This window comes from Parasteatoda tepidariorum, chromosome 7 (assembly GCF_982258835.1).
Source record: "Parasteatoda tepidariorum strain Cologne lab strain chromosome 7, Ptep-v5.0, whole genome shotgun sequence".
Classification (NCBI taxonomy): Eukaryota; Metazoa; Arthropoda; class Arachnida; order Araneae; family Theridiidae; genus Parasteatoda; species Parasteatoda tepidariorum.
The window spans coordinates 113,917,331-114,061,509 of record NC_141761.1 but is presented as its reverse complement, the minus strand read 5'-3'; the positions used below and the strand labels follow the sequence as shown (position 1 = coordinate 114,061,509).

The 144,179-nt window shown below is 30.8% G+C and overlaps 4 protein-coding genes across 4 annotated transcripts in view; 1 reads left to right on the top strand and 3 right to left on the bottom strand.

Annotated features, from left to right (window-relative positions):
- Nucleotides 1–1,733, top strand: part of LOC107448879 (chymotrypsin-like elastase family member 2A) — a 16,835-nt gene extending 15,102 nt beyond the window's left edge. Inside the window, exon 9 of the mRNA XM_087168501.1 lies at nt 1,464–1,733. Within this exon, the coding sequence (XP_087024627.1) occupies nt 1,464–1,649 (186 nt within the window). The 3' untranslated portion in view covers nt 1,650–1,733. The remainder of the gene's footprint in view (nt 1–1,463) is intronic.
- Nucleotides 1,734–12,775: 11,042 nt separating this feature from the next.
- On the bottom strand, nt 12,776–13,594 carry LOC107440040 (uncharacterized). The gene has a single exon (XM_016052817.2). It carries the CDS (start codon nt 13,592–13,594, stop codon nt 12,776–12,778), a length of 819 nt encoding a protein of 272 aa, XP_015908303.2.
- Nucleotides 13,595–16,884: 3,290 nt separating this feature from the next.
- Nucleotides 16,885–48,684, bottom strand: LOC107440035 (chymotrypsin-like elastase family member 2A). Its single transcript, XM_016052813.4, has 9 exons — nt 48,516–48,684; nt 46,328–46,467; nt 44,702–44,939; nt 42,099–42,212; nt 41,286–41,499; nt 39,629–39,752; nt 27,938–28,097; nt 18,675–18,799; nt 16,885–17,115 (listed from the first exon to the last, which is right to left on the bottom strand). The coding sequence occupies exons 1-9, from the start codon at nt 48,580–48,582 to the stop codon at nt 16,930–16,932; spliced, it is 1,368 nt and encodes a 455-aa protein (XP_015908299.1). The 5' UTR covers nt 48,583–48,684; the 3' UTR covers nt 16,885–16,929.
- A 3,112-nt stretch (nt 48,685–51,796) lies between these two features.
- LOC107440038 (putative sodium-dependent multivitamin transporter) lies at nt 51,797–121,661 on the bottom strand. Its single transcript, XM_071182997.2, has 11 exons — nt 121,298–121,661; nt 120,665–120,730; nt 119,929–120,048; nt 97,543–97,697; nt 92,041–92,181; nt 89,981–90,119; nt 80,672–80,873; nt 79,213–79,364; nt 77,303–77,511; nt 73,207–73,304; nt 51,797–54,380 (listed from the first exon to the last, which is right to left on the bottom strand). The coding sequence occupies exons 1-11, from the start codon at nt 121,637–121,639 to the stop codon at nt 54,202–54,204; spliced, it is 1,803 nt and encodes a 600-aa protein (XP_071039098.1). The 5' UTR covers nt 121,640–121,661; the 3' UTR covers nt 51,797–54,201.
- Between the last annotated feature and the right edge of the window lie 22,518 nt (nt 121,662–144,179).

Sequence of the window (144,179 nt, the reverse complement as noted above, 5' to 3'; positions counted from 1 at the left end):
ACATTTTCTTCTTCTTCATCATTATGAAAAATAAAGAACTGATCTAATTAAATATTAGATAATGATAGTTTTATAATGAATTTATATTTGATCAAATAAGTTTTACAATGGGATACCTGCAAGTGACATGGGTATCTCGATCCTGATTGGTTATTGAAACATGGCATTTATTTACGTCAACAACTGTTCTTTCCATTCTATTTCGAGTAAGCTAAGCCTGTCAAGCATCAATTCTCTTAAATGACGCATTCTATATTCTAACTCAAAGATTCTTTCACAAAGATTTCAATTTTTTCAGCACACCTTTTTTACCTAATGCAAAGACAGACATGAAGCCCTGTAGAACATAAACAAACAAATTATGTATCGAAGTTGCCAGGAACAGAAAACAAAAATATATCACGGTTACAATAAAATATATAAACAAATAAGAAGAAGAGAGAGAGTTAGTTATATTTCAATAAATTCAATCTGTAAACTGTATTTAATTAAATTCACGTTCATTACCTTGTGTGGAGAAACTCAACTTTAACATGCCATTTTATTCATAAACGATCAGGTCGCGCTGACGTTACATTGTATGGGTATCCGCGGACTTCTTCTTGAAGTGTAATTACCCAATTGTGTATAAATATCACGTGATTCGTTTTATAGATAAGGTTAAAAGCTCAAATAATAAATTATGGATTCATACTTTGTAATCTTTTAGTTTATGAGTTCTGAAAACGCATAAAAAATGACGTGATTTGAGACATTTGTTGTAGGGATTAAATTAAGGAATCGATATTTTCTAGTTTATAGTTACAACAATTATTAATAGTTAAAATATGAATGCTAAAAATAGTTTATGCATTATGATTTCAACATGGTATTTGACACTTTTTGTGACAGTAGTATATAGCTCTTTTAAAATTTGAAAACAGACAGATCAGAAATTATATTTTTTTATTATGATTATATATATATATATATATATATATATATATATATATATATATATATATATATATATATATATATATATATATATATTTATACTTTTATGAGATTACCAAAGGCGGGTTATTGCGTAAAATATGAAAATAGGTAGCTATAAATTTAAAGTTCTTCATTGTTTATTTAAAAGAATTATAATCTGATAATGCATATGAAATTATTTTCATGGCATTTAATAAAATAAAGCAATTTTGCAACAGCCCATTGTGAAACATTTCATACAAATTTCTCCAATTGTTTCGGTTCTGGTTGTTTCTACCTGACTGTACCCAACCATTTGAAGGTGGTCTCACCGAGCAATAATGGCTATAACTGAAGAGCAATCCAACACTTTCTTTTAATCAAGATAGTGGTAACACGTATAATCTTAAAAAAAATTTTGCGAAGTTCCAGCTTTGATTTAAATTTATTTTTATGAGTTAGAAATGAGAGAAAACTTTCTAACTATGAGATTATATTTCTTTCAGGGTGACAGCGGTGGTCCATTGCACTGCAGACTTGGAGATAAATGGTTTGTTTTTGGAGCTGCCAGCTTTGTTACCACCACCAACTATATGAGTGGTCTCTGCACAGGACCTGGTGCCAGGACTGTCTATGCAAGTTCAGCTGACAAAGCTGAATGGATAAAAACCATTATTAATAAATACGGTTAAACTTCTTTTGCAATAAAGTGCCTTATAAATATTATAATGATATTTATATTTTCTTTGGTTAAATAAAATTGCTGTTAGGAGAAAGTATTTAATACTTTAAAAACTATTAATAGCATCACTATACATTCACGGTGCGCCTTAACTAAAATGAAATAAAATACTCTTAAACCTAGAAAATTAGAAGAGATTCTGAATTTACAATGTTCTTTGATAATAAAAATCAAAAAATTAAAATAATCCGTGGAGAGATTTTTAAAAAAATCCACTTTGAACTTTTTTGCTCACGAAGTACGATATTTCAAAAATGTTAGCATCATTTCATACTTATAAATAGAAAAAAAAATAACATATTTGTATTAAATATTCATAATTACCGTTTATAATAAATTTTACAATTATTAGAAGTTTTTAATTGTTAATTATAGTCGATGAACCACTATTTAAAAAACAAAAATAATAAAAACTTAAATCGACTTTAGCGACACAAGCACTGTGAAATTAACACAAGCACTGTGACTTTAAAAATGGCAGCTTCCATTCGTGTGTGTACAGTCCGCAAAAAAAAAAAAACGAATCACCCTGAATAACTTTCGTTCTAATGATCGGATTTTCATGAACTAAGTGTCAATCTTAATGGTTCCTGGGGGTGACCTCAAATATGTTAATTAATTAGTGCTAACTATTAATTAAGTTACGAAATCAGACACAAAAACGTACTTTCTCTGAATAAACATAGAATTTTTTTACATATTTGGAGTCTAGACACTTGAATTAGGGGGGGGGGTAGACAAAATTTAAAAAAAATTGGGTGGTAAATTGGGCCGCAATAAAGGTTTATATATTTAGCGATAGTCCAGAAAACCGCCAAAAAAAGTCGCCTGCGCAAATAAATATTTTAAGATAACCCATTGACTAATTCAAAAGAGGAGTGCTTAATTTTACTAGGTTGCTACGCAACCAAGCTCTGATAGTAAAAAAATTGAAATAATGTTCAGTGATTGCTCGGAGAGCTTTAATTTATTGTTAATAGAAAACATCTCGAAGTTTCTAGGCAATAAACAATTTTTTTAGGGGATTTCTGTCCATAAAGCAAAAAAAAAATTTTTTAATCTCCTTTGAAAAGTAAATTTGAATCGATTTATAAATTATTTATGATAGTTTTTAGAATTTAAATGCATGAACTTTTTATCTGATATTATTTAGATTACACTGTTTCTACTATATTTATTCGAGGATTTTACACTAAAATCAAATGAACATAACTTATTATAGCTATATACAAAATTTTAGGGATAATCATTTTTACAGCTTTAATCGAGTCTTCTAGGTAAGAAAGTTTGAAGAAAAGAAAAGTGCTTGAAAAATAAAATGTAGATTGTATAATAATTCTAATGCACATTCACAAGGTTTTCTATAATTTACGATATTTCTTTTTTCTATAACTCAAGGAATTGCTGAATGTTTAGTGGCATTTTAAAAAGATTGAAATATGTTATGTTCAAGAATAAGACATTGAAATAATATGTTGCATATTGTAGGATTCATTGTTTAAAAAATCGCTTCATTCTACCAGATATTTAGGTTACATCGTTTTCTTTGGATAAAGATGATTAGCAAATAGCATCCTCATGTTTCGATACATTCTGAAACTTATACGTTCGCAAATTCACCATAAAATGTCGCACAGCATATTCTTCAATTACGATAAGCTACATTTACCACCAAATACTGCTACTATGGTTATTTTTGTTTTCTTATATATATCTGATGCTCTCTTTTTTAACAGAGCTCATAAGATCCTTAAGATACTGAAATGGGGGTACAAAAAATTAAAAGATGAAATATTTAATTTCATTAACTCAAAATATCTGGTGTCAAAATGTTAATTTTTAAGTTAAATATAACTTTTACAATATTGATGTTCTTACGTTTTTAAAGACCACATGAATCCTGATAAAATATTAAAATGCATATGTTTACTTTAACGAGTGTAAAATCCTTATCAAAATAATGATCAAGACCCAAATGTAAAACAGTATAATTGACGATAAAAACTCAACTGGCTTCAAAACATATGAAGAGGGAAATAAAAGTCGACATGTTTCGAGATTTCAAACATAATCGCCCATTCTCAAGACTTGTCAGGCTTGGATAACTTGTGACTTTTATTATTGGACGCTCAAAACATGTCTATTTTTATTATCATCTATTATTTTTTTAAATCAATGAAGTTTTTATATTTTCGATTCAGTTTCTTGGGATTATCCATTTAGTTACACAACATATTAAATTATTTCACTCGATATTAAAATAAGTTTTACATATGTTATAGGCACAGGTTCTTAGATTGAAAAAATAATAATTCACTACTTTGTAAAAAAATAAATGCAGTAAAAAAAAAAAATTTTTTTTTTTGCTGCAAGCCTTAACATTTTAATTTAAGGTCATAAAAAAATTCCGTTTACAATTGAAATTTCGAGACTCGAATGTGAAAATGGAATGTCCCCTAGTACCAGGAATCGAAATTAAATAGTTACAAGGACAACTTTTTTAAACAAGTTAGCGTTTCCGTCCTACTCGAAGTTGTTTGAAAAGGTATTTTTTATATATCGATTCCAAAGTTTATTCTACATATATTTCAGGGTATACTTTCGGAGTATTTCGATCGAGTTTATTTCTACACCCTTATTTGCTTAAAATTATTAAATAATTTACTTAAAATAAATTATTCAAGCTACATGATTTAATGCATTTATGGTATAATAATAAACGGAGCTTCCAACGCATATCCTTAACCTTAATACCGCTATCATTAAATAAATGGAATAAGCATAGATAAATAATAAAAGTTAATTTTTCTCTTAGTTTTAATTTTCAAGAAATAATATGTTTCGATCAAACAGATTTCATTCTGAAAATAGCGAAATAATTGAGTAGGTCCCTTGGAGCAATATCATTCTTATCCTCTTTTGACGAAATATAGGAAAAATTAGTTTTCACAGTTTCTGTAAAAAGTATGTTAGCCAACTTGCCACGTTTTTTTAAAAATTTTTTTTATTAAAATAAGTTCGGAAATTGTGTATTTTTTATAGCATTTTTTTTTTAAAAATCAGATGACTCTAAAATTGGTACTGCTTCGGAATCCTTACAAATTTCAATTTTTAGTATTTCCTGCTTAACAAAATAAGGCATTTTCCTGATAACAAATTATACTGCAATAATATCTTGGAAATCATGCTAAAGTAAAAAATTAAACAAAATAGTTTAGTATATTATCAGAAAAAAAATCTACTTGGTATCATAAAGAGTAAAAGATATAATGAAATAATTAGTGAATCACACGTGGTCAGATAATTAAAACTTTAATTTCACAGCTAAGATAGTAGGACGACATTTAAGATACTGAGATATTTTAAGATACTAAAAAAATTGGCTACGTATTCCACAGCTTTTTATGTTCGTTATCTTTATCCTCTTTGTAGTGACTTATAAAACATCAACACTATTTTAGATAATCTAAGTTGAAGTCACAAGAAACAAAAACAAAAAAAAAAGACAATCAATAATTTATATTCTTTTTTCAAAAAAACTAGCATGCTAAGCAAATAATCAGCTGTTTTGCATTAAATAATTTTAAACAGCTGAATGTTTTTAATTCCTTAACAAGGTTTTATTCTTAGCTAACAGACAATAATTCTTTAAAAAAAACTTGACTATAATTTAAAAAGGAAACCTAAATTAAAGAAAATCTAAATTAAAGTTCTAAAAAAATTTATTAGTATATTAATGAAGAAATAATAAACGTAAAATGGTAAAGAATAAGATTTTTAAAATGTTGAAAGTTAATTAAATAGTTGGTAAAATAGTTCTGCGATACACTTCCGGAAATTTCTTTTAAGATTAGGATGATATAGGGTAAACCAACAAATGAAGGAGCATTTCATAGATATTTCTTCGAAATAAGATTTTAAGCGTTTCAATTTAGATTAATTGGTAACAGTAGCTTACTACCTAACAATAGGAAGTCATCTAACAATGCATTTAGTTACCTGGTCTTTGAGTCTTCTCTGGAAAAAGTTTTGAATTTGTTAGTATCTGTTCAACGCCTTGTTTCTTTGACAAAATTGTAAGGTCAGTGTTTGTTGTTAGCCGTTTAAACTACAATTAATTGCATATAATAATGCTTTTTTTTCTCATTGTGAAAAAAAGAATTCAAAATATAGTCATTGAAGTTACGTTTTATTTATTTTAAGCATCATAACATAAGCAAGTACTGAGATTAGGGGGTGTTTATTAACTGGATTACCGAACGATGAAAAACCAATGAATAAACAAGTGTTCCTTTACTGGGATTTTTTCAAGTTAATGAAAATAAAAGAAAAATTTTAATTTTCTTGTACCTTTTGTCATATTATAAATCAAAATTATGTTAAAAAAAAAAAGAAAAAACTTCTAACCAGTGAAGGGACAGGCATGTTCCTTCACTGAGAATAGATTTCCCAGTGAATGAATAGTATGTGTGAAATATGATTTTACATGGATAATTAGTAGTTCAGCGACATAGAGGACTCCTAAAATTCAGTTAAATGTTGTATGAATAGTTCCTATAACAATTTCATTTAAATATGCAAATTTAATTGCTAAATTTATTTAAAGAATTATAATAATAAGTAATTTATTATTTATCTTTATAAATGTAGTGATTAGTTATTACATCATACCTTAGACACCTTAATAAACTATGTTTATTAACTAAATATAACAACTAAATATAATAATAAAAGCTTGAATGGAAAATTTCTTTGCAGGATTTTGTGCCAATAATTAGCTAAATTATTATCTTATTGCCGTCTTCAATGTCCTAACGGGAACTGGTAGGACAATTATCTAGGTGAAAAATGGGTGAAGTTTTTTTAAGGCGACATCCACCGATAACTCAGTGCAATGCGAAGATAATTTCAAAAGGCAAAACTTCCCTTAGAGAATAATATTCGAAATACTGGTTTTAAGAACTTCAGAAGAATCTTTAGGAGGGAAGTAGCCCTGGCATCCTTTTATAAAGTGATTGCATTTACAATACGAATGAAACAAGAGTTGAATACTGCCCTTAAACGGGAAAAATCTTCGGCCTTAAAAATTATAAGGATTTATGTTCTAAAGTACCTAGGAAAGAAAAAGTACCTCCATTTGTAGTTTTTCCTTACCGAAGAATTCGTTGAGATATTACAGAATCAGTCTCTGCTACATATTTCATTGGATAAAGCTATTCATGAAATGAAACGATGAACGCAGCAACATTTTACAAATATATTGCAAATGTTTCTACCCATGGCTAATTAAAAATGCAATCAAATTCCATATTTTGCTTCTTCTGGATAGGTATAAATCTCATATCAATTTGAAACTGAGCAAGTTTTGCTCCTCAAAACAAATTTTCTGGTTTAGTTTTCTAGTAATTCTTGGAAATCTCGTTAGATCTTGAAAACAAAAGAGTTGTAAAACAATATGTCTAGAAAATTTTACATCCATTTTTAAATAAGATTTGAGGCATCAACTGATGAAGTTAAAATGCTTTTATGAAATGCGATATTTTTTCATTCGATGTAGAAAACGCTGACTGTAACAAATGCATGCAAAACAGACACCAAGAGTTAATGAGCAAGACAACTTATCAACAAAACACATGCCTCGAGAGTAACGATGCGCTATTTCTTCAGAAGCTTGAGAAGGAAATCTCACAATTTATGTTGCAAATTTTTAAAGGAACATTGACAGAAAAGTTTAATCTCCCAAATATCCAATAGCCTGTGCTTTTCTCAATATTGAAGAATTTATTTCAAAAAGAACAATTGTATAATCAAATTTTGGCTCTGAAGCTGAGACAACTAACATTAATAATGAAAGTGTATCTTGAAAACTGATTTTGAGATAAGTCCTCTTGAGGCATTGTCAGTTGCAAAAACAATTGGTTTCATGAGTAACTACTAGATATAAGTCAATGAGAGATGGGTTTTACTCAAACTCCGAAACTCCTTTTTCTCATTTATTATCCAGTGAGGAATTCTGGAAATGGAACTGGAAAATCAAAAGAAATTTCGAAGATACATTTACATTGGCCAAAAATTTGGAAAAAAGAGGAAGGTTAAATCAAAAGAAAGAGAAATAAATTACTCATGACGAAAAGAAAAAAAATACTTAAAAAGATTGAAAAAAAAAGCTTAAAAAATATGGGGAAAAGATTAAACAAAAAAAATGATCGAATTATATTAATAATAAAAACATCATCGGATTACACAATGATAAACATTCATAATTTAGAACGAACTATTAAACTGTGAGAAAAAAAATGAAAAACATTTTTTTTAAATTATTTATTCAAACGTATTTTACTTTCCATTCCATGACTGAAAAAAAGTAATATTTTCCACATTAACTTTGGTTATATGTCGTAATTCCAAGAAAAATCTTGTTTTTAGACATTTGTGTGGCCTATGGATTCCTAACGAGCATCAAACATTCTCAAAATTAAGTGTTCATTCACTGGAAAATTTAGTGTTTATTCACTGGTACGAACTGTTCCTTCACTTGGTCATCTTACTACTTATTATTTAAACCACCAAAAGCTTAAAACAATATTATGAAAGTTATCTAACTTTTTTTTACATAATTTGCATTTAATAACAAATATGTCGACACCATTTTTTAGCTAAAATTACAAATTTTGAAATTTTTATGAATTTTTTTTAAAGGCAAGCTAAGCTTAAGTGTTCCTTCATTGTTTAGTTTACCCTATAAGATGTTGAGAAATTTGCGATGTTGTGAGAGATGTTTAAAAATGTTGACTACGTATTTTTATTAATATTTATAAAATATATATTCAAGAAATTGATAAATATATTATTCCAAATCTATGCATACGTATGTATATTATTGAAATTGTATCAATTATTGAAAAACAAAATAAAAAAATAAAAAATAATCGCATTAATTAGGCACAATCTGGTGTATTCTATCAGAGGCACGCTTTTTTAAAACTAGACATTTGTTGAATAATATGTTGTTTATTCAAAATTCTTTACTAAATTGTAAATAAATTATTAAATGACTAAAAAAGAAACATCGTATTTTATAGTGTGAGATAAATAAAAATAAAAAGATTAGCAAACGATTATTAGCGAAAAAAATATGAATGAAATTTTACGCTACGCGCGCGAAGTCAAGTTCCTCCCAAGTTTATCACATTTTAATATTAATCGCCCCAATTAGTTATTTCTTTATTGTCGCCAAATTATTTTTTTAAAAATAATTAATTTTAATTTTTCTCAGCTTCTAACAAATAAAAACAGTTGAAACTTTAGATTTTTCAATTGAAAACTATGTAGATTAATATGGTATAAAAAAAATCATACCTTATAATTCAATATTTTTACATCCTCACTTTAATTAAATAATAAAAAATAATAAATAATTATTAAAAATTATTTTTTGCATGAAATTATCTTTGGGTAAATGAGTTTTATGAGTGGGTGAAAATTGTTTTTGAATTGCTTCATTAGTTTTGAAAATATGACTGAAAACGCAAAAAGCGAAATTAACATTAAGGGGTACGAACTTTGAATCGCTCTCCTGACCAAACTATGGGGACCACATTTCCCAGATTGCGGCTACCCCCTATATTTTGAAGATAAAAATCCAAATATGTAAAGAAAAATGCATGTTTATTCAGAGAAAGTACGTTTTTGTGTCTGATTTCGTAACTTAATTAATAGTTAGCACTAATTAATTAGCATATTTGAGGTCACCGCGAAGAACCATTAAGATTGACACTTAGTTCGTGAAATTCCAATCATTAGAACGAAAGTTATTCAGGGTGATTCGTTTTTTTTTTTTGCGGACTGTACAAGATATTAATATAACATTTATACAAATTATACCATTCTAGTTTCAATGCAATAAAAAATATATATATAAAATAAATGTATATGTATCTAATTAATACAGTTTTGTTCTAAAAAGCGAACAGGCTTTTTTATTTTTCTGCCAAATCTAGACATTTTAACATTTTGCTCGGGATTGAATGCATTTTCTTGTAATTTATTTGATGTTAAACATTCGTTAGGTTTTGCAGCTTTTAGGTTTTCATCGTAATCTGGATTCTCATTTTCAGAATTCAGTAGATAAGCTGGTTTAAGCCTGTCTATTGAAATGCTTACGTTTTTTCCTTTATAACTAATTACAAAATACTTTTCTGTCTTATCCATCACTTTATAGGGTCCTTGATAAGGAGACTCTAATGGCTTCCTGACTCTATCAATCCGCATAAAAACATGTGAACATGAACTTAAATCTTTGTACACAAATACTTTGCTCCTTTTTAAATATTTTGACTCTAAAGGTTTTAATGTTTCCATTTGATGTTGAAGATTGCTAATAAAGTTTTCCGTGGATGTTGTCACTTTTGAGTTATCAAAAAATTCACCAGGAAGTTTAATGCATTTACCATAAACCATCTGAGATATTGAATAGTTGGTGTCATCGCGTAGAGCAGCTCTGAGACCAAGTAAGACAGTAGGAAGAGTTTCAGACCATTTAATAGAGTTGTGTGCCTTTATTGCAGTTTTCAATGTACGATGTTGACGCTCAATTTTGCCATTGCACTGAGGATGATATGCAGTTGTTCTGTTGATTTTTACTCCACATAAGTTGGTAAGAGATTTAAACGTTTCAGAATCAAACTGTGATCCTCTATCGGTTATTACTCTGTATGGCACTCCAAATCTAACTATCCAATTTTCATAGAAACATCTGGCGACTGTTTCAGCTTTGATATCAGGTATGGGAACTACTTCTATCCAGCTTGAAAAACGGTCAATACAAGTCAAACAGTATCTGTTTCCATTGGATGGGGGTAACGGTCCAATTAGGTCAATATGTATCTCGTTAAATCTTTCATCGGGTTGTTGATATTCTCCAAACTGGGATTTAGTATATTTTGAAATTTTGTTTTTTTGGCAATCAATACAGGATTGTGCCCAAATTCGAACATCTTTTCGAATTCCAGGCCAAATAAATCTTGACGCTATCTGTTTGATAGTTGATCTGATTCCTGGATGAGATAAACCATGTATCTGCTTGAAAATAATCATTCTTGAATTTTTAGGTATATATGGTCTAATTTTATTAGTAGAGATATCACACCATGGAAATTTACCAGACTGCAGTGGTTGTTTTTTAAATTTTAAGGTTGTGTCTGATTGCATTAGTTGTTTTAATTCTTCATCACTACTTCGATCATCAGCAGTTTTGTCATAATCTACACTAGTTACTTCTTGAATTCGAGATAACGCGTCTGCGATGATATTATTTTTGCCAATAATGTGTTGAAGGTTAGTCGAAAGCTGGAATATATACTGGAGATGTCTATTTTGTCTTGGAGATGCTTTTTCATTTTTTTGCTTGAAGGCAAAAACCAGTGGCTTATAGTCTGTAAATATAGTAAATTCTCGACCTTCTAATAGATGTTTTAAATGCTTTACCGAAAGATATATCCCTAATAATTCTCTGTCGTAGGTACTATATCACTTCTGTGCGTCATTTTATTTTTTTGAATAGAAAGCTATTGGTTTCCAAGCATCATTTTCGTATTGTTCCAATACAGATCCGATTGCGAAATCTGAAACATCTGAGCAAAGGCATAGAGGTAATTCAAACTTCGGATATTTTAGCAAGGCTACATTGGATAAGTCTTGTTTGCATTTTTCAAACATGTTAATAGCTTGTTCCGTCCACATTATTTTTCTTTTGTCATTTTTATGAGCTCCTTTCAAATATTCGTGGAGAATTGCTTGTGTTTTAGCAGCGTCTTTGATGTATCGTCTATAATGGTTTATTAGACCAAGAAAGGTTCTCAGTTCACGTATAGTTTCTGGCAACTTGTAATTATGGATTGCTTCTACTTTTTGGGAAAGGGGCTTAGATCCTTCCGAACTGATTTCATATCCAAAAAACTCCAATTTCTCCACAGCAATGACTGACTTGGAGACATTGATTCTGAGGCCATATTTATCTAATTTATCAAAAAGTTGTTTTAAATGAGATTGATGCTCTTCTTTGTTTCGAGATGCCACTAATATATGGTCTAGATAAGGAAAAACGAAATCAAGTCCACACAGAACTTCATTTATGAAGCGTTGAAACGTTGAAGGTGCATTTCTGAGGCCGAAACTCATAACGTTGAATTCCGAAAGGGGTAATTAGTGCAGTTTTTTGTTTGTCCTCTTCATTTATAGGAAGTTGATAATAAGCTTTAAATAAATCGAATTTAGAAAATACTTTGGTGTCTTTTAAAATATGATGGAAATCTTCGATTCTTAGTATTGGATATCGGTCTGGTATTGTTTGGTCGTTTAGTCTTCTATAATCTCCACATGGTCTGTAAGACCCATCCTTCTTTTTAACCATACGTAAGGGACTTGCCCAGGGCGATTTTGAAGGTCTAATAATCCCGTTGTCTAGCATGAATTTAAATTCTTCTTTGGCTATTTTCAATTTTTTTGGATCTAATTGTCGTGCCTTAGAAAACACAGGTTTTCCCGTTGTGGCGATAAAATGTCGAATTTCATGTTTAGCATCACTAATTAATAAGTTTGGTTTAGTTAAATTTGGATATGAAGAGAATAATTCAGAAAACTTAGAATTTTTATCCATAGTGGAAATTGTTTCCGTCATGCATATTGGAGAAATTTCTCCTTTAACTATTAAATTGGTTACTCCATCAATTAATCTTCTTTCTTTAATGTCAATTAATAAATTAAACTTATTAAGGAAATCGGCCCCTATTATTCCTTTATTAATTTTGGAGATAATAAATGGGAAATTAAATGAGCGGCGAAGTCCTAAATCAATAGTTAATATTTTGATTCCATAGGTTGTAATCTCGGATCCATTTGCTGCATATAGTTTATAATCGCTTGCACTTTGATAACTTTTATTGGCGGGTAATGGTAATAAACTGACATCGGCTCCACTGTCGATAAGGAAGTTTATTCCAGTATTCCTATCTCGAACACACAATCGAAATTTACGGCAATCATTTATTTCCTCAGCAGCAGAATCTGCCGCCAAGTCTACTGCTTTTCCCTGTTTTCAGCATCAGAATCATAAGAACATGGTTGGCGACATTTACCAGGTAAACATTTTGAACCAAATTTAAAATGGTAGTAACAATATTTACCTTTCCTATTGAATGCTTTTATTGAATGACTGCGACTTCGAGATGTATTTCGGTAATTATTTCTAAATTTAGATCTACTACGGTCATTTATTTGCAGTGAATCAATTTTCTGTTCTAATGCTGCTATTCGTGCAATTAAAGCATCATTGTAGGTAACACTTGGTGAAACAGTACATATTTCTTCCCCAGTTTTCATTTCGTGAATTTTATCCGCCATCGTAGACAGTTTATCTAAACTTTCTTCACTGACAAGCAGAATATTTCGTATAAAATTCGGCATTTTATCAAGCCATAAAGATTTTAACACTTTTTCTGAAAAATCGTATGCTCCTAAATTTTTCATTTTTTGCAAAAGCTGGCTTGGCTTGTAATCTCCAAGTTCTAAACCTGTAACTAAGCGCTGAATTCTCTTGTTTTCGCTTTCCTTAAACGTATTTAAAAGTCTTTCTTTCGCCAAGGTATATTTGTTAGGCTTAGCGTCTTTAATAATGTCCCAAATATTTTCTACATACTTCGGTTCCAGTTGGGATATCAAATAATTAAATTTGGTTTCTTCAGTTGTGATCTTATTTATTCGAAACTGTGCTTCTACTTGGTAAAACCAAATGTCGGGTTTCTCTCTCCAAAAAGGTGGAATTTTAATGCTTACTTTATTAGCTTCGGCGTCCATGACGATCGTTGCTTCGATCTTTTCACTGTTTTTTGTAGTCATGTCAAAAATCCGGGTCACCAGTTGTACGCAACAGGAATACAGGATAAATGATCAGCAGACATTTTTTAGAACACTCATTTTTTATTATTATTTTTTGATCTGTTGCCATTCGCAACTCTCATAAAAATAATATGAATAGACATGTGACATATGATGTTCCTACAGTTACTCCAGCAAGAGTGAACTGACTTTCAATTTGTCTGAACCACAATTCGGGATTAGCTCTCAAAAAAGGTGGCGGCTTTACAGTGACACGAGCAATTTGTTGATCAGCAGTTTCCGTAGATTCGGGCATTTTTTGCATTAATCCGAAATGTATAAGTCCAACAATAGAAGTAAATTGTTACTCACGGCTTGCCAAAAAACTTTAAAACTTGAAACGTGCCAGCATTTCTCCGTAATTCATCTACCAGTAAAATTTCTCAAAAGCAGTTTGCAGAAACAGAAATATACGTATTCATTCACAGGTCACCAATTGTATATGTTTCGGAGATGGGAATGTAAGACGTCAAATGAAACAATATGGCAATGAAACATCATCTTTAATAGTAAAAGATAACAACCCACCAAGAAACTTCACAAACTCCAATTAACAGGTTATTCATTAAAAACATTTAAAAGTTGTTATTAAAACAACAATTAAAAACTTAAACTTTTGGTTGTAAATATCTCATACTGCAGGTGGGCGTCACCGGGTAGAAATGGAATATTGGTACGAGGTTCTCGGACGCTGCACAACAACCCTTTTGAAGGCAAACAGTCATCTGTTTAAGTACTGGACATCAGCCTTTTCACTCCCTGCCTTGGCCGCCGGTTGATGCTTCTCCGACGGTATTCATCCGCGCAGTAACTATTTCGGTTCGTCCTCCTACCTTCGATCTTCGATCCAATCCTCGATCCTTCTACCTCGGCTTTTCATGCTATCTGAGCTGGCGCAACCAACAGCCTCTACAACATTATTTTCAGCACAGTTGTAGCGTCAATGGAACGCTTTCCCGCAAATGGAAAATTGTACGCCGATTTTTCCTACCTAGATCCAAAACGTTTCCCTAAAATACGTTTCAACAAGCCTCAATCTGGCGAACTAAATGAGTTAACAAACTCTTGCTAAGATTTGACGAAACAGCTATAGGTGAAAATTTGCGGATTGAACTAAGAAATTTAGCTTTACATTGGGAAAAATTGAAAAATTCAGACTTAGAGGATTATAAAATAATCAGAGAAGATCATTCAAACGAAGATAATAACGACTTTACTTTGGAAACCGAAGAAGAAGTAAGTCTAAAATGTGAAACAAGCAGTGCGTGCAAAAGTTGTGTTATTTGTTGCTACAAGATATTATAGAGATTCAATTTGACCAATTCTTACAATTTAATTGGCCTAGCATTAAAATTTTTACTAACATTGTCAATAAGTCAGGTGGCTTGTGAAAGATCATTGTCCACATTAAAAGTAATTAAAAATCGAATGAGTACTTTATCTTCGGATAATTTGAATGCTCTCATGGTAATGGCAGTAGAAAAATATCTATTAATGAAATTAGATATCGATGACATAATCGATAAAGTGGCAGAAAATAGTCAGCTTCTTCAAAAGTTATTAAATTAAATTTTAATTTAATGATTTTCGAAGAAGCATCAAATCTATTTTTAAAAAAATGTTTACATAAATCATTCATGTATGTGTAGTATAATAAATATTTTTTATTTACTCTTCATCTTTCACCTTATTTTTGATTTTATCAGCCTATGTTTCCTCATAAGAGCCAGGTATTTTAAACTGAAATATATTCTATAAAGGATTACTAAGCAATTTTTATCTACTTTCTTACTTCGATAAATTAACTTACGATCATGAGAATTTATAAATAAAAAATGCCTAAAAATGATATATTAGGAGCCGCGCACGCGGTGTTTATGTGAAGTAGGGGGCCGATATCTCTAAAATGCACGGGCCGATTTTAGATCCCAGTACGAGCCTGGCCTAAATACTGGAGCAAATAACACGCCTTTTTATTAAAATATTCCTGAGAAGATTTTCTCGACTTAATAATTTCGGAACCACTGTATTCTGTGAACTTGTTTATGCTTCACTAGATTGTCCAAAACAAATTCTCTTGAAGCCGTGAGAAGGGAGATGGAAAGACACAATGGTGTGCTATAAGAATTCTGCCATCAACTCTCGACGCTCAAGACCTGGTTTCACCCCTTACTTTTCTACACAATGTCACACTTTATGTGACTATCAAGTTATTAGAGGAAAGGAGCACACTGGAAATTGATTCACAAATTCCAAAATATTGATCTATATTAATAAATTGTCACCTCCGCTGTTTTGGTGTTCCATTATAATTTGTCTTGCGACGAAAAAACTAGGAGAAATTTGAAATTACGTGGGTGTGTTCAAGGTCTACAATTGACTGAAAATATTAATATTTAGTTAATAGTTCGAGAATTATCAATTGCTTAACTTGTTTTAAAAAATACTTTGTTTTCTGATTTCTTTTTTGTTTTGCCTGCTGAAATAAAGCTACAGAGCTGAAACTTGATGTGACGAAAGAGTTACTTTAATTTACGAACTTAGCAGGAATCTTTTCTTTTAAATTCCTACTTGGTCGAAAGTTATATCAATTTCAAGTGCTTCTTTAATATTTCAAAACTTTTATTTAAATTTAAATAATGATTTTTTATCTTCTGTTTTAGAAAGTTCAATTTATTTCTCTCAATATTTTTATTTTAAAAGTTCGCGCACGACTTGATGTCACAAATAACAGAAATATAATAAATATAACTAAGAAACTAAGAGAAAGAGATTGGATGTTACCAGAGAGATAAAAACCGTTTCCAATTTAAACTGCTATACGATATAAGGTTTCAACTACTTACTGTTAATTACTTTTAACCTTACTTCGCCATTTTGAATTCCCAAGTTAAACTTTTTTTTTCAAGTACTGGTGAATATTTTTCAAATCCAAGTAATCATTCATTTCGTTTCGATTAATATATTTCCGACATTTTTTACGTTAAAATACATAAATGATAAATATAAGTGATTTTTATGTAATAGGTAAACAAAATTATTTTCTTGAAAGTATTGAGAAAAAGGCGACTGAGTTTGTGTGGAGTGAGTTAATAGGTGGTGCTTATAATAATCGGGACCGAATAATTTACGCTATACAAGAATGCTAAATTTAATAGTTACACTTGAACGGACAAATTAAACTGTGTTTTAGGATCGGAGATAAAAATTACTCCAATTATTCAAGGTTTTGTGAATTAAAAGACACACACTGAGGCTCACAAAATTTTCTTTTATTTTGAATGACAACAGTGCAATCAACTATATAGATTAATAGTTTTCTCTATCCAGTCTACTTTGTCTGAAACCTTCATGAAAATTGTCTGCTGTTCCGGCATTGCGCACAAACCAGTTTGCAAATTGGTTAAAGTGCCGTAACTTGTCGCACCCATCACGTACCAGCGATCTCCGAGTTTGCACGATAAAGGTCCTCCACTGTCTCCCTTAAATGATGATAAAAATGATAAATAAATAGGATGTTTGCTTAAATGCAAGAATTAGAGTAGAAATGAAGAAGGTGCGTTCGTTAACCAAATGTCATGAGAGCACTTAAAGTAAATATAAAATCATGGATATGTTCAGAGCAAAACAACGCAAAGTATGTATTAGAGGAAGAAGATGAGACATTCAGCGCTGGTTATGGGGAACACTGCCTTTAACAAATGGTGTTTTCATGAACATCGTACATTAATATCGGGTGTTTCAAAACAAGCTAACACCCAATGTATTCAGCGTAAAATGATTAGTGAAATGCACAGTACGAGGAGCGCTATTACCTTCTATCGCTAAAAGTTGCCCTACTCTACGTTGTTCTGCTCTAGACGCGCTCTTCATTCCACACTCTCTTGTTAACAGACTGTTCGCTGAATGCGCATCATTGCCTTTTTTTATATCCTTAAAGTGATATATAGTACTATTATAACTGCATATTTTTTGCACCTGTCAGAATTACATGTAGTAATTTCTTACAAATATAATGTTTCGAATGTAGGAAATAAGAATTTTGCTGAGAAGTATAGTTATTAAGAAATGTAATTAATAGTGGTTTCGAAACTCACCTTTTTTTATTCCCCCCCCCCCAGCTAATGAAATAGTTTCTCTTTGGCTAAGATTGTCTTTATTTTGATTAAGTTTCTAATACTCATTCAATATTTTGAATCGAATGATCAAAGTTTATTTTAAATTTATGAATTGCCCAATGAATCTCTTCAATTTGAAAATATTTATAAGATAAAAAATTTTTTTTTTATTCAATGTTTTTGGTGCTGACAAAACAGAACTTTAATTTTTTCACACATAGGTTAAAAATAAAAATAATATTAGCCGACTAGCATTTTTTATTCATGGAGCAATTATCTAACGTAGATTTAGACTTTCTACATTAAGAATATTGTATTATCTAGGAAGAAATGGGTGAATGTTTGCTGACAGTGAAAAAAAGAAATCCCATCTAAATATACAAACTTAATTGTTCTATAGCATTTTTCAATTAATTGTCCTGCATTAATTGCTAAAAATTTTTAAAACTACTAAACTAATCAATATTTTAAGTTCGAATTATCGGGTAGAAGTAATAAAAAAATCTGCTTACAAAAAATTTAACTTATTGACCTAGCTTATTTGTTTGCCTGTAATTGCACGATTGAAGTCTTGAGTGTTTATGCCTGAAAAAATAATGCACCAATAATAATTTTAAAAAATGAAAGTAATATATTTTTACCGCATTTTTGATCGTGTATTTGCTGTCACTCATTTCATTGGAATTTACTTTACGAAAATATGTCAATACAATAAAAACATTTTCTATAACAGATTATATAACATTTTCGATAAATTTTCATTTAGCTTATTATAATTTGGGAATCAAGTATTGTTCTGAATTGCTATAATCCTTGAAACACAGAGAATATACCGCCCTTTTGATGTAGGTGTCTGATAGCACGTGAAGAATCATAGAGCATAGTTATACATTTATCGCTTATGTTGTGAAGTGCAGACCTACATGGCAAGTTGAAGATTTCATCTCTTTATTTTTCACGCATATCTGGCTCTTCTCATCGTAGCCGCAGTCATATCTTGAGAGTACTGAAACATATGTCTGCTTCAAGACATGATTGAATCCAGTACCTGCAATTTAAATCAATATATATTTCATAATTATAGTTAACGCATCAGCGATACTGTAAAAATATTAAGATGTCTATAAAACACTAGATTTATCGATGTTCGCTCAATCCGCTCCCCAATTATTTCTCCTTACTTTCTCTAAGAAATTCGGTGTTTTTTTTTTTTTAAAAAAAATAATTTTGTGTAAAAAATATGTAAATATTTATTTATTTTATGTAAAAACATTTTGTTAATATGTTAATCGTTACAAAATATATGATAACTTGGATTTGAAAAATAACGAAATGTAACTTGAAAAAGAAATGCATACATACTTTGAAATATAGAATCTGTGATTTAATAAGAAGTAATTTTTCTTATTAAAAATATATAACGATAACCTTGAATTGTATAACAAATCAAATTGCATAAGTTTTTTTTAAATCTCTGTTGAGCCATTTATAGTTTTATAAAATTTCGATATAGGTAAATGTTATGATTCATCAGATCAGTTTCTCTTACTTACATTTTATTTATCTGTTTTTTTTTGTTGTTCCTTTTGACATCTACTTAAGAGCGAGCTTAATAAATTGATGATCTCGAAAGAGAGAGTTCTTTCGAAAACAGTGAATTAATAATCATTATTTAAAGGAGAAAAATTGAAACAAAAATCCAAGAAAATACTTAAATTTGCAAAAACTTTCGAACAAGTAGAGGAAAAAAAGTTTGCATTATGTTTATAAATAAAAATGACCTTATCAGCACTTCAAATTTTTACTCTATAGTTGCATTTCAGCGGGCAGTAGATCGGCTAATATAGTTATTTTATATTTCAAGTATAACACTTGGTAATTCTCAAACTATTAACTGAATCTTAATTTTTTTTCGATTTCTTCAAATATCTTATACACTTTTACACAGCTTCATATTTCCAAGGTTCTAAATGTCTTAAGTTTTTAAAAGCAAAAAAATAAAAAAAGGAACGTAAGACAAAAGAAAAGTGAACTAAAATTCTTAAAAAAAGCACTTAAAATAACAATAATTTTCCAACTAATTATAAACAAATAGTATGTCTCTTTCAGGATGCCAAATTTTAACAATGTTTTAGCCTTTGTGTGGCCCGTAGCGCGGTCCGCGTGATGCTTTTTCCTACAATTTTAACAGTTAATAAGTTTTGAACCAAATATTGAACGTTATTATTTTTATTTTTATTATCAAACTGCGCACTTTTTTCTACTCATCATCGTATTTTCAAGTTTTTAAGTCTTATAGATTTTGCGCAGCAATACAAAATGTAACATTAAGGTGAACAACCAAAAGAGTGGTGGCATCAAAGGTGACCCTTACGATTTCTTAACCCATTTATGCTTAGGCGCAGAAAGGGGTCTATGTATGAAAAATTCTTATCCTAAGAAAGTGGTTATACATATTTGTTTGTACCAAGTGAGTATTCATTTCTGTTACCCACCACTCCCGCTTTAAAAAAAGCAAGACTTCTTAAATAAATTAAAAAAATTTAATGATTACTGAAATTTACATTTAGAGGATACAAGAGTTAAATTCAATATAACTTCTAAAAATAAATTAATAATGCTTAAAATAAGTACTCAGTATAGCGAATGATAAGTTATAAGTTGTGTAAGCTATGTAAGTTAATCGTTTACACATTTAAAATTCACTTAATCTGTAGACATTGAACAGATTTTGTTTCCGATATACGACTGAACTTGAAATAAAGTTTTGTTTGCATTTCTGACTGAATTTTTTTTATATATATAAGTAGTTATTTAACGTACAGAGTGTTCAAATAATATGTGTAAAAGTCTTACGGGAGGAAATAAAATAAATGTTTTTTTGTATAAAGCTTATAAAGTTTTTTGTGATAGAACGTGTGTCCGAAAGTGATGCATTAAAGTGGCAGTCAATAACGTAGGTTTCATGGCGGTCGATGTTATCAATATGGAATGTCACGCATCGCTTTACAAATGCATAACTTGCAGATATTCTCATGAATTGTTGGACTGAGGCAGGAAACAGAAGGTGTACAAGGTAAGCAAACAACTATCAAATCTTTAGACCAGTCGAACGAGAGCTGAATTTGGTACGTAAATTGATGGCTGAGGAGCGTACCCCGAACGCATTTAAACTCTCTTTACATCTATAGTATCCCCAAGAGATTTTGAGCACGCTGATTGGATTTCTCGGCAACGCCTTCTGCGACGTATGGTTATTTCACTCTGCTATGCTTCTTATTTTCAGCATTGAGCGATATATGAACCCAGCTTTTGTTTTTCAACCTTGAAATGACAGTTTTTCGCCTGAGAAAATGCATTCTTCATTTAAAAAAGAAGTAGAAACTATTTCATCAAATATTAGAAGCAATGTTCTAAATTTGGAATTCAACATACTCTTGATGACACGATTTTATATTTTGTGCAAAACTTCAATTTTGGCTTAAAATTAGTATGATAAATATAGTGGAACTGATTTATGATTGATTTACATTTCGTGAACAAACTACGGAGAAATGATCTTGAGGAGGAGCTACTAAAAGATTTAACACAAGGCAATACCGAGAAATCCAATCAGAGAGCTCAAATTCTCTTGGGGATACTCCAGATGTAAAGGTAGTTTACTTGCACCCAGCACGTGATAAAGTTGAAAAACTGAGTTTTAGTGCGCAAGTACCGCATTTACGTCCAAGTGACATGACTAATATGGAAAGAGATTTGAATAAACATTATAATATTAAACCAATTAAATATTTTGTTTTCTCCCTTAAGAATAATGATGAATATAAGCTTAAATATTTTATGATTAACTTTTCTTTTATTAATTTACACTTAAAAATTCTTTGTTTCGATCTTGTAAAAACCAAAATGAGTAAAATTTCTCCAAATAAAAAGAAAAATTTAGATGATTTATATCTCGTTATTAACTTTCAAAATCCTATTTTCGATAAGATCAAATTTCATAATATTTTTGAAAATCTTAAAACTTTATTTACATTCAAGGATTTTAACATAATTGAAAGCTTTAAATATAATAAATCTCTTGGTAGAACTATATTTAATTATAATGATATAAGCAAATATTCAGGGAGGATTAATGTTTCTGATTATGAATGTCACTGTGAGCAGGAGAAATATTATGATTTTGTTGATAAACATAACATATTATAACTGGTAATTTAAATCTTATAGAAAACTTAGGAATTTAGTGATAAAAGGCACAAAATTTAGACCCATTTACCATATATTAATTAATAAAATTCTAAAATACTTTCTTAATGATCTCAATAGTTTTTGTCTAAAGATATCAAATAGATTCTCTTTACCTTTAGGTATGCTAACAGAATGGAAATGGGATGGAATGAATTATTACTTTAAAACAATAATAAGGATAATTTAAATAACAGTAACAATTCAACAAATTTTTCTAAAACAGTTCAATCAATTAAGCAACTACAAGAAAATTTTGTAATTACTCCCATAAACAAAGCTAACAATAATTATCCAATCATCTGTAAAAAAAATTCTACGTTGAACTTTTCAATACGGAATTAAAAAATAGTAAAAATTTTAAACTTAGTAATTTAAATAATAATATTGTCATTAAAAAAAATTTAGCTTTATATAAGAAGTTAAAAATTAAAATTAGCAATGTCCAATTTCCTTACTTAATTATCAGTCCTAAATTTCATAACATTCCTATAAAATTTAGAACAATCACATGTGGATCTAATTCTTACCTTACTAAACTTGTCACCATTTTCTCTGACTACTTAAATAAAATTATTAACAATATTATTAAAGAAGGTTTTTCTTGGATTATCACTAATAATCAACCGATTTTAGAATTTATTAAATATAATGAAATTAATTCTATTGCGACCTTTGATTTCCAGGATCTTTTCAGTAGCATTCCCCTTTCTAAACTAAAAGAAGTCCTTTTGAATTATTACTATACATTTAAAAATATCTTTTGTTGCGATTTTGATTATTGGAAAATTCTAATTAATTTTTGTCCTTTCAATAATTATCTTTACAATGGAAAGGATGTTTTTCTTCAAATTGATGGAAAACCACAAGGATCTAATTATTCATCTCTCTTAGCTAACCTATTTTTGCATTATTATAAAAAAAGTTATACACTTAATATTAAATTTGTTTTTAGATTTACTGATGATTTAATTATCTTTAATTTTCAAGATTATACGATTTTATTAAATAATATTTACCCCGAGGAATTAATCTTGCTTCGTAATCATGATGATAATATTAATTTCATTTTTTTTTATTTGGGTACGAGTATTATAAAAGAAGAAAATATCTGCTTTGTTGATTTATACTATAAAAGAAATGATTTTAATTTTAATACAAAAAACTAATTACTTGGAATTCTAATGTTTCTAGGAGCATCTATTTAAATGTAACTTTTAATGAAATAAATAGAATTAAAAGAATATGTAGTAATATTTATTTATCCAAAAAACAAATAGATAAACTAATTCAAAATTTGATTAAAAAAAAAAAAAAAAACCAATGTATACCCAACTAAACCATGTTTTCTCTACATTTTGAACTTATGTATATCAACCCGCTGCCGCGTCAGCCGTCCCCAGAGGACCACGATCCGAACACCAGCACATGCACCCGGCCAACCAACCGGCTAGGCCACACCCGTAGCATTTATTAAAATCAACCTGTAAAAATACAGTTTACATTTTATTTCAACCGAGGAAAAGGGAAATAATGAAAGTGAAATAAAGTAGTTTGCTCTTGGAAATCCACTTTATAGTGCAAGTGTCGATGGGATCTTCCCTTATATTGAGACGAGAATGAGATCGCGAACAAAATTATGCGGAACATTAATTAACATCTGTGGTATAAATATGATTACTTAGACACAGTCTTACAATCTTTCAATTTTAGATTTACAGCACCAGAAGGAAACACCTCCAGGAACTCATCTCACGATGAAGGGGTAAAGGGCCGTTCCGGCCTCAGGCACCCCGGCCAACCAACAAGACAAGACAAGTCTTACAAAGCCCCAGTTCACAGTAAAATTCACAAATAAACAAAACAGAGAGCAAGGTTATAAAACAATGAAATCAATACATCAATAACATTGAAATTTGCAAAAGGTCATAATAGTAAAAAATCCATTAACCTTCCGTTAGTCGCGCGCACCTCACAGGTGCATCCCTACTGCATTTCCACCTCCTTTGCCGTCAAAAGATTTTTCCGGGGGTCGAGCCTAATGTTATGTTCCTAACTTTGGATTACTCAAATGTCCGTGTAAAACCGACCTTAGAGCATGTCGATGGAGAGTTGGAACCGCTCAAATCACCCCTCTGGTGCAGCGCGACCATTGACGCAAGCATTATGGATATAATATTTTTATGAATTAAAAATATATATTTTATCTCATTTTCAGTCCTACTCAACGTAGCAGGTATAAATGGTCAAGTTATATACACAGAAAATGGTTACGGAGTAAAAAACCACAGAACCTTCTTGCGTTAATTAGTTGAACATCTTGTGATGGAGGAAGAGATCCGACGCGGGAGCAAGAAAAATTTATCTTCAGTACTTCGGTAAATAAGTTTTTTGATATTTATCTCTCTAAAGAATCTTAAATTGGTAACAATTAACTATTTAAACTAGACTAAATTTCATTTGGCTTTCAAAAAATCAGAAACACCTCACAGGTGCAACGCGATTAACCATGTCGGAAACAAGTGCGCGACTAACGGAAGGTTAAAAAAAAGGTGCTATGCTTAAGTTAGGATATATGCTGAATATAAGCAATCGTGGAATGAAACTGATCCAACGGGTACTGTCACACAAAGCCCCTGCTGACCAGTAAATTTACAAATAGACACAAAAAGTCACTGCAGAGCAACAAAATTCTAAAACAGTAAAACAATTAAAAATAAAATCACATTTAAAATGGACAAAGCAGTGTAAGAATCATATTAAATACTAAAATTTTGAGTGTAAAATAGAGATAAAACTAAGTGGCAATGGCCGAGAGATAAATAGGTTAAACCGTAAAGATAGAGAAATAACTAAAAGGCAAAGGCCGAGAAGTAAATAAGTAAAATCCTCAAAATCGTTAAGAGTAAGATACTGATGTCGAAAATTCAATAAATTAAGAAAAACAGAGTTTCACTAAAAATTTTAAATAGTAAGTAGAATATAACTAAAAAGTCAACAGTGACACTAAAAAGTCAAAGGAAAGGTGGTAAAATAAGTTAAAACCGTCGTAGGTTAGATAAAACAGTTAGATAAAATGGCTAACATAGTAATTAAAATAATTGTGTAAACATTAAAATCAAAATACAGGCGAGATGCGCAGCTAGGAAATGAAAATGACTATGCATTAGTAAATAGGGGGTCCAAGAAGTCCTCGGGTGCTATGATATCTTCAAGAGTTCTTTTAATGATTGCATTAATAGAAAGTATCTTGTTTTGCACCAAGACTCCATGGGTCCCCCTTTGTTAAAACGATTGCCACGGAGTGATAAGGATGTATCGCATTCAGTAATGAGATGTGTGATAGTCTGTAATTTGTCATAGTATTTACAGCTTGCAGTTCTTTTGAAAAATTCATGATTGAAGTTCGCCGAAGTGGCCAGTGTAAAATTGGTTTAGATAGAAATCACTACTAAGCAGTTTTTCATTGATTTTAGGGTAAAACTTGTATGTCCCATTTAATGAACCATCCCGCCTGCCATAACGCTCTGAGTCAATAGTTAATCTGAGTGTCCACCCGACTGAGCAAGAATATGAGCTTCCTCGTTGCCTACCTTAATTCAGTTATATATCTATAGTTCTCTTCGACGAGAAAATTTTTGGGTATTGGATTTTCGAGGGAGTGCAACGAGGATTGGTAAATATGGTGTTGTTATGTTCGTTGGCCTAGATAGTAGTCATTTTTAATGCAGTCAGTTCAGCAGGGTAGACACTTGCGTCATCATTGAGCCTTGTCGATTTTTGGTAGATGGTGCAGTTATTAAATTTCACCAGGAATCCACTTCCGACCCTGCACTCAGTATCTCCTGTGGTTGCGTTATGTGTGACTCATTTACTTCCGTCAGTGCAAATGTCATAGTCTGTTCCGCTAGGTGAACCCTTGGGATCATTTTAAATTGTTTTGAGTTGTATCTTTGGACTCAGTTTGGTTTACATTCATTGAGATCACTTATTTGATATGCGGCATTGAAGATAGATGATTGGTTCGTATTACAGGTATATGCTTTTTAATAACTGTTGATTCTCGAATTTTGAGGTCAATGGGCATAATACTAGAGAGTATATGTAGTGCCTCCGTACTGGTTTTTGAGTAACACTTTCTGACATTCAATAATGGGATTCTTCGAATAAAGTTTAATTTATTATTCATTTTCACAAGTTTAATTTATTATTAATTTAAGATACCAAATGGAGGCTCCGTAAATAATTTTGCCATTCTATGGCATGGGTATAAATTAATTTCAGTATGCTCGGGCTCAGTCTCCAGGTAGCTCTGCTGTACTGTTTCAATTTATTATAGAAGATAGTAATTTCGGAGATGAGGTCAATCTGATGTGGAGTCCAGCTCAGCCTATGATCCAGGAAGACCCCTAAGTATGTGCCGTCGGAGTATTAACTATCTTGATGCGTGTTAGTCTTTCAGTGATCTTGGAGTCTTTGGGGAAAGTAAAAGTCCTAGTTTTATCTGGTGCGAATTTGAGTTTGAGATCCCTTGCCCAGACGGTCAAGGCCTCATTAATTTCTGTCCCCAATTTGTCGACTCTCTATATAAAACAGAAAATTAAGATTATCTAAAAGAGAATTAATTAAAATTAACCACAGTATGGGTCCCAAGAAAGAGCCTTGAGGAACCCCAATATTTGCAGGAATTAAAAGGGTAGAACCAGTAAAGCAATAACAAATACGACAGTTGTTCAAGAATTAACGCTACGAGTCGTCGAGCCTCAGACAGTTGATCTTATTTTTGAGAAAACTCCAACTGGGGGAGTTAAAAGCATTCTTGATGTCTATGGCGACCCTCAGGGTGTGTTGACCCTCTTTTTTTGCATCTTGTGTTTCACCACATTTCTTAAAGCATCTTCAGTTCCCCTCCTGAAGCCCCGTATTGTTCGTTATTAAGTAAGTATATATATATACAAACTGAAAAGTAAATGCAACCATATAAATAGTTTTTATGCCATGCTCTGAAATATCATAACAGAGTCTCATAACAAAGCAAATTTTAACACACATCATAAAACAATATTTCATTGTTAATTTACTAAAAGTGAGAAACCGAAGCACTTTGTTAAAATTTTTTGCATTTTGGTTTCCCCATGGAACCGAAAATACGGTAAATTTTTTCCATATTCTGGTAGTTATGGTCATACTTTTTTTCTCCTCATGCGTCATTTACAACACTTTAATGCATCATTTCCTGGTTTGATGGCAAAAATACTTATTTCGTTCCTTTCTATCCCCCGTTAAAAATTAAGACAAAATTAATTGCTAGAGTTTGAAAAATAAGTAATTTCTTCGAATATGCAATACATAAAAAATTCACTAAGTATTCCGAAATAATGAAATAAATAACATCGAGGTATAATTAATTTGTAGTTAAGCTATAGTTAAACATCCATTAAAACAATCTTATTCTTCATTAGCTTTTTATTTTACTATTTAGAGTTTTTTTACTATGATTCTAAGTGAATTTTAGTTCTGTCTTTAGTCTTTAGTTTATTTCATTAGTTTAATGTAATTATAAATTTTGAAAAATTATTTTGCTCATATTACACAATGCCTTTCACAAATGTTTCTTTGGGAAAGGTAAAGTTTTTCAAAAAAGTTCTTTCGTTTTACTTCATAAAAATTGTTTCTAATCGTTATTAAACTGCTGTTTCATTATTATTAACTTTGTGAAATTGCATGAGATTATTTAAAGTTTGGTGTGTTACATGATGAAATTTCGAACTTTAAAGGCTTCACATTCTACAGAAATACACTATAAGAGAGAAACCATGCTTTGAGGAAAATCGACAAAAATTCACTGTCCATGAAATCTCTTCATTGAGAAGATTCTTTAATTTATCCATTGATATTAGATTTTTACGCAACCCACTTGAGTGAAGAAGAAACTTACCCCTAGTCTGACCCCATCCGGTCACATAGCATTTCGTATCTGCAGGAACATCAAATCCTGATGCAGGTAAGCAAGCAGGTCTTACGTAATTTGTAAATGTTACCGGTGCATTTAGCTTCATCAGTGCAACGTCATTCATAATGTCTAATTTGCCATTAATCTGAAATATATTTACCCAATATTTCATGTGGGCATATGGAAGAAAAATATATTTAATAAAAATGGTTAGAAAAAAACAGATTGAAAGAGCTGAAGTGCAGAGAATAAGGTGAATGGATTTTGTCTCATTTTTGAGCTTCTTTTTTCTCTTTATAATGTGCTGGTTCTTAATTAACCAACCATTAATTTCGTTTAAAATCATTTATTTTAAAAGCAATGTTATGGAGATATATCCTAATAATGTAGACCCAAGTATTTCAAATAAATCCATCGTATTCCATTCTTTCAAATACGATAACAAGAATTTGCAGTGCTTCTTTAACGTAACAGAAGCTATAGTAAAATAAAAATACCAATTTCTCAATTTAACATTCATGAAAACAATAGGTGATTTATTCCCCTCAGCGCAATGAAAAAATGTAATCCTTGTTTGAATATACTAAGTGCACTTCTTACATTTGCCATTGCATTGAACTTTAGAATACTTATAAAATTTGTTGACTTCTCAATTTCCCTTTTTTATACCATTTGAAATTAACACGAATATCCCTCATAACTTCATGAAAACAACAGGTTTTATTAGGATTCAGCTTTAATGACTCTTCCATGGTCAAGATTCTTCCCAAATGGCTAGTTTCTCTCTCTGGCTCTTTAAAATTCTAAACCTATTATTGGAGTCCATGCTGTTTTAATTTTTAATTAAGATCAAAAAATGTATACTTGTGTGGTTAAGCAATCACAATTAATAATTCAATCAATATAATGAAATTAAAAAAAATATATCCTCATTAGTTCAAAATTATTAATTAAGGACTTATAACATCATTATCACGAGCTCTTTGCTTTTCACCGACAAAAGTTCAAAAAGTCCATTCAAAAACTTAATGAAAATAGGTTTTTCTGAATAAAAAAAAACATTTTTATATGTTTATTGAAACTAAGAAACTTAAATTTGAAAACTTTGCTTATAGATTTAACTTTTTATTACATATTTTTGAGTTATCAAAAATATTTCTGAAAGAAATTTAAGAGACAGTTTAAGGATTCCTAAGAAAGAAACCGGCATTAGATAGTGCGACACATATAATTTAAAAACGTTACTTTTTCAGTGGACCAATGGAATTTTAGCCAATGGAATTTTATTTATGCATTTTAATAATATCAACTAGCCACTGAGGAAAGCTTGACGTAATTTGGTGGCCCTTTTAATGGAATCTTTAAGAATTATCTAATCGCGATTGCTTTTTAAAAAGATAAATTTACAAAAACACAATTATATTTTTATTTTCTCTGTGAAGATAGCGAAAATAAATAAACATTTCACAGCTGCAAATTTCAGTTCGTGATGAAATCTTTCCATCAACACGAATGGAAGCTCGTAATGGACCACAATTAATCTATTAAAATACTACGGATATTTTTATACTATACTAGATGCACCCTGCGTGCGTTGCAAAGCTTTCAGTTTGAATTGTAATTTTATATTTAAACACGTCTAAATGAGATTTGCGATTGTGATTTAAAATGAGAATTTTATTCAGTAGTGAAAAAACCAGTTATAGTTTCAGCAGTTAATTCTCTAAGATATCATTTGTGCATTTTCAAATAGACATGTATGGCGATGCACACTGACGATGATCTGAAATAAGTCTGTATCAATGGCGATATCAGGTATTTCTGCTGATATTAGCTGACCAATTTGGCATGGTGTGATTTTTTCAATAAGCCAAATCATGTGGCAATTCTCTTTTTTGCAATTCAATAGAACACATCAGACACCGCATCATTCCAAAAACATGACGCTTCACAATGAAATCAAGTATAGAGCTTAATTTTTGTTTTAACTCATGTGCGGTAATATCATGAAGATCCGATGATATTTGCCTAGGTTACAAAAACTCTTTAATTTCAGTCCAAACAGGATTGCACGTGAATGTAATAAACAACTCTGGCTGTCCATATGCATACCGATACTTGTAGCACCGAATGAAGTCATTTGGAAATACGAATTGCACCGACATAGATTAGCCAAGAAAAGTTTCAATTGACTTGCGGGACCCGATAACAATGTTGATAATGACTCGGTTGGCGACGTTAAATCTGGTAGTTTCATTTTTCCACCAGAACAGCAAATTCCAACTGTTTCATTCTTAAATTTGAGAGCACTACAAAACACACATAAATGATTCATTTTTCTTATAACTTGGATACAGACTATAATTAGTAATTGGATCATAGTGAATCACACTAAGATTTAAACCAGCATATTGGCGGCGTTTGAATAGAGAAGTGAGTTTTCTATTCTTACTTCCCATTGTTTTGATGTTTCAGAAAAACGGGTTTTGAGCAATGCATTTTAAAACTGTAACCTGTCTTACTTGCCGTTGGTCAGATATTTCAGACGAATGGGCTTGAGAGGTGTGCAGTCGATGTATGACCAGTTTTGCTTGCTGTTGCTCATATATTTCAGATTTTGTACTTAATTACGGTCAGAGATGTATTTAATTGTTGAAAAGCATTTAGAAATTTTCCGATTCGTTATTATCAGATTTATTCAAGTGCTTTTGAATAAACAATGTTTTTTGTTTTACCGTTTGGAGAGTACGCGAAAAAACTAAAACGTGAGCAGGCCACATAAAGCTGTCCGTGGGAGAAGCAGGGATTTTTCAAATTCAGACCACATACTTGTAGTGACTGTCCTCGGGCTTTGTTGATGGTCAAGGCAAAAGAAAGTCGCACCGGAAACTGCAAACGTTTAAATTCAAATGGCATATCTGTGGGGGTCATTGGAATAAGCGGTAGTAGAACATCTTCTCCTTTAAATTTGCCATTTAGAATTTTAGCTTCGAGGATATTGGTCATTATTCTTTTCACTGAAAGACGCGTACCGTCACAAAGTCTGGGTGGGTCGATGTTTCGGAGGAGAATGATAGATACTCCAGTTTTCAATGTTAAAACGTGCGACGGCATACCTGGCAAATCAAGTGAATTCAGAAATTCGGTTGGGTAGTTTGCAACCTCGTTTTGATCTATCACAGTATCGATGGATTTATATGCTCTTGCATAACCTGGAATTTCATTTAGAAGGTGATTATTGATGTCCTGTACATCGCTATTTTTTGCTGCTAATATAGCGCGTTCACTGAGCCACTGAAGATCTTTGTAATTTTGAGCGATATTTGGAAAAACGTTATGAAAAAGTTTATGTATGGTTGAAATAATCTTACAGAAGTCGTAGACAGAAGGTGTAGAGACGACCTAATGTGTCAGTGGAATATAAATTGGGATGTCCTTCAACTGGTTTACCTTGTTTTCTACGTTGAAAATGTTTCGCCGAAATACTCCATGTGTAGTATGTTGGCACCTCACAGTAGAGAAGCGTCTTTGAAAATGCGTCATCCCTGCACGATGAGAAAAATGCCGTTAACGTTGTTTGTGGCAATGCTCTTGAACTGGCATTTCCTGTTGTAAAGTAAACTCGCTGTCCATTTTCAAGGTGTACTGCCAAATGAAGAAATGTTGGACGTCGGTCATGAATTGGAAATGATAAAATGCGCCAGACAGCTTCATTGCTACTAATGTAGCATCCCAGTTGATATTGATTGATTTCATCGATTGTTGAAGTAGCATTTTCCAATCCAAAAACTGCCATATCGCTTCCTTTATTTACATATTCACAAATATATTTGATCGCTTCTACCGAATTACAATTTTCGACATTGATGTGTGCTTTCTACGTTTTCGAGAGCAACGGTGAATAGGGTACAATCCACGATTATCGACTTCAACATCATTGTTCCGGATTTTTAAAATGATTGATCTTCCGCCATCTTCTTTAGATCGTCGTCGATAAAGCGGATAGCTGTCATTGCCAGTGATAGTCTCAGCAGATAGTTCTCTTGGATGTCGTTTGGTTCATTTTCCATTGGACATGCAGGGTGAAGTGTTGTTGAGTGATTTACACGGACCATGAATCATATTTTGGATAATGACCTGAAATAAGTCTGGATCAATTGCGACATCAGGTATTTCTGCTGATATGATGTGATCAATTTGGCATGCTGTGATTTTTTCAATAAGTCAAATCAGAATGTGTGCATGTGGCCAGTGGCTTAGCTACCTAGGGGCTAGGCGGGGCAGTGCCCCGGAGCCCTCAAGCTCAGGGGGCCCTCGAATCCTTACCAGAAACCTCGATCGAACTGAACTTTTGGAAATTTCCCCCATTTTTCAAAATAAATATGACAGGTTGCAAACCCCACTTTAATCATGACAACTCAGTTGAGAGAAATTCAAAAGTTATGCCTAGGGAATTCCCCTAAATTCTTTCTGTAGGTTGGCAGTGTTGTCAATTTGACGGATAGTGATATGTGCCTTTTATTATTCATCGATGTGCGTTTTATTGTGAATTCGAGTTAAGATTTTTTTTTTCGAGAACGGTTAAAAAATTAATGCTGTATCAGGAGTAAGTAAGCTAATGTCAATAAACTTTTTTGTACTGGTCAATATAGTGGTTCAATTTTATTTGATTTTACCACTCATATTGATGTCCGTTAAGTCAATAAATCGTGTCAAATCTATAGATTTCGGCTACAGCTCATTGTATAACGCGAAATATCGTGAAAAAATGCAAGTCACCTGCAGTAGGTACATTAATTCAGGTCCGCGGGCAGGAGATCATTCATGATCTCTGTAATGCCTTTCCTTTCCAATAAATAAGCAGACCAGATTTTTAAAACAATAAAACTTAACTTTATTTAAAAACAAAAGAAATAGGCATTGTTTTCCAGTAAGAGCTTCCAGCTCTCAGAATACCAAGGGAGACCCTCTCCCGATTATATCAAACATACATCTACCTTTCTCCCTCTCGCATCCCTCCGACGGGATGACAAAATGCGCCAAGTGCGCCTTAAAAAGTCGCCAAACAGTTGCCAACCATTACAGTCTCCACCGTTAAATGTGGTAACACTAACGGTGATAATTTTTTTTCCGGGGATTTCCCAACGACACTTGTAGCGTATTATTGTGTTTCTCTTTCCATTTATTTTACTTTTAACGTTGTCAGTGAACAGTGAGTACCTACCTACTCGAGCGCAATCTAATATTGTATTGTTTAAATAAATTAGAAAACTAAAATTACGGATAAAAAGAAGAAACCCAGTGGTGCATTTAAACGCAAACAACGCCAAGAAAGAGAAGATAGTAAACAAAAATTGCCCAAAATTGACAAGTTTTTTAGTCAGCCTTCTACAAGTACATCTGGCCAAAATATTTCTATTGATAGTGACTCAAATAATGTGGTAACTGCAGTGTTGGTTGAGAAGCCTACTGAAGAAGATTCGACAATTATTGCAGTTGGAGAGACCTCCGCTGCCGATCATGTGAACGTGGATGATGTTTGCATTACACACATAAGAGCGGAGGGTTTGGAGGAACCACAGACCTCTACATTTTTCGAAAATGTGTACGACAAATCTTCTTATGACTTGGGAAACTTCACAAACAAGATATTAAGTGATAACGAAGAACGTCAAATTCTTGATAAGGGGCCTTTACAGCCTTCAGGACCTTTTCCAACAGACATCAACCAGAACAATAGGTGTTTTTCAAAATCGTACTACGTTTCGTGCTCTAAATATGGGCCAGTTAATCGTTTTTGGTTGTGTTATTCCAGAATACAAGACGCTGCCTATTGTCAACCCTGCTGGTTATTTGCTTCACAAAGGAATAATGTTTGGTGTACAGGAATTCGAGATTGGAAGCATTTATCAGAAAGAATTAAACAACACAATTGTTCGAGTAGCCATTCGGAAGCATGTGCTGTGTATGAATTTTGGAAAAGAAAACGATACTAATACTATCGACAAGGAACTTGAAAATGAAATTCGCAAAGAAGCATCATTTTGGAAAATGGTTCTTCAAAGGTTATTCGATATCATACTTACCCTAGCAAAGAGTTCTTTGGCTTTGAGAGAACATCAAGAAGACTTAAGTCAGAAAGGATACCACGGAAATTTTCTGTCCTTTGTAGAGCTTGTCGCCCGATATGATCATATTTTGTGGCAAGTTTTGGATATGCCCAAAGGTAAAAATAATTATTTCTAAGCTTTTTTTATCGTTTTATTTTGCTTATAATTATTAACTGTTTAATGTCAGGACTTTTTTGAAATTGTGTTTTTTTATGTTTTTAGGATCTACAAGATATCTGAGTGCAACAATTCAAAATGAAATGATTGAGACCTTGGGGACCAAACTCGAAACCCATCTACTAGAACAAATTAGAGCGTCACCGTTTTTTGCCATCATAATGGATACGACGCAGGACATATACAAGGTAGATCAGCTAAGCATTGTTGTGAGGTAAGCAGTAATAACCAGATCGTAAAATGGACAGCCAATTGATATAGAAGTAAAAGAAGTGTTTCTAGGCTTTTATGCAGCCATCAAAAATGGCACAGTAGATTTAGTCAACCAAGTGACAACATTATTTATCGACAAAAATATTGATTTAAAGAAATGTCTGGGGCAAGGCTATGATGGAGCCAGTGTGATGAGTGATGTGTATAATGGCGTACAAAAACATATTAAGGATATCCAGCCTAACGCAGAGTACGTACATTGTGCCACTCATAATTTAAATTTGGTGATAAATGATGCCGTTAGCAGTTGTGTGGAAATACAGATTTTTTTCGCAACGTTGCAAGATTTGTATAACCTTTTTGGAAACAGCATCAAACGTTGGGATCTACTGTCAAAATTCACTGGCTAGTCGGACACTACTCTAAAAAAACTGAATCCGACTAGATGGTCCAGTTGGGTCAATACGATATCTGCAATAAAACTTCGTTATTTTGATATTAACAAAGCATTATCAGAAATAGTTCTAAAGAGTCCTAATAAAGATGAGCGTAGTGAAGCAGAGAGTATTAAAACAAAAATGCTAAATTTCGAGTTCGTGTTGCTTTGCGAATTCATGCACAGTGTATTGAAGGACATCAATTATGCATCCAAAACTTTACAAAAATGCAACATCGATTCGGGCGAGGCGAGTGAAGTTTTAGCAGAGACCGAAGCAAAGTTGCAAATTTATAGAAATGATTTCGAATTATTCAAGTGCAAAGCCAGTGAAACTGCAAGAAAATATGGTATTGATACCCATTTTCAAGAAAAAAGGCAAAGAAAAGTTAAAAAAACATTTTGATGAATTAGCTGCTGATCACCGATTTCCAAACCGAGAAAAAATATTTAAATTTGAGATTTTCAATAATGTACTAGACACAGTAATATCTCAATTAGATACACGTTTTATTGGTATGAGTGCAGTCTGTCATATATTCGATTTTCTAACACCAACATTTTTATTACATGTTGATGAAGCAACTTTATTACAAAAGTGTGACGAATTCCAAAGAAAATATTCAGATATAATAGGCCCTAGTTTTTCACTTCAATTTATTAATATTTACCACCTAGTTTTATCTCAACAAACTCAAGCATGGACTGTTCACCAATTATGTAGGGAAATAATGAGCAAATATGGAGTGCTAGAATTTGACCTAACGGAAGTATTTACAGCAATGTTATTATTCTTTACAATTCCTGTCACTTCTGCAGCAGCTGAAAGGTCATTTAGCAAATTAAAAATAATTAAAAATTATTTAAGAAATAATATGGGCCAAACTCGATTCCGACATTTATCGTTAATACGAAGTGAAAACAAAACCGCATCAAGCCTGGATTTAAACGAAGTCATTGATACCTTTGCGAAAACTAAAGCTAGGAAAAAATTGTAAATATAATTGTTATTTAGTCCGTTGGTAGGCCCGACCTTTATATAATAAGCCCTTGAATCTTCTCTTTTTCGTTTTATTAGCCAAACCTACACCAAGTATTCATTGTAATTTATGTTGTCACTGTTTAATATTTTTATTACCTGCCCAGCAGTGCAAAAAAAAGAGCTTAAGTAGCTTAGCATTTTTAAAGTATTTGTGTATTTCATATTTTTATTTGTAGAACCTAATCAGTTTACATAGCAGTGGGGCCCCATCTTTTAATTTGCCCCGGGGCCCTTGGTTACCTAGCTACGCCACTGCATGTGGCAATCCTCATTTTTGCTATTCAATAGAGTACATCCAACACCGTGTCTCTCCAAAAACATGGCGCCTCACAAGGAAATCAAGTAAATATTTTAAGTTTTGCTTGAACACACATGCTGTAATATCATGACGATCCGATGATGATTCTCCTAGTAACAAAAGCTCTTTAATTTCAACCCAAGCAGGAATGCGTGTAAATGTAATAAATAAATCTGGGTGCCCATATGCGCGAACATATGTTATGGCATCCTGTGAATATTCATACAAGTGCCTTGAAGTCCCTGTAAATGTAGCCGGCAGTATAATCATTTTTCCCACATCATTAGGATTAACGTTACCTTCATTAATTATTGCATGCCGTAAATGAATGTATTCTTCTGAACGTAATTTGGTTTGATTTAATTAAATATACAGTAGGCGTTCGGTTTCAATTTTCGCATACATATCAATAATGTATTGATGAAATAATTGTCGACATTTTAAGATGTGATTATCAGTATCTTGACGAATCATCAATCTATAAGAATAAAAATTCATGGCACAAACTTTCGTATTGGTTTTCTCGCCTGTTTGTGGATTTCTCAATTTTGTGTTAAAATGGTATCCATCCACTCCTTGCCAAAATAAAATAGGATATTGCAATGCATCATATGATCGATGCGTTTCTGAGACTCTTTGAACGTCACCATTTCTGCGATAAAGAACTATATCGCGGGAGGTAAATTCTTCGCCAACTATAACTATAGCCACCTCGTCCAATGCTGGTGCATTGTATTTTCCTTTGTGGTGGCCTGCAGGTGTTTTGTCAGCTCTAATAACAACTTTGTAATTATCGAAAGGCATTTTGTCCAGTGTAGTTCTGAACAGCCTAATTAACTGATTATGTTGATTGAAAATATTTTGTAATGAGGTAACAATTTCTCGTTTAGTGCCATTGTTTAACTGACAACGTTGATTGACTTGATCATTTGTGTTACCCGTGAAATAAATCTGTAGAAATTTATGATCTCCGCCAAGCAATGAAAGAAGTGATCCTGCACGATGATAAATTTGGCCTTGCACTTTGAATGTTGGCATGTAATTCTCATTCACGATGCGTGTAGCACTGAATGAAATCATTTGGAAACACGAATTGTACCGACGTATATTCGCCCAAAAATGTTTATATTGATTTGTTTGACTTGATAAGAGCGTTGATAATGGCTCGGCTGGCGACGTTAAATCTGGTAGTTTTACTTTGCCTCCAGAACAGCGAATTCCAGCTGTTTCATTCTCAAATTTTAGAGCATTACAAAACATACATAAATGATCCATTTTTCCGATGATGACGCTTGGGTGATGACTATAGATGGTTGTCGGATCATAGTGAAATGCACTGAGATTCAAATCAGAGTTTCGGCAGCGTCTGAATAGCGAAGTGCTCTCTTGATTGGTTTTTAGTTTTGCTTCTCGTTGCTCTGATGTTTCCGACGAACGGGCTTGGGTTGTGCGTAGTTGATTTGTTAATAGTCTTCTTTCCTGTTGCTCAGACGTTTCTAAGGAACGGGCAAAAGCATTGTGTTCTCGATTAATTTCAAGTTTTTTCCCGTTGCTCCAATGTTTCTGAAACACGGGTAGTTTTCTTTTTGCGCGCTTCAGGCGTCAATCGACTAAGGGCGATTCGTTTAGGCTGCATATTTTTGAAAATATTTCCCCTCACAAACAAAAAGAATTGTAAAAGTTGACAGTGGTCACAAATTTGCTAAACCGAAAATTCACGTATATATTTTAAATAATAGAAAAAACAATAAAAATGAAGTAAATAAGAAATATAAAAATTATAAAATTTAAAACAAAAATCTTTTTTTTTTAAATGAAAGAAATAAAATGAATGAATTCGAATAATAAAAAATCTAATAGTTTTCAAATGACAACTGTCACAGCAATGAAATCTTCGAAAACTATATTTAATTGTGCTAACCTAAAATTGCATACTAAATATAAATAATTATGGAAAACGTCCAATTTGAATGAAATTTGCTTTTGCATTGATATTTATTAAACGGCTTTCACAATACTAAATCCGTGATACGACCAATAAATAAAAAAATCTATTCTCGTTGGTTTTACTTGCTTGTGCTCACCTGACATACAGAAACTTGCTCGAATTATAATTAAATATTGAAGTATATGTAATTTACTTTAATTTACTTTTCTAAATGAATAGATCTATAAGATAGAAAATATCATTGTTGTTATCTTTAAGATATTTGAAAACTGAATCGCTTATAGCAAAATTTAAAACAATGGCTAACTTTTAACCAATCATAAAATTCCATTTCGATTTTTGGTCATACAGCTGGAACAGAATGTTTTAATGTCGACAGTGACCTTCCTCGTGCTTTGATCTATCTGTATGCCAAGTTTCATAGCATTTGGTCATTTGGTTTAGGAGTCCATAAAGGACATACATACAGACAGACACACATTCATTTTTATATATATAGATTATGAAAAAAATTTTGTGCTATCCAACAATATTAGTCCAAAAGGAAATTAAACGTTTGGATCATTATGATATTTCTCTAAATAATGAAAAATACGGTTACTGACATACATAGTAAGAAGGATATCTTCTGAAGAGATGCACTGTTAGGGTTTTTATTCTAAACTCATGGTAAAATAACCGACAGCAGTCCGTCCATTCAATTAACCGTAAGGCTTACGGTTAATTGGATTACGTCTCAAAAAACTATTTACAACTTGTATGGTAAAAAAAATATAAATATAAAGCTATATTGCTTTTTAGCCATAAATGCAAATCTATGCTGTTTTTTAGTCATTTAGATCTAGCATGGTTATAAAATGATCGAAGTACTAGAGATGGAAAATGTTAGACTCTTTTGTGTTAAGCAGCTTTATGATGCTGCCATCTATGCGTGAACGAGATTTTCATATGCTAATACTCCACGGTCACACATTGCGGAGTGCCAGATAATCTTCTTGTGCTTAAGATAATGAGCGAAATATTAGGATGTCAGTGCTGAGACTCCCTTTCCATCAGATATAAGATTGACAGCCCTCTCGGCTATAATATGTACCGAGCTAACTAAGTGGCTTCATTAGGTGGGCATAGTTGATGCACTGCGGTTTTCTTACTGTTTGAATTCTATCTTATTTTTGTTTGAATAACGTATACTAACACCTTAATAAGTAGTTATTTAATCATTTTCTTTTCTCTCGAAATTTCGAACATGGCTTCTCATAATACACCCTACTTTCCCGTACAAAGATAAAGGAGCACGAAATCTCATGGAGATTTTCAAAAATATTTGATCAGTAAAACTCATTTGACTCTCCTAGGTTGTCATAATCGTATGATTCCAAAATTTTAAGTGAAATAAACCATCCTTTTTTCTTAAAAAAAAATGTATAATGCTGTCATAGTATCTTAATTTACTTGATCACCAGTTTTGTCAGGCCATATAATTATTCTCTCAACATAGCGAATCTGTTCTTGAGGGTCTGTAAAATATTTGTGATGCTTGCCTATATGGACTTTCCAGTTAGCTGCTACTGTACTCCTGAAACACATAATTAATACTTAAGATGCAAATTATTAAAAAGCAACATTTTGTACTCATTTATTATAATAAATATTTTTTTAAAAATATCATAACGTTCATTCTAATGTCAGGAAGAATGAAGTCACTTTTACATATTTTTATATTTTGTTTATGAAGTCTTTCTTGAGAATGAAGGCTTGTTTATGTTCTCTTGTTTATAAAGGTTTTTTTTTTCGAAATTTTTTTTAAAGAATATAAAAAGTGGCATTTTCTTATTCCACTGAAAAATATCCTTTTAATGTAAATTATAATTATTAGTCATCTTGAAAAGTCAAATGTGTAGCAAGATAATATCTAATCGTAATCTTAATTGTTCTTAACATAAATTTTCCTTCCTTAAACTTCGCCAGAAATTCATTAAAATGAGTAAAATTTGCCCCCTTCTTTAATTTTCTTCAAAGGATATAAATTCAAAAATGCAACATAACACAATGAACACTTTATATTAAATCTATGACCCAAGAAAAAAATTATGATTTCTTTACTGATCTAACGCTAAACATTATCCATATATTATATATATAATTCCCTTATACTGCACAATAAACTTGGGTATTTTTCTATTTATTGGTAACACTAGAGTTAGTATTCATTTTGTTAGGTTTTCTTAAGTAATATTTTAAGTAGCGTTGAATAGTTTGTAATACATAAATATTTGCCTAGAATAATTTTGTATTTATATAGAAATAAAAACTTAGGTACGAAAGAATCTTTGTAAAATGGTCGAACACATGACTAAATGGTGCCGCATACTGTCATTAATTCATATAATTTAATTGAACTATTGCCTTAACCACAATAATTCTTTTTTGTGCTCATGCATTTTCAGTTTAATAAAATGTAGTAATATATATTTAATAGAAACTTCATCCCATAAGTTACAATATTACAGCATTGCTCTGAAATAAATGGAGTATATGGAGTAACTGCATTAATTTACTTCCGGAACTCTTAATAATATAATTTTATTGCATCCTATCGTATGAGAAACAATAAGCTAAATCACATTTGTGAATATTTTTTTGTTGTTGCTTTAAACAAAATTGTGATTTATGTAAATTATGTACTCAAAATAATCACAGATATTTGAATATTATGAATAATATGGAATGAGTGATGCCAATAGTCAAAGATTTGGATATCAATACTAGTGTTGGTTAATATCAGCATACGAACTTGATGTCATACAGGCATCAACAGTCATGTGGACATATGTATACTGATATACGTGGGTCCGTACTGTTGGCCATTTTCTGCAGGGACACCAAAGTGTCTTATTTTGCCATACAAGTTATGTGCAATAAAGGAATGACTTGCTTTTTTGTTATTTTCCGCTCGGTCTTCAGGAGCTAGAGCTAGATCTAGTAGGAAAATTAAATTTTGAAATAATATTATCAGAGAACTGCTATGAAATTTTATTTAGTTCCTGCATTATTCCAAAGTAATAATTTAGATGTTAATTGAGTAATTGGTATTCATGATAAGACTTACCCTTTAAAGCAGTGAGCAGCTGTAAGAACCCATTGGGCATTGATTAAAGAGCCACCGCACGAATGGGAATTGAAAGACAAGTTTCGACTTTGCATGGATATCTGCCACGGCCAACTACCCGGAATGACCTCTTGTCCACCGATTATTCTATCAGGAAACATGGCCTCTGGCTCAATCGGAGGTTTGCCACACTCAACTTTTGCTAATGGTAAATCTATAATAATAAAATAAGTATATTGTATGATTATATTTATACAAGGGAGGATTTAGAGCAAACAAACCAAGCTCTGATGCAAACAATTAAAAAAAGTAGAGAGATACAATTTTGTTTCAGTCTTTGTGATATTTGCTTCTCCCATTTCAATGAAAAATTAATGATCCTAACATTTCATATTCTTTTGCATTTTGAAACTGTGTAAATTGAATAGAATTAAGTAAGTTAATTACTCAAGAACTTTATGACAGAGCTGTTGAATTATATTATTTTAAAAAAGATAAAATGACTCTTCTAAATTAAATGCACATATTATCCAAGTTTCAGTTTTATTTTTAAAAAAAAAAAATTAACTAGTTGGTTTATTGAAGCTACTGGGTTGTAGAAACAGCTCCTAAAATAATTTATTGCCGGAATAATTTAGTACAACAAATTATTGTTTATTTATAATAAAAAGTAATTATTTTTGTAAGTGTTTGTCGAAAATTGAGGATAATATCCTAATAAAAACCATAATGATGCGGATTTCCTTATAAAAACCATAATGAAAACCTGTTAAAAGGGCTAGACAGAGAGTGTTTGTTATTTTTATCACTTACTGCATCCTTCTTCATCTGTTCCGTCTCCACAATCGTCTTTTCCATCGCATTTATGGATTGAAGCATCGTAACATTCCCTGTTGTGGCATTCGCTGTGTTCCGGAGGGCACTTTTCTGAAGAACGAACTCTTAATTAATACACACTTTATATAATTAAGATCATTATTGACTGCAATAATGTAAACATATATCATAAAATACTTATTGAAATGTGCAAAACTGTTTTTTCGATCGCTCATCAGAATCAACGTGTTAACAATGTAATTTAAATGGAGTGAATATAAATGGACAAAACTTAAATGACGTCATTTAATTAAAAAAGAGGTATTTTATTCTAGGTTTAATGAGAAGAGGGACGATTACAATGGTGTCAGTGGAATGTATATTTCCGAAGAATATATGGGTGATTCTCACGAAACATGAAATTTACTGTCCCTTGCTCCAATATCTAATACTATAATACTAAAAGAACTTTTTTTTTAAAAAAATTAATAAATAGCATTGCTGTTAGCATTTTAAAATGACTTTGCACTAGCATTGACTGTTTTGTATACTTAAAAAATTTAATTGAATATCAAAATGTCATTTTCCTGGCATGTCCCAAACAATATTTCCAATGATAACTAGCTTCAAAACTTCCCATACATCAAATCTAATTTTTTATTTTATCCTATGTAAGCATTTCTGGAATATACGCAGAGGGTATTGTTTACTAAAACTTCGTTTAAAATAATTTTTTCTGTCAATAATTTGTTTGTCCCATGAAAATCTGTCACTTTCCTAGCTACTTTTATTTAGTGATTTATAGCCAAAATAGATAGCGGCAGGAAACAATATTTTATGTTAATAGATTGATTACATACCCTCCTATCTGAACGTGTCTTGTTGCATGAATAAAGAACCAATTTTCTGGCTCAAAATCGATTTCAAAAATTTTTTCAAGGAGAGTAGGTTTTTATGCTATCATTTTCCTGGCTTCTTAAAATCATTAATAACATAAACTACATAGATTTATCTGAGTTATTTTAAGAAATACTGTTGTTTTCTGCAGAATATAAACGTCTTCGGTCAAAATATTAAATTAAAGTAAAGTTATATGCTATAAAATAGCGAATTTGTCATTATCCTGGCTGTCATTTTCCTGGCTTATGAATGCCAGGACATTAAAGTTTCGCCAGAAATTCTTTTTAACTGCTAATACTGTAAAGAGGGAAAGCAAATATTAACCTAATACCAAGTTTATGTATGATTGAAATATATTTGGATGTAATCAAAGTTATTTATTTATTTAATGATTGATTATTATACACAATTTTATTCTGTACATATCAGCAACAAAATTTTTTTTGTTTCTTTCTACAGTGGATAAAAAGAATTAATTTAAGCAATTTATGGTCCATCTAACATAAAGGCTTAAGTTGAGTTACTTACTATTAAGTTAAAATGACTGTTTTTTAAGCTTCTAAGATAATTTGCCATTTTCCTGGCATTCAAGGTTTGGTGAATTTCTATTTCATTTTTTTTCTCGAGCAAATATCAATAAACTACACTATAAGATATTAATAAGTGCAGCTAAAGAAGTATACAAAAAAAATTTTGGATTATTTTGAAGACTTCAAATTTGAAGAAAATGTTTGGTCCGAATTGTCATGTTTCGTGAGAATCACCCATATACTCTTTATATATGCTTTTTCAATAGATTTTTTTTAGTATTTTGTTTGAATTAGTCTCAGTTTTCTCTATTTTGTTAAAAATTAAATCTTAATATTCAATCAGAGAATCAAATCTGCGATTATTTTCGAGACACTGCATGACTAATCGGTACAAGCTTTCTGAGAATGCGAAAAAAAAAATCAAATTTTGGAAAAATTCATTTATATTCCCTGTTATGACACTGCATTTTTAGCCATTCATTATTGAAGTCAGAAACCTATGCCACCAACTCAAAATTAGAATGCCGTATTGCTGACGAAGGAGAAGGACATTTGTATGTTAGATCTAACCTATCCCATACTATGATCATAGCTAAATAACAAAAGAACTAAATGGGGTTAAGCTGCATCAAAATCAAACAAAACAAAAAAATTCGTTAATATAGTAAAGAAAACCCCTGAATTTTTTTTAACCGGGATCCAAAAAGGACAAAAAAATAAGATGTATTAAATAAATAAAAAAAAAAGAATCCATGGGAAGGAATCAAGAATAATCATGGGGTTATATCTATTTTAAAAAGATACTATAAATTCTGAAATATTCTTGCATGTCTATTAAGAAATAAGCTGTTGGAATCCGGAGTGCATCGTGGAACTCATAATGCAGAGATAACAGAATCTAATACATATATACATGCATGCAGGCGAGCAAAGAAGATTTCGTGGAACTCTTAGTTATTTAAAGATTCTGTACATTTCGATATATTCATTGTGTTTATCTAATACCAATTTAACATTCCTAACGTGATGATAATTATAATTCCCTGTAAAGTTTTCTGTTAACTTTTCCGTACTTTACACTTCTGTGTTTTAACACTTTAACATTTCTGTAAATGGTAATTTTTGAAGGTCGGAGTAATGTAATTGTCATAAATTGAGAATTCTACTTACCAAATGATGGTGCTGCTTCATAACGCAAATGAAAACCTTTTCCAAATCCAATGAATTCTGTTGTGAAAAGAAGTCTCACTACGTTTACACCAGGCTCTGTAATGATTGGACTCGGTTTGTCTTTTCCACATATCTTCGTGATCACATATTCCTGCTCATTGGCATAAACAATAAGAGCAGCCTCGGCGCAGAAGTCGTATGGATAAATGTCTACATCTACGAAAGTAAGCTTCAAACGCTACAAAAAGAGTTACGTACTGTGTTTGAAATTTTACTCTGTTAAAAATTCTAACCGTCAAGCCCGTCTGGTGCATCGAAAGGAGATTTTTCTTATACCACTCGGACAGTATGTTTTCTCACACCAATTTGCCAACCCTTTTTACATTCCCTTTTTTTTTGGGGGGGGGATGATTTTAATTGATGTCCTTAATCTATTCTAGAGACATTTTTCTAAGACTATTCTAGAGACATTTTTTACCTCTTAGGCGGGGAGAGAGTTAGTTTTCACTGGTTCGGCGCAATTACACTTTGTAATTAATATTTCTTCCGTCATGAACTAAATGAAGAGTGGCTCATAACGGAATGCAATTCTCCATAATTTAAAAAGTAGCGAAGCTGAATTTTGAAAAGAAATAAAAATTCAAGTATTAAAAAAATACATGTTTCATTTCTTCCCATTATTCCCTATATACCTTCTGCAAAAAAAAAGTAAACTTAAAAAATAAAAATTCCTCATTTTTCACCATAATTAGAAATTATCAGAAGTTAATAAGTGCCATACATATAACAGTTTTAACGTTTTGGTTACTAATTTAAATTCATATAATCGATTAAAATACGAAATTGTTATAAAAATATGCTATGAACGATAACAATATCGTTCAAAATAAAATAAGTTAAACTTGATTTCGCAATACCGCTGTTCATTTCAAATGTTTCAACTTCAGATCATTTTAAGATAAACTGTTTAAGTTTGTGATTTAAGGTACTGATATTTTAACCGATTTTCTTTTAAAGTATATAGAATACACCGAAAAGCTGGAAGATGGTACTGAATTGATTAAAAAACTAACTCGTTAAAAATATGTATGAATTATTAATTATATGTCATTAAATTTTTACATAAGTATTGTTAAATCTATTAAAAATAATAGTAGAACAAATTTACTTCAAAACTTTGAGACGCCCTTTTAAGAAAATTACTTCTTTCACAACATAAATTATCCTCTTTTTTTAATATATTGATATTTACTTAATAATTATTCGAAAATAAAGTTTTAAAGTTTTATTTTGACAGTTTAAGTAAAAATATCATTGTCAAAGTATTTTCGCATTAAGCTTACATGGTAAAAAAGAGAAGACCGAGCAATTTAATTTATTTAGTTAATCTAAAAGAATTATTTTATAAGCGGTATCTGACTCTCTTACAAGGAAGCACTTCTCCTATGTAATGTTAACAGCTGCTGATTTTGAATTTGTTCTAAAGGACACTCGTCTGGCTATAACGAAGAACTAGATGATTTGGCCAACTTCTGGTTTAATCTAAACCGATAATATTAACATTATGATAATATTAATTCGTGAAATGGTAATAAGAGTTTTCAATATTCAACTATGATTGCTTACGTATCCAACTGGAGCTGTAATTCTGTACTCACACCATAGTCCAAGAGGATAGCTTCCTTCCTTGTAAAAAGGACTGTAAATGTCACCTGACGTCCCATTAAACTCATACAGAATGCGGCATTGAAATGGTTCCTCAGCTCCTTTAGATTATTAAAAAAGGTTTCTCATGGACTTTTTATACTTTTCACAAAACAACTACTTAACGGCGTTTCACTACACCAAAGTAATATAGTGAAACACTGTAAAACATTTCTAAAGTAGCCATTTTGGTTTTACATATGTTTTAGTTACTATAGTTATTACTACAGTTTTTAATTATTCATTTTTTGTTTATTGATAACACATACATATGTATTATACAGCATATATCCTATGTATTGTACAGCACATGCATTTAACACCTACATCACAAAAATATATCTTTCCAAAAGCAAGCATATTTTTAAGAGCAGTAATTCTTTCAATCAATTGCTATTTTGTAAATTTTATATCACGTTTTGAAAAATAGCTGCATTTTAGTACTTAATTTATTTCTAATTAAAATATAAGACTGTCACAAATTCATTTTCAATTATAAAAAACTTTTATGAAAGCATTTAGAAGTGCCCAACTCTAGTTATCATGCAAAACACTACATAGAATTGACAAAGTAGCAATTATTTAAAGGAATTTGTTATAATACACTTGCAAAAATATAGATATACAATGTAAAAATGTAGATTACATCTAGATATAATACAATGTAAAAATATAGATTACATCTAGATATAATTGCATTGAAAAACTAGATATTAGAATAGAATAGATATTGAAAATGACATCAGTTTAGAAAAATAAAAAAGCCCCTGCAGAAATTACATCTAGGGTGTTAGATTATGACAGCTTTTAATGTTTAATTATTATTAAAAATAACAGAAGTCAAAACAATATCCCCACGAAATTAAATAAGGAAAAAAAAAAGTTATCGATATTTATTTAATGACTATGAAGAAGGGTGCGCCTGAAATCATTGATTGTATCGCGAAAGGAGAGAAGTTAAAAAACAATCTTTAAAAGAATTATGAGACTTTGGTGAGTTCCACCTCTCTCAGTAGTGATTCCTACGATTTAGAGCCTTTTCACCCCCCCCCCCATTCTGAATGTTTCTTTTAACTTCCTCTTCATACGAAAACCCTGTATTCACCAAAATTTTCCTTTCTTATTAAAATTTCCTTTCGAAATAATCCATGTCATTGTTATAATATTTAATTAAGGGAAACTTCAAAATTATAATGCTTCAAAAGAAACCACTATAATAACAAATTTATAACTTTCATAATTTAGTGCTAGCTTTAAACAATGAATTTGTGCTGAAAATGCCACATTTCAAATGTTTTTGTGAAAAAATAAGAAATTTTACATTTGTAACTCAAAAAGTTTATATTTTCTATTGTTATTTTATATAATTATGTATTTTATAAAATATATTTTATACATATTTTATATAATGATCACACAATAACTTAAAATTTCCCATAAAATAAGTGGAAAATGATGGAAAAAAAAGAAATTATGTATATCGAAAGAGGAAGAAATATTTCGATATGTATCTCACCTAAAACAAAAACCGCACTCTAGACAGAAGTGGGGAAAATTCCTTTGGGATATTATCACCCTATTTCTTTAAATGCGCCTAAATAAAAATATTTCCTTCCACCTAGTACCATATTCTTTACAACCTTTATTTTATTCCTTCCAGTCTTTTATTAAAGAGTAAAAGGTGTCAAATGACAAAAAAGTAATCTTTTGTTTTCAACATTTAAAAAGTAACTTGCATTGATACAAGGCTCCAATCGCGTCGTGAGTCGGAACAGATGACAATTAATTCTTCTTTGGCGAAAATACCACAAAAATTAGGTTTGTAGCCGACAGAAAACTCAGAATGTCATCGATAGCTGAATTCTTCATGATAGTTGGAGGGTGGTTAGAATTTTGATATATGATAAATTCGCTTTAGTGATTATATCGTGATAAATTCTATTTGTAGCATTGTGGAAGTGATTAAAACTTGCATTGTCATAACACAAAGATCTTTAATAGAAATTCGAGTGCTCTAGCTATTCGGCAAATGATCGAGATTCAACCATCACAAATGCGAAAGCGAGATAAAATTATTGAAATAATAACATAACTAATATAGCTTACTTACCAATAAAATACACAGAAAAAAATAAACCTATGCAACCTATAACAAGCGCACAAGAAAATTGCGCCATTGTAAAAAAATTATAATAGGTCGCAAGTTCTTCTGGAATTTTAAGAAAAAAATCAGCTTAATACTTTTAATAATAGTTCAATGAAAAATGTGTTAGGTTTCTCACACTATCAGTTCAATATGCTTCAAAATCAGGTGATAACGATAATAAGTACCGCATTACCATTTTTGTTTTTTAACCTTAAAATTGTTACTTTAATAACAAAAGTTTATTGTTTTAAAATCAAAAGTCTAAGAATATAATGAAATAAAATGTTTTCATAAAGTGGAATTTGAAACAGATTAAATAAAAGATTTTGAATGCGCGAAGCTGTTCTCATTTTTAAATGTCACTTCTAAGGTATCTTTACAAGATTATAAATAATTGATTTTCTCATAGTTACGCAAAATAGTTGCAAAATTTTTTGTTGTTAATGATTAATGAATTTTTAATAATAAGGTGTTTCTTAGCTTGAACTTTAATCTTATTTATTTTACGTTTAAATGTCAGAAATTAATTATAAGATTGAGTTTCTTAGCTGTTTTTTTTTTAATGTTTATACTAGCTGAATTGCTACTGGTTGAAAAAAAGTAAATAATCAATTGATCAGCACTACGAAATCCTACACAAAATCCTCAAGGACATAAACCGATACAATTTATAAACTAGAAATAATTCCATTTCTTATATTAATTCTTATAGTTTTCCGTTCCAGGCGGCTTTAAGTGATTAAATCAAGCAGAACACGTTCTTAGTAATTCATTCCATCAAAATAAGGATCATTTTCCACGAGGTTGTTTGCTCGAGGCCAACTCATGGTACTCTAAATTTGCGAAAATCAAACTATTTTCACCAGAACTTATCCCTTTCGAGGAGTATCACAGTAACCATTTTAAAATTGCACAGTATTGGTGTAATATACCAAATACATAAACATTGATATCTTTGTACTTATATTAGCGTATTTGTAACTAATTAAAATTGCGAGAAGTAAAACGATAGCAGTCGTTACCAAAATAAATTAAGCATTATTCGCTTCAATAATAATAACTTCTCGTAAACCAGAGGTCGAAAAAAGTCATTAGTCAATACAACCAATTATCAACGATATAAATCTCTTTCAAGAGCCACAAACTTAAAATTTGTAGGTAAGTATATTGTAATTAGTGTACTCCTACGCTGGCTTTTACTCAATTGCTGCATCTTCATTCACACTCGTTTTGCGTATTTTCCTTTGTATGTCCAGTCTATATGTTAAAACGACACTCAACACTATATTTTTCGTCTCATATAGTTTGCCCCTTCTAAATTCAAAAAATACACCTAGAAGTTTTTGTTAAACAACATAAATCTATCTCCTCTATCCCAAATAGATTTAATGTAAGAAATATTTTGTAATTTAGATTTTCAGAAGACGAAATGGACTTTGATAAAAGGAATGAAAGGAAAAAAAGCACTAATATATATATATATATATATATACATATATATATATATATATATATATATATATATATATATATATATATATATATATATATATATATATATATATATATATATATATATATATATATATATATATATATATATATATATATATATATATATATATATATATATATATATATATATACATATATATCAAAATTAAATCATTTTAACTATCACTTCGGTTTGGGCCGTTGAGCAAAAATTTAATGTAGTTAAAAAAATTTTTTAGAAATGTACTAATTATTTCAAAAAATATTAATTTATGAAATTTTTTTTCTGAATTTAATCTTTTTTAGTTACAACGATAGCATATTTTCATATGAAGAGGTAAGAACATTTCATGCGCTCGTTAAACTTGTAGTGAAAGAAAAACGTCGGAAGCATGCAGACAGTTTGAAAACAACACAACCTATATTCACAGTTTATTAACTCTAGGAGAGAACCATCTATTTTATTTTCCAATTCTTTATAAAGAGGTATCGAAAAATTGAATTCTTACACTAAAATTGGAGGAGTTTATCCTTCTTATGATCTTTGACAGGAGACTTAGAACATAGCAGTCACAAGAGATACGAATTTATTGAGAAAAAACTTAGATTTATTTTAAAATTCCAACATCTTTTTCAATGTCCAAACCCCATCAAAAAAGGTTTTAAAAAAATATTCCCCGATAAGTAATTAAGACTATTTTAGTTCAACTAACGCACTGTTTATAAATGTGTTTTTATTAGTATGGAAATTTTGAGGTGAAAATATAATGAACATGGTTTGAAAGAATAATCTTCTTAAAGAAGCAAAAATCTAAAAAGTATCTCCCAGCAATAAAAGATTTCAAAATCTAACTTGTAACCGAAAAAACTCCCGTCTCCTCATACCAAAAACTAGTTGTAAGTACGCTTTATGATTATTATGTATTTCATTTTGAATTTGTTATTTTATATAATGGTAAAGTAGAACTTTGATTTTATAATAAATTTGGCTGGAAAAAATTTCTCCCATCCAAAAAGAATTTAAAAATCATCCCCATTATATAAACGAATGACAAAAAGTTTGTATTTTTTAAAAAGTCTAGTATTTTTTTTTACAAAAAATCTCTTTTCAACTCTTGAAATATTAATTCTATTGGCTAAAAGTGTTTTGTCTCATTCCATTATATGAAAAAAATACATAAGAAAACAATACCTCAATTATCGGTATGTGCCGGTAAGATGGGTAAAAAAGCACAAGTGCGAAATTCTGCTTTCTCTACATAAAATGCTTATAACTTCTAAACTACAATACAATAACTCGAACTACAATACAATAACTACAATAACTCGAAATACATCGAAAAAGGCATAAAACAGCCTTTTAGAATAAATTCAATTCTCCTTAAACCACCCACATTGCCTTAAAAAAAGTGAGGGTGGAAGGTATATAGGAGAGTGGAGGAGTTTTCACAAAATAAAGCTTTGATAATAACATAATAAAGTTTTTTCTCAAAAAAATATATTATATGGCAAACAATTTTATATTACAAAATATGAACGAAAACTGTCAAATAGCTCCTGAAAAATTAAATTTTGACTACACGACTTTTTTAAAATTTGATTTTTAAGGAGCTATTTGACAATTTCTTTCATACTTGCTATATAAAATAAAGTTCTTTTAAATTATGCAAAAGTTTGTCAATTCAATTTGATTTTCATTATCATTAAATGACATAAAAATAATAAACAATTAATAAAAAAAAATTCTTGCATGGAATATTCTATTTGGGTATAAGAATTTTATAAGAGTGAGTGAAAATGTGTGAATTCACGTTAGAAAGTTATCGAGGTATTTTAGAACACACTAAAGATAAAAAAGAGCTTTCGACTGCTCTCCTGACAAAACAGTCAGTGGCGTAGCGAGGGGGGAGCAAGGGGGGGCATCATGCCCCGGGCGCTACACACAAAGGGGCGCCAAATGGTCAGCAAAACAAAAAAAATTGTTGGATGATTTTAATTTTTATTATAATTTATTTCTGGAAAATATATTTTAAATTTAGTGCCGGTGAAATATAATAAATGTTAATTCGTAAATAAAAAGGAACACTAATCAAACTGTAATAATATATTCATAATAGAAATGACACGTCTTTTCCACTGGGCTGACTCGACCTGTGTCTGTCAGCACTTCCTTATGGCATCTACGCTGTGTGGTTACATATATTATCCCCAAATATTTGCAGTGTACAAAGTACAAACATCAGTGTACAAAGTGTTTGTATGTTTGTACAGTGTACAAAGTACAAACATTCTTTCTTTCAGAACACTATTTATTTTTGTTTCTATAAACGCAATGTAGCTTACGCTTGTTATTTTAAAACGATAACAATAGCACTTTAATGTACTTATATGTACAGTCACGGAAAAAAGTATCCCGAAAATAACAACTAAAAGATTGTCTATTTTTTAATATAGATACTTCTCAGACACACAACAAATACAGCGTTTTGCTGTTTCTAGGAAAGGACACAAACGCCGTATTTGTTCTGTACCTGAGAATTATCCGTTTCAAAAAATAAATGATTCTTTATTTGTTACTTTCCGGATACTTTTTTCCGTGACTGTACAGATCCGTGACACTTGCGACTGGTTGTGGAATTCCGCTACAAGTTAGGTAAATACCCGAAATATTAACGTTTAAGTTATTTTGTGCTTGTATTTTTCAGTTTTGCGTCATTGTCATCGCGCTCTGCTTAGAATAAAAATGAAATGTTATTAAATGTTATAAGTTTAATGTTAGCATAAATTTTAGTGTATATTTCACTGTGTTGCTACCTTTCAAGTTCAAGGCATTCTTGGTTAGTAATAAAACAAATAAGATTACTTACTACATCTACTCGACGATTCTATTATTCAGTGAATAGGGTATGAAAAAATTTGAAATGATCAACTTTGATGATATTATTGATAAATTTGCTTCATCAAAAGCGGAAAATTTATACATAGTAATTAGTTTTATTAATGTATTATAATCATATTATTAAATATATGTATCTCCTTAGAGATAATAAATATTTACTTTTTTATTGTTTTAAAACTGCGTGCTTTTAAAATATTTCTTTATAAATATGTAAAATAAATAATAGGTATCTTTTGAACTAATTCTAGATGATCATATACATTTCAAAATCTAGTCTTGTTTTCTCAACTACATTTTTTGTCACAATTTTAATGCCTAGCTTGAGCCTATGACTTTATTTATTTTACTTTATTTATTTATTACTTTGCGAGTATATTTTACTTATAATATTAGATGATTTTCGAATGGGGGGGGGCGGGGCGCTATAAAGGTATTGTGCCCCGGGCGCGAGTTAAGCTCGCTACGGCACTGAAAACAGTGAGACCATATTTTCTAGATTGCGGCTACCTTTCAATCATTAAGATTGAGTACGAGAAAATCAGCAGGTCTAAAGTTATTTTTGGTGTTACAATTCTTTCTAAGAACTGTACATGCATGCAAAAGCATGTATGTACAGTACACAATTGATTTTTTAAAAAAATCCAATCCCATCCCTGGTTTACGTCTCCATGGAAGGAGTTTTCTGGCAGGGACAGAAAAAAGCTCTAGTACCGTGATTTGCCTAAAATAATTAGAAAGATGCCATTATAATTCATTTACCTGAAATGAAATTATGATTGTGCTAAATCTCATCTCTCGCACTCCTAATGCCTGATGTTAGCAAAGAAAAAAAAACTATACTGAGCTCTTTTATTCAGCGGAAAAACATAAAGCGAGGCTAAAAAAAGGTATTTGCATTCCTGGAAGTAATAAAACTTTATTTGAGGAATAACAGAAAATAATGCGACTTCTTTTATTTGTCTAAAGTACTCATATATTAATGCATGAAACGGCTGAGGTTTCATTTCTATTAATAAGCTAGGGTTCTTCGCAGAAAGAACTTTCAAGTAGTATCGCGCATGAGCAGATGTTCTGTGCACCGCAGTTACTACGAAAAATCTACAGAGATTGTGCAAAATATACGTGCTACAAGAGAAGAGTATACGAATGTACATAAATATGCTAAAACATTATTTTGGGTGGAAAATTAACGTTCATTTGTCCAAGTAAATAAATATTGTAATTAACAATAAGTAAATTCTTTAAAAATGCATTTTTTTAAATAGTGTCTGGTAATAGAGTAGTTGTATGATCTGGATTAGAAACAATTTGTTTCTGAAGATCGATGTCATTGGCTGGAAGAAAACTCTCGTCTGTTTGCTTTTGTTCTTTTATCCAAAATCTTGTCATTGGACTGAGGCACTTTGAATTGAAATTAATAGCATTTTTGTTCCATCCTAAAATGGAAGCAATTTGAATTATCCATACACAAAAGAAGAAACAAGTTAAGGTTAAAATAAAGAAAGAAAAGAATGCAAAATTATTATTTGTCCCCATAATATAATTCTATTTTTCAATCGATATAAACCTATTCGTCGTCTCTAACGGTTGGTTTTATTTTATGGACTCTCAGAAATAAAAATAGATCAGTTTGAAGGGAAAAGAAATCATCAAGGAAGTTACAAATATCTTTTTAGAAAATTTACTTATTTTCTATTGCGCTTTTTGAAAGTACAACACATCAAGATATTCAACATACAATGAATAATTATTAAAATCGCCCCTCATACGGAATAACATAAATAAATACGTCACAAAAATATGCTTTAAAGATTAATATAAGTAGAGATATTCTTATCCAGCCTTTTGGAAGTATTTGTTTGCTTTTTCCAATGTAAATGTACTGCTAAAAATTGTAGTGCACCTTGGGTGCCGATAATTTTTACCGTAAAATTTTACGAAACAAAACATCTGACATACCGTAATTTTTACAATAATATTTATTTTGAAATAACTGAATCACTATAATTTAATAGTTGAGAGTTAATACCTGCGGCCTTCACCTGGTGCCCCCTCTGGATACCCATCACTGGGTAACTAAATGGCAGGCAAACTCTATGATGCACCAGGGTAAAACTTGTGATACAGCATCATCCGTCGCGCCAGTTAACAAGGGATGAGTCCAGGAATAAGGCAGAGGTTCCTGTTTGAAGAGTTCACTACAGTCTGCAGTAGCATATGGTAAGCCCTCGGATGAGCCTATTGTTAATACCGCTGCTTTGCAGGCTCCTTGATATTAATGCTGGTGAGGAGGTGTCCAAAAGCACAAGACGTGCTTCTGTTGGAGTCTCTGGTTCCGGTCAGAGACAACAGGGGACAGTTTGCCTGGAGTTGCTGGGCTGTACATAAGACAGCGAAGGAAACTTAAGAAAAAGTTGAGGGCCACTGAGAGGAGTGGCGGAGCTAAAAGGCCTACTGATGCAACGCCCTCCCCAAGTGTTCCAACCCAAATTGGAAAGAAGCCAAGAGAGGATGTTGTTCCTTGGAGAAGAGCCCTATCCAGGGAAGTGGTCTTTCTCAGTATTGATAACCAAACTGGAGTGGGGGACCCAACTGGGAGCTTCCAATCTGGAGTTACTTTTGCCCATGCAACCAAATCAACCAAAATTGCTGTTATCATGAAGGATATTCCTTTGGACAAACTTCCTATGGGAGATTCTGGTAACATTCTCAGGAGGATCTTAGAGATGACTGACGCCATTCCCTTTGGTGAAAGGATGCTTGAGATCGTCAGCACCAACTTACTCAGAGGGGCTCTTATTCTCCAGTGTAGTGATTACACGGTGGAGTGGATCAAGAGCCACTTTAACGAAAAATTATTGAGTGACGTCACGCTTAGCTCTAAGCTCTGATGAATTGTCCAAGCCTGTGAAGGTGGTCTTCAAGACCAAAGAAAAGTTCTCCGATCAGGGCACCTTATTAAGACGTCTTCAGCGACTCTACCCAGGGTTGAAGTCAACGAAATGAAGAGTTTTACCGAATGCTGCAGGACCGGCACTTCTAGATGGATCTTTGAGGTTGAACCTGAAGGTATGGAGGACATAGTGGGAGCCGACTATAGGGCTTCCACTGGTGTGGATCATGGAGTCTTCAAATTCATCCACGATCCTAATAAGAAAAGAGTAACAGAGGTTCCAATGACATCGGGTGTCCTCTCTGTCACACCGGAACGCCAGGAGTGTATCAGAAGGAGGAACCCTGGGGGGGGGGGCAATTCTCCTGATTCTAAGGTAAGTTCAATTGGCCCTCGCTCTTGATTTATCGGATCTATGGTTGAACTCTGAGTCGGATATAACTTTATGACCTGTTTCACCAGCATCTATACTTGGTATTGACGAAACAATAAAGCTGTTAAAGAGAGATCTTTCTTCTAAATCCAACCTGGATAGGTAGTTTTTATTCTGATTTTTCCTTATCTTTAACCAATCGAGACAACAGTAACAATTAAAGTTGGTCAAATTAATCTCCATCAAGGCATTGCTGCATCTAGCCTATCGGCTGAATGATGGAGATTTAGATATTGCTCTTATACAAGAGCCTTGGATTCGAAAGGGTAGAATTATGGGCCTCAACGTGAAGTGTTTTAATACTTTTTATGATACCCTTGTGACCCTCCCAGGGTCTGCATATTGGCTGGGTGTAATTTAAATTTCCTTTACATTGTCAACTTTCTATATAGGGACTTAGTTGTAGTAAAGTTAAAGTTCTATGGCAAAGAAACAGTGTCTGACTTTGTCATCGTGTTTGCCTATCTTCCTTATGAAGAGAAAGACCCATTAGCTGATGTTGCCAAAGCAATAATTGGCCGCTGTAGTTCTAGCTGCAGACTCATCTTTAGCTGTGATACGAATTCTCACCAAATAGTGTGGGGTAGTAGTGATTGTAACCAGCGGGGGTTTGTATTAATGTAACATATTTCATTTTATAACTCATATGTCCTCAATAAAGGCAGCGAACCCACCTTTGTTACGAGTAACAGAAGGGAAGTTATTGATCTATTGTTCTTACTTTATGTATTCTGATTGGAAGGTATCTGATGGAGCCACTGCTTCAGATCACCAACTAATTACCTTTTCTATTAAAGACCTCACTGAACTAAAGGTCACAAGGAGGGATCCCAAAATAGTTCCTAGTAATAGATTGTGATTCCTTCTGGACAACCCTGTGAAAAAAATTGGGAAATCTAGCTGGTAAGTATAATAATGTTAAAGATATTGAATGGATTCTTGACCAAGAGCAATAGATCATACTCGATTCATATTATATTTCTTGTAATGTTACGTCCACTAGTTCTTCAAAGCGAGATCCTTACTGGTATTCTGAGCTTAGTAAAGTACGTAAGAAATGTAGGAAGCTATTTAACAGAGCAAGGAAATCTGGAGAAGGGCAGTCATATCGTAACGCTCTAACTATCTATAATAAGGTTATTAAAGATGCTAAACGTCGCTCTTGGCAGACTTTCTGCGATGGTATTAACACAATTTTTGCCACCGCAAAGCTGGCTAAAATCGTTACAAAGATTATATTTGCAAACAAAATGCTATCTGTCTTATGAACGAAAAATATAGTGAGTCAGAGAAAGAGGCTTCTAGAGAATTACTTAAAGCTCACTTCCCTGGATCTAATCCTGTAGAAAATTAATATCTTTAGAACTACTTGTAGTATAAATGGTTGGGAGGCGTCCAAGATGGTGATCTCCTATGAAAAAGTCGTATGGTCTATTAAATCTTTTAAGTCTTATAAGTCACCAGGTATGGATGACATCATGCCTATAATGCTACTACTGATCTAGCTACCCACCGATGTTGTTTAGCAAATTATAGTGGGATATTTTTTCGACTAAAAAAGGAATAAAAATTCATCTTCTACTCCTAAACCTCATCGAAAACATTATGTAAATACTCAAGGCATCTCCGGTGAGTCTTTTCCGGGCCCTGGGAGCCCTTTATTTCATGTTTTAATTTTTTAAAATCGACGTTCCATTGATTAAGGCTTAATGCATAGGATCGCCATCTTAACATGTACTTTAATGCAATTTATTTTTATCGCTAACATTCAATACTTATAATTATTTCAAATTGTATCTATTTTTATATCTGCTTGCTCATTTCAATGCTAAATGCGATTCTCTATAAGCCAATTTACTTTTTATTAAATTTCGGCGATCATAATACTATTTTTCAGTAACTTTAATATTAATTGTCATTCTAAGGTATAGGCCATCGCTATGTTAAACTTTTATTGTTTTGTACTCTGACTTTGAGAAGCATTTATATAGGCTTAAATGTTATTGCATATTCTAAATTTTTTATATGTTGTGCCCCAACTCTTGCTTAATGCAGAGATACTTGTTTCAAAATTTATAACCCACCACTTATTTTATTATTGATTTTCTATTAAACCTCTCTTTTCACATTTTCGCCGTTCTATTTCCAAGCAAAATATCAACAATATTTTGTAAACAAACTTAAGTAATGATTACAATAACAGTTAAGTTCTTATCATCACGCCACATCCAACTTTCAAAAATTATTTTTCATTTTAATTGACCGTATGCAACAACATTTTCAATTAGTTTATCTTTCTTTAAATTATACCAATTAATCTCAGAGTCAGTGCATAAACAAAATTTAGTATTGCTTCTAATATAATTTTTACATATACTATTGTTTTGCTGCATTTACTATATACATTGTATGCTTTATCTATTAAAAAAATTTTGTGTGCACTGTTGTCTCTTATTACCTTCTTACACGTATATTTACGTCAAGCCAATATTCCTCTTGGACGAATTAACCAAATAGGCAATTCTAGGCTATCCATCTCAACTGTCTACAAGCCTCAACTTGCATAGCAACCATATTAGAAGGGAAATACTGACAGCCACCATTTTAGGTTAGTCATTTATTTACCTATTGTAGTCTACCATAGCGTTGGCCAACCATTGTCTAAGTTCCTATTATGTTTATTGGTACTTGTTATCTCGCCAATCTAACTTTTTCTTTTAACCATCGCCAACCTGGTTTCTCTTTTACGATACTTTTCTTTTTCCCTCATCTAATCGGATCATATTAATCTTATAACTTTTTTCCCATTTCTGCACATTGCTAGCACCCCCCACTTCCTTCTTCTCATCAAATTACTATAATGACTTTTTTTATATCTACTCATTGTCTTCCTAATTGGTAAATATCAAAAGACCACAACTCCATTAAGTTTTTTTAGCATCTCCGCACACTGTTAGCACCGACCAAATAAATTTTTATTTGTATCTTAGCAAGTTTTTAGCATAATTTCTTCCTTCCACTCCTTCACCCCCGCTTCTCTCATAAAAAAAAAAAAAAAAAAAAAAAAAAAAAAAAAAAACATTATCACCCCCCCCCATAAATTTAGAAACTGTTTTTCGGTAATTTAAATTGTTGTCATCTGGGTTTCACTAAATTAAAATATTTCTTTACCCTCATCTAACCTAATCTCATTTATCTTACGATTTAATAATCACCTTCGCACACTGTTAGCACCTATCCAACTCTTCTTCGTAATCTTTTTTCTTATAATAATAATCTTTCTCATAATCATAGCTTTTTCAACAGGGAATTTTCAAAAGACAACAATTTAATTACCAATAACTGGCACCTCCGCACATTGTTAGAACCTACCACTTTTATTTCTTTTGTCCCGAAACAAGAAATAACCAAAAACTTCCACCATCACTACTTCACCCCCATTTCCCCCCATCCCCCCATTTTACCCCCCCCCCCAAAAAAAAAAGAAAAGAAGGAAAAAAATTTACTGGTCAAAATCTTTAACTTTATGTTTGTCAGTACTAGTTTTCTCGTCAATTAAAGAAAATCTTTTTTCGTTAAAATTGTCGTCATCTTGGTTTCACTAAAACAAAATATTTCTTAACCCTCATCTAATCAAAAATCACCTATCCTACGATTTTATAAGCACTTTTGCACACTGTTAGCACCTCCTAAATTCTTCTTCACATTAACTTTTTTTAATAGTAATAATATTTCTCATAATCATTGTTTTTTTTTTCAACAGGAAATATAAAAATACATCAATTTTATTACCATTAACTGGCACCTCAGCACATTGTTAGGACCTACCACTTTTATTTCTTTTGCCCCTAAACAAGAAATAATCAAAAACTCCCATCATCATTACTTCACCCCCATTTTCTCCCCATTCCCCCACCCCCCCTCCAAAAAAAAAGATTTAAAATCCTTTTTTTATCAAACTGTTGTTTCACACTAACAACTGGCGGTGGTTAAAGCCAAATTAATGGGACGTCACTTATTTATAATTAAAGTATAAAAACATCTTAACATCTCAAACATCTCATACTTTTCAACTTATTAATCCAATCCAATTCTAATATATTCTAAGTTGATCAAAAGGGAAACCAAAAGGGTTCCGGGAGAGACTCACTGCAGCCACTCATTAAGCGAATAGAAAAACTTCTAGGCTATTTGAATCTAGCAATTGCTATTTCTGAATATACTCAAAAAAACAAACATTTGACTATGGACAAAGCACCTGATTTTGACATCAACTTTACTCCAGCAAGATCTACAAGATCGCAAACTAGATCCCAACGAACATACAACTTTGACAAAGAAAATATTACTTCTTCAACACCCAAGACAACAAGGAAAACCTCAAACATTCCTAGGCCATCTCTTAAGACTAAAGGCCACCAACAACATCCACAAAACAACGTCTCTTCACAAGATGAGAATATTACGCATCCTCTTCAAAACATACTGGATATCATACCATCTGAAGATCGATTAGGAGATCATGATACTGATCAAAGATCCTCCTCCTCCATCTCAACAACTGAAGTAATCCAAATCCCAATCTCAACTTCATCAGTTACAAAACAGGAAATCAGAGACATCATCAATCTCCTAGAAAAAAACATCACTTCTATGACTTCAACTAAATTCAACCTAGCGAAAAAAACCCGAATGGCATGCCTGAACGCCTTAAACAGACTCAAAGAACTAACTGCTTCACTGGATTTTCCAACAGTAGCCAACATTCACAGTATCGAAAATGACCATCAACAGTTGAAAGAAATAGTACCAATTGTTATAAAGGAAACACATCATAATTCAGAGAAATTAAACTCGATAGAAGATAAGCTGGATATTATTAGCAAACGACTACAGACACTCGAAAACAATTCTCCACAACCGAACAGCGACCCACGACCTCCAATACCAATAATAATAGAAGAGACACCTGATCAATCAACAGACACGTTACTACAACAAATTCAAGAAAATCAACCAAAACTAAAAGTAAAAAGAATCTACAAAAATAAAAAATACCTGGAATTAAAATTTCACGACACACAATATAGAGATCATGCCTATTCTGACTTACGAAATTCTGGATTTCAAGTAAAAGACAAAGAGCAGAGACAACAATCCTTAATCCTCCTGAATATTCCTCACACCTTTTCTGTCGACGAAGTATTTTCAATCCTCAAGGAATCAACAGCTTTTGATGAAAATACTGATACAATGAATTACATCAAAGATATACCACACAGACGAGACGAGAATAAAAGACACATTGTAATAAAAGCCAACAGGAAAATCTCTTACGAATTACTACAGCTACATACTTTCTACGCAGGAATGTTCAAATGTTTTATCAAGAAAAGAATAATTTTACTCCGCTGCCGTAAATGTCAGGAGATCGGACACCATCAGGACACATGCAAAAACCAACATGACATCTGCGAGAAATGTGGTTATTCTGGTCACACAATCCACCAATGCGAATCATCGACAGACTATTGCATCAACTGCTACTTTAGTAACAAAGATCATCATCAGAATCTAGACTGCCATCATAGAACTTCTTCAGCAACTTGTCCCACCTACCTTCACAAACTTCAACTACTCCGCAACCAGAACATCGGTAATCTCCTATACTAAAATCAAAATACTCATTACAATAATTAGCCTAGCCTTTAGTGTTTTGAATATTAATTTTCCCCCACTTAAAAAACTTTCATTCTTTTCTTTTTTTTAATTATTTTAATTGCAACAATTATTTAAGCTATTAAAACATTGTTATGTATTTCATTCATAATATTCTCTTATTTACATGCTTTTTTTTTTTTTTCTTTTTCATAGCTATTATTTTAGTTCTAATTACTTTGTTATGTATTATACTCATAATAATATTCTATTCACTAGTTTTTTTTTCTTCTTATTTTTCTTCTTTTCCCTTTTCTTTTTTTTTGTAATAATATTCTCATTCTATATATTTTTAATAGTGTTCTTATTCTATTTTATTTTTACAACATTAATATGTTTCTCTCCCTTCATATTATCCAGTAAATTGTGAATCTTTTTTGTTTTTTTTTTGTTTTGTTTATTATTATTTCCTTCTTCAAAAACAGTATCTTGTTAATCAATAATTGATTAGTTAAATAGTATGTTCTGCAGCATTTACTTCAGTAGTAATTTACTCTTAAATTTTATTCTTAACATTTATGTATATGCAATGTATTAAGTCATTTATTATCAAATATGTCACTGCAAAAACAAGGCCATCGACGACTTTTTTTTAAATTTCTAGGATGCATAAATTTCTTGTTTCAGATCCAAAACAATGATTCATCAAAATTTAAACTTTATTAATTACACAAAATATTTTACGAAAATAATTGACATCCCTCAACTTTTAATCCTCCAGATCAATTTACAAAGATCCCACGACGCAATGAGCGTCCTTCAAAAAACAACATTAGACCTAAAAGTGGACATGATCTGTTTTCAGGAACCGTATTGCTCGAAAAAACAAATCCTAGGCTTCCTATCGGACTGGAAAATATTCCATTCAAAAAACAACAAATCCGGAATTTTCCTAATCAACAAAAACCTAAACCCCCTGCTAATCAAGCAAAACACAAACTCAGTCTCAATTTCTATAAACTCAAACAATTCTACTCCCCTAATAATTAATTCTTCATATATCTCACCAAAAGACAATATAGACGATCTCTTAATAGAACTCCAACAAATTACCGATAAATATTCAACAAATTCTAAAATTTTATTTTGCACAGACTCTAATGCACACAACATACAATGGGGGTACAACACAAACGATGAGCGTGGCGATTGTCTATCAGACTTCCTAGAAGCAAATAACCTTTATCTCTTAAATAGCCCTAACGCCCCACCCACTTTTCAAACACTGCATATCCAAGGATGGCCCGATCAAACATTTACCAACTCAACATCTCTAAAAGACTATACTGATTGGCAAGTACTAGAAATTTTCAACAACTCGGATCATAAATATATACAAATAAAAATAAACAATTCCCTCGAAATCTCTTCTAATACTAGATTCAAAACAAAATTTGGCAATCATTTAAAATTTATAACACTCTTGAAGGAACATGAAAAATCCATATCTTCTAAAGTATCAGACATTAAAAACTCAAAAGAACTCAATAACTTCACCCTCATTCTAATAAAAACAATCTTCGACACATGCAAAAAAAACATACAAAATAAAAAATTTCTACTCCAACAAAAAGGAAATCAGCTGGTGGACTCCGAATCTTAGAACTCAAAAAAATAAAATTGTAGCAATCCGGAAAAGAATCCAGAAATCGGGAAACCCACTAATTGAAATACAACTTATGATTTATTTTAAAAAAAGAACGCGCCAAACTAAAAAAAATGATCAGATCAGAAAAATCAAAATCTAGGAAAAAAATTTGCGAAACAGCTAAAAATATTTACGGTGCCCATTACAAGTTTGCTTTTAAAGACAACCCCCACCCAGCTCCTTTCCACACCATACTAGAGACAAACAACTTCAAAACAGAAGCAACCAACTATCTCAATAAAATTTTTCCGAATGAGAATATAGTGCCCCAAACTCCTCTTTTCTTCAAAAACAGGGTCCCAGACCCCCCAATAACAAAGCAAGAACTTTTAAATGTCACAGATCAATGGAACAAACACAAAGCCCCAGTTCTTGATGGTATTGATAATATCATCATTAAAAACCTTACAAGACATTTCACCAAACTAATCCTAGACTTTTTTAACGCATGCTTAAAATATTCAACTTTCCCAGATTTTTTTAAATTTGGTCAAATGCTATTTTTCCTCAAGCCTGGTAAGGACCCACAACAGATAAATTCCTACCGTCCAATTACCCTCCTTTCCAATCTAGGAAAATTACTCGAAAAAATAATAGCCAAACGGATCACTTTCCATATCGAATCAGATAATCTTTTAACTTCAAATCAATTTGGTTTCAGGATAGGTAAATCAGTTAACTCAGCACTACAACACTTTAACAAAGTCCTCACCTCACAGAAACAACAATTTAATCACACGGCAGCCATATCTCTAGACATTGCAGGAGCCTTTGACAACACCCAATACCATCTAGTATACCAGGAACTAACAAAATCTAACATCCCGGCAAACCTAGCAAAAACCCTTATTAACATTAACAACAATAAAAAAATTTCACTTCCGCACCCTATTACCAACTCATCGAAACTTATTCCGCTTGGAAACGATTCCGATCGAAAACTAGCTTTCATCGGATTGCCAATTTCGTGAAACCCACTTTGCCGTAACATGAGCATATCGGAATCCGGAATCGAAATCGCCATTCCACACGATTCCGGTGAAATTGAAGTTTGTAGGCGGGGCTAACTTTGACCAATTAGAAAATTATTATAATTCTAATTTATTAATCTGGCAACGATATGTTTGTATTCTCTACTTCTATGCGAGTTAAAATCGCATTAACTTGAAACTGAAAGCTTAAAAATTCATACATTTTCAACAATTTTGTGTTCTAAAAGTCAAGTTTTTATTTTATTTTATAACCGTCGTTGAACAGCCGACCCAATTTCATGGGTTTACGACTACTTACGTTCAACTCCGTAGCCTTGTAATTTTGAACCAATCCAGAAGACAAGGAAACTCCTGGATCAGTACCCCCAGAGGTATTGATTTGTTGTGGGAACATGGAGGACTTTGAGACTCGACAGATTTAACGTGCATCAGTCACCATTTACTACACGGGGAGTCTTCGGCCGGCGAGGATCGAACCTACGACCTCTTGGATACGGGCCCAGCGCCCTACCGACCAGGCTATCCCGGCCCTTAAAAGTCAAGTTTGTGTTTATTTGAAGTATAGAGAGTAGTGTAGAGTGAAATTACAACGTAGTATTTTCAAATGGCTTCACGTACAAAATTAATATTCGCCTCCAAACAATGATTGTGGAATACCTAGAAAACAATCCAGATTAAAATAAAGGAAGCCTTACCGGCATATCTGGCGCAATTACCACTATAAATATTAAATACCACGTCACTACTATATAAGACATGTTAACTTGCATCCATCTTAAAATACCATAAGATAGTTGAAGAATAACACAGTTGATAGTAAAATATCCACACATGCATTTTCCAAGCAATGTAGGAAATTCTAATAGCTAACTGTGGTACTTCCTTTTTTTATCTAAGATTCTATTGTTTTTTGTACATATTTTTTTTATGTAGCTTTTGTTATTAATTTCCACAATCCGATATTATTCCTTTCCACAACTGAATTTCGCCTATGAGTAACACCATTTTAAAAAAAAACTAATTTCCAATCTAAATTAATTTCTAAACTTTGTTGTCGGGATATTGGAATACCCAAAATCTTTTAAGCCGATAGATCTTTCTCTTAATAGTGTTTCGATCACTCTCTTCAGCAATAGCTGGCTGTATGACGGAAAACAGCGCCATTTTGTTCACTGAAATAAGCAAACTCTTATCGGAATCTAGATTTTGCTTACTCTTAAACCTGCCGGAATGGGATTCGTAATAATTTCGCATCGGAATTTAGTTCCGAGCTGAATCAAGAGCTCGTAATACGACTTAACTGACATTCACGGATTTATGACGTCACGAGAGTTTCATTTCGATCGGAATCAGATTCCGTGAAGCTGCTAATAGGGTCCCTGACCCCAGAAGGCTTCGTTACAATAGACGTCTACAAAGGTTGTCCGCAAGGTTCTTGTACTGGTCCGCTACAATGGAACTTATTCTTTAATGATCTTCTTAAAAACTCTCCCTTCACCGACAACTTAATAGCGTTTGCCGACGATCTTATCATAATCACAGGCGGTAAAACGAGAAAAGAACTCGAAACAAAAAGTAACGATATCCTATCCAAAATAGAACAATGGCTTTCATCAAGATTTCTTAAACTCTCCCTCAGCAAATCCTCGTTTACCTACTTTAACTTTTCAAAAAGAAGGAAGGCCCATTTTAAAAATATTCAATCAATCTATAAAGGGTTCAAACATCTTCAAATATTTAGGAGTCAACATAGACAGAGGACTAAACTGGGGCTCCCACTCGAAAATACTTAAAGAAAAATCAGCCAAACTCCAAAACGCACTTAGAAAAATAGCTTCAACTAATTGGGGAATAAATAACGAATCTAAGAAACATCTCTATAAAACAATAGTGATTCCAACAATCCCCATGGAGCGAATCTTTGGGCCCAAAGCATCTCACCTCGATTGGAAAGAATTCTCACGACAATACAAAGGAAATTTCTCTTATCCATATCTAGAGCATATCACTCAACGCCAACTTCTGCCCTTCTTTTAATTACACATCTTCCTCCTTTACACCTCGAAATTCAAGCAATAGCAAAAAAAATAAATATCATACAACTAAACACAGATTCATCCTTTTTAGATTCACACTTCCGAGTCAGCCAATACGAATCGTATTTCTATGGACTACAGTTCCATCCAACCAACACAATAAACCACAAAGTAATAACCTAAGAAACATATGACATCACTTCAAAGAACTTGATTCGACACAACAATTTTTTCACAGATGGTTCTAAGCAACCCTCAGGAACAGGCTTTGCCTTTGCCAGTAACTTAACGGAAAAAAAAATTCAAACTTGACGACAACAACTCCATCTTCCAGGCTGAACTTTTAGCTATCTATGAATGTCTAAAATTCATTAACGCTTCTAATCTGCAAACACAAAAAACAAAAATTTGGTCAGACAGCAAAACCGCTCTCCAATCGATCCTAAAACCCAATAACAGAAATCTCACAATAAAGAACATTTGTACACTCCTCCATACTTCAAACACGAAAATTAAATGGATTAAAGCTCATGATGATTACAGAGGTAACGAATTGGCGGACAAACTTGTAAAAGAAGCGGCAAACTCGAAAGAAACAATTTATCCTCATCCATTTCCAAAGACATTCCTAAAATCAGAACTAACTAAAATAATCAACAAAAAATGACAAAAATATTGGAACATGTCAAATACTGGAAGAAGATTATTCAACCTTTATAAAGACATTCATTCCCTAAAGAAAAAAAATTTAACGAAACAGGAAATATGGTTCCTGACAGGTCATGGACCATTTCCAAAATACTTCTACTACCTAAAAATAACAAAAACAGATAACTGCACATGTGGTAAAACAGGAGACCCCGACCACTATCTTCTAGAATGCCCCCTTACCATTTCTTGGCACGCGTCAAAACCCTACTCGAATTTCATCAAAGAATGGAGAATTTCATTCATTACCAATAAAATCTTAAACAAAAAACTTCATGGTGTCATGAACTTTCTAGCAGAGAATGATCACCTCATAAAATTCTTAAAAAAAAAAAAAAAAAAAAAAAAAAAACATTTTCTTTTTCTATAAATTATCAACAACTAACTTAAACTACAAGTGGCCTTGTTTCTAAATGTGTTTCTTTTCTATTCACTCATTGTAAAAGAAAATCAAGGAAATTGTAAAAAGAAAAAAAAAATGTTTTGCACTATCAAACCAAACTTTTCACTATATTACATTATTACAAAATTGTTTACGTATATGTTTTAAATACGTCTATGTAAAAATTGTAAATACTTTTGTTCTTCAATAAATTTTTCTTTTCTCGTTGTTTGTTTTACGCCCACCTGGGCTGTGGCTAGCTAGATCAGTAAACAGGGGGGTCATTTATGGGTTAGGGAATTATTTTAATTCTAAGGTACCAGGCCTCTTCTGGAGGATTGCCTATAATGCTTATTACGGGGATTGACATACTTCCCCCTATTCTATGTAGGATCTTTTGAGCCTGTATAGCCTTAGGGTATATACCGCATTGTACCAGTGTAATTTTCCTCCTCCCAAAACCAGGTAAGGAAAATAAATTTGAAACTAAATCATTTAAAGCCATTGAAAAGCTTATTGACAGATATTTTAGAGACTCTGTACTTATAGAAAACCACTGTCCTCCTCACAGCACGCTTATCAACCTGGCAAGTCAATTGATTCTGCTCTATATGATCTCTCCGTCATGCTTGAGAAAGCACTCTCAGATAAGGAGAGTCCCGCAGTGGACTGATCGTTAAGACATGGTTCCCAACAGATCACCGAAATCAAGCATCATTGACTGCTATCAGTGTGGGGGTGGGTGACCACTTGAATCAGACTGCGTAGAGACCGAGTGTGTGCGGTATTGATCCTCGTTAAACTGTTCTACCGTAAAGGACTACCGAAGTGGGGGTGCCACACCCTCTGCAGAGGATCAAAATTGTGATGGCATGTCTTCATCCTCAGGGATGTTTCCCAGACAATAGCCCATTGTACAGCTCTAGTGCGACGTAAATGAACTAGAACTCAGATAAAGAGATTGCTCTGGCGGTATTGACATTAAAGGTGCTTTTGAAAACGTCTCTGTTGAGACTAAAATCAAAGCAGTATCGATTCGGTCATCACCAGGTGGATAGCTAATTTGCTGTCCTCCAGGCATGTTTGTTCCTCTTTACTGGGCACAAGCATGAGAGTTCATACTACCTCAGGCTGACCTCAGGGAGCCTATCCTATGGTGTGTGATTATGGACTCTTTGTTGGCCTGGTTTACTAATCTTGACATTCCTTGTGTTGGATATGCTGATTATGGTGACTATTATTATTGTCAGAGTCAAGCATGGCAAAACAGTTTCCGAAATCATAAAAGGTGCACTTCTAGAAGTGGCTAGATGGTGATCTGATTCTGGTTTATCTGTTAACCCTTCAGAGATAAGTCTTGGGACCTTCACCAGAAAAAGGCATCTTAATCTAGGTGATGTGTATAACCCAGATTATAGGTCGGAACTCACTGATAAAGTCAAGTTTCTCGGGGTTTGTTATGACTCTAAACTAAACTGGGGTCATCATCTGGAATATTGTATCCGCTGGGCCAGGAAGATTTTCTGGTTTTGCAGAAATGCTACTGTTAAAACCTGGGGATTATCACCCAAGATAGTTTACTGGATGTACTCAATTAATATCATTCCTATTATCACATATGGTACAATTATCTGGTGGTCAAAGACTAGGATGAGCTCCGTCAAGTCTAGTCTTAACAGACTACAAATAATGGTCTGCCTAGCTTTGTCAGGATGTCTCAGAAACACTCCCACAGTTGTTCTGGAGAGCTTACTTAGGCTTTTTTCGTTGAATCTACACATTGAAGCTGAAGCTCAAACTGGTATTAAGCGTCTTGTGTTAAACACTTGTCATGGGATCACCTTGCTTCGTGAGTGTCGGATATTCCATCTGTTATTATGCGTAGTGATTATATGTCACTAAGATATGCTTTTCACAAGCCCTTCACGATCCATTTTTCTACTAAAGATGAATGGCTTAATTCTCCTCTGTGGCTTAAAGGCAAATGTCTTACATGATACACTGATGGTTCAAGGCCTCGTCTTAACTCAGGGGCAGGAATTCATTGTTCCAATGATGGCACCATACTTCACTTTCCCTTAGGTAGTTATGCCACTGTTTTGGCTGAAGTCTATGCCGTCATCTTGCGTTTCAAGATATGCTTAGACAGGGTATATCGAAAAATGACTATCCCCATTTGCTCCGACAGTCAGACTGCTCTCCTATCACTATGAAGGTGCAAATTCCCCTCTTCAGTAGTGTAGGAGTGCTTTTCCGACTTTTGTGACCTCTCTACGCATAACAAGGTAGACCAACATTGGGAAACTGGACATATGGTATTCTTGGAATTGAGCTATCTGATGAAGCTGCACGGGATGGCTCTCGATTTTCTAGGGCCCTGAACCAGCCTTGGGAATCTCTCCCACATCATTCAGGGCATCTATATTCAAGCTCCATCGCAAAATTGCCCATGAGCATTGGCGCAACTCGGATGATCAGAGACAAGCTAAAGATAAAAATCGTAACTGTCCTAGTGTATGTCAAAAAGAGCTCCTTAAGCTAAACAAGAACAGTTTGAGGAAGATCATAGGTCTTCTCACTGGACACTGCACCCTCAGGAGATGCCTAAACATAATGGGCATTGAATCTAATTCTCTTTGTCGAGGTTCTCATCTTGAAGAGGAGGCTTAATACTTTGTGATTGTGAGGTCTCTTCTGCTCAAAGATTTGAGCATTTAGCGCAATATTGCATTAAGGCCTGGGAACTGTAAGACGCTCCTGTCAAGTGCTTGCTGAACTTCATTTCAGCTGTAAGGATTTTTTATTTATCATGATTTAGGGTTTCGTACAATATACCTCTGATCGATGTGTCCTGCTCTTTGGAGCTGCCCATCCTCTACGTCTAAATTAAATAATTATTACTGTAAAATATACGGTATAAAATTTTACGTTAAAAATAGATTTTATGGTAAAATTAATTTTACGGATGATATTGTATTTTCAACTCTATATCTATGGTACCGGTACTTTACACTGTTATTTGATTGGGAACTTTCTATAGTATGAACAGTTTACCTAAGCACAAGTTAATTTTACCCATTAGGGAAAATTAGGTGTTTTTCTTAGTTTTAAATCTTTAACAATTTAACAATTTTAACAATTTCTCAATAATTTTTTCTTTTCCGTTATCGACGAACTTGCAACCGCTAACTTCCAATTTCATGATCGCATGTTGCTAAAGATGTGAGTATTAAGGTAAAATACATATTTTTTTTTTTTTTTTTTATCTTCAATCAATTATAAAATGAATTGAAGTTGTTTGAATCCTCATTGCTTACTTCATTCTAATAAATAAATGTGCTTTCAGAACGTACAGTACTGTAATAGTTATAGAATATTTTTTTCTTTATAGAATAGTATGTATTTCTGTATCTATATAATTCGGAAAATAACAATAAAGAGTAATCCAAATGATTTGATGAAATAGCATCATTTGTCCTGATTATTAATAGATTTTTATCACTTTCTTGGTAAAATTTTTTAAAATTTTGGATGATTAATTTCAACAAGAATTCAGCTATTCAGTTGCATATTGAAATTCATATCGAGATCTCACAATTATAAAATTTTATTGTGTGGTTTGTCATATTAAAATAATGAAGGGATAATCTATGTATATATTACACAAGAAAAAAATTATCAAGCAAAGAACATTTCATTTTGGAATTCTCCGGAGTTAAAAAGCGTTATGAAGTTTAAAAGTGTTATGAATTTCATAATAAAAATATAACTGTAAATTTTTTTATTCTAATTCGATGATAGCTCTCTCTACAGAATGACTTTCTACGTCTGATTAAGAACTTTTAAAAAAACAAAAACAAAAAACAATATGAACATTTTTTATTTTAATGTGAGGAATTTTTACGATTGTTTTTTTAACGGTAAGCATTCGTTATTTTACGCTTTTTAGCTTATAAATGATGATTTTTTTTTTATTAAAACGCTTAATTTTGTTATAAGAATTTTTGTCTAAAAACTTTATTTTTTGCAAAATTAAATGACATAACATAGTGCGTCTGTGTATACTTTTTGCATATTTTAATGAGTGAAATACTATGATTCAGAAAAGTATGGAATATAAAGTTTAAATAGATCTTTCATATTTGATCATTAAATTTAGTAGAGCGATTTCACAGGCATTAGGTTTCAACTCTAATATGAAGATAAGATACATATTTTTTTCCTGTTTATTTACAAATATTTTCCGATGTGTTCGGAATGCTACTTCTCTAAAAAAAAGAAGAAAATATTCGATTTTGTTTCGCAGAAGAATGAATATCAAAAAAAAAAAATTTTTTTTTAATTTAACAATCGACAATAAAGATGCAACGTTAGCATGCTACACTGAAGATGATCCTGTTGTTCTGCTAGCAGTCATTCGTCTCAAATAACAACGCCACCTATAGGTCGTTGCGTTCACGAATAGTTAAAACTGATTGATTCCTTGATGGTCTGCTACGATTTTTAAAGAAAATAAAAGTTTGAATGCTTGTGAAATTAATTATGAAATATTTATATCATTATCGTAGTATCATACATTCTCTGTAGTTTTCAAATATATTTTTTCTGCATCTTTAATATATATAAAGAGTTGATAATAAAAGGTTACAACAAAAATGTTTGGAACTAGCGCATACTAATAAACAAGACCAACTTATTTTTGCTTATCTTTCTTAAATTCTTTTCTATCAATTTACATTTTTTATTTATTTATTAAACCAGCCAATTTATTATTTATTAACCAATAAAACAAGCATTTGTTTGCTGCATCTTCATTTTACAAGTTTATAAACAGTATTAAGGCGAACTAAGCAAAATACACTGTGAAAAATTCCAGTTGAAATTACGGTAAAATGTACCGGCACTCAGGGTGTCGCTACTATTCACTGTAAAATCTATTTTTTCATAACGGAACGAAAAATCTGATTTACCGTACTTCTCACTGTTATAATTATAAGATAACTTTAATTGAATAATATTACTGTGAAAATTGAGATATAATATTTTATGGTAAAGATGGATTTTACCGATGATGTCCCTGAAGTGCCGGCACTTTATACGATAATTTGATTTGGAATTTTTCACAGCGTAGTGACGGAATATTACATAAGATGGGTCTACCGAGAGTATAGGTTACTGAATGAAACAAAAAGACTTATTAGTATAATTACTCTTAGAGAAGTTATTCGATTACTTGTAAAATAATTGAGAAGTTAACACAAAATTAGGATCTCCGCCAACAGGAACTAATTGATATACTATTTTTTATCATGAAAATATTATTTTCGTATGTTTAAAAAGAGTACTCAAATATATTTTTTTCCTTATTTTGAAGGGAAAATACGGGAATATTTGGAAAGTTTTTAACTTAAATAAGAAAATTATTTAGAAAAGAATAAAAGAAATTACTAACCTGTAATGATGATCATTAGGAATATCATGAAAGATGTACAGAAGAAACTTAACACAGGAAGCCATTGAAAAGATATTTTGTAAAGAACAAAGATATCACTAAAAAATAAAATGAAATTACTCCAAAGCTAGATCCAGAACAAAATAGATTTAGACCACCAAAAGTTTGCAATAAAATTATTTAGTATGTAAATAATATGGATTTCGTGTTTCATAAAATGTTAACATTGTTATCGATCAAAATATTATTACAAAGAACAAAGTTTTTAAAAGAGTGAACTAATAATTTTCAAGTCACTCTAAGAATTTGTTTTCAAGTGAAATGTATCACGCGTTGTTGTGTTGGTCAGAATGTAATAAAAAACATTGTTCCCTAGGAGTTATTTTAAAAATATTCGCACTAGCATCAAAAAACGCGATTATTTAAACTGACATACTTCCGCTTAGAAAAAAACCCCCACATATTGAGTTTTCTGAAATCATAACACTCATAATATGTGGGGATCTGCTTGATTATTTCTATTTCAAATCACTCAATCAATTCTATTTTTAATTACTCAATTTTTAATCTCTTAATTTGTTTGGCAAAACTGTGTGATGCACTTTCAAAAATTGCTATTTTAAGAAAACAAAATTTAGTTTTAAGTGGAAATAAAAAGACCAAGTTTTTTTATGGCCGGAAAGTAATTTCTTAATTTGCTTTTTAAATGCCCCTTTTAAGTATTTTTTAAAGCCTTTTTAACGATGGAAGATACTATACAACAAGTGAGTATGCTTATCACATATTAAAATGCTTATTTTTTATTTGAAATTAAAGTATACTAGGCTTAAGCGAATAAGTGTTATATCTTTAGTGTATACCTTTATATATATCTTCAGTGTTAAATACTTTTTACACTAAGTAAATATAAAAAATAGACATCTAGTTTCGGAATTAGACTTTTATTTAGAATTGTAAATAGGTTTTCTTATATAGGTGGAAAATATCTGAAGTTATTTAGGAATTATTATTTAACATTAATAAAAATAAATAATTAAGATTGTTTGTTCAAGTATATATTTTTAGATTTAAATAAATTTCATTTTAATTTTTTAAGAATATATATATATATATATATATATATATATATATATATATATATATATATATATATATATATATATATATATATATATATATATATATATATATCCGGGGTGAAGTAATATACTTTCACATCGGAATTTGTCATTTAAAATAATGACTTCGATAACGTTATTCATTAATTCTTTAACGACTAATCGCGTGCCGTTGCACAGCCGTGGTGGGTTCAAGTTAAGAAGCAAAATAATTGGAGATCCAAATTTGAGTACTAATTTATACGGTGGTATGCCTGGTAAATCCAATGAGTTTAAAAACTCTGTTAGAAAATTTGCAGCTTCAATAGGATCGCAAACTGTATCAACGGATTTATATGTCACCAAGTTACCTGGCAATAACTGTTGTATCTTCAGATTCAATTCGTTGACGTCCAAATTTTTTTGCTGCTAAAATCGCCCTTTCTGCCAGTGAACATCGGTGTGTGTGTACATCGGGAAATATTAGGTTAATGAGAGCATCTTGTAAATCAATGATTGTGCAGAAATCGTTCGGTAATTTTATGCATCCAGTCTCATCCTTAGTAACTTTTTCATCACCGATATTTAACAATTATTTTGAGAATATTTCAGTAGATGGATCTTGAAGCATTTGGACGCGCATATTTACTTTTAGTTGAACATTTTCAACATTACTCCAAAGTGGAGAGGATTTCAGGCAAGCATTGATCTCATCAGCGTACGTTGAACGCGGAATGACGGGAAGTGTTTGTCTGAAATCACCTGAACTGCCGCCAAATAATTTGTCATTGTTTATAATATCTTTCAATGTCCTGTTCAACGCCTCAAGCGAATGTTTGTGTGCCATAGTGCATTCATCCCAGATGATAATTTTACAGTGTTTCAACACTGTGGCCATAGAGCCATAGTAGCTTCATTGGAGGTGATGTACCGGCCAATTTGGTACAGCGTTACTTAATCGTTGTTATTCACTGGAAGAGCAATCACATTGGCATTTTCAACTCGAAACACTGACATATCACTGCCTTTATTCACATATATTTGATGTACATTTGATGTTCTTCTTTTAAAGGCGAGCATAAGTATTAGAGTTTAATATGACTTGTTGCAACGTGCGTGAATATTGTTTTTGATTTATCATGTTTCTATGTCTAGTTTGGATTGGAATATGATTAAATAAAGATATATTCAAAATATACGTTAAATCTGTCCAAAAAATGAAGAAAAAAAAATAGTTATAAACCTATTCTCTGACCTACTGAATATACATATGAAATTTCATCAAAATCGGTCGAGCAGTTTAGGAGGAGTTTAACCACTAAAACTGTGACAAGAGATTTATATATATATAGATATAAATGCTAAAATATTTTTTCTTAAGCAATATGTAAAACTTTTTTAAACTCTTTCACTCTAGTTACCGTTTCCACCATATTTTTTTATTCTTGGTCAAAAAGGTTGTCAGAAATATTTACATGGTATTAAAGTTATCCAAATCTCGCAGATCATTATTAAAAAAATAGTAAAAAAAGGACATAAATTCATTAAAACTAGTTTAATTGCTAAAAGAAATTTTACAGTGTTTCTAGTAACCTGCTTTTACCACCCTTCAATTTACTTGGGCAATCAAACTGGTATTGATGTTTATAATTCCGAGTTCCTCAATTTGAATTTGTCAGATTTGGATAATTTTTTTGATTTTTACTTGCTCAAATATAAATTCGCTACTGATTTCTACCAACTTTGAATTTTTTTATTTAAAATTGCATGGTAAAACATTGAGGCATAAAAATTTGCATAACTTAAAATCTGAAAACATTTTATCAATTTTTAAATCTAATGCTGCATATTTTTAACACAAACAAATTTTTAATCAGGAGCTTAATATTGTGATTTGCGTAAATAATAACAGAGAGATATAATGATATGTGCAAAGTGAAATATTCGCTTTTTGGTGCCCAAACTACCGACCGTTTTCTTGTCTCGTCAACAATTGGAATAATTTCCAAATTATATCAAGTCCTCAGATTTGGCCGGGATAGGTAGGTAGGGCACCGGGCTCATGTCCGTCCAAGAGTTCGTGGGTTCGATTTCCCTTGAAGTAAATGGTGACTGATGCACGTTAAATCTGTCGAGTCTCAAAGTCCTCCATGTTCCAATAATAAATCAATACCTCTGGGGGGGGGGAATCCTGGAGTTTTCTTGTCTTTTAAATTGATTCAAAATTACAAAGTTACGGAGTTGAACATTAGTAGTAGTAAGCCCAAAAACTGGGTTTGCTGTACAACGACGGCTGTAAAATAAAAATAAAAAGTACTCAGATTTGAGCTGTGATGGATCAGGTGATAGAGAGTTCACCTTCCAATGAGGTGAATCGGGTTCAAATCCCACCGATGGCTGGTCGATACTAATTCTTCATCCAACTTGCACCGACATATCCTCAGTGGCAGACGGATCATGGGTTAGAGTCCCCTTGCCGTCAGGCTAACGGTAGAGGTTCACGTAGTCTTCCTCTCCACGTATCGCAAATGCGGGTAATATCCATCAAAAAGTCGTCCATGAAGGCAAATTTTTCCAATACTTGATCCAGCAGTTTCCTTGTCTTCTGGATTGGGTTTAAAATTACAATTCTACGGAGTTGAACATTAGTAGTCATAAACCAAAAAAATTGGGTCGACTTTTCAACGCCGGTTATAATATAAAATAAAAAGTCCTCAGATTTAGAAAATCAAAAACTCTAAAAGTGCATTTTTATTTAGATTTTGTAATTTATTATGTAGTTTTCCCTATATCACTTGCATTTTTAAGGGATTTTAAATTATCAGATCTGATTTCATAACTTAGCATATTGTTTGCACTAATGCCTATTCTGCACTATTAATAAGGTTCCATTTTAGCATGTGAAAACGCTAATATTAGATCGAAAGTAATTCGCGTGGTTAACTTTGCGCACTTACAGAACAGATTGCTTAAAATATATATGAAGAGAAATGTCGTACCTTTTATATGTAGGTAAAAGGATGGTTGTCTGGATATTTGTACTTTCATCAATACATCTTGTTGTGAAATTAGGCATTTGACTTGATGAATTAATGGCTGATAAATGATTATTCAGAGCTAAAGGAGGTTCTTTGTAACCACTGAATAAGGCTCCAAATGACAGCCAAGCAATGATGGGAACACTCAAAACTGTTCCAAAGATTATGCACTGAAATGAGTTATTAGTTTCAAAGTATTATAAGCATCCGATGATTATTTAAACTATACAACAATCTAACTGATGCTTTTAATTGGATATTACTTTGCTTTAACGTTACAACAAACATGTGGAAGAAAGCAAAAATTATTTTTTGATGCATTTATAAAAAAAAAAAAAAATTTAAAAAATTAAAAAAAAAAACGTCTTACCTTATGCTTCTCTTGACTTTATGTTGGAATTAATTTTACGTTAATTCTTTTCAGAATATTTCCTATTTTTGACACTCTAATTTTGAGTTTGATATTTTTTTACTAATTCTGTAAGTTTGTGCAGTTAATTCCATATTTAAAAAAAATGTTTATTCTTCTTTTGCTAGTTGAGAATTAGGGAATAAGAAATGAGTTAAGTATTAAATAAATAGTTTTTAAGTACTAAAAGTACCAAACCAAAAATTATTTTAAGAAAGTGTATTCATACATTCGGAAAGAAAATCCATGTGAAATATATACGTTTACGAAGTCTGACAGACAGAACGCAAAAAAAAAAAAAAAAATCTTTTCTTAACAATTAGAAAATTATTTGATATTCTGTATGGAGAAACTAACCAAGCAGAAAGGCATTGAAATTGGCCTAGCTTTTGAAAGTGGAATAATCTTTCGTGGAAAATAAAAAATTGCCCAACTAATGATTTTTTTAAACGTTATAAGCTTTTGTCACTAAGTCGATAATTCTATCTTCATTTTAACTAAACAAAATATTAGTTCATTTATTGGCCTGAAAATTCATTACTATTCGAGTATATTTCTATAAAATTAGTTGAGATAGGAGAAAAAAGTAGTTATTATTAGTTAGCTATATATAGCTAACTAATAATGATAACTAGAATGATGTCAAACTTTTAAATATAGAAATGGAGCAGAATGGTAAAAAAAAATTGACAAATAGAAGAGTACACGGAAAAGAAAGTTCCGGTAAAATTGCGACATTTGGATAATAATGACATTTTTGGTTAAAAATTTTTTTATTTTTTAAATTAATTTTATAACTATTCATTAAGTAATTTTTCCGTTCGATTTATAGGAAAATCAGGTTTTCAAAATTATAGTTCTTATTACCACACATTTCATAAAAATATAAAACTAAAAATTAAACTTAACCGAATAAATTGTTCTTTAAAGCATCATCATAAAATTACCAAATTTTACTACATTTACTATTTTATTACCAATCAACATGGCAATAAAATCCTATTTTATTTTCAATTTTGCCAAAGCGCTTCAGTCAAAATTATCGTGCTTCTTGGTGTCCCCATACACTGAAAAAATATTCTGGATAATATTACTGTATAAAGTATGGGTACTTTGAATGCTACATCCGTAAAATTCCTTATTACCCTAAAATATTATACCTTAAATTTTACAGTAATATTTATTTAATTAGAGATGATTCAGTGATTTTACGGTAATTATTACTGTGAAAATCAGATTTTTTGTTTCTTAACATGTCCCGGTGAAAATGGAATTTGCGGTGAAATGTACCGGCATTATGAGTGCCGATACTTTTTTACCGCAGATTGATTCAGAATTTTTTACAGAAGTGCCAGAAACACGTTTCACAATATTCTGGTCATTTTTACCATGCTTCTTATTTCAATGTATGAAAGAGTAAATCGATAGTTTTTAATGACTAATATTCTAGAAAAGTACTCACATTGTCATCAGCTTTTCGAGTAAGAATACCAATCAAGAAAACAGCAAGTATCGAACCTTCAAACACCGTTATGGAGGTAACAAACTGTTTTAGACTCTGAACATTGAGAAATATATATGTGATTCCGATACCTACTATGCCGTACAGAAAACCTACAATGAAATAGATGCATTAGCCAAAGAATTTTAACCATTATACAAAATATACTGTTTTTAATATAATTTTATGATTTACTAGTGTAGCTAAATGACTAAAACTATTAGAAAAAGTTTAGTGCTGAGATGCTTCCAGATGTTTTAGTTCAACGTTTGGTCACACAGAAGATTCTTTCAGGCAGAATAACGAATAACATCCCAGGAAATATTTTCCAATTCAAACGCAATTTCAGAACGGAGATAATTCATTAGTTTGAAACCTATTTTTCTTAATTATAAAACAATATCGAAACGTATGAAAATGTGTATCACAAATTAATATAAAAATCGACATTCAATCTGCTTAAATGATTTAAATACTCAAAATGAGAACAATGTTCCAAATGTTTTTACTTGCGACCCTATTTTGCTAAACTTTAGATAATTTAAAGTTGACAGTATGATTTATTTCTAATGTATTCCCCCCCCCCAATTTATTTGAACTTGAACCAACAAAATTAAATCTTAACTTGCACTTAACCTAACTATATCAACCTTTAAAATGTACTCTAAGTTTTATTTCCTTTTTTTTTTTTTTTTTTTTTTTTTTTTTTTAAAGAAAGAAGTGAAACGTATACTGAAATGATTATTGAGTGGTCCACTGTCCAACCTCTGTACTGGTGGAAGGTAAAGTTATTTTTTAATCAGTAATTAACCCGATTTTTTGGAAAAAAAAGCAGCCATAAAAAGCATTTTTTTTTCAATGTAAAAAAGCACACTTTAGAACATTGTCTTTTCTTTTGGTGGATAATTTTGATATACTGCGCTTTTGTTCCATGGAAAAAGGCTATATTTTATTCTTGAATAAATAAGTGTTATAGCTTACAATCCTACGTAAATGATAAATATCAATAAAAAGATTTTTTTCTTCTTAGCCTTCACATTGTTATTTTCAATTCTCGATTATGTTCGAGTGTGAAAAATTATAGCAGCATAAAATACAACGCCGCTCGAATTATCTCGAGTATAAACAGTTTGGCCTGTTTAGCGCGCTCGAATTAACTCGAGAGCACAAGTTAAGGTTTTGAATCCCACCCTCACGTTAAATTATAAATAGCCCCAAATTTTGGACTATAAAATTGAATTCTGATGCTCACCTTCTTCAGCACCTTATTCTCTCTTCAAATTTCGAAGAGATATTTGCAGTTCATGGCAAATCTGTCAGATCCTCTATCTTAACATAGCGTCTGCAATTATTATTAAAACATTTTTTTTCACCGAAAATAATTAATTACGATTGCTAACTGATGGTGAGTTATGCTTACACAAAAGTTTTGCCAGAAAAACATTTTTAGATTCAGTCATTCCTGGAAAAAGTGGTTGGATATAGTCTACTACAGTGACAGTGGATAGCGAGTTCAAGGCGGAGGAAACAGTACTGAGAGACCCACTGAATATTCCAGAGATGCACAGACCAGTGAGACCAGGATAAGAACTGAATCGATTCACAATGTAGTAGGGCACCATCTGCAAATACACAAAATTGAACACAGTAGATTCCTACACTGTAAAAAATTTCTTAGAAAAAGTAGTTAAATAATAAATAAACTATTATTTTATTTTATTAATAAATTCTTATTTTATTTAATAATTATTATTTTACCATGCTTAACCAAAACAGTCTAATAACCATAAAAAATGTTATTCAAATTATTAACTGTAAGAAAATCGTGTGTTAAATGTTTTCACCTAATACGGTTAAACAACCAGAATTTAATCCACGTCCCACAAATATTAAACCATTTAGTTCCTTGCGGCTGGGTTCTTGGGGAAGCTAAGAGGGCTGATTTTTCCATTCAATGACATAGGGTTCCACTCTTTCAACAAATGAAGAATTTTCATTGCCTGCCCTCCCAATTGGTGACTATACATTATTAGAAAACTCTATCATTCACGCATAGATGGAAGCATCCTCTATGCTCAAGCTGATAAACACAATAAAGGTTAGTATTTCCTAATTCTCACAATAGATGGCATCACAAGAAAAAAAAATTAGCCCACATTCCTAGGTTCATTAGACATAACGCAACTCAACCACAACTTTCAGCAATTTTTCATCACCAAACGAATAGCCTAGCATAACCTAACTCCTATTTCAAGTAAGATTTTACTTTTACGGTTTTTCGATCATACCAGTTCCAACGGTTTCAAAACCGTAAAGATTAATTCGTTGGACAGACTTTTGCCGGCTATTTTACCGTAATTTTAGAATGAAAATTCCAGCAGTGTAAGCACCAACGCTAAAATTAAATAAGATACTCTTGACGTTGAATGTCTAGCTCTTATTGTATTGCATATATATGGGCAGATCTCTAGAACCTTTAACTTTTGATAATAATAAAAAATAATAGACACACTATTTTTTCACCTCCAGAATTGTTTGACAATGCATAAAATATGAGAAAATAATCGCGAGCATCGAAAATTTTGATGCCCTTATAAGTATAAACAAAAAATTAAAATTTTTGAATTTACCATATTTACCCTTTATTTTTCATCAATAATTAGGAGTATCATAAATGAATTGAAAAATTTTAATATTAAGTTAAATTATTATAAAATGTATAAAAAGGCTTACTTTAATTATTTTCTGCTCAAAAATATCTTCAATTAGTAAAACATAGGGAAAAAACTAATCTTTGATATGTTAAATTCAATTAATTAATCCTGAGGTTACGGTTTGACAGGGTTACGGTCTGGACAACCTAGGGAATAGATCGAAACTTTTCTCAGATGCAACGCAATGCGATGCACACAACACAGAAAATAAATTAGGCAATGACAAACGTGTGATCAACATTTTGATTGATTTTAACATTTACTTTTTAGTTTTGCGTCTGGTTACGGTCTTGACATCGTCACTGTTACCTCACCGAATGACAGTTTGTGATAAATTCAATTAATTTATAATTACTGCAAACAAAAATATTTATCTATAAAAATGATACAAGTTTGTTTTACTTTAAATAAGCTTTTGGAATATCACTAACATAAAACTTGCAGAATTGGATTGTATACCTTTTTTTCAATTTTCGCTGGTTACGGTTTGACGTGCCAAAATTTGGCGACAAACTTGAAGTGTTTGCAAACGTCAATATTCACGAAAAATATCATTCAAGAAAATATGATAGTACAGCTGAGCTACTAAATTATGTTTTTAGTGATTTTAAGTTTTTTTTAAACAGAATACGTACTGAAAAAAAAGTAAAAAGTATGTTAAACACTCTAAGCGACACTCATGAAAAGTTGTCAAATGTAGGATTGAAGTAAGAAATGAAAGCCAAAAGCAATTTACTCGCAATCAAAACTGCACGTATCTTAAAGTTAGTAATTCATAGTTATTCCTGTAATTTTATTAGAATTAATTTTCGCTTATTATGTTATATATTTATAAAAAAAGTTTGAAGACATATAGGTTAATGATTCCCGAGACTCGCCCATATTTTTATTTATATATATATATATATATATATATATATATATATATATATATATATATATATATATATATATATATATATATATATATATATATATGCAATAACTGGGCTACAACCCTGTTATCAGTGTTGTATTTAGCTTGAAATAATTGCAGTCTTAAGTCATCATACGTTCTAAACAGGTTTATTTAAAGGTAGGCTGGTATTGATGACAGTTCACGTCCCCACTCCTGCAAAGGAGGGGGCGTGGACAAGACTCCGGACAATTCCGAAACAGCTTATCAGGATCACATCATGATGAAAAGGACACGCAAAACGATGCGTTCTTACGTTTTATACCAACACAGATTTGAGGTAAAAAGGCACACTTCGTACATTCCTTGTAACCTTACGCATTAAGGAAAATCATTTCTGATTCCTTATATGGAAGTGAAAAAGGGAACGATTCTAAAAATAACTCTTCCTTTGAAATATAAATTTATTTATATTTCAATGGTATGTTTTCAGCCTTGAATTCCCAAAATAGAATCTCTCTACGCTTATTTTTTAACAAAGACATTTTATGAAAACGAAGGAGTTGTAATTCTTTTATTAATACAAAAGTATTTATTATTTTTGTATTACATCCCCCCAAAAAAAATTTTTTGGTAAGCCAAAAAATATTTTGAATACTTTAAATTTAAAATTTTTAGGTTGGTACGACTGTTCCTTTTTCCCTACTGCAAACAACATTTTTTCAATTATGAGAAGAAAAAATATTATTTACAATGACAAAAATATGAAAAACATGATTATGCAATTTATCTATTTAGTAACTAAACAGAAAGAAAAATTAAACATTTATATAACTAATCAACTAAAATTTTCAAAAATTTTTCAAACAAAAATATACAAAATTTTTATGCAAATGAACTGGACAACAAGTGTCAATTAATCAGAATTTAAGAATCTGTGTGGTTAAAAGGTTATTTACTTGATGAAATATAACTATTCAACTAAAATTTTCAAAAAAATTTTTCACACAAAAATATACAAAATTTTTATGCAAATGAACTGGACAACATGTGTTATTTATTCAGAATTTAATTTCAACATTTGTGGGTTGTGATATTTTTCTTTGAAACATGTACTTTTTCAAAATTTTGTTTACTTAAATTTCTTTTCATTTTTGTTTTGGTAATCAGTTTCTTGGTCATTCTTTCTTTTTCTTATTTTTCCTTTTATTTTTTGTGTTTGTTATTGTTACCCTTTACATATTTTTTCGTCGATATTAACCTGATAATGAACGCATCCATTAACTAGATCTATCTTCGAAACATTTGAACTTTTTGGACATTCTTTCTTTCTATTTTTTTTTTGTTTTTTTTTTTGTTTACTTTTACTGAAACATCCTTACCATTCATTTTTTCGATGCTTACTTTTTTGAAACATCATTCTTTTCTTTTTTCGATGTTTACTTTTTTTGAAACATCTTTTTCCCCATTTTTAACCTTAACATTTTGAGAGTTCTGCTGTTTAATGTGCAAAGATAAGTTGTCACTTTTAGAATTAGCAGAGATGATCAATCTCTTACCAAATTGAGTAACAACTGGCCCGACACAATCAATAAACAAACGAAAATCTTTGCAAGTCTACAACCCTACTAAAGCATATGGTAAATCAGTATCAATTATAAGACTTTGCTGAGTTGAAAATTTCGCCTATCGTAATAAGGGAGACTCACAAATTTTGTTAAGTGTTAATTGTCCTTTTGTTTGGGTAACATAAATTTTCACATTTATTAAATAGGAATATTTATTTTTGACCAAGTCCGAAAAAGTAAAAGAATTACAAATTTCTTTAAGTTTGTTTGAAAACTCTTCATCGTTAGATTCAAAAGAAAGTTCTGAAAAATTTAATTTTTTATGTGGTTAGATCTAAAAAAATCATTTGGAAACAAAAGTTTAAAAACTTAATTTAGTTTGCCGTCACTAGTTTAATTGACGTTTGAACCACATTTTTTTTTCTAAAACATTTTAAAATGCACGAAAGAACAATATTATATCATAATTTAAAAAAAAACAATATAAACACTAGAAATGCAATCTAATCATAATAACATACTATTGAATTATTCATAATAAAAAGTTTAGAGCAAGGCTCAAATTTAACTTCAATAAAATATGAACAACCTACTCTCCAACGCCGACCTTCATCAATTTCGTTGAAGAGAAGAAAAAAACATTTTAGATGCACGATAAATACAATACTATATCATAATATTATATAAAAAATATATATAAATACAAGAAATACAATCTAACTTTTAATAATACTCTATTCCATTATTCAAAATACAGTGATCTCTCACTTATGCACCACCTCTTTTATGCACCTTTTTCATTTATACGACGATTTTTATAGGTCCCAGTACATTAGGTAGGAAAATAATGATTAACATCCTTCGTTTATGCGTCGCTCTAAAAATAAATTTTTCAATTATGCGCCGAAATTTTAGGCTAGCATTTTAATTTTTTAATCCTTTAAATATTTTTTCTTTTAAAAAAATTATTTTAAATTAAAAATGAAGCAAATGAGCAATCCTTGTTACAGATAAAAAGAAATATATGTTGTTAGATCCTATTGAATTTTCTTTCCCCTGCGACCTTTTCATTTTTGCTGTTTCTGGAAAGACATTCTTTCTAAAATTTTGAATAGGGTGTCTTATCTGTTACACCAACAACAATGAAAGCCCATTCATCTTTTTGAAAATGACCATTCCTCTTGTCCAGAGGTTAGTTTTACTCCCATGCTGTTTTCTAGAAAAATAAGACACCTGGAATACGAAGGATGAAAGAGACCGCGATCACTTACTTGCAGTCAGAACGACATTATGAGTACATAAAAGGAGGTGATCTGTTTAGTGAGGGAAATACTTAAACAACTTATTGTGCAGCATATTATGACGTCAAGTACTTTTCTTAGAAATTTATCATGTAATGTTTCACCCCCTCCCATAAAACTCAAATTTTTTGTGAAGAACTGTTCATTTATATCTAACTAAAACTTGTGAATGATGAGAACGTGGTGGATGATACTGACGAGATGATAAAGTTCCTCCAAATCACACAGCAGTATTGAAAGCTTCAGACATTATTCCTGACTATTTACAATTTAATTTTGCTTCTGAAACTCCCCCTTATCCCATTGATATGAACTGGAAAAAACTGTTTTTGAATAACGTCGGCAAAAACAAATACAAACATGCATTCAGATTATTTTGTAAGAAAATAAAGTGTCTTAAGGTATGTTAAATTTTTTCTTTGTATAATTATAGTAAATACCAAAACAGTATAAATATTAACATTAAATCTTTAGAAACATATTTATTCATATTGTCACTGCAATTTACGTTGCGTTTTAGAATTTTGAAATTTTTCACTTATGCGCCTCTTTCACTTATGCGCTTTTTTCTCTTGGCCCCTTACACCGGTGCATAAGTGAGAGTTCACTGTAAAATATTTAGATTACTACTCATATCTAATATTACCAAAATATTTAATCATAACATTGAGAAAGAAAAATATGAGAGAGAAAAAAAAATATCTACAGTCAATCCTTTCCATTTGTCACACTTTTCTTTTGACCTTCATCTATTTTTCGTTGAATCGCGCACATTCATCACTTTTGTTTTTACAACTTGAGTAGTAAGAGTTGTAGGATCACTCGGTGTCGAATCACTACCATGGATGATGTTTCTTTCAACATAGAGGCACTATGGAATTGTAGGGTCATCGGATGGGATACTTTTACTGGTTTCAGGGAACAATCTCCAGCCAACGTTTCTTCTGAAAACGGCGAGAGAAAATCGTCCTTCCTTCCATATACATCAGCATTTCAGGCGCGACGAGGTACAAGTAGTACGGCTGGAAAATTGCCCTTCCTTCCTTCAACGTTTTTTTTTCACTGCCGATTTTTTTCTCCTCCGGGGGTGATGGAATTGGGAAAATTTCCACGAAGCAGTCAGCCTCCGTTACGCTTAGTTCCAGAGATGGAAAATCTTAAGTTTCCTCCAAAGGTTTCCTCAGCAAGCAACTATGCTGCCGACTTGTAATAACAGGGCTACAACCCTGTTATCAGTGTTGTATTTAGCTTGAAATAATTGCAGTCTTATGTCATCATACGTTCTAAACAGGTTTATTTAAAGGTAGGCTGGCATTGATAACAGTTCACGTCCCCACTCCTGCAAAGGAGGGGGCGGGGACAAGACTCCGGACAATTCCGAAACAGCTTATCAGGATCACATCATGATGAAAAGAACACGCAAAACTATGCGTTCTTACGTTTTATACCAACACAGATTTGAGGTAAAGAGGCACACGTCCCGCAGTGCACCCGCAGTTAACCGATCGTTAAGACACGGTTCCCAGCAGATCACCGAAGTCAAGCATCACTGGCTACGGTCAGTGTGCGGGTGGGTGACCACTTGGATCAGTCTGCGTAGGGACCGAGGGTGTGCGGTATTGGTCCTCGTTAAACTGTGCTACCGTAAAGTACTCGACTTCTCGCGCAGGTCGTCGGGCTACCGAAGCGGGGGTGCCATCCTCTCCGCAGAGGATCAAAATTGTGATGGCATGTCTTCGGATCATCCTCCGGGATGTTTCCCAGACCGTCGCCAATAGCCCATTGCGCAGCTCTAGTGCGACGTAAATTAACAACAGCAAAAAGGCACACTTCGTACATTCCTTGTAACCTTACGCATTAAGGAAAATCATTTCTGCTTCCTTATATGGAAGTGAAAAAGGGAACGATTCTAAAAATAACTCTTCCTTTGAAATATAAATCTATTTATATTTCAATGGTATGTTTTCAGCCTTGAATTCCCAAAATAGAATCTCTCTACGCTTATTCTTTAACAAAGACATTTTATGAAAACGAAAGAGTTTTAATTCTTTTATTAATACAAAAGTATTTATTATTTTTGTATATATATATATATATATATATATATATATATATATATATATATATATATATATATATATATACATATATATATATATATATATATATATATATATATATATATATATATATATATATATATATATATATATATATATATATATATATATATATATATATATATATATATATATATATATACATATATATATATATATATATATATATATATATATATATATATATATATATATATATATATATATATATATATATATATATATATATATATATATATATGGGTCATTCTCACGAAAACTATCATTTTTCAGTTCATAAAATCCCAAAAAAGTAAAGTGAATAAAAAGCTCTGAAACTTTTTATATTAATAGAAATATGCAATGGCATTATAAAGAAAGTATATATCCTGCAAATTATGCTTAATATTTAAATTAATTAATTTTTTAAATAATTAATTCATAATTAATTAATTTATAATAATTAATAATTAATTAATTTAATAAATAAATTAATTAAATAAATAAATTAATTAAATAAATAAATTAATTACTTTAATAAATTAATTTATTAATTTTTAATTTATTTTTCAAATTAATTAATAAGTAAATTAATTATTTTCACTATTTAAAAAGTGAGGGAATGACACTAATAGTGAGGGAATGATATTTTTTTTTAATACATGTTTTTATCTAAGTTACATCTACCTAAAGTTTGAAAATTATAACATACTAAGTATATCTAATATTTATTATAATTTAGTCTTATATATTTAATAGTTTTTACAGGTTTGGGAAATAAAATTGGCTGGCACGATTGAACAAAAAAAAATTTGATAATATACTCATCTTGAATCATTCCCTCACTTCAGCGTCATTCCCTCACTTTATACACTAGTGAGGGAATGACGAATTCAATAAAATTTAAAAATAACAGTTAGGCCTAATTAATTTCTGAAGTCAATCGCATACAATTATATTCATACAAGAAAGCAACATATAATTATCCACTTTCTCGATGAAGTTGTATTTTATTTTACTCTAAAAAATGACATGAGGGAATGACGAATGTTAAAAATTTTACCTGGTTTGATTCATTCAAATTTATTCCACAGCAAAGCTTTTTTAAGTTGAAGATGGAAACATACTGCAATTTTGTTCTATGATGCCAGTTGTTAACTTCTGAAGTTTTTATTAAAATATTTTTATTCTAAGAAGATTGCAGGTGATAAGAACATTGTTGTGAGGGAATGACGCGAAACACTGGGGACAAAGTTTAAAATAGTGCTGTGTTAATATTTTTATCAGAAATTAAATTTAAAATTGATTTTCTGAATTCTATATTTCAGTATTCTGAAATAAAAAACACGAATTCGTAAAAAAAAAAAATTTATTTCAGAAACAATTTTTTTCCTTTTTTAAATCAGCAGTGGGGACAAGTGAGGGAATGACAAATTGGTATATTTTAATTACCTAAAATAAATAAAAAATAAAAATTGATAATTTTATTTTTATTCTTTTGTTAGCTTGCATTCTGAAGGACACTTTCCCTGAATTTCTTTTCTTCGTAAGCTGTAAAACAAGCATAAAATATACTGGGGACATGAAAATGACTGTTTTTTTGAGAATGACCCATATATATATATATATGTACATTTAATTATATTATGAATTATAGCTAATTTTAGTCAAATCAAATAGGAAGGCAGTTTCTAAATATTTTTGATCAGGATCATATAAAGAAAAACAGAAAGGCTTAAAAATATTTGCAAATTTTCGACATCAAAAAATTTAAATACATTTAATTTTTCACCGTACTTTTGAACTTTTTGAAATTTGTTGTGAAGATTCTTAGATAAAAATAGGTACAAAAATTGTACACAACAAATTCTTAAGCACTAGTATTATAATTAAGTTAGATACTTTTAATACTAAATGCTTTTATTGCACATAATTTTATTACGCATTATAACTATTTTCAGCCAAATTTTTTTTAAAAATGAGTTTTTGGATCATTTCGATCAGGATCGTGAAAACTAAAACCCAGAAATATTTGCAATTATTGATCATCATAAAATTTGAATAGATTTAATTTTTCACTGAAATTTCAAACTTTTAGAAAGTAACAAAAAAAAATGCTGATAAAATACGTAGTAATAAATAATATCATTACTTGATCATATTTTGTAAGCTTTGTTTGATTCGTGTTTAGTATGGGATCACAAAAATGAAATAGAGAATACAATATGAGACCAGCTGAGTTGCACATCACGTGAAGAAGGAGTATCGGTAAAATACTAATCTGTAGAGCTCTGTCAATACAAAAAAGAAATCAATGGTAGTTATTATTTGAAAATGAACAACCTTCAATAACTTTTGATCTTCACGTTCTAAGACTTCATCTGAATGGCTTGGGGGAAGGGTTGCCTCAAATATGCTAATTAATAAATGCAGACGATAGTTTAAGATACGAAATCAGACACAGAAACATACTTTCTCTGAATAAACATACTACCTTTTTTTCGAGGAATTCCGATTTCTGACCCCAGAAATATAGGGAATAGCCACGATCTGGGAAATATGGTCTCAATAGTTAGGTCAGGAGTGCGCTTCAAAAATAAAATCCCTTAAAGGTAATTTTACTTTAACCGTACTTCGTTATACCTCGAAAAATTTTTAAGCGAAATGAAAAATTCTTGGGTACAATTATAAAATTCGTTTATACTAAGATAATTCCATGCAAAAAATAACTTTTAGTAAATATTTATTATTTTTTATTATTTTATTTAGTAATGGTCGAAAATTTTTTTAATTTTAAGGCATTCAATTTTTGTATCATTTTAAGGAGCATAATTTTAAAAGGCAAAATATAACATTTGAGAAAAATCGGATGAACAGTTCCTGAGATATCAAATTTTAATCATCTGACCTTTTTGAAATTCAATTTCTCAGAAACTATTCAACCTATTTTGTTTAAATTTTGCATTGTATTTTGCCATTCAAAATTATATATTTAAAATGATGCCAAAAAGGCATACCTTACAAATCGAAATTTTTTCGACCATCATTCAACAAAATAATAATAAATATTTATTAAACGTTATTTTTTGCTTGGAAACTACCATATAACCTTGTATAAACGAATTTTATAACTGTGTCCAATAATTTTTCAATTCGCTTAAGAAAAATCTCGAGATATAGCAAAATACGCAAAAAGTAATATTAACATTAAAGGGTTCAAACTTTTGGACCCCTGTATTTTGGAGCTCAGAAATCCTTCGGGAAAAAAAAGGTATGTTTATTCAGAGAAAGTACGTTTTTCAATCTGGTTTTGTAACTTAAAATATCGTCCGCACTTATCAATTAGCATTTGAAGTTACCCTCTCGAGCCATCAAGATTGAGTCCAAGAACGTGAAGATCCGATTATGAGATCAAAAGTTATTTCTGGGTAATTCGCTTTTTTTTTTGCTTACTGAACACCTAGATTATTTTTGTCTTATTGTTTACGTCTCTTGGTGTAGAAACATTCTTTTCTAATATTAAGTTTAAACTAGCGCAAATTAAACAATAATGTTCTGGTAATACAGGGTGCTTTTTTTTAAAACTTTTGAACTAAAATTTAAACCAAAGAATAATCTGTGGATCATTTGGTTAATGCATGAAAAAATTTCTTAAATTTATGTTTGAAGTTTTCCCTTTTCTTTAAACTTTGTAAGACTCAACTAATTAATAACATTTACTTATTGTTTTTTTTTTCTTCAGAGAAATATACATCCTTTCATGGTAATGATCAAATTAAACTGTCTATAAAATATACAAATTAAACATTACTATAGATGATATAATAATATGACTGAATTCCGTCTAATTTAAGAAAAAACAATTACATCGAGTAATGTTTATTCTCAATGATGTTTTGAACCTCAACTTAAATGTGGACTAGTTGCTTAAAATATATTAATTTTTACTTGTTACGAAGATTTAAATGTACTGAGAACGTTTTGTTTCGGTAAAAAATAATAATTAGTTTTTTAAATACATCTTTTTTTGAAGGTAAAGAGATGATTTACTAAGCATATTTGGCAAATACTGCTTTCATTAGAAATAAAAAAAATTGACTTTAAAAATTAATGTTTAATTTCAAATTATTATCAAATTGAAAAATAAATTTCAGTGCATCCTGGAATTAAAAGTTATTAATTTGTATTCTACGAATTGAATAAAGTTTATACCTCGAGGCTTTGTCACTTGTCTTCAAACTCAGCATTCTTTGTACTTCCATTTGTCCTGTACCGTAACTTCCTAATCCGTGTACAAATCCCCTAAACAAGCAGTTCCAGAATGTGTACCTCGTCATAAAATCCAATCTGAAACTGAAAACAGTTTAAAAATTTATCTAAAGGAGAAAAATATCATGTTTAATTCGCCATTTTTCTATAACTAACATCCTTCATCTTAATTCTGCATTTCATATCCAATAAGCTCCTCTTAAAACTCCGAGTTTAAATTTCCCCTCTCGCTTGCTGCTAACCCTTCTATTGTTGATTCAGCTCAAGCTAAATTCACTTCTTCTTTCCTAACAGAGAACTTTACCGTCTGCTATAAAATTTCTAATATTCTCTCCCGTTTGGATCTTAAAGTTGTTTTAGATTTGTTAACCCTTAAAGATTTATTTAAAGATTTATGATAATCGCTGGAGCCACATTCCTTGTCAGTGCAACTTTTGTCAGTGCAGCAAGTTAGAGGACTAGACGTGCTATTAAATTTAGACTAAAGGAACTCTATGGATATATCCCTAATCAAGAATACGAGAAATCGTCAATTGTTGCACATTGTTGGAATCTTGGGCATGAGTTCAAATTCAACAATGCCAAAATTATAATTACCCTAGTCACATCAGTTCACCTTGATGCCTTGGAAACTTGTTTCATTCGCATGCATGCTGATTCATTTGTTCATTCTATTTTTGCGCGATAGAAACATGTCGTCTGATTCTTCCATTCTGTAAATTTTTGAAGGGAATGAAGTTTTTTAATCGAGTAATAATACCAGGTATTTAATTCCCGATATCAGTCCAATAATACAATTTCAAAATTTAATATAAATGAAAAGAAATATTCATTTATAGGTTAATTTAAACTCACCAGGTTTTAAACAATTACTAGTTTAAAAAAAGTAATTGTATTTTTTTCATGGGCAATTGGATTATTCCCTTTTTTGTTAGATAAATCATTCATTAAACGCTACATATCGGCTCATCGAACTAAAAATTAGTTATTCCTTGGGAAATCACGAAAACTATCATAAATTCTATCCTCAGACCCAGTAATCACCTGTTTTTCCATTTAGACGGTGAGTTTACAAGGTTTTAAAGATATGTCTCTTCCTAATTATATTACTCACTGATGATTTCAGTGCGCAAATTCACAAAATTTTGAGGAAACTGATTACGGCATTTTGTATGCTGGTTTAACATGTCCCACAGATTTTTTATGGCCTTCAGATCAGGCCATCGAGGAGTAATAGGGTTGTATGAGTGTTCATATAACCAGTTACATATTCTTCCAGCATGTTGAAATTTTAAAAATTGGAAAGAAAATATTCAATGATCCGGAATGTTGCAATAAACATGCTGGTTCGTTTATTTTGTACATATGGAGGTGTTAATTAGCTACAATAGTTAGTTAGCATTAAATTCCAACAGATCTGAAAAATTTTGTACTGTAAATAAGTGAAATAAGAAGAACATTAAGGAAGGTGCTCAGAAAAATAATTAAAGACAAGCTCAAATTTTAATGATTTTCTAGTGAAATTGGGAATATAGCAAAATTATTCCTACCAAGGTATACATTGCATGACTTCACAATTTTTGAAATTAAGATTCTTACTGAAAATTTTGGTTTGGTAGAATTTGAAACAATACCTGCTGTTGAGAATTGCATTCAACAGGTTAAGAACATAGAAAAGAGCAATGAGTTCGCGTATTAATTAATATACTTAATTATTAGAATCATGAAATTTACAAATTTGTGTAGGGTAGGGAGATTAAGCAGGTTGCAATTACTTTTTTAAATAAAGATAAACTAGATTTTTAAATATTCTAAGGACTGAAAAAAAATCAGAACTTTGACTATCACTTTTTTAATTTTTTAACCTGCTACTTGAATTTATATGTAATTATGAAATAATCCTGTTTTGAGTTGTATGCTAAACGAGAAACAAAAACTTGATCAAGAACTTAATTTGCAATTATTAAAAGTTATAACGAAATATTTTTAGCTTATTTTTATTAAGAGAGTCCCACTTTACTTGAAGGTGTTTAAGCTTTTCGATCGCAAGGGATGTTTTTACCCCGTTTAAGCCACTTAAAAAAATGAAAACTAGTTATACAAATGGTTTTAAAGTTACAATAGTGTAAAAATATACTTGATATGAATAAAAAAATACAAAAACGTTTTAAAAATGGGTCAGATAACAAATTAATACAAAATATTTTTCTCATAAGATCTCCAATTTACTTAAACCACTGATACCTAAAATCACAGTTTGTTTGGCGGTAAACAACAAGTGTCAATTTTACTTTCATTTTATTTCAAAAAGAGTTTAAAAATTATTTTATAAAAGGCTTGGAAACAGAATATATTATTCACGAAAACCTTTCTAGATTTCTAAAAATATAACATATTTACCCTAAAACACAGGCATCGTCCTTTTTGTTCCTTCTTAACTTTAAGGCTCTGTCGTCGCAAGAAATGATGCTTTTTTGTGAATAATATGCTATTTTTATAATTACTGTGAGTTTGCTACTGTTACTCATGGTTGGTTTAGCCAACCTTTAGCCAATTCCTTCTGCGCTTATTCTAAAAATCGCAGAAAAAAGCATCAGTTTTAAGAAAATGTGGTCTAATTTTCTTAATATTTCAAGACTTATTCCAATAGTATATGAGCTCAATACTACTCCAATATGAGTTCATAAATATTTGCAAAATATGAGAATTTGGCATTAATTTCGATAGTTAAATTCTTTGTAAGAGAATGTCTGCAAGAAAGTTAAATAATTTTAGAATATTTAAGATATTTGTCCGTTTTGAGGCCCAAATAATTCCTCACGGCATATATAATTTAAAATTATAGCTTAGCTTCAAGTATAAGGCACTTACACTGTGGCTTTCTCTAGCTAAAGAACTTTAAAAAAAAAACCATGAATGTTAACTTAACTGCTTATGGCAACAATATAAAGATATGTTACCTTGAACCAGTCAACAAAGTTCGTTGTACGATTTCATTTTATTTTAATAACAACTTATTCATTTATTTCATATTGAGCACTACATTTTTAAAACAGCTGTTTAAGCAAAAATTTTATAAATAATTCCTTCAAAAATAATTTTTATTTTGTAAATATATAATTTCTTTGCGAAAAGTATTGTAAAAAGTTTGCCCGTTGCTCGAGTTTATAGGCCATTATGAAATAATCCTGTTTTGCATTGTATGCTAAGTGAGAAATTAATTGCTATTTTTTAACCCTGTTAGACATATTTTCCACACAGTGTTTGCATTGAATAAACTTCGTTATGAACTAAAATTCTCGAATTCAGCATATCAATGGAATGAATTCAACTGAAATAATATTTAATACATAGAAGTAGTTTAACAGATGTATCTTTTTATAAATGCAGATGTAGGGGAGAGTCGGGTAGCACCGCCCAGCTGGTACCCCCGCCCACAGTCAATTTCATGTGTATAGAATATTTTTTCAAGTCAATGGGCCATCGGACATTAATTGTTATATTAAAAAAAGATTATTTTCAAAGTTTCAAGTATTTATGCAGCTGGTAACATGGTAAGCAATAGTTTTGAAAATATGTTGAATACAGAAGTCATGAAATTAAGAAAAATTGATTGAATGTTTCGATTAAACTTCATTTTAATACTAAAAAAATAATTTTTTTTATACATACAGCATTAAAGTATGTAGTCTTAAGTTTAATTTGCACAAAGAAAGAAGTTTGTATGCAAAAGATTGTTCTAGTAATTACAAATTTACAAAAAAATTGGATTTCGGGTAGCCCCGCCCAGTTACAAAAATTGTGTTTTTTGGCTATTTTTTCAGGTGTAAATGAGAATGACCAATGTATTGACAATAGATAAACCTTATTTATCATTTTTATCACAAAATTATCTTATTTATTACATATTTATATACTTTTAGTGAATTCTATCATTTAATAACAACAAATGTCATACCTTTTATCATTAATAATGTATATTAATATATTATAATATTAATATATATTTATATTAAATATTTAATGAAAATAATTTAATTTAAGTAACAATAATTAATAACAATAGTTGTTTTTCAATATAAACTTATTTGGTTGATCTCTTCTTATAAACATAATATAAAATACTTCTTATAAAATTACAAATTCACTTTGTATTTTGATTGCATTCAAATGCTTCTGTAGATTGATTCGTTAACAAATGAGTGAAAATAAATAAGTAAGCAAATAGCTTATCATAATATTTATGATTTCTTGATATTAAATTTAATTTGGATATATCAATTACCAATATGTTTTAATATTATATGAAACATAAATTTATCTATTTAAAAATGCAAAAATTTATATATTTAAAAATGCAAATTAAATATTTTTTAGAATGTAATTGATATATCCTAATTAAATTTAATATCAAGAAATCATAAATATTATGATAAGCTATTTGCTTACTTATTTGTGAACGAATCAATCTACAGAAGCATTTGAATGCAATTAAAATACAAAGTGAATTTGTAATTTTATAAAAAGTATTTTAAATTAAGTTTATAAGAAGAGATCAACCAAATAAGTTTATATAGAAAAACAACTATTGTTATTAATTATTGTTACTTAAATTAAATTACTTTCGTTAAATATTTAATATAAATATATATTAATATTATAATATATTAATATACATTAATAATGATAAAAAGTATGACATTTGTTGTTATTAAATGATAGAATTCACTAAAAGTATATAGATATGTAATAAATAAAATAATTTTGTGATAAAAATGATAAATGAGGTTTATCTATTGTCGATACATTGGTCATTCTCATTTACACCTGAAAAAATAGCCAAAAAACCCAATTTTTGTAACTGGGCGGGACTACCCGACACATCTTGAAAGGAGCTAAAAAACATGTTTTTTTAAATTTCTATTTTTTTAAGTTAAACTATTCTTTTTTCGGTTTGTTCTTTTTGCATTATTTAACTAGATGGTAAAACAATAGAAACATACAAAAATATTGATTATTACTCAATATTATACAGAAATATAAGCAAAACTCCTTAGGTGGGCGGGGCTACCCGACTCTCCCCTAACTTTTTATTAATTGAGACACATCTTGCTACCCGACACATCTTGAAAGGAGCTAAAAAACATGTTTTTTTAAATTTCTATTTTTTTAAGTTAAACTATTCTTTTTTCGGTTTATTCTTTTTGCATTATTTAGCTAGATGGTAAAACAATAGAAACAAACAAAAATATTGATTATTACTCAATATTATACAGAAATATAAGCAAAACTCCTTAGGTGGGCGGGGCTACCCGACTCTCCCCTAACTTTTTATTAATTGAGACTAATTGTAATTTATTGCAATTAGTCTTTATTAATTCTTAATTTATCTTAAACATTAAATAATTTCGCAATAAAATAATATTTGTAACTGATTCAAGTTACTTAAATAAATTCATTCTCTTTCCTTCAATTGCACGCTCATAAATCTTAAAAACACCGCCCGTGTCTACAAGCCCAGCCGAGAAGAAAGCTATCACGCATGTGAACATGAGCATTGCTTGAAGAACGTCGGTCCATAGAACGGCTTTTAAACCTCCCTGCAAAAGAAAAGAAGATTTTTGAAGTAAACATACATTTACGCTTTATAGCATAAATTGCATAAAAAAAGAAGACACTGGTGATTCATCGATATAAAGTAAACATTTAATCGTTATGTTGATCCAATATATGGAAACATTACTTTTATGGAGTACACGAAATTGAAGCAAAAGTAATGAATATAAAGTTTTGATTTTGAAAATTGACAAGTAAAAAGACATATAAAGTACAAATACTCTTCGTCTCAATTCCACGTCTTGACACGCTTCTATCTCCTGCCAATTATTTTGTTAAAATTAAACAAAGTTCTTTTTTTAATAAACTTATAGTCCTCTTTGGCTTTAGAGAAATAAAATTTTTATCCGAAGAGCCTGAGTCCAACTACCGAACTATAGAAATTCCATTGTTTAACAAAATGGGAATAAATCCAGAGCAACTGCGATAGGTCTTCGTGGACAACCTCATTAACTGAGCTCATTTGCAACCTCATAAGAAAAAATCATCAGGAGCTCTTTCTTACAACTAAATATCTTACTCACCATCTTGCTCACATTTCACTCAAAACTGACAATGAAACAATATGTTTGTTTATTGGTGCACTCAACTACACTATCATCGCCAAAATGGTGGTAAAAAATACCTTTGAATTTTCCTTTTCACATTATTACAAAAGCTTTTTGAATTAAATTTATATTTCTTACAATTTAATTTCTTTCTTAAAAAAATTGGGTTAATTATTGAATAAATTATGATTATATTCCGTTCTGCACTTCGAATCAGTATTATTTTATGTCAGTGTTCCTGATTATTCCATAAACAACTTATACACACAAAATGTTTTAATATGAATTACGATATACACGCCAATGATACCTACAAATGAATTACGCATTCTACAATACACAATTCTAAAGGGAATGCTTTGTAAACTGCACATGTAAATAAAAAAGATCAGGATCACTGGGACCTGTCAAGTCCACTCCACAAAATTCAAACACAGCTGATTCTGATGTCTGTCTTTTGGAGGCGGTGCATTACGAACTTTTTGGTTTTTAGCTGAAAATATTCTGTTATTTATAACAGATCGCACTGTAAAATTGAGAATCCAAATTTTTTTTATTCGAATATTGATCAAAATTTGAGTTCCAGCATGTGTATATTTCTTGTATATTGTATTAACCTCTTGACAACCTCATGAGTCGATGGAAGAAAAGCTGGTTTTTTATCTTGACGAAAAATAAATTTGGTTTTCTGCTTGTGAGTTCAACTTTGATCTTTGAATTCTCCTAAGTTTTTAATTTTTCATCTCTCTCATTTTCAAAGCAGTCTTCTTGTATAATTTTGATCAGTAATTTCTAGGCTGCAAAAACTTCCACAGAATCCAGGATTCCGTGTCTTCTCTCGGATTGTATAGATCGACAATTCTAAGTAAATCTCAGGATCCAGGCTATTAGATTAACTATTTTTTTTTAATTGGAAAAATATATGCAATGCAAATCTCTCTTGATAACCAGGCATGTAGTAACCATGCATTTTGCTACAGATAAAACCATGCTCTTTTTCTTTTCTCTTGAAATCTCACTATCATTTAAATTGAATTCTCCTTTTGGCCAACTTTTTTCTTTTAAGTAAAGTCAATCTGGACCTAATTAGGACAAATCTGGACAAGTTAGATTTCAATAGTTTTAAAGCTGAACAACCTCTCCTTGGCATGTCAGCTGGATTTATAGAGCTAGGAATGTGTCTCTCACATTTTTTATTTGTTAGACTTCTTATTTCTTTCACTCTATTCTCAGAAAAGATATTCCAGGCATCTTTTCTGGTTATCCACGCTTATACAGTAAATTAATCAATTCAGAAATAAACTTCTGTATCTCTGTCAAAATTGAAGACGAAAGCTATGATGCTATAGTAGCTGCAAGCCATTCGAGTCTCGAGATAGTAATTTCTTCCTTTCCAGTTGGTGCAACTCCTAGCTTGTATCAGATGTACAGTCCGCAAAAAAAAAAAAAAAAAAAAAAAAAAAAAAAAAAAAATGAATCACCCTGAATAACTTTCGTTCTAATGATCGGATTTTCACGAACTAAGTGTCAATCTTAAAGGTTCCAGGGGGTGACCTCAAATATGCTAATTAATTAGTGCTAACTATTATTTAAATTACGAAATCAGACACAAAAACGTACTTTCTCTGAATAAACATATATTTTTTTTACATATTTGGAATCCTGACACTTAAAATAGGGGGAGGGGGTAGACAAAATTTCAAAAAAATTGGGTCGTAAATTGGATCGCAATAAAGATTTATATAAACTCCTGTTTGTGAAAATTGCAACACCATGAAGGAATCGTCATAATTGAATGAAATTTAATACACAGTTGAGTGATAGTGGTACAAATAAATGATTAAACTTTCAAAGCAAACAAACAATTACAAGAGATCGAAATCAGTATTTTGTGTAGCCACCACGCTCCGCAATAAGTGCTACTACACGACGTGGCATGGAGTCGAGCAAACTTTGAATGTCTGTCTGAGGAAGAGAATTCCATACTGCTTGTATTCGTACCCAAAGTTCGTCTGTAGAAGCAACAGGAGGAGGATTACGAGTGAGACTCCGACCAACGAAATCTCACACATGTTCAATCGGCGACATATCCGGGGAATACGCTGGCCAAGGAAGAAGTTGTACCTGTCGCGATGCAAAAAAGGATTGAACAGTCCTAGCAATATGAGGGTAGGCATTGTCCTGTTGAAATACAGCAACTGCCAAGGCTTGAAGGAAGGGAACAGTTGGGGGCTGTATAACTTCACTGATGTACCGGGTGCTGTTCAGATTACCCACAATTCGTAGCAATTGAGATCGTCCATGATATGCTATGGCATCCAAGACCATAACTCCGGGTGTTCGTCCACTGTGGCGTTCGATAACGCACTCCGGAAGATGGCGTTCACCGGCATAGCGTCTGACACGAATGCGGCCATCATGGTGCCACAAATTGAAGCGAGATTCGTCAGAAAACACGACACGCTGCCAATCAGCAAGACAGTCCCTATGCTGGTTGGCCCATTGCAGCCGCAGGTGGCGAAGGTTTAGCGTGAGGGGGATTCTGTATAAAGGAGTCCTTGCGCGCAGTCCACGCTACAGCAGACGTCTACGAATTGATAAAGCACACAATGATACACCTGTAGCTATTGACCACCATGCTGTTAGTTGTCTAGAGGGAGCCGTACGGTCCGTTAGCGCAACGCTGAACAGGTGTCTATCATCGCAAGCTGACGTGACATTTCGGGGTTCACTCCCGGATTTCCGAGTTGTCCGACACTCGTCCATCCACTGCTTTCAAACACGCATCACTGTGCTGCTGTTGCACACGAGCGGCTACTGCACGATAAGATAATCCACCTTCACGAAGGCCGATGATTCTCCCCCGTTTAAATTCCGTAAGTTGTTGAAATCTCGCTCTCTTTCGTCGAATAGGCATAAGTAATGACTAAGCTAACGTTTACCACTAGCAGATAACCACCGATAACCATACTCGCTTGGCAACAGCCGTCTATTTATTCGGATCCATCCGCCGTTCAGAGGGCGCTGCTCAGCATACGCATGCGCTAAGGGTATGAAATTCTAATAATTTGCATATCATGCTCTACTTTGCATTTCCTGAAAATTTCAGCTCACTCGCGTAAGTCCTTAATGGTGTTGCAATTTTCACAAACATGAGTTTATATGGTGAAAGTTTAAAAATATGCCAAATTACCTCGCCATAGAAGGGGAAATAACTGATAACAACCATAAAGAAACTGAATGAATGACTAGACGGAAAAATCATAGTGCTTCTCATTGCTAAGCAACCAAAAAAAATTTTAGAGTTGTTTTCTGGTTCAAGAAAACAGATTGTTATTGTTTTTTTTTAATCTCCTTTGAAAAGGAAATATAAATCAATTAATAAATTATTTTTGATTCTCCAAGATTTTAGAATCTTGAGATTGAACTTTCTATCTGACATTCTTTATTTTTTTAAAGCTGTTTTAACGTCATTTGTATGACAGTTTTGAATTAAAACTAAATTTTCATAAGTTATTATTAAATTTATAAAGAGTTGTAGGGTTAATTGCTTTTGCACCTGACTTCGAGTTTCTTAGGAAAGGAATGAAAATGATCAAGCAAAGGTGGACCTGAAAAAAGATAGCTATTCTGATGCATAATCTCACGATTATATAAAATTCACGGTATTTATTTTCGATAAAATTGTAAAACTTGATATATATATATATATATATATATATATATATATATATATATATATATATATATATATATATATATATATATATATATATATATATATATATATATATATATATATATATATATATATATATATATATATATATATATATATATATATATATATATATATATATATATATATATATATATATATATATATATATATATATATATATATATATATATATATATAATAAATAAATAAATACAAGAAAACACGAAGAAAGTTAAGAAAAATATTATCTATTAACTTTCTATTAATATTATTAATATTATATTATCTATCAATATAATATTATTAATATTATATTATCTATTAATATAATATTATCTACTATTAACTTTCTTTCATTCTCCTTCTGTTTTCGTTTTTATTTCCTTTTTCCAATTTCCAGTCTTTAGGACGTTACGTGTGTTTAGGATGTTGCTCTTTGAGCCTATTTTTATGGAATTAAACAATAATCACAATTTAGCGCCTGGTAAAAAATGTGCTCAATATTTAAATTATTCTTCATGTTGTACCCGGTACAGAGAGCCTAAATCAGAGGGGAACTTCGGATCGACATCCTGCTACTCTGAAAGCATAAGCGAAAGCAAACGACTTTTTGAATTGCATTCTATTCCCGAAACTTTACCTTCCTATAAAGCGTGTGATGATAAAAGATGCAAAACTTGCCCTAATATTGACAAAAAACATACTGTTCTTTATAACGTTAGCTCCAAATCTTTTTGTAAAATTAAAAATGTTATTTATATGTTAACCTGTGGTTTCTGTAATATGAAATATGTTGGACAAACTAGTAACTCACTTAACATTCGAATTAATCAACACCGTTCTGATATTAACAGTAATAAGACTATCAATAACCTGGAATTGAATCATTTTAGAGTACATAAATTTAACTGAGTCAAAATTAATATCTTAGATATTATAGAGGATTTAGATTTAAGACTACAGAAAGAAAATTACTACATGCTTCTATACAAAACAATTCTGCCGTATGGGCTAAAACGATACCTTCCAACATACACAGATTAACTACAATAACTCATCAACTTATTCACTTTTTCATATTAAAGATAAGCGTACAAATCGAGGTAAACGGGGTTCAAGAAGTAATAGAAACTCTCTTAATAGTGACAAATTAAATATAAAATTTCTTTCATTAAACCAATTAAAGATTTTGTCTTCTCCCTTAAGAATTATGAAATATATAAGTTTTACGATCTTATTATTAACTTTTCTTTCATTAATTTACATTTCAAAATTCTTTGTTTCGATCTTATAAAAGCCAAAATGAGCAAAATTTTGCCTAATAATAAGAAAAGTTTAGATAATTTATATTTCGTTATTAACTTTCAAAATCCTATTTTCGATAAGATCAAATTTCACAACATTTTTGAAAATTTTAAAGCTTTATTTCCATTAAAAGATTTTAACATAATTAAAAGTTTTAAATATAACAAATCTCTTGGTAGAACCATATTTAACTATAATGATATAAGCAAAAATTTAGGGAGTATTAATATATCCGATTATGAATGTCACTGTGAGGAGGATGAATATTTTGATTTTGTTGATAAACATCATAAGCATATTATTACTGGTAATTTAAATATTATAGAAAACTTGGAACTTAGAAATTTAATGATAAAAGGCACAAAATTTAGACCCATTTACCATATATCAATCAATAAGATTCTAAAATACTTTCTTAAGGGGACAGTACTCCTTTAAAATGTAGCGAAATGATCAAAAAATGATGGTACTTTAAAAATCTGTAAGAAAATATCTAATGCAGATAACTATATGAAATTTTCAGAAATAAATAACAGAGAATCATAATTTTGATAAATATAAAAAGTTTAATCCACATGTTTATAGAAAAAAAATTATAAAAACAAATATTTTGAAAAAAATAAATTTTTGATTTTGTGTTTAATCATGTATCGCGCAGGATATTTCACGTAAATTTCACTCAAATTCCAAAATTTTTTTTTTAATTTAAAGATAATATTCAAATTAACTTTTTAGACTAAGGAATATATTTTGAAACAATTACAAAATTTTCTAGGTGGTCTTAAATGGAGGAAATCAATTTTTCATAAAATTTTGAGTATTTTTTTTTTGTAAAATTTTTAATTTTTGCATTGGATTCATAATAATAGTCTATTTTGAATAGATTGATGTTATGCACATTTGCTGAAAATTTCAAAAGAATTGCTCGATTAGAACAAGAGATATCCTGCGCGGAAGTTGAAAAAACCATGTTTTGAGAAAAATGCATTTAAAGTTAAAATTTAACTGCAGAATATTATTTCCACAACAGTCGAACTTCAACATGTATAACAAAGCTATTTTATGTATTATTATAGCTTATTTGAACAACATTTTATTATAATTGTTTATAATTTGTTTAAAAAAAAGCATAAATATTTTGATTTTTGTATGACGTTATTTTCATTAGTCAACATAATTGATCAAGACAAACAAACAAAATGCAATATTATAACTTTTAAATTCATCAAACTTAATTAGCATGTAACACAAAGTAATGTATTTAGTAAATTTTAGACTTTTTGTAAATTATTAGACATTTTGGAAATTATTAGACATTTATCTAAGAATTTAGTAAAATATTTAACGAAAACATACATTATTAAAATTTTCCTGCTTCATACAAACAGCCTTCTTTTTTTTCCAACTTTTCCTGTTTTACAATTTTAGACAAGCGTTTTGCACGTCTACTTTCCAATGTCATCTCCAACGTTTGTCTTTGTGCTTGTTCTATACGTGCACTATTCAGACTTTCAGCAGTATCCACGCAATATTTACCAATCTTTAAACCTAATTGTCTCATAACTTCAATTCTTCCCAACTGTCCTTCATTGAAAGAAATGATGGCTTCATTCACAGCTATTTCTGCTATTTTTCTTCCTGATCCACTTTGCTTTGGACACATTTTCCAAATTAGAGCATTTAATGACTCATTAGGACTTTGTGTCCTTCCACCAACACACCGGCGAAGTAGCTTTGGATCAGACAGATCTTTGAAAATTCTTTTGACACAGTCCATAACTGCGGGTGGTATCACATTTGAGTGTTTATAATTCACATTGTTTTCTTTGCAGCGTTGAAACTCGCACCACGAGTTATTGCCTAGAGGACAGAAGTCGTGAAGAGGCTCATCATCTGTCGAGCGAGTGTGGCAGTAAATAGCCCATATGGCTTTCCGCATGTCCACCCAAGAATTTTTATTATTGCGGATGGCATTCCCATAATATATTGACCATTTATCAATAATTTTGTCTGTTAAGCGCCCTTTGCCACTAAGTGGCTTTCCATCACTTAACTTTTTGCCACTAAAGTTCTTTTTTAAATCGCGTAAACGCCTTCCCATTCTTTTTTGGACATGGCCCACACATTCAATCTTGGTAATTTTGACATTAGGGCCATATATTTCAGCCTTTTCAATTTAGTACGTTAGTTTAGTTTAGTTTAGTTTAGTTTGTTTTAGTATCCCCATCACCAATATAATTGACATATTGGCAATTATGATGGGCTTCAGAGCGTTCGAACATTCGAAGCATTCCAACTACTTCCATTTTTGCAGCTGATCCTTCATGGTTTTTCACGCAAGACTTTTCGTGTTCTTCTTTCCACTTTTTAAATTCATTTCCGGACTTTGGCTCCTTCCACTGATCACATCCCTTGCAAAAAGATGCCATTACCTCAGCATCCACGACTTTTCCCGTCTCGGCTCCAATTAGTGTTGCAACACCAATTTGCGATGAATGCCCCCTGGTCTTCCAAGATCCATCTCCGCTGACGGTGATTTTTGCATCCCCAGTCAAGCGCACTTCATCTTTGCCAGCTTCTTTCATAGAAGTTTTGGCTACGTCGGAAGAAGAAAGGCGTATTTTGTTTAAATTGGTGCCATACGCACATCTGCTAGCTTGTGGTGGCAAGTCCATAATCCCCAAAAAAGTTTTAATTCCTGCTAAACCTTGTCCAATGCACCGCATGGCATACACGAATCTCAGGTTCACTTCACTGATATTGCACCGTGCTCCCAGCATGTTGCAATTTCTAACAGCTGTTAACTCTGTGCAGTTATCACAATGAATGCTGAATTTTGAAGATAATCCATATGTCAGAGTTTCATTAATGCTAATATTACCGCCACATACCTTGCACATAACATATTTTGCTAATTCAGAAAATAAATGAGCAATATCAATAACTCTATATCCATTGAAATCTGAAGCTACAGATTTATTATCAAAGCAGGAACTCTTCAATTTTTTGAATGACGCAGAAGTATTAGCAGAATCCGACTTCACTTTCGTAAAACGATTACCATAAAACTTTCGTTTTTTAGGTCGAACTCCAGACACTGGTTTATTGCTTGAAGAACTCATAATTCTCAAGAAAATTACAAGCAATTATAATAGTTCTGAAAAGAACTGTTTTTTTTTTAACGTTAAGAAATGATGTAAAAAGAAATTGACGAAAAACAGATGCAAACGATAGTTGTAGATTGTAAACAAGCAATTGAAAAGAAAGTTAAAGTGGAAGTAAATTCACAATAAAAATATAACATCATAAACTATGAGGCTAACCAGGTAGAAAAATATTAAATATATAAAATCTGTATTATTCTTTAAAATTTAAATTAAAAACTAGTTTTGGTTTCACTTCCTGGTTTCGGTTGAGTCATACTTCGCCCACTTTAATTTTTGGAGCTAATTCTGCTCGGTGGCTTCTGGAAAAAACTAGATACCCCACGAACGGTAGCTCGCAGAGTAAAACGGTTGGTTTCATTTTATTCAGAACAAAATGGAGTTTAATAATACATCAAAATTAAAAAATCGATTTTTTGACCGTTTTAAAGCAGTACTGATCTCAATAGTTTTTGTTTAAAGATATCAAATAGATTCTCTTTACCTTTAGGTATGCTAACAGAATGGAAATGGGGAGTTTATTATTGCTTTAAAAACTTTATTTTCAATAATAAGGATAATTTAAATAATAATAACAATTCAACAAATTTTTCTAATATTGTTCAATCAATTAAGCAACTTCAAAAAAACTTTGAAATTACTCCCATAGACAAAGCTAACAATGATTATGCTATATTCTGTAAAAAATTCTATGCTGAACTTTTAAATACGGAATTAAAAAATAGTAAACATTTTGAACTTAGTAATTTCAATAATAATATTGCCATTAAAAAAATTTTAGCTTTTTACGAGAGATTAAAAATTAAAATTAGCAATATACAATTTCCTTACTTAATTATCAGTCCTAAATTTCATAAAATTCCAGTAAAATTTAGAACTATCACAAGTGGGTCTAATACTTATTTAACTAAACCTGGCACCATTTTCTCTAACTACTTAAATAAGATTATTAACTAGATTACTAAAGAAGGTTTCTCTTGGATTATCACTAATAATCAACCGATTTTAGATTTCATTAAACATAATAAAATTTGTTCTATTGCGACTTTTGATTTCCAGGATCTTTTCAATAGCATTCCCCTTTCTAAACTAAAAGATGTCCTTTTGAATTATTACCATGATTTTAAAAATATCCTTAGTTGCGATTTTGATTATTGGGAAATTCTGATTAATTTTTGTCTTATTAGTAATTATCTTTACAATGGAAGGGATATTTTTCTTCAAATTAATGGAATACCACAGGGATCTAATTATTCATCTCTCTTAGCTAACTTATTTTTGCATTATTATGAAAAAAATTATACTCTGAGTATTAAATTTGTTTTTAGATATATTGATGACTTAATTATCTTTAATTTCCAAGATTTTACTGTTTTATTGAGTGATACATACCCTGAGGAATTAATCTTACTTCGTAATCATGATGATAATATTAATTTCAATTTTTTGGATTTGGGTATTATGAAAGTTGAAAATATCTGCTTTGTTGATTTATACGATAAAAGAAATGATTTTAATTTTAATATTAATAAACTAGTTACTTGGAATTCTAATGTTTCTAGGAGCATCTATTTAAATACCACTTTTAATGAAATGAACAGAATTAAAAGAATATGTAGTAATATTTATTTATCCAAAAAACAAATCGATAAACTCTTTCAAAATCTGATAAAAAAAAACAATGGATACCCAACTAATGTAATAAAATTTTATAGAAAATCATTGAATTAATCGTATATTTTGGTGGATATATTTACTAAGCATTTTTTTTTTTTTTTTGTTTGTTAATTTTTATGATTTTCGCATGTGCAAATCCATTTCAGGCCAAAATTCATTGCCAAAATTATTTACTAAATAATTTCTTTGATAATTTATATAATTTTTCCATGTGCAAATCCATTTCGGTCAAATCCGTGGTTAGAATTATTTACTAAAAATTCCTTTACTAAATAATTTCCTTTGTTAATCTATACAGTTTTTCCATGTGCAAATCCATTTCGGACAAATCCGTGGATAAAATTGTTTGCTAAAAATTTCTTTATTAATTTATACAATTTTCCATGTGCAAATCCATTTCGGACAAATCCGTGGTTAAAATTATCTACTAAAATTTTTTCTTTGTTAATTTTTCCATGTGCAAATCCATTTCGGGCAAATCCGTGGTTAGAATTATTTACTAAAAATTCCTTTACTAAATAATTTCCCTTGTTAATCTATACAGATTTTCCATGTGCAAATCCATTTCGGGCAAATCCGTGGTTAAAATTATATATTAAAATTTTTTTCTTTGATAATTTAAATAATTTTTCTATGTGCTAATCCATATCGTGCAAATCCGCGGCTAAAACTATTTGCAAAGCAGGCAATTTATGTTTCTCTTTTCTATTTTATATTTTTTCTTAAATAAACATCTATCTTCTAAAACTATTTATGATCAATTTTTAAAATTATCCAGTATAATATTACCTTGCGCACATCCATTTCGGGCCCATCCTTGGTAACTAACGAATCAAAACTCAGAATAACAAATCACTTCAGCAGTGCAGTAAGAACGACACTTTAAAACCCTCTTGTTACACTCAATTTGCGCTTTTGTTTTCATATTTTGTAATCTGGCAATCTTTCTGCGAAAACATTTTAAAATCATTCTTGAAAAATATCCGTCCATGTAAGTTGTTATGATTTAGCGACTCGCTTTATAGTCCCCCCCTTTTTAATGTTTTTTCTTTTTATTTTATTTTATTATCTGTTTTTACATGTTATTTTTACTTTTTATGATCTATTTTATTTGTAGTTATTTTGTAAAAAAATTTTTTGAGTGCTCCTCACACTATTGTATTAATATATTTTGCTTTGGCTTCATTGATACAATATCAGAAAGCACTCTGTTTTGCGGATATAATCGTGTGGGCTGAAGAAAAGATTATATCTTTTTTTTTCGGCTTTTTTTCCGGTTTTTTAATTAACATTTCATTTCTTTTTTTCTTTTTTTTAATTTATAAAATGTTGTTTGTTATTTGTTTTATTCTTCATTTTGGTGTTATTTGTGTGTTTGTTTATCGTCCTTTATGTAAATCCCCTTTATCGTCCTTTATGTAAATTTAGCGTTTAATATATGTTTTGTTAAAGTACAGTGTCTCTCATTTTCAAAGACGACCACTCATGCCGTCGCCACATATATATACATCATAATAAATAAATACAAAACTAAACACTAAAAAAATTAAGAAAAACCATAAGTTTTATTGTTTTTCTTAATTTTCTTCGCTGCAAATAAATAGAACTCATAAAATAAGTTCAAAATGTAGAGAAAACAGGCGAAAAATTACAGAACAATAAAAAAATTCCGAAAAAAAGAGAAATAATAATAAAAATAAAATAACAAGGAACCGGAAAAAATTCCGAAAAAAAGGAAAAATTTTTCTAAAAATATAAGGGAAATAAAAGACATAATCTCTTCATCAGCTCACACGATTATATCCGCAAAAAAGAGGGCTTTCTAATATTGTATCAATATAGCCAAAGCAAAATATATCAATACAATAGAGTGAGAAGCACTCAAACAAATTTTACAGAAAAATTACAACAAATAAAATAGAACACAATAAGTAAAAATATCACGTAAAAACAGAAAATTAAATATGAAGAAAAAACAGAATAAAACATAATCTATAAAGCGAGTAGCGAATTCAACTGAACTTACATGAACGGGAAATTTTTCAAGAATGATTTAAAATATTTTCGAAGCAAGATTGCCAGATAACAAAATATGAAACCAAAAGCGAAAATTGAGGTAAAAGCGTAAATAGAGGGGTTTTGTATTAAAGTGCGTTCGTACTCTGGAGTACTGAAGTGCGTTTGATGTGTTAGTAACCAAAGATGAGCCCGAAAATGGATGTGCGCAAGGTATTATTACACTGGATAATTTAAAAAAGTTGACAATTAATAATTTTAGAAAATTAATATTTATTTAAGAAAAAAAATATTAAACAGGAAAGAGAAAGAAACATGAATTGCCTGTTTCGCGCATAATTTTAGCCTCGGATTTGCCCGAAATGGACTTGCACGTGATAAAATTATGTAAATTAATAAAGAAATTTTTAAGTAAAGAAATGTTATTATAATGCTTTTTAAATTTATTATTCTGTTTTTGTCGGAGAAAATAGTAACTTGTAATAGTAACTTCTTCTAATAGTAAGTCATGAAAAGTTCTTGGAATTAGACATGAAAAGTCATGAATTTGAAAATCTGAAATGTAGCAGATACCCTCCTTGTATTAAGGAAAATAAAATATTTCATTCGAAATCTCTTTTCTTATTCAACATTATTTTATTTCATGCTTTGCAGAATATTAAAACGGAGCGGAGATCAAGGAGGTATGTAAGTAGGAAAATATATTAAAATGCATATTTTACCTTCATATGCATATTAAAATGCATATTTTACCAGAACCTCCTTTAATGACACTTGTTAACCAAGGTGCTGTAATGATATTAACAGCATTTCAACCAAAAGAACTAATTTGTTCTGTTTAAAACTATCTCTATCACACGACTTTTTTTTCCGAATGTCGCATACCTCCTTTAACTACGTACCCGTACTCCTTCAACTACGATTAAAATAAAACTTTATTTTAAGGAGCAGGTCAAGAATTTGCACTTCATAAGATTTGCAAATGATATTAAGTAAACTTAGTTTGCAGTAAAAAGAGTTGATGTTATTTACACACTTCTTTCGTTAGTTCTTTAAAAAGTATAATTTGAAAAAATTAAAAGAGAATTAGATTTATAATAGCCTTAATTAAACAAGAGTAACAATTGTTACAGTTTTTACAATACTTTTTTAACTCTGACTCTCTTTTCATGAGATTACTTCTTTTGCCAACGATTTTGTCCTTTCCTTGTTAGTTAAAACAAGCTTACGCATTCTTGTAATTTTTACATTTTATATTTGAAATTTCAATGTCGAAAAACATGTATGAAGTGACCCCTAATCGAAAGAATCTAAGTTAAATAGTTGTCAGGCCGATTATTACGAAAACAATTAACTACTCCGGTTCAATGAAACAATTATAAATGAATCATTAATATTCTTGTTTTTTTTATTACGAAATATTAGGAGAAATTTATATTCATAATTTCTTCAAAACGTGTGTTAAAACTATTATTATAAGTTAATTAAGTAGAAAAAAGTCAAATGGAGGAAAAGAACAATTTTTGAGATGATGATTCTAAAAATAGCACGTTTCTCATATCTTTTTACAATTTTTTATTTTAGTAGTTGTTTAACAAAACAAGGCATATCGAATATTTTCCTGATATAGCAATATTTTTTTGAACTGTGCAAAAGTTGAGAAATCATATACACAACTTTTTAAGCAAATATTTTCAACTTTTTAAAACCAAAGGGTAACTTTCTTTAAGTTAGCGCACAAGAATAACTTTGAATGTCGAAATAAAATTGTATGTGCATAGTTTTTTGTTCATTTAAAACACAAAACAATCTGTTGTATTTTTCCGCTGTGCACATATACGCATTTACTTTTCTTTACTCGAATAAATTAGAAACAATAAAAAAAAAAGAAAATTAATAATTTATCTTCATTTTTCGTAAACAATAGTATTTTTAGTAAGCAGTCAGCTATTCCGTATGGAATGATATTGTGTGTGATCAGTAGAATATTTTTAATTCCTTAACAAGATTTAATTCTCAGATAGCTGACAATAATTCCAAGTTTTCTTTCAATAAGAACTTAGCAATAATTTAAAAAGTAATTTTATTTTAAAGGAAAACATAAATTAAAGTACTAAAACGATTGATTAGTATATTATTGGAAAATAATATGTATGGTTGCATAAAAAATAAGATTTTGATTAAATAAGATTTAAAATTTAATTAAGAAGTTAGAAAAATAATTCTGCGAAACAAGCGCAGACAGATAATTTACAAATTTATTTTAAGATTAAGGCTATATATAAGATGTAAAAAAGTTTTAAGATCATTAAAAATGCTGACTACATATTTTTATCAATATTTATTAAATATATATTCAGGAAATTGATAAATATATTATTCCAAATCTAGGATACGTATGTATATTATTGAAATTGTATCAGTTATTGAAAAACAAAATCAAAAAATAAAAAATAATCACATTAAATAAGCATAATCTGGTGTATAATCATATTCTATCAGAAGCACGCTTTTATAAAACTAGACATCCGTTCAATAAAGTGTTTTTTATTCAAAATGTTTTATTCAAATTTCTTTACTAAATTTCAAATAAACTAGGAGGCTTGGCGCTCGCCAACCCCCGGAACTGCTTTCGCAGTTCATTTCGGATTGCTTCGCAATCCGATGCTCGCTTTGCTCGCTCATTGGATACGTTCTTAACGTCTAGCTTTTGTATACTTTTTTGAACACTGAAGTTCCGAAAACTTTTCAGTGTAGAAAATTCCAAACCTGTGCATTTCAATATTAATTTGAGATTAAAAACAGTTCGCATATTTTTCTTAATCACACAATTCTAAATTTCAGTTGTTGAGAAAAGTAACTTTTGTAAGTTTTGTTTTAAAGTCTTTCCCACCAGAGGGCTAAAACCATGTGTTGTAAAACAATATGAAATAGTACTGAACGCCGGATGTAAAGCATCGGCTTCGATGAAGATAATTTTGTGAGAATGTTTTTGATAATTCGGTGAGAATTCACCCGATTAGACATATGATACTCACTACGTGCTCTTGCGCGCCGAAGCCTATCAATTAAAACGTATTAGCGTTTTATATAATATAGATTAGCCATATGATGCTCACTACGTGCTCTTGCGCGCCGAATCCTATCAATTAAAAATGAAAACTGTTGCCAACGCTAGAAAAGAAATATCATCGGTTTTATTGATACGTACGTATTAGCGTTTTATATAATATAGATTATCAAAGGACTAAAAAAGAAAAGAAATAAATAAAAAATAAAAAGATTAGCAAACGATTATTAGCAAAGAAAATATGAATGAAATTTTACGCTACGCGCGCAAAGTCAAGTTCCTCGCAAGTTTATCACATTTTAATATTAATCACCCCATATAATTATTTCTTTATTGTCGCCAAATTATTTTTTTAAAAATAACTAATTTTAATTTTTCTCAGCTTCTAATAAATAAAAACAGTTGAAACTTTAGATTTTTCAATTGAAAAATATGTAGATTAATATGGTATAAAAAAATTCATACCTTATATATCAAAATTTTTTCATCCTCAATTTAATTAAATAATAAAAAATAATTAATAACTATTAAAAATTATTTTTTTCATGAAATTATCTTTGGGTAAATGAGTTTTATGAGTAGGTGCAATTTTTTCTGAATTGCTTTATTAGTTTTAAAAATATGACTAAAAACGTAAAAAGTTAAATTGACATTAAGGGGTACGAACTTTGGATCGCTCTACTGACCAAACTATGGGGACCATATTTCCCAGATTGCGGCTACCCCCTATATTTAGAAGGCTAAAAATCCAAATATGTAAAAAAAATATATGTTTATTCAGAGAAAGTACGGTTTTGTGTCTGATTTCGTAACTTAATTACTAAGCATATTTGAGGTCAAGCCCTGGAACCATAAAGATTGACGCTTAGTTCGTGAAAATCTGATCATTAGAACAAAAGTTATTCAGGGTGATTAGTTTTTTTTTTCGGACTGTACTTATCAAAGGTTTCTATTAGGATGAAAGCATCTGTGGCATGTCTACTGGCATCGCAAAATATATGTACTAAAAACTAAACTAAACTCTGTGGCGTGACAGCCCATAGAGGGCCAAGGCCTACAGCACCCATCTCAGTTTTCTTGATCTTGGGCTCTGGGGTGCAGGAGCAGATGTTCCGGTTAGGTGGTCAGCCGAACGTGAAGCCCCCAGTGTTTAATTCCCAAGCATGCTTGGTACTCATTTACCGACCCACTGAAGGGATGAAAGGCTGGGTCAACCTTGTCCGGCCCGAGGATCGAACCTAGCACCTGTGGCACGGGAGTGCGAAGCGCTACCACTCAGCTACCGGGTGTCAAAAAATATGTACTGGTGTATTTGTTATCGTGATTTTCAAACCGAAATACCTGGGAAGACGGAGTCTAAGTGGTGAATATCTCTTAGCCACTTTAAAAAAAAATACTTTTCGTATTTGCATTAACTTCTTTATCCTATTTATTTTGTGCTTCTCTTTTCTTAAATTTAGGGATGAGGATCTTCTCTATGTGAAACCGAGAACATTTGTATCAGCAGAAGCAAAAGCATTAACATCATTGAACTCCCACCCTCTAAGCTCGAATATTTTCTCAGCCATTACTTTGGTTGATACATTAATAAAAAGATGGAGCTCTTAATTTTCAACACAATTGACACAACTGTCAACATAAAAATTACTTGCAAGTTTTTCAGTAACACCTTTTGGGTATGAAGATTCCGCAGTATCTATTTTCTCTAAAACAGTTTGTTAGTGAAATTGAATTGTGGAGTTTAAAGGAAAAGGACTGCTTGACACTCCGAAAACCACATGACATACTATTCTTTCTGCAGACTATCACAATTACGCCATAAGAATCTCAAATAATCTGTGGAAGAAACACTTATTTGTAGAAGGGATCTTCGTATGTCAGAAATAATACCTATTTCCTGTTTTCGAAATCATGTTACAATTCTCTAAATCTGCTCAAGTTGTTTAGGACCCTTTTCTAAACAATCGTTAAGACTAGGAAACCTCGTTTCCTCGGCCGAAGCATCGAAGACAAGTATGATTTTTTGTAGTGCTATTTTCTTTCATAACTTTTCAGTGAGAAAGACAAACCACTGGACCTTGATCTTTTTTAGCAACTTCTTCAATTACTCCCTATTCATGGCATTCCTTAAAGACATTTTCATAAGTTCCATAATTGGACTCAGTTTTAAAACGTTTAACTACTTTCTTCAATTTTCTCCTAGCTAAATTAAAGTAATCCGGAGGAGGTGAATCACCTTTTAACCATGACAATTCTACTTCAAAACGATCATCTACTACATTAACAGTTCTCAGGAAATATGATACAGCAGCTTCTTTCAATTTAACCTGACTTTTCCTGACTGATAGATCAATAATGACAAGTGTATCCAAGGTCCATAAATCTGTTATTTTCTTCTCTGTAGAAAACATAGATGTAACCAATAAAGATGAACAATTTTCCCTCAAAGTATTTGGCATTCTTCCCATTACTGACCATCCAAGTTCTGCTTCAATTGCTTTGAGATCACATGGTACTTCACGACGACTACCCGTCACTAGCTTTCCAGCGACATCAGCTCCAATAAAGATTTCAATAGCATCTTTACAATATTTTATGTTACTGGCAGCTAACTCCGTCAGGCAAAGGTTATTGATATTAGGTGGCTCTAAATTTAATTTGTTGACCAAAAACTTTAAAATTGCAATTATAATCTCCGTGTATACTTGATAAATATATATAGCAAACATGATGTATATGGGTGATTCTCACGAAACATGAAATTCACTGTCCCTTGCTCCAAAATCTAATACTATAATACTAAAAGAACTTTTTTTAAAAAAAAAAATTAATAAATAGCATTGCTGTTAGCATTTTAAAATGACTTTGCACTAGCATTGACTGTTTTGTATACTTAAAAAATTTAATTGAATATCAAAATGTCATTTTCCTGGCATGTCCCAAACAATATTTCCAATGATAACTAGATTCCAAACTTCCCATGCATTTTTCAAAATCTAATTCTTTTTCTTATCCTATGTAAGCATTTCCGGAATATACGCAGAGGGCATTGTTTACTAAAACTTCGTTTAAAATAATTTTTTCTGTCAATAATTTGTTTGTCCCATGAAAATCTGTCATTTTCCTAGCTACTTTTATTTAGTGATTTATAGCCAAAATAGATAGCGGCAGGAAACAATATTTTATGTTAATAGATTGATTACATACCCTCCTATCTGAACATGTCTTGTTGCATGAATAAAGAACCAATTTTCTGGCTCAAAATCGATTTCAAAAATTTTTTCAAGGAGAGTAGGTTTTTATGCTATCATTTTCCTGGCTTCTTGAAATCATTAATAACATAAACTACATAGATTTATCTGAGTTATTTTAAGAAATACTGTTGTTTTCTGCAGAATATAAACGTCTTCGGTCAAAATAATAAATTAAAGTTATAAGCTATAAAATAGCGAATTTGTCATTATCCTGGCTTATGAATGCCAGGACATTGAAGTTTCGCCAGAAATTCTTTTTAACTGCTAATACTGTAAAGAGGGAAAGCAAATATTAACCTAATACCAAGTTTATGTATGATTGAAATATATTTGGATGTAATCAAAGTTATTTATTTATTTAATGATTGATGATTATACACAATTTTATTCTGTACATATCAGCAATGAAAGTTCTTTTGTTTCTTTCTACAGTGGATAAAAATAATTAATTTAAGCAATTTATGGTCCATCTAACATAAAGGCTTAAGTTGAGTTACCTACTATTAACTTAAAATGACTCTTTTTTAGACTTCTAAGGTAATATGTCATTTTCCTGGCATTCAAGGTTTTGTGAATTTCTATTTTATTTTTTTTCTCGAGCAAATATCAATAAACTACACTATAAGATATTAATAAGTGCAGCTAAAGAAGTATACAAAAAAATTTTGGATTATTTTGAAGACTTCAAATTTGAAGAAAATGTTTGGTCCGAATTGTCATGTTTCGTGAGAATCACCCATATACAAAGTATATATATCATGTTTGCATATCCCCGTATTTTTTTCCACCAAATAAAGAGTGTTGTAAGTCTTCAGAATGCTGGGGTTCCCAGTTTATTTCTTGAAATGTACTTTGTTAATAATACGATCTCTGTGAAGCTTCGTCAATAATTGAGCTTGCATCACGTTTATTCCCATTATAACGTTGTTTGCAGCATTATGTCCGTAGTAGTAGATACGTAAGAAAAAAGCTTGATCCACTTCAGAGCTAATCTCAACTTTCTTTTCAATTTCAGATGACTCGCTGTTTTTAGGCATTGTTTGTTGCATTTTTATGCACAGAAGGATATGACGTCTCTTACCACAACACAAACAACCAGATTTCAAATGACAATACTGGACAGAATGACCAGGTTTTAAACCTAAGAACAACTGTGAGATTGCTTAGCAAGTGATTCTCTCTGACTTAAAGATATTTTTCTTGCTTTAAAACAATCTCCAGAATAATGGGAATTAGAACAGAATATGCATTGTTTAGACACTTGGGATGAAGTTAAAAGATTTGTTGAACTAGGTGCATCATGACATTTTTCATTCCTTATTTGACTCTCAATCATATTCTTATCACTCGAAAATCTATTATATTTTACTTCAGCTTTCGGTTTTGAAAGGTCAAAACGTCAAGAAAACAATTAAAATGTGTTCTTCTGCTTCAACTTCGTCTTGCACAAATTCTAAAAGACTAAATCACTTTTCTCAACTAATTTTACTCTGGTCAGAATCGTCCGAGTTCGTTTCTCGCACTCTGCGATGAGCAGATCTATAGCGTTCTCAAGTTACAAGTGTTTCTTCGGGTAATGATGATTCAACAACATCTAGGCATATTTTTCCCAAGAAACCCTTAGTAGTTCAAGTGAACGAGACTTACTCTCAAGTTGATGAAACAATTTCCTTACTGAATTTTTAGAGCAATTTTGTTTTTGAAGAACTAATGCTAATAAATCTTTAACGTACACTTGATTTAGCAATTCTTCTCCACCAAAAAGCATTCTCAGCTGTTTTAAAGCCTTTTCGTAATTTTAACCCACCTGGAGGAAAACTCTTAATCAATAATTCAGCAGAACTACCTCTTTCTATTTCTTGAGATAAACATGAAAATTTATTGTGAGAATCAATACTCATGCCCTCATCTATTTTTTGAAACAGTCCCCAAAAGTATAGCTAATTTCGCACATTACGGTCAAAAGTAGGCAATTTAATTTTTAGATAATTCAACAAGGTACTCTGGCTGCGAAATAACATTCAAACTTTCACTTTTTAAAGCTGATTGCTCTCTCACTTATGTTCCTAGCTTCTGTTTCAAAGATCTCCAGCGGTTAATATAAATTTCTGATTCATTATTCTCCTTTTTTTCTATTTCAGTATCGGAAGTTTCTCAAGAGTACAACAATTATTTAAATTTCTCTTCAAAATTTATCATTACAATAGCTTTCTCTTCAATAAGCTTTAATTTATTCATTTTATCAGCGCAATTGAGTTTAGTTTCTTCCTCATTAAAGGAATTACAAGCTGGGGTAAATAATCTTCTACGCTGTTTTCTTTCTTTTAATACAGCTTCCATAATGAATAAAGAATAAAACGAAATATGCAAAATATTTCTTACTCATAAAAAACAGCAATTTCCGTTTTGCACTTCAAATCAGAATTAGTTAACGATGTCAGTGTTCTTGATTATTCCATAAACAACTTACACACGAAATAAAAAGCCATTTTGTTTCTTCTCCACAAAAAAAAAAGAAAAAAAAAGAACGAACAATCTAAAAAAAAGTAAAAGAAACTGTTATTTAAGCAACTTAATTTTATGAACTAGATCAAAGATAAAAATTAAGCAGACGGTAATTCTCAACACCTATATTATTCGTTCATTGTCTTGAACTTATTAAACATTAAGAATTAAAACTAAATAAGTTTGAAATTCATTTTCAGCATAAATAAAGCATAATTTCTCAAAATATTTTTGAAACAACAGATTAAAGTTTATTTTTTTATTATTTTTTTGTAATAACTCACTAACAAAACAATTTTCTAGGTAGAACTAAGTTTGATTTTTCCCACAAATCGATTTTCAAACTGGTTTTTAAGTGAAGGGTGTCAAAACTAGAATAATACTGAAAAAGAAAAAAAATCAAGCTGCTGCAAACTAAAAGAGATTTTTATGCCCATTAATAAATTTTGGCAGCCTTATAATTTTGTTGCATGCTCAAATTGTATGCATTTATAGTAAAATTATTTTCTACATCTTAAATTGTGTACATTTTTAATTTAATGTGAAAAATATATAAATAATTATTTCTCACTAAGCTATTTTTTATTTTAAAATCTACACATTTTTCATGCAAAATACTCTATTTTCTGCAGAAAAAGTCTGATTAAAAGAATGGTTCTCTTATATATTTTTATTCTTTAAAAATTTTTTAACCGGTATTTCGTAAAATATATTTATCGAAATTTCATATCCAAATTACAAAAAATTAAAATGTTCAAGTACAGAATTCTTATAAAATATATATCGATAATATCCCTTAAAATTTCTCATCAGATTAAGGAAATAATGACTACTCATGTTCTCAATTCTGCAAACAGTTCTTCAATTATTTTAAGAGAAAAAATAAACAGTATAACGATTTTTTTGTTCAAACAATTATGTGAACTTTCTTTATAGAAAAATGTTTAAAGCTTACCAAAGTACAGTAAAATGTGCACACTCCACCAACGAGAAAAATAGATGTGCTAATGGAGAGATTGGTGACAGCGCTCAAGGCAAGAGCGGGACCTAATAGCACCGATGATACAATTAACACCTAAAGATGACACACATTATTAAAGTACGAGGTATATCAAAAAGTAAGGTGTATATGAAATTCATGATTTTCTGTGTAACTCAATAATAGTACTAAGTCGTTAAAATTCTTACGGCTTTTATGTACTTCTCGTCCAGTGACAGAATCAACGGAAACCTACATTTCAAAGTGCTCCATCTGCTTAATGGATACTAGTAAGAAATGTCAGGTTATTCTTCAGCTTCCTTCTCTATAGCTCTTTCATATAACCGTTTTTTACACTCTTAAAGAACACCTCCGTATTCAACGTCCCAAAAAAAAATTTTAAGCAGTAAAGGCAATAAATTACCTGAAGGATATTTTCCTTTGAAAAGTCATAAATAGTTTGATACCAAGTTAAAATAAAACATCGATTCCTTTTCATACGTCACTGTCAAACGATTTTTAGCCTCTAATTTATTCTCGTGTATTAAACTCAATGCATTTTTCTTTCAACCGAAAATCCTTCATGGAAGTTTAATTAGACTTTTAAAACTAAAATAGTACAAAAAGTTAGTTTTACAATTCATAAATTAAAAATTACGAGAGAGAGAGAAAGAGAGAGAAAATATGAACACTTTAAAAACAAGTTGCTTACTGTCTGAATCAGAAATATTGCAGATATTGCATATCTTGTGTTTTTGCCATATCTCATCTCTAGAAACTGGAATAAAATACCCTTGTCATATTGTAACAATATTCATTTCATGAAAATATAAATTTTTTTAAAAATTTTATTTATCTCGAAAACATTAAAAATACAGAATTATTAGAAGCATAAATATAAACCAATCACTTGTTCTTCGAGTCAATTTCCAATAAATTATGTATTTCTCAAAATAAAAAAAATCTTACAAATGTACAACGTTTTCATAAAAATTCTAGTTTTGCTATAATAGTTAAGCTACTTGATGAAAAATTACAAAACATAATGTTACACTAAACAAAGCAAAAAAAGTTACTCGAAATCTTACAATAAACAGTGCAGAAAAGTTGTGATAAACAAAATAACTCAGATTTAAACTGGAAACTCTTAACTCGGATTTTTTTTAAATTGCTTACATTTAAACAAGTCTGCTCGTAACAGCAAATCTGCCCGTTTCTTAAACCGTTTTTTTATTTTATTTTCATGACAAAGTGCACTTTTTAACTATTATTAGAGGTTTTTTTTTAAAGAATTTGCATTGTGAAAGTGGTGAATAGAAAATTGTTTTAGTACCAAATACTTTACCTCATAAGCTGTGGACACACCACATTGAAAGTAAACCGGTACATATAAGTGAGAGGACAAATACATGCCAAAAGCTGTGCCAAATGGCGTAATCAAGTGTTGAATACCATATCTGTAGACTTCTGCTGGTGTGGATATCATAGTTCCCGTTGCTGTAAGAGTTGCGATGATTGAAAGAACAACGGGTAATGTCGACATGTTTTTCCCTGCAAATAAATACTCTAGAACGGTCTGTTGCCGATTGCCAGAAAGTCGAAATTTGATGCCTATAGCAACAGAAAAGAGTAGGAATACAGCGATGACTGCATAGTCAGCTACACTCAGGTAATGCCTTAATTCCATGCTGCCTTATCCCATCTAGACCTTTCCTGGAGGAACAAAAATACGTAAGGAGTAAAATTTGTTTCGAAACATTTTCTTAAAATTTTTTATAATACTTTTAACTTAATTTTTATCCCTTTGGGAATCTCTGATAAGTACTGACACAAAACTGATAACAGATTTTTGGACAAAATATAACAAATGGGTAAATAGGGATAAAAGTTGAACTTGATTCATAGAGCAGGAAAATTTTTTCCTGAACTATTTCAGTAAGAAGTAAACAGAAATTGAGGCGCTTTCTCTCCCCCCCCCCCTCTCCTCTTTTATCGTCTTTCAAATGTTACATTTTAGGTTTTGATGTTTTATAGGAGTTTTAAACGCGTATTAAAGTATTCCGAAAAGGTTTTAACATATTTCATCGTATTTAAAATAAAATAAAAACTTTAGCCAGGTATTTAAAAACAGTGAAAGGCATGACCAAACGAGCTGTAAAATCAGTAGAAAATGTCAATCGATTCGTAAACGTAAATACTCCAAACAAACATAAATCAATTGAGAAGAAAAAAGCAAGAAACTAATTTTTTTTACTAGATGATTTATTATCGTGTTATATAAATAGCATGAGTTACTGGAATATTGAGTAATGACCTGTACTGAGAGTCTATAATATTTTCTATTTAAAAGTATTATTTTTTTAAAAAAAATATGATTTCAACGTTCTTAAACAAGGATTTTAACTTATCAGGACATTCATTTTTATGATCTACTCCAGCGTTTTCGCCAAGTTTTTAATATTTTATAATAAAAGATGTTGGGATGTAGTTGAAATTTGTTTCTTCCTTCCATATACTTGAAAATCATTGAAAACTAAGTTTATTTTATAATTTCAACCCTTTACGTACCGAAGGGAGTTATTTCCATATAGTTTTGAAATTAAACAAAATATCGGTCTCTCCCTTTCTGTTTATTACTTCTAGTTTATAACAAACGATTATTGAAACGATCATCACCTATGCAAATATTTAGTTTTTGATGTTTCGTTCAAGGACGCCATTTTATATCTCATTCTAACTCTAACCGTCCTTTCATATTTTTTATTGAACATATAACAAAGTATGAAAACCTACTTTTACAATACCATACAAAATCTTTTTTATTGATTCATTGTCATTTTCAGCCAGTTATAATACAAAGTAATAAATGTCAAACTTTAATTAAAATGTTATACTCTAATGTGAGTCCCAAACTAAAAATTATATAAAAAAAATCATACTGAATTCTAACTAAATATTTGTCAAAGTGTGGAATAGACTTAATGTGACAAAATAGTTTCACAAGTTCATGATAATTTTTTATTATATTTGATAAATAGAGGTTAGACAGAATATTTTTAGATACCTTTAGCGTATGGAAAAAGGCCATTTCAATGACAAATCAAAGCAGCAGAAAATATTTAATGGACATCAGCAAGTATTAAAAGTTAAGCACCCTATGGACACATATTAAAACATAATTTATTTCTTACCTATTATACAATGCGTCAATTGATATGGTAAACTCATTTGTTTATAAATCGTAGTGAGAAGAATACTTAAATGACTGTAATATTAAGCTGATGTCATTTATTAAACACACGTTGTACAAACTATTTTCATTTAACTAATTTTAAATAAAACTTATATAACACACCCACTCTAAGGTTAATAATATTATAAAATAATGAAAAATAGTAAATCTTATTTTTCGCATGGAATTTTCTTTGAATAAGCGAATTTTATATTTATGTGCTAAAAAAATTGCAATTTACTTTAAAAGTTCTCGAGCTATAGCGAAATACGCAAAAATAAAATTAGCATATCTATCTTATTATATAAAACGCTAATACGTACGTATATATCAATAAAACCGGTGATATTTCTTTTCTCGCGTTGGCAACAGTTTTCATTTTTAATTGATAGGCTTCGGCGCGCACGAGCACGTAGTGAGCATATCATGCGTCTAATCGGGTGAATTCTCACCGAATTATCAAAACAATTCTCACAAAATTACAACACATGGTTTTAGCCCTCTGGTGGGAAAGGTTTTAAAACAAACCTTACAACAGTCACTTTTCTTAACAACTAAAATTTAGAATAGTCTCAACAACTAAAATTTAGAAAAATATGTGAACTGTTTTCAATTTCAAATTATTATTGAAATGCACAGGTTTAGAATTTCCTACAGTGAAAAGTTTTCGGAACTTCAGTGTTCAAAAAAGTATACAAAAGCTAGACGTTAAGAATGTATCCAATGAGCGAGCAAAGCGAGCATCGGATTGCGAAGCAATCCGAAATGAACTGCGAAAGCAGTTCCGGGGGTTGGCGAGCGCCAGCGAGCAGGGGGCGAAGCCTCCTAGTATTATATAAAACGCTAATACGTACGTATGCATCATTAAAACCGATGATATTACTTTTCTCGCGTTGGCAACAGTTTTCATTTTTAATTGATATGCTTCGGCGGGCAAGAGCACGTAGTGAGCATCATATGGTTAATCTATATTATATCAAACGCTAATACGTTTTAATTGATAGGCTTCGGCGCGCAAGAGCACGTAGTGAGCATCATATGTCTAATCGGGTGAATTCTCACCGAATTATCAAAAAAATTCTCACAAAATAATCTTCATCGAAGCAGATGCTTTACATCCGGCTTTCAGTACCATTTCATATTGTTTTACAACACATGGTTTTAGCCCTCTGGTGGGAAAGACTTTAAAACAAAACTTACAACAGTTACTTTTCGCAACAACTGAAATTTAGAATAGTTTAAGAATAATATGTGAACTGTTTGCAATTTCAAATTAATATTGAAATGCACAGGTTTAGAATTTTCCACAGTGAAAAGTTTTCGGAACTTCTGTGTTCAAAAAAGTATACAAAAGCTAGACGTTAAGAACGTATCCAATGAGCGAGCAAAGCTAGCATCGGATTGCTTCGCAATCCGAAATGAACTGCGAAAGCAGTTCCGGGGGTTGGCGAGCGCGAGCGAGCAGGGGGCGAAGCCTCCTAGTTACAATATAAAACTGCAAATAAAATTCACATTAAGGGATCCAAAATTTGGATCACTTTCTTGACCAAACTATTGAGAATATAATTTCTAAATTGCCGCCTACAGTTTGGGGGCTTTAATATCCGAACCTGTCGAGAAAAAGGTGTGAAAAAGAGAAAGTACGTTTTTACGTCTGACTTCGTCTGCATTAATTAATCAGTATATTAGCGGTCACACCTTCAAACAATTAAGATTTTAACGTGCTAGATTGGAGCAGATTCTAGGGGTGCACAACCTGCTGCCCGCGGGTCACAATGTGGCCTGCCAATGTGGCCTGGCGGTGATGTGCCACCCGTAAGAGCTTCTGAACACGATGGAGAAAAAAAATTTTTTTTGAAAAGTAAAAAAAATGTCGAAAATTTTGAGTCGCACGTTTGAATCATCAATTTTCGATGCACACAATTTGCACAGATTCTATTGTAAATCAATATTGTTTCTTGATCACTCTTTCAGCGGTAATTGCTTTGGAACTCCATGTGAGTCTTACGATACGAAATATTTTTAATATTACTCTACGATATGCGAATTTCAAAATTTGAGAAATCGATTTTTAACTCGCTTTATTTTCTCCGATTTAGTCATAAATCCAATTATTTTTCAATAAATTTTTTTTTTGGCCGTTACAACTGCTAATTTTTAGGTGGTTTTTAAAATCCCGATACATTTAATAAGACATTCCGACCCGTGAGCTTTAAATCGTTCATTTAATCGATCACTTTTTGACGAGTTTTATTTACGCCGATTTCATCATAAATCTAAATGATTTTTCTCTTTTTTTAAAGGCAGTTATTGCTATGCTTTTCCATATACTTTAAAAAATCCAGAATTTTTATCAAGCGATTATTACGATACTCGAGTTTCAAACAGCACATTTAAATAATCACATTTTGACTCGCTTTGTTTATGTCATTTTCATAGTAAATCAAAGTTACTTTTCAACCATTTTTTCGGTAGTTACTTCATTTTATTTTCTAACAGTGTTGAACAGCCGACCCAATTTTTTGGGCTTACGACTACTAATGTTCAACTCCATAGTCTTGTAATTTTGAGCCTAATCTAGAAGACAAGGGAACTCCTGGATTAAGTATTGGGAGAAATTTGATTCGTGGAGGACTTGTTGATGGAACTAACCTACATTTGCGTCACATGGAGAGAAAAATCACAAAAAACTCCCACGGTTTGTCTGACGAGAAGGGAACTCTAACCCTTGATCCGTTTACCACTGAGGATATTTTACGTTAGGACTGTGGTCGGTGCAAATCAGATGCAGAATTCTTATCTACCAGCCGATGCTGAGATTCGAACCAGATTCACCTCATTGGAAGGCGAACGCTCTATCCCCTGAACCATCACGGCTCGGCAGTTATTGCTCAACGTTTTCACGTATTTTTAAATTATGAGTTTTATCATATCATGCGAGTTTTAAATAGCGCATTTAACTAATTACTTATTGAAGCGCTTTATTTCTCTTAATTTTATCGTAATTTTAAACTTGTTTTTTTTTTTTTTTTTCAGTTATTGCGATGGTTTTTCTCTTGATTTTGGCGATCCCATTTTTTTTAACTACGATTTTATTATGATACGCGAGTATCTAGTCTTCAAGTTTAAACAATAACGTTTTGATAAAACTTTGTGACCATTTCATCGTAAATCCAATTCATTTTTACCGTTTTTTCGTCACTTAGCGCAATGCATTTCCACGTGGTATGCAGAATCCCGATATTTTAATACAATATTTTTTCGACATGAAAAGTGGAAGAAGCTGCTCACTGTTTGTAATTTAGTTTTAAAGTTTTTTTTAGCTCAGGTGCTTTTTTTAGGGAAAAAAAACGAAAAAGAAAACGTTTTTTATTTAAAATTCATGAAACCTCTAATAATTCAGAAAGTAGAAATTATATTTGAAGCATAATACCAAATAAATATAATTTTTTTTTATTATGGTGATTTTGTTTTAATTTTTGTTCCAACCATAATTTTTTTTAAAGAAATAATAAGTTCATAGTAATCATTTAAAATATGTATTTTTTTTACACTTTAATTCTGTGAGCTTTGCAGTTTTTTTTATTTTATTTTTTGTTAGAATTTATTTTAGAATAAACTTTTGAATTGCTTAATATGATTAAAAAAGCAGTTTATTTTCTCCAATATATATATATTGATCTATCAATTATTGGTATAAAAGGGAAATATTTTTTTAAAAACAGTATTTTTTTTTTCATAATTAAAATTATTTCATTTTCTGCAAATGTATTACCAATTTGACTGATAAAAAATTTAATCCTTAGAACAATAATGTCCTTAATCAAAATTATCATATTTATTGTCAACATGTCCTACTATGCATTCGGCCTTTCGTAATTCAATCTTCTGTGCAAGTGACCCTTATATCAAAAAAGTTGTGCATTCAACGTCAGATTCGATCATTAGATCAATAATTATCAAAAATAGTATCACATAGCATTAAATAGTTTTCTGTTCACTCGAAATTTATAAGTAGGGATTTAAACAAATGCCTCTCTCCCTCTCTCTGATATGAATTAGTTCATTTCAGTTACAAAATTTAAAAGAATGCAGCATGTTGATAAATCTTATTTTGCGAATACGATGAGAATTCGCGATCGCAACGAACTATAGGGGGCGTTGTTGTATGAGACGCATACCTGCGATTTCTATATGAACCGTCATTCAGTTACTCTGGAGACGTTTTTAATGTAGCTTGTAGCGTTGTAACGTTCCTTCCTTAATGTGGCTTATTAAATTTAAAGAAGAAAAATGTTTGATATCCTTTCTTATACAACCGAAAACAAGATGGTATCTCTTTTTTTTTAAAGAAGGAACATCCAAAACACATCTGAAAAATATTTGTAAATAAACAGAAATAAATATGTATCTTCTTATTAGAGTTAAAACCTAATGCCTGAGAAATAGTTTTACTAAATTTAATGATATAACCTGAAAGGCCTATTTAAACTTTACATTCCATAGTTTTAAGAATCATATTACTTCAAACATTAAAATAAGCAAAAAGTATACATAAGCTTCATAATTTTATGTAATTTAATTTTGTAAATAAAGTTTTTTGACAAGTAATTTTATCAAAAAATTTTAAGTTTTAATAAAAATCATTATTTAGAAACTGAAAAACGTAAAGTAAAGAATGCTTACGATACAAAACAAAAACAAAAAAAAAAAAAAACAATTCTAAAAATCCCTTATATTAAAATAAACAACTTTCATGTTTTTTCTTTTTTGATTCATAATCGGACGTAGAAAACCATTCTATAGAAAACTATCATCAAGAAAAAAACTACTTAAAAGTAAAATTTTTTATTTTATAAAAATTAACACTTACCTGCTTTATAAATCAGAAGAATTCCAAAATGATTTGTTCTTCGATTTTTGTTACCATTTTTTAGTGCTACGAAAATGCGTCTTTGAGATTTGCCAAAAATAGAACAAGATGCAATTTTATTTTTTCTGGAGCGAAATATTTTGCCCATTGTCCACCGAAATCCGATAAACTACTTTGACTTTAAATAAAGTGTTTCGTTTTATAATTTGTCACAAAAATTTTAGGTGTAGATTGGCGGCACTTAAAAACAGCCAAATCTGTAGCTGTTGTGGCGTTAATACATAAGTACTTAATTTTTATTCATACTTTTCTGAATCATATTACTTGAAACATTAGAATATACAAGAAGTATACATAAACACATAATGTTATACCATTTATGTTTTTAGAAAAAGTATTTTGACAGCAATTTTTATTAAAAAATTATAAACTATAAAACGGAAAATAAAGAATTCTTATGATAAAAAACGATTTTAAGAATTCTTTACATTGAAATAAAAACTTTCATATAGTTTCTTTTCTTATAGTTCTTAATCAGACGTAAGAAACCATTCTGTAGAAAACTATCATCAAATAAGAAAAAAAAAAGTTTTACAAGCTAATTTTTTATTATAAAAATCATAACACTTACCTTCTTCATAAATCCACAGAGTTCCAAATGAAATGTTCTTCGTTTGAAAGTTTTATTTTAAAATAATATGTACATAGGTTATCCCTTTATTACTTTTAGATAACATACCATACATCAAACTTTTATAATTGTAAGATCTCGATATGAATTTGAATATGTAGCTTAAAAACAGAACAGCTGAATTCTAGTTGAAATTATCTATTCTTTCAAAACTAAGAAATACTTACCAAGAAAAGGATAAAAAATTTATTAATCATCAGCACAAATGACACTATTTCAAGTAATTTGGTTGATTCTTTATTGTTGTTTTCCGAATTATATAGATACAGAAATATATACTGTTCTATAACAAAGAAGAATTCTATAACTATTGCAGTTCTTGACGTTCTGAATTCACATTTCTTTATTGGAATGACGAAAGCAATGTTGACTTCATTTTAATTTGTAATGAATTGAAGACAAAAAAAATTATTTTACCGTAATATACACATCTGTAACAGCAAGTGATCATGAAATTGTAAGTTATGTTGTTGGTAATAGAAAGGTAAAAATTATTGAGAAATTGTTCTTCAAATGCTTGGCGTGTTCTGCTTCAATGTTTGGCATGTTCTGGTTAGTTTTTTCAAGTTCTTCAGCTGTTCCTTAGGGAAATTTTGATTTTTATTTGCTGCTAAGAAAATGGCGTCCGTCATGGCCGATGATTTTGATAGAACTAAATGAAAACGTAATAAATTAATGTCTGATATTTACAGGCTCCCGATAGAGAGCGTACTCGAGCGTTGCGATCGCGAATACAAGTAAGTAAAACAGTGACAAAATAAAAATGATATATTGTTTCTTTTGTCTGTTACTATGACAATAGTTTTCTTTATCACTAGATATCATAAAAAGATAATTTACGTCTTATTATTTCATGCATTTTTATTTTACAGCGAAATCACCATGATAAGATTCAAAAAAGATCTAGATATCTTTGGTTGTCATCAGCATAAAATTAATAAATGCTATATGTATTTATCACTTTTCAACGGTGTTTCATTTTATATGTCATCACTCCTTAGTATTATGCATTAATATAATTACGCTTTTTTTATTTTAATTACTATTCAAAACTAAGGGGTTAAAACTGAAAGTATTGCTTATTTATCATATAATAAAGTAGTCCCCTGTTATTATTTTCTTATTATGCAACATTTTATGACAAAGATGACCGTTTTAAAATTAATTACAAATACTTTATAATAAAATTAAAATAAAACTGTGTTGATTCGAAATTTGCAATTGAAATGAGAATGACAAAATAAAAATAAAAAATTATGAAATTTTAACTTTTCGCACTGTTATTAAATTATCGCTTTACAGAAATATTTAACGATGCTTAATAAATCAAAAATAAATTAAATAGAGAAACAATTTTGTGGAGGAAGTTGCGATGGTAACCAAGTAAAATTATTTGGTAGGATTTAATTTTATTCCAATAAAATGAGGATCTAAGTTCTATTACAATAAAAAGGACCTTTAGTCGTGATGGCTCAAGGGAGTTCGTTTTTCAATCAGATGAATCCCAGCAATGACAGGTCAATACGAATTCCGACTTGCACCGACCACAGTGCTGACGTAAAGTGGTAGACCGATCATGGGTTAGAATCCCCTTGCCGCCAGACAAACCGTGGGAGGTTTTTGTGGATTTATTCTCCGTGTAACGAAAATTCGGATTAGTTCCATCGAAAAGACCTCCAGGAAGGTAAATTTCTCCCTGAACTTTATCGAGGAGTTCCATTGTCTTCTGGATTAAGTTCAAAATTGCAAAGCTACGGATTTGTACATTAGTAGTCATGAACCCAAAAAATTGAGTCAGCTGTTCAACGAAGGTTATAAAATAAAATAAAGAACCTTTGAATCTTATTGAATGGTTTTTAAATTTGGTTTAACTTTCTGGTCATGCGATGACATGATGAGGTTGTTGGACAACGCCATTAAGGGGAAGGATAGTCTTTAAAAAAGCTTTAAAAATTCTATCTTTTCTTTAAATAATAAAATCGCGTGCAAAATATTGTAGAAGTGATGTGAAAAAAATCTTGGCTGAACGGTGAACGGTTGATGGTAGAGTTTTTGTTTGAAACTTGTTCAGTTAATGTAGATGACATGGCAACATTAAATTATATCGTTATAAAACATTATTTAAATTTAAAATTCACAGCAATATTTTTTTACAAAAATTTACTTTCTTCTACGTTTAAATTTCTTCTATATTTTAATTTGAGATTTTTCTATACGTTAAGTAACAAAGTTTCCCAATATTTATTAAAACAAAAAACACTCTCTTGATATTTTTATGTAAGGAAAAAATTAGGTAATGGAGCTTCGATTTAAAAATGTTGAAATATTTTATTTGAAAACCACTTCTTATTCTTTTAATGAAAAAAAGACTAGTAAAAAGACTTTAAAGTATATTGCTGACTGTACGAAAAAAATTGAGGTGATACAAGTTGTGCTAAAAACTTCTTGAAATTCGCAAAAAATTTACTTCAAACAATTACTTTAGCACTAAAAAAATATTTTTTATTGCTTATATATTAAATTTCCAAACTTTTGATAGTTTAGTCACATAGCTCTCACTTTTATCTTTCTAATGATACCAAAAATAAGAAAATTAACTTAAAAATTTAAAAAAACGTCAAAAACACTTCAGCCACTTTCTCTAGTAACGCCATTTTGTTTAATTGATTCTCAAAATGGCTCTCTCATTATCGTTATGACCAAAACATTTGAATAAATCATTTTCAGCAAGCATTTTTTCACAAAAATTTCTAACATGACAGTCCATTTCACTTTGATTGAGCCATAATTTACTGAATCACTATTAATATAAAGAACAAGATTTTTCAAATGTATGATTACTGTTTTTTGACCTTAAATAATTTTTTTAAAGAATACGAATAAAAGGTTCGTAACAATAAGTCACACTTTTTCTAAAGCTTGCATTTTTATATTAACTGTTTATAAGTAATTTGCCACTAGCACAGTACAGTGTATCATGCCTGCATGGAAATCGTGGCACTTTTCCTAATAAACGCTTTTAAAATTACATACCACATTGGAATAGTAAATAGAATACATATAAAAATAATAACGTAATATGGATTTCAATAAGTGATTAAAACTTATCCCGTTTATTAACTAAATTTTTTATTAAATATAAATTGCAAGAATTTTATTTGTTAACATACCTTCGACGAACTTTTATTGTTGTGATACGACTTTACATCAGTTTTTGAAGTTTTTTTTTATTTTTTTAAACACCGAATTGAGAGGAAATGTAGTGATAGGTAAATAAACTTAAATAGAAAGAACATTACATCAATTTTGTTATTGACTTCTATCGTATCAGAGGGTCAAATAAAAGCTTAAAATCAACAAATATTTTGAAATGTTTTACTCTTATAAGAGAAGAAAGAAAATAGCAAGTACACTGTCAGAAATGTCATTCTAAAAATACGATAAAATAATAGGCAGCAGTTTGTTCCTCCAACGAACCATGCGTTTTACGATTAGAAATATTTCTTTACTTTTATGGGTAGGAAACCGTTTACAAGTGAATGGTTTTGCATTTCAAAAACCGCGAATATGGAACCATACAATTTTATTATTTGCCATTTACAACTAGCTTGGTTTTAAAATTGTATAAAGTAAATTTAACTTGACATTGGAGTTGAGCTATTAGGTAATGAATCCGAATTTTTGCTAAGTAAGAGCTAGGTTGTGGTTGAGTAGTATTTTTTCAATGCTGTATTGTAAAACAACAAATACTATTATGGTGTCAACACTGTGATTCAAACACCCTTTCATGATATTGAGAGGTTTAAGTAAGTGCAGGAAGTGAATGGTTCCATAAGGTGTTCATTAATACAAGAGGTATCCACAGTTGCATCTGCTGCCGTTAAATTTAAAGAAAAGGTAAAAAAAAAATCCTTTATTGTTTTAAACTATCTGAATTAGTTCAATTTTCTGATGCATTAAATATTTCAGGTGATTGTCAGATTGAAGAATATTGCTTCTTGCTTAACGGATTTTGATGTTCTTCAAAATTAGTTAATTATAAATGACTAGGAGGCTTCGCACCCTGCTCGCTGGCGCTCGCCAACACCCGGAACTGCTCTCGCAGTTCATTTCGGATTGCTTCGCAATCCGATGCTCGCTTTGCTCGCTCGTTGGATACGTTCTTAACGTCTAGCTTTTGTATACTTTTTTGAACACTGAAGTTCCGAAAACTTTTCACTGTAGGAAATTCTAAACCTGTGCATTTCAATATTAATTTGAAATTGCAAACAGTTCACATATTTTTCTTAATCACACTATTCGAAATTTCAGTTGTTGAGAAAAGTAACTGTTGTAAGTTTTGTTTTAAAGTCTTTCACACCAGAGGGTTAAAACCATGTGTTGCAAAACAATATGAAATAGTACTGAACGCCGGATGTAAAGCATCGGCTTCGATGAAGATAATTTTGTGAGAATTTTTTTAATAATTCGGTGAGAATTCACCCGATGAGACATATGATGCTCACTACGTGCTCTTGCGAGCCGAAGCCTATCAATTAAAACGTATTGGCGTTTTATATAATATAGATTAGCCATATGATGCTCACTACGTGCTCTTGCGCGCCGAAGCCTATCAATTAAAAATGAAAACTGTTGCCAACGTGAGAAAAGAAATATCATCGGTTTTATTGATACATACTTACGTATTAGCGTTTTATATAATATAGATATTTCGGAAGATGAAAATTTAATGACTTAGAAAGAAAAATGAAGTAGTTAATAAAGATTCACAAACAGATACTACTGCTGTTAAAATAATAGAATCTCAATTAAAAATTGTTAATCTACGAGAACAAAATGTAAATGAACCTAGTTTACTTTTCAATTTCTCAGATATTGAAGGTGTTACTCTTCTTTTTAAATGAGAAAAATACGAAAGTATAACTGTTTGGATTGAATCATTTGAAAATATATCAGAAATGCTATCCCCGTTTCAAAAGTTTGTATACGTTGTTTAACGCTTTATTACTTCTTCGAATCCCAGCTTCATATTCAAAATTAAAAGACGTGTTAATAATTGATTCTCATTATTTATATATATTATTATATATTTATTAATTTCATGTCATTCTGATCAAACATTTTGAGAGACAAAAAACTTAAAAATTTTCTTTTCAAAATAAAGCTATATTTTTAAGACACTATACATATTGGATTTATGCAACTTTACTTTTACATCAATGTATTTAACGAAATAAATTCCGCCTATTTTTCAGTTGAGACTTTTGAAAAAGAGGACATATGCGATACATAAAAGTGAAACATGATAAATGATACTTAATATATTTTTAAATATATGGTTATTCATAATTTCCTCCTCCTGTCAACGCCATTTTTCTTTACTACAACTGACTTCAGTGGTACATGCTACTGCCATCTACCGTCAAATGCTTAAATTAAAACTTGAATACTTTCGGAATAATTTCATATGCTCTTTTTTGCCATATTCTTCTTTTTTTTTAATATACCGTATATCATACCGTTTAATTTACCGTATATCATCAGTCATCGAATCTTTGTGATTATTCCATAACGTTTCTATACGGGCCGGGAAACATGTAGATAATACTATAGTGAATAGTAGCCGAATTTGCTTTGCAGTACAGTTCAATGATGCTTCAGCAAGCATACATTCCCACTGGTTGTCGTCTTCCAGCAAGCCAAGTGCAAGCCACGCTTCTTTATACGTTGGATGCTGATGTCCATCGACTGTACGTATATCTTGAAATGACAATGAGCCGGTGACATTAACCAACAACAGTCGAAGATAAAAGCACTCAGTCTGCCTTGGATTTACTGTAAATACTCGCCCCAAGGCGTTTGATTTGAATAAACCAGGACATGCATCAACCGGTGTGCCTTGCTCGCGGGGTGTCCATTTTTTTGTTTGAGCCCATGTGAAATAGTGTGGTACTTCTGAGTAGAGTAATGTCCGTACAAGGGCACCAAAAGCATCCGCACGATTACACAATTCAAAAAATTCGGTGAGCGTAGTTTTTGGTGGATTTATAGCTCGGTCAATCGCTATCTCGTTCGTGAAATATACGCTCTGACCGTTTTCAAGATGGACAACGGTTAATGGATAACGGTTGGATCCCGTTCATGAATTGGGAAACCAAAGACACGCCACACAGCTTCATTGGAGCTGATGCACCGGCCAATTTGGTACAGCGTTATTTCATTTTTGTTATTCACTGGAAGAGCAGTCACATTGGTATTTTCAACTCGAAATACTGCCTTTATTCACATACTTGCAAATATATTTGATGCTCTTCTTTTAAGGGCGAGCATAAGTATTAGAGTTTAATATGACTTGTTGCAGAGTGCGTGAATATTGTTTTTGATTTATTTTGTTTCTATGTCTAGTTTGGATTCGAATACGACTAAATAAAGATATATTTAAAATATAAGTTAAATCTGTTCAAAAAATGAAAAAGAAATTAGTTATTAACCTATTCTTAGACCTACTGAATATACATCTAAAATTTCATCAAAATCGGTCAAGTCGTTTCGGAGGAGTATAAACACTACAACTGTGACCAGAGATTTATATATATATATATATATATATATATATATATATATATATATATATATATATATATATATATATATATATATATATATATATATATATATATATGCATAGATGTTATGGTAAATGTGATGACAGTCTCTAACCTTACGAAAATTCGCTTAGTTTCAGCAACTGCTTGACTTTTATCAACACGTGATTTCAGTAGTAGTTCTCATTTCGTTGCATCTAAACGTTCTTTCGCAACCCTCTAGTGTTGTAAAAAATATTGAATAATGGCTGGTATGCTTGAGCGCTTTAGTTCTAAATTAGTTAATATTACGGATATTAAGAGAGCAAACAGTGGTTTTCTGACGAAACAAAGATAGGATGATTTGTTAAAAAAAGGTGAATAAAAGAAAAAAGAAAAGTAGTGGGGAAAAATCGGAAGATTATCAAAAACTAAAAAGATTCGATATAATGAAAGTAGGCAATGTTGAAATCTCGTGTACTTTGATGAATTAATTATTTAATTCACTTATCAATAGGTCATGGTGGTAGAAACAAGATGTTAAAAGAACTTCAAAAACATTACTACCGAGAAAGTTATGATTTATTTACATTTGTGTGGAAGTTCGTTTTTTTATGTGCAACTGTTGTGTACAAGGTCATGTAAATTGCATTTTTTTCATTTCACAACACATGTCAGTCCCTTTTTCGAATTTCGTTCTGGCTAAATAAATGTATGGGACTTAAAATAACTATTTATTAACTTTCTAATTGTCTAATTGTAAGATACAAAATATTGTAATTCGTGATCTCTTACGCCACAGTGTCCAACAAAAAAATATCTTTCTGAGTAGTAACTACTTAGAAAAGAATGCACTCTATTCTACTGGCCCAATCACTTATGATATTTATCACATTTACCAAATTAAATGGTTTCTTTTTACCGTAATATATGTGTAATATATATATACATGTGTGTGTGTGTGTGTGTGTGTGTGTGTGTGTGTGTGTGTGCGTGCGTGCGTGCGTGCGTGTGCGTGCGTGCGTGTGTGTGTGTGTGTGCGTGTGTGTGTGTGTGTGTGTGTGTGTGTTCGTGTGTGTGTGTGTGTGTGTGTGTGTGTGTGTGTGTGTGTGTGTGTGTGTGTGTGTGTGTGTGTGTGTGTGTGTGTGTGTGTGTGTGTGTTCGTGTTCATTCGAATAAATATTTAATTCTTTTAAACTGTGGTTCAACGGGCGAATTGAGTCGACTGTGAAATTAATATAGTTACTTGTGAGGTGGTGTTTTCTGGACCACCGTCAAAACTACGGGGAGGGTTTGCCTATTTTTTAATTAATATGATTTTGTGTAATTAATACGGTTTTAATAGTTTCTATGATACAAATCATTTCATAATCCCTGAATAAATTTTCAGCGTTTCATATATTACATATATAGAAATCAAACGAAAATGTATAGTAAGTAAAAATATGAAAGGTTTAAAAGTAAGAAAAAATATATTTTTTTTTTTAATTAACGCCATTATTTTAAAAATGCACAGATAAAAGAAGAAATAATCATTCAGTGAAATAGAAAGTAAAAACAGAAGTTGTAAATGAATGAAACATTTGTTTGTCACAATGCTGTTACCTTACACTAGTGGTTTCTGCCCTATCAGAAATCAGAAATTTGGCAAATTAACTCTATCAGAACACTATCAGAACTTTGACTCATTTAACTCTGTTTTTTGTATACTACTATAATTGAACAAGTCGTTTTATCAACAAAAGTTATGCTAGATTAACGGGCTCCTAAGGCACTTTTCGGGGATATTTTTTCAACTGAAGTAGTTTGCAAACTTACTATTCATCACAACTAATTTTTTTTTTATGGATGTCAATGTAATATGTATTTACAGTTTATTTCAATGACTCCCATTTTGAATCACACCTTAACATTGCACATCTGCATTAAGCGGAAAAACACTCCAGTTCAAAATTTTTATTTATCTACTAGCTGATTATCAGTTCTACGCACCGGGTTGAAAATAGAAAAGTAAATAATCAATAAATCGATATTAAACAGCAAGTACATGTTGAAACAATTAATTAATTAAAATAATCCAATTTTTTTTATTTGTTATTATTTGTTGCCCTTTCTGATTAACTTTATGTTATTAGATTAAGCTACATACATTTGTTTAAAAAATTCACTTGAACAAAATAAAGATTTAACAACACGTAGCTGCTGAGATGAATGCATTCGGCATGCTGCTATTGATCAAGCAGGCCAACGTATTATGGTCAAAATTTACCACAAACAAATTTCTCCATTAATTTCGCTCTAAAAAATAATAACTTATGTTTTTCATTTCAAAATTACCGTTGGTTTTAAAATATTTAGTCTCATAGAAATGTTACATAAACCGTAACTATAAACAAACAGGACACATGGTTTTAGATGTGACCTTCGCTAAAATGCCATTTACGTTGTTCCTTGAGTTTACCCGATGAAACAAAGCAAAAAATACTTCATTATTAAAGACCTTGCAATAAACGACGTTCCGTTTTTTGATTAAATCTAAAATCATATTTTTTCGATTTTCTTCAAAAAGTTTCCAAATTTTAAAAATTGCTTTTGAAAATGACTTAATTATGTATTTGAAATATTATTTTCCTAATTAATCTTGTAACTGTTGTTGTTTCTCACCATGTAACTCATATGCCGGTTAGTTCCATGAAAAAGGCTTCCACGAAGGCGAAATTCTACCAATACATAATCCAGAAGTTCCCTTGTCTTCTAGATTGAGTTCAAAAATACAAGGCTACGGAGTTGAACATTAGTAGTAATAAACACAAAAATTGGGTCGGCTGTTCAACAACAGATATAAAATAAAATAAAATCAAACTGGTTTTAAAGTTTTCAATTCCGTTGATCTTAATAGTGATTCTTAAGATTTCCATTGAATTTTTTCTTGTTCTTAAATAGTAGTTTGCAACCCCTAATTTGTATATTTTTTAAATTTTATTTTTAAGCATGATTCAAAAATTATATACGAGGAAGGAACATTCTGTATAGTATTAAGATGTTTAAGTTTTCTTAATTAGGAATTGAATGTTAGCAAAAGATATTGACTTGATTGTGAAATATAATTACTTTATGTTTGATGTATGTTTTTGTTATACATTAAGAAAAATTTGCTTTTACCAATCTATGGGAGTGTGTATTTCGGATGCATAAAAGTTTATTTTACAGTAACTATTTTAATACTGGTTAAATTTGTTTTCATATAACTTGAAAATAACAGTCCAAGTATGGTCCCCCCCCCCCAATAAAGTTTATATGTCGAAGTCATTCTTCTGAAGTAATCATCTGATCATGTCAACTGATTCGCGACACAGGATCCTCAAATCTTAGCTTTTTTTTACGCGCATGTAAATGTGAAAGGGTGTGAAACTACTTCATTGGATACCTGTCAGCGACGTCATCGTGTTTATGGATCCCGATTAACAGTTGAAACTTGGTATTTGTTTATGTTAGCCACTGTTCTTTCCATTCTATTTCGAGTAAGCCTAGCCAATCAAACATGAATTATCTTAAGTGCGCATTATATGTTCCTTCACGGAAAAAGATTTGATTGATTTCCCACTTGGCACAGACACGAAGGTATTTAGAACATAAACAAATTAATTATGCAAGCAATTAACTTCTCGAAAAAATTAGCATAACCTTAGAATATTAAGACGCAATTTTGTTTATAATTTACCAGCTGTCGCTGAGATCATAGAAGAGGTGGTTGTTTATCAGTGGTCTTCTTTTCAAGTTGAGAGTATCCCATTACTAAAAATCTATTATGATAAATTTCCTCTGTTGTATTCTGTTCATTATAAAATGTCTGATTTCCCGAGTAAAAAACTACAGACAGTATGTCCGTGAAAAAATATTAGTTTTGTATCAATAAAAATCATTTAATTAAAAAACTGCATAATACAGGCTGTTTTAAAATTTCCACAATAATTAGCCTAATTCGTGATTTTAATTTAAAAAAATAGCGAAATTTTAATTAATTCATAAAATACACAATATATGGTTTTGAATGGTACAGTATATTGGATGATGTTGGCAAGGTTTTTTCTTATTTCCGTAAAATATTCACTTTTTGGTCGTTTAGTGATAGCTGTGCATCTGAATTTCGCTGAAACGGCACTGTATCCTTTAAGAGCATGGATAATTGTTGGTTTATTGCATCAACCTTAGACTTCGAAATTCCTCAAAAAATAGTCCAACGCTATTAAGTCGCATGAATACTGTTACGGGAAACTGCACACACAGGAAATACTCAGCAATATATCGCAAAAATATCTTCGAAATGAATCTCAAATATAAAAAATAATTATTTTTACTTGTAGTGTTGCATTTTTAATATCTCTGAACTATCTGACTTTTCTTCTTTCCGATTTCTTACAGCATAAATGATGCTTATGTGAATTTTGGGAAATCCTTAATATTTTTAAAATACTAAAAATTGTTATTGCTGATTTTAATAATAATTGCGTTTAATTTAACCTCGCACTTTAGAAGCAAACTAACACATATAAACCAAAAGACCTTGACATTAGTTGTGCCAAATGTTATAATCAAGTGTTGAATACAAAATCAGCTGCTGCCTGCCGGTGTGGATATTCAATGGTTTACTTTGCTGTAAGAGTTACGGTGATCGAAATATCCACAGGCACGCAAGCTTTTATTCTTCAGTGGTGGGCAGATTATAAGTCGAAATTCCCTTGCCATCGAGTGAACCGTGAGAGGTTTTCTACGTGTTCCTATCAAAAGATCCACCAATTTCCAGCCACCAGCCAAGATCCACCAGCATTACTTTCCTTGTTTTTGGGAAGACTACGAAGTTGAATAAAAGTAATCCGAAATTGGGACTTCAACGACGGTTATAAAATAAGATAAAAACAAGTGTTCCGTAATAGTCCGTTACCAACGACAGTAAAGCTTCAGCATCAAGTATATAATCGCTAAAGCATTGTTATTTTCTTTATAACAAGTTTTTCTGAAAAACTTTTACTGAAGAAAATATATGTTTTGCTTTTTGATCAGTTATTAAGCACAGAAGATTTCACGTACTCCACTCATTTAAAATAAAATGTTTCCTAATTTGAGAATCTCAAGTAAATTTCTGGAACTTAACAAGACCTTGTATCGCTAAACTAACACTTTGCTCATGTCATCCAGTATATAAACTAATTTTTGTCTGGAATCTGATCACAAACTGTCGTGTTTAACGAAACCCTTATGTCACAAAAAGTTGTTCATTTCAAATGGCACCAATCTTAAATGAAAGCGTGAATATTCGTTTAAAATAAGGAAGTAATTACAGATAGAAATTTTGAACTTAGGGTGTTTCTTAATACGTGCCCTTTGTGTGTATTTTCATACTATTTGTCAAGACTGATATTGTATCGCAAGAGTCGCAAATTAATATTGGAGTGCAATAGACATAAACCACATTGGAGTGCAATAGACTAAACTTGGGACACTTGTGGGAGAAGTATTGGAGAGCCCGTCACAAAATGAACGATCTACAGACTCGCTATAGTTTTGTTTTTGTTGTATTGTTCATCTTTTCTTCTGTTTGTCATGTTATTGTCTGTTTTTTAACTACAGTTGTCTTTTGATCTGCCATTGGAAATAAAATAAAAATTTGAGTTCGAAACGCTATCGAAATCAGTAAATTTATCTGATGAAACTTATATGAATTTCTAATAATCGCATTCAATCTTCTCTCTGTTTTCTAAAGCAATTGAAGAGTTTTTCATGCTTTCAGATCCGGTTTTCTTAGTAGTGATTCGTTGCATTTCTATTGCACTTTTGTTTTTTCCTCGATTAAATATTGATTTATGACTAGTATATAACCGTTTTTTACTTAATTTTTGACAGGGATATTAAAAAAATATATGTTAAGAACGGTTGATATAATATTATCTACTTGACATAATTAACAAATTTTGAAACACATCTATACTTAATTATAAGGTAATTCGATAATTTTGATTCAATATTTTGATAGAATAAATGCAGTAGGTCCGGTGGAGAAAAGTGGGGCCATATGGCAGTGTAAATTAAAATTGATTTCCTTCTTGTAAATTTAGAAACTAATAAATAGTTTAATGTTTGCGAACCATTTGTACACACTTAGCATGTTAGTTTATTGCGTAATGAACTTGTTTCTAATATCATTATAAACTTGTCAAGAAACAATATATTTTAATTGAGACTTGTAGAGCAGCATCTAATGAATAGATAAAATTGAATAGGCTTCAAAATTCTATTTATTATGAATTTGGTATTTACGAACTGCAAATTGATATTTTTAGCCTCAGTGTTAAGAATAGAATTTACAAATACAATTGAGATGCATTAATTTACGATCATTCTTAATTTAGGAAAAAACATACATGAAATATTAAACTAAAATTTAGCAAATCAAAACAAGTTCACTTAAATGAATTACTGCATCGGAACAATTGATCAAAATAGAAAAGATATGCTTCATATTTAAAGTATATGGATCCAATGTATAAAAATGCATTAAAAGTTTCATTAAAATAAATTTATTATTAATTTACTTATAAATAAATTTATCATTCTTTTAAAAAAGCTCGATTTTATCCCGAATTAACGTTATCTATTAAAGAAATATTGATATTCTTCATAATATATGTTATTAATACTTGTTAAAATAAAGATTTTATGACATGGCTGGTTGAAATAAAAACTTAAGAAACAACTTTAAAACTAAAATTTAAGCATACCTTCAAACGGGTAGTGTTGTTTAACTCGAAAATGATTTAAACATTGAAACAAACAAAATGTGCTAATTTAAAATGAATCAAAAGCTGGACTAGTCAAACAACATGGCAGTTTATTAAATATAATGACATTTCAGTTTTGGTCTTTAGTTCTTACTTTCTTTTTTATCTTCGAAATCAAAATTTATTGAACCACGAAACTTTAAGACAAATAAACAAAATAAACAAATTTGTACAAAAGCTATTTAGAAGAAAAAATAATTATAAAATATGAGTGCGAAAAAAAAATCCTTACTTCTTTAAAAACGGAAACTTTTTAATCATAAAATATCGAAGTAAATATGGAAATCAAGACTGCTTTTCCATAAACATAACATTTCTGATGGCTGCTCTGAAAGTAAAGAGATTGGATTTCTTCCTTCTTTTTTGTAGCTCCTTTCCGTAATTTGCTCATAAATCTATCATAAATAAATCCTTAAATGCTTGATCATTTTATTTCTCATGTTAGTTTTAAGTCAAATATTGAAGTTTCTTATTTTAAAGTCATTAATGTTCTTTTAATAATGACGCAATTTAAAAAAATTTTTAAAGTTTTTTGGATTAAAAACTGTGCAGCTGTTTGCGCGTTAGAAGAATTATGAAGTTTTTCGCTCTCAGGAAAATTTTGAAGTTGTTCTAAATTCTAACTTCAGAGTTTTCAATGTACAAACAACTTCAAACTTTTTACGAGCAAAGATCTGTTGCTTCTTTAAGAAAAACCTCCAGTCTCAAAATAAGTGTTTTGATCTCAGAAAAATACATCCGACAAAAAAGATCCAATTGAAATCCAGATAGTAAAATTTAAATTATAATAAATTGTTGGAGGAGAAAAAGATAATATTTATTTGTAGAAAACGAAAAAAGTTGGTATTATCATCAGTAAAAATGTTTCGTTGAAATATGAATTCATAAGTGGTCAAATTTTTAATTTGCAAGATTTCAAATATTCGAGAAAATACGTTTGTTGCATCATCATCAATGGCTCAACAGCCCAGTGTGGATCTTGGTCTTCCCAAGAAATTTTTTCCAGGCTCGCTTTTTCCTGCTTCGTTCGTTGCACTGGGGCAAAAGCGTTCGTTCTTAGTCTTATTACCAGAACATCTTTATCTAGCTTTGAAGATTTGTATGTTGTTTCGATAAAGAAAAATTCTATATTAGGGCGTGATTGGATTAGAAACTTGAATTTTAATTTAAATGATCTTCACATTATTTCCGCACAAAATACTAGTATTAAACCCAGCATTTCTTGTACTGATTTTTCTATACAGAAAATTATTAATTCTTTTTCTGATGTGTTTGAACCTAAAATTGGTTGCATTCCTGATTATACTTGTGCACTAAAGCTAATTCCAGATGCAAAACCCATTTTTATTAAACCACGTACTGTACCGTATGCTTTAAAATCAAAAGTAGAACAAGAATTAGATAAATTAGGAGCTGAAGGTGTAATAGAAAAAATAGACGAATCAGAATGGGGTACACCCCTAGTAGTTGTCCCAAAGCATGATGGCACAGTTCGTATATGCGCAGATTTTAAAGTTACAATCAACAATCAGCTTCAAAATGCCAGACACCCAATTCCTAGAATTGAGGACATTTTCAATAAATTACGTGATGGGAAATATTTCTGTACGCTCGATATCCACAAAGCATATTTATATTTGAAAGTCGATGAAGAAAGTGCAAAATATCAGACTCTTTCTACTCATAGAGGTACATACTTAGCAAAAAGATTATTTTTCGGAATAAAAACTGCACCAAATGAATTCCATAAATTTATTGATCAGTTTGTCCAAGATTTTTATGGAACTATTGCCTACTTTGATGATATTATCATCCAAGGAAAAGATAAACAAGATTGCCAGCAACGTTTAATTAAAGTATTCGAAAAGTTACGGGAACATAATTTGCATCTTAACCTTAACAAATGTAGATTTTTCGAGGAAGAAGTTCAGTATTTGGGACATGTTATCAGTTCTGCTGGACTGCACAAATCATCTGATAAAATTCAAGCTATATCCGAAACACCTCGACC

Coding starts and splice junctions, on each gene's coding strand:
- LOC107440040 (XM_016052817.2), bottom strand. CDS start 13,594: ATGACTACAAAAAACAGTGAAAAGATCGAAGCAACGATCGTCATGGAC.
- LOC107440035 (XM_016052813.4), bottom strand. CDS start 48,582: ATGGCGCAATTTTCTTGTGCGCTTGTTATAGGTTGCATAGGTTTATTT. Junction 28,098..39,628: donor CTGACAAAACTGGTGATCAA/GTAAATTAAGAT, acceptor AATATATTTCAG/ATTAATGGCAAATTAGACAT. Junction 18,800..27,937: donor CGGATGGGGTCAGACTAGGG/GTAAGTTTCTTC, acceptor TTTAAATTGCAG/GTACTGGATTCAATCATGTC.
- LOC107440038 (XM_071182997.2), bottom strand. CDS start 121,639: ATGGAATTAAGGCATTACCTGAGTGTAGCTGACTATGCAGTCATCGCT. Junction 79,365..80,671: donor TTTTCTGGCAAAACTTTTGT/GTAAGCATAACT, acceptor ATTTCATTGTAG/GTTTTCTGTACGGCATAGTA. Junction 54,381..73,206: donor CCTAATGATCATCATTACAG/GTTAGTAATTTC, acceptor CTTCCATTTTAG/GATGGAACAAAAATGCTATT.